We start from the raw sequence: 136960 nt of genomic DNA, 5'->3' as shown, positions 1-136960 counted from the left end.
GTATCGTCCACGTATAGCGGCACTCCAAGTTAGACTCTGCACTCGAACACTTGAGTGCAGTGGGGGTGGCAGTTGCTGAGACTGCTCAATATAACTCCATAGCTATGCCAGATGATCAAATGACCCTTGTCTCGTGAACCGACAATTATTTTTACACAGGGCGCAACGGAATTAATCCCTCTTTTTATTTAAAAATTGATATTTGGTCTAAAAAGAAGGTGTTTGTTTCCTCAATTCATGAAGCTGCAGAGGAGTTCAATTTCTTTACATCTGGATGTAACTGTTTGTTGCCCTTAAATAATTGATACAGCTCATGACGTGGAGTGAAGGCATACTCAAATATGAATGCAAGGGGTAATGAACTTCAATGGTTGAAGAATCATTGCATCAATGAGTAAAACTCTTCGTCTATCGATTTTAACATCTGGTCACATGTATCATCGGAAAAGTCAGCTTCAGGATGGATAATGTCGTTTGGTGTAAACTTTTCCTTACACTAACGGTGTATGGTCTGCCTTTTCTGTGACTTATCTAATAAAGATCATTCCAAGAGGACTAAGCATTATCCAATACTTAGAGGTGAAGTTCATCTTTACGGCAATATCTGAAGGGCCATTTTCTTTTTGAGCTTTGACGATCATTTCATGCTTCAATATGGTCACAAAATATATGGTTGGAAGGCTCATTGTGTCTAGTTTCTAAGGCAACAAGTTTCATGTAATTTGAAATCTTGTAGAGAAAGTTATAATCAAATTACTGAGTGCTACTCAACTTACTCGAGAACGAGTTTTTACAATTTCCATGATTTTATTGAATCCTATACATTGTAAGTTATTAATAAAGCTCGAGTCAAGAGTCAATCTATTTATTCATGTTTTATTTTGGGAATATTGTTTAAATTGAGTCTATATAAACTTTTTTAGGATTTTTGCTGCGCCTTTGTCAGACTAAGGGATAAGTCGTACGTACAGAACACGAATATATGTACCCTCCTCTTAACTTACACACATTTTTTGTTTTAATTAAACAATTAATGTGAGATTTGACAGTAGTGTGCTCATTTGTGCACAAATCTATCTAGTCATTATTATGGAGTGGGCAAGATTATTACCTCTAAAGCTTTGATCTTCCTTTCCATATCACAAATATGCTAATTCTGCTTCAACCTAGCTCTGTCGGCAGATGCAAGATATGATCCTATATACACAATATAATACTCGTGTTAATAAAAAGATCAATGCTCGTCGTAACAAGATATGCACGAACGAAAATGCTCAAAATGGACCGACGTAAATAAAAGGAAAAACAATCGAAGCGTAATTAAGTTCTCATTAATAAGTATTCACCTTTCAAGTTTTTGAGGGTCCATGTTCAGGTTTAGGGGTCAAGAGTGTCGCCTGCAACCAATGGTAAGTTTGTGAGCTTCAACTTCATCGTTCCTGCAATAGGGTTTGGGTTAAACTTGTAGAGAAAGAGTCAGCGAAGAAGCACTTGTTGGATCCATGAGGGCCAAGAGGTCAATTGTTTTGTTCTCCTCATCCATTTATCGTGCGTTCCACTAGAAAAAAACAACAGATAATAACACGCAATAAGAATTGCTCAATCCTAATACTTTTCAAGCGCAAAGAGGGATTGATTTGCACTTGAACTCATGAGAATAGAGTGTATTTTTAAGTGAATTTCAGGGTGGCTAGTTTAAGAATTTAGGGATAAGTGCACTAAAAGTCCTAAAACTTATCATGAAAATGCAATTGAATCCTATAACTTTCAAAAAGTGCAATCAAGTCCTAAAATTTGTTACAAAAGTGCAATCGAGTCATAAAACTTTCAAAAAGTGCAATAGAGTTCTAAAACTTTGAAAAAGTGCAATCGAAATCTTAAAACTAATAGGCCAATAAAAACTCATTAGATGTTCTGTCACCTGTTCTTATTAGTCCACGACAGATCACAAAAACCCAAAAAAAGTATTGTTACGTGAGTTGCATGAGAAATTTCTAGTGTTGTTTGGCTGTCGGCATGGGTGCGCTTGTGCTAATATATCACCAGCCGATACAAAGAGAGAATATCACGGAAGCATAAAATGGTGCTAAATATAGTTTCATCCGATATTCATCGATTAAAATCATTTTAAGATATGCCTCAAGTTTCTTAGAATTTTTTAAGCAACTTAGTGTTAGTAAATGTATGCAAGTTTATGACAATCTAGTTTACAGTTTTACTATCGATCTACAACAAACATTGTAATCACCAAAGTTCGTAAGCAAGATGGATTCAGCTAGGCTCCTTATTTTCTTATTCTTTGGTTAAACATATCTTCATTATGCTTCTTGATTTGCATGCCATAAATCAACCACGAATGAGGATTTTGTCCATAATCCAACATTTTTGGAAGGTGATGAATTAGTTGATATAGGAAAATCAAAGAATTAAGAAAATATGGAAAAAAAAAAATCAATCATTCCTTTCGGTCAATGGCTTCAATCTAACAGAGATATAAAAGGTACAACACTATATACGTTTAGAATAGGCAAAAAGCCTGCATATGCTAATGAAAAACACTCTTAACTTTTAGGACAATATCCATTTGAGGATCGAAGAACCAACAAAACAATCAATATTAACAATTGGGCAATGTACGGTGGCTCAAAAAATAATGAAGATTAGGTGATTAACGATAGTAGCGCCATCATACGACAATGGAGCCTACAATTATAGAACAACAAACTTAAGAGGATTTCATGAAATGATTAGAAGAGAAAAGGGCGTAATTACTAGAAATTAACACAAAATTCTCGTTATGATCGACCCTCGCTTATATGATGGTTCAACCTTTTTAATGCACACGATTGACACTCTAGTATGTGCTTTGCTTCCTTGATGAGCCTAACACGCCAAAGTAATTCCTTAAAAGGTGATTATTAAATTATCGTCAACGGCTAACTATTTCCGTTAGAGCAATGGATCAAATAACCTGCAATTTCAAGATAATCCTGGGCGTTAAAGTTATTTCAGTTCATTTATGCATGAGATCACGTACTGTTCAGAGGTCGAATTAGTGTCATGCAAGACGTACGTGCACACGGCTGGCTATTAGAGTGATTATAAGAAAGAGGTTGTAAATGTTATGACATACATCCATATTCTAATCTCCATTAAGTCTACTTTTACCGAAGAACGCTAGTAAGATATCCATTCGGTGAAAGCATAACATCAAACAAAATTCGAACAATATAATCAGGCTAGGACAAATTGATTTTTACTCCTGTTTTCTTAGTTGATTCAAGCAAATGATGTGACTTTGGAAGAGTCGAGGAGAGTACAGATTTATGAATGTGTAGTATACATACGTTTTACTTCTTCCATTGGCTAGATAGACTCTCCACAGCCAACATGTACAAGGTTATTCCGACAAATGATACAATATGAATGAAGAACATCTATTAAGCGTGTGCATATTAATCATAAATCATCCTTAGATTTGAGATAAACAATTCTATAAGATCGCGAGGCAGGCAAAAGTTTAGCAAATGGTTCATTTGGTATAAACATATAAATGAAGCCATGGAGTTTTAAAGCTCCAAATTGTCTTTATTAATCTCACATAGATAGAACAACCACACTCATACTGAAAACTGGATCAAGCATAAAATGTAAAGACTTAAGGATTTTGGGTCTCTTAACAAGAACTTAATTAACTCAAAGCATCTTAATCTCTTGGCCTACATATAATTGTAGGTCGGAAGTCCCAATTGGTTCATGAGCTCTGCATACTTTTGCTGTTGTTCCACATACACCTCTGTTAGCTCGTCCTTCTCTTTCTTCAATTGCACATATTCAGCTGCATCAAATATCGGTCAATTACATATTTGTAATTTCTCCTTCGATACGCGTGCACGCAAAGAGAGAGAGAAAGAGAGAGGACCTTGTTTGGATTCGATTTTATGAGAAAAGAAACCGATTTTTCGCTTTAATATGTCATTTTCAACTTGGAATAAATAGTACTGCCGTTCCCAATAGTACATCGTCACAAAGTCCTTTCCTATGTTGGCCTGTATACATCAAACAAGAGAAATTCAACATCATTAGATACTTGTCATGTGCATCACTTCAAATGTCAAATCTTGAGAGCACACTAAATGAACAAAAATTGGTGGAGTAATCATATCGATAACTAACTTCAAGAGATTTCACTATCCGTTCCATTTGCATTATTTGAGAAATCTCTTCGGGATGAAAGATTTCACTGTACTGCCTGCTTGCCAATGTCCTGAAAAACACAAAAACAAAAGAAAATTGAAAAAAAGTCACCACTTTATTTTAAAAGGCACCACGTGATATACTAACAATTGGAATATTAAGAGAACCGAAAATTGAAAATCTCTCCACCATTTTTGCCATTTCTGTGTTTTTTTTTTTTTTGCCCGTTTCTTTTCCGACCAGCACTTTCAAATGATATGTCTAGGTCAAGAAAATGGGCATGGTTATCCATGCTAACATTTTGAAACACGTTTAAAGGTTTTACATTTACAAGCACCTCCTACGCTTCTTAGGGTTGATATTAGGGTTTTGTGAGCTTTGTCCTTCCATTCTCTGGCTTGTCGAAGATAATGGAGGCATCCCTAGGGAAATGATTCTCTCCTTCTTGTCGTTGGAGTTGTTGAAGCTCTCCATTAACCACTTCAACAAAAAGATTGCCCTATAACAATGAACAATAAGTTAGCACGAAAGAAATAAGTCTCACAATCATTCTCAAAAAAGAGCAAACTAGCTAGCCAGAGACACTGGGATTTGTTTGTTTACTCACACTAGTTACGAAAAATTAAAGAGAGAAATATGAAAGTAGTGAGCATCCAAGTGGGTTCGGCCTCTTATTTATAGGAGAAAGTAATGAGTCTTAAGCTACCTGGAATCTGTGTGATTGGTCGGTGGGCCCATCTCCTGTGCATTTTCCAGTACTGCATGATATATTGATGGTTTAGTTTCATTTTCAAAAAAGGAAGAACTTTCCATTTCTTTCGAAAATCCCTCATGTACCCCCGCATCACAACAAGAGTTCTTGGTCATTTTTGTCACTATAGCATGGCCAAAATTGGCATGCATGCTGTGAAAACTCAATTTTTGGAGTTACCAAATTTGCCTTGAATATATCTATAAGAGAAATTGTTATCAATGGGAATTAAAAGGCTGAGCCAAGAAGGGAATTTTAGGAAATATCATTTTGGGAAATATCTATGAGGAGGCTTCCTCTTTTTTGGTTTGAACTTGAATTTGGATGCTTATAAATTGGCCATCCTTGTTACTTGCCTCAATTGACGTTGCAGAAAATGAAAAGAATATGCAGTTTAATAGTTAATGTCGGATTCGGGGGATGATACTTTCAGCTCTCTCTTCTCAAAATCATGCTCGTGAATGAATTCGTCAAAATTGGAAAATCGTTTATCCTTTCACCAATAAGATGTTTTTGAAAAAATTACCAAAAAAATCATAAACCTATTACACTTTTGCCAATTAAATCCTAAACCCTTTAATTGTGCCAATTGAATTTTAAATATTTTCACATTTTGCCAATTAAGTCTATCCAGTCAATTTTGCTGGAAACCGCTAATGGATATACTAGCCATCCTAAGTGGTATGGCCAGCGCTGACACAAACAATTTTAATATTTTCTTTTCGATTTTGTTATTATTTTTTTTATTGTCTTCTTATTTCCTTCTTTTCTTTTAATTGTAGCCAGCGAGTGTCATGGCCTTTGCTCGAATCTGGGCAAGGCCATCACGGCCGCAAGAGAGGCCAGCCTCGCCTAACTCTAGGCTAGGGGGCCTCGCTCGATTCTGCGATGGTATGGGCGAAGGCTTGCGACCCTCCCTTGCTGCTGGCAGGGGCTTCACATGGCAGGACCCTCGCCTACCGAAAAACAAAAAAGAAGGAAAAGAGAAAAAAAAAAGAAATAAAAAATTTGAAAGAATATTGAAAAAATACTAAAATTATCTACATCAGCGCCAACTGTACCACGTAGAACGACTGGTGTCCACGTCAGCGATTTCCAGTAAAATTGGCTTGATGAACTTAATAGTCAAAACGTGAAAAGATTTAGGACTCAATTGGCACAATTAAAAGTTTATGAGTGAATTGGCAAAAGTGCAATAAGTTTATGACTTTTTTGGTAATTTTCCCAATGTTTTACTGTGCAAAGTTTGCTATTCTATCTATTTTTATATAGCCACAAGTTGATATTTACGCGTACACTTTCTATTAAGTAAGTAGTTGATCTAGCACCATAGCCATGCACAGGCCCGGCCATGCCTCGCAGGTCTCGAGCGACGATAAAACCATCACGGCCATCGAGCCGAGATAGAGAGAGGGGATAAATTACTCTAAAATATGAGTATATTGATTCAAGGATTAACTTCATCCGCTAAAGTTACTCAATGACTCAATCCCCTTGAGTTTTAGCCTTACATACCCCCTTTGGACGCTGACATTACTTAACCATTATTCTTATCATTTACAAATTTGTCATTTCCTATTTTAAAATGCTCAGAACCAAATACTCAATTCTCAACCCTCCTAAAACTCTCAAACCAACTCAAGCCTTGGCTCATCCACCACCACTACCAGCCACTGTCGCCGTCGCCGTCTACCGCCATGAGGACTTCTGCCCAGCTCGCTGCAGATGACAACCATCCTTCCATCTCCATTCGTGGGTTGCATCCCTCACCCCAAGGTGTCAAAGAGAATTGACTGAACCAAATTCGAAGCCAACCGAACAAAACAATTCGGGTCTTTTTGGTTCGGGTGTCCAAGTAAAAGAAACATTCGGTTCGATCTCGAGTCAACAACCGGAATCGACCCAAACAACGTCACTAAACTTGGTGTTTGAACTTGCGATTTTTTATTCATTATTTAATCATTTATGGATTCGGATTGCATCAAGATGCAAAATCCTAGCAAAATGAGAATTCGAACCAACATTAATAAGTCACTCTCAGCCACTCGTTTCTCACACCTTAACGAAGGGATGAGCCTCCGGAGACGCGAATCGCCACTAACCATGGCTCCTGCTGAACCCGAATTGAACCAGGAGCCCCAACCCTTTCATGAGGAGATTGACGAACCTTGGATCCGATACTTCAACCCCATTTATCTGAACCCACACTTTTCCAGGAAGCAATCAACCAGGGTAAGAAACTTGAGAGCAATCAATTCAAGCAAGAAACTTGAAGCTCAATCTGATGCTAAAAGCCCCGTATTAAACAAGTCAAGAAAGCATAAAACCACAGCTTGAAGTTCCAATTCAATTGCAGCCAAGCTTCTTCACCATATTCAAGCAAGAAACTAGAAAACAAAACACCACCTCGAAAACAGAATAAAACAGAGATGCAAGCATTTCTCCTCCTTAATTAGTACAGGAAATTAGCAAGTGGGGTCAGCTCAACATGTCTCAGCCACGGTCTCAAAAACATGTCTTTAAATTCAAGCTGGTCTCCAAGAAAGAGCAGACGAAGGCTGTAACCGAAACTGATGTAGATGCAGTAAAACAGAGGAAGTTTTATGGCTTGCAGAGCCTCTTTTGGCTATATCATTTCGCAAACTAAGTTGTTCTAGCTGACTATATATTGTTTACTCAAATTGTTTTGGCTTCGAAACAAGTTCACTAACGTGTATACCGACGGTAAACACATTCACCAATACAGAAAAGTAAACCTGAGCAGCTCCGTCACCAACCTCTTCTTCCTTGTCGATCAATGGGTAAGGTTTCACTTTTTGCCTCTCTACGTGTTTCGTTGTCTCACGTAACTCACCGACCGTGTCGATCGTTTAGCACAAAGGACTTTTGACTTGGATCTGTCAGGGTAGGTTCAGTTGCTCTAGCTAATCGTTGTTGTTGCTCCATCGGGGAAGTCTTTAGCTGCCGGCACGCCACGTTCCAATAGGATGTCAATTCATACTTTCCTAGCATAGATATAACTCCAAAGTCTTCCGTGTCGCTTTTGTTCACGAAAAATATTTTGACTAGCTGAGATCCTTGGCATAAAAACCCCATCAAGGTACCATATTAGATTCTGACCAAAAAAAAAAAAAAGGTACCATATTAGACGTCAAATCAATGAGCCTTAAATTGACTATAAACTTCTTTGATAAAACACATTTTTCTGTAGAAGCTTAAATCGTTCTATTAATTCCGTGTATGCCCTTGAGAACCAATAGCCAAAAAAAAAAATCCGAAAACTTAAACTCGTATCTAAGATTTTTTTTTTTATAATTGATTATTGCCAAAATCCAAGGGACACTCTTTGCTTTACAATGAGATTTGAGGACACTCTTTGTTTTTAGTATGGAAAGGTAAACCATACATCGTCAATGTAAAGAAAAGTTTACACCAAACAGCATTATCCATCATTTACTCTAGGATCGTAACTATCCACTATCTCAAATCAATGATATATAAGATTGCTCGAGTAAAACCTTTTTTATGCCAGCTGTATATTCTATAATTATTCTTTTAGAATTGTCACCCTCTACCAACTCTTTTCTGTTTCTCCCTATTGCCATTGCTTCTTGAAAGAAACTAATCTTTGTTCGGGTATGTAATATTATCGAGTTATCATTGATTTTATTTTACTATAATTTGATTTAATTAATGTAACGGGCAACTGTATCCCAAAGACCATTAGGTAATTACTTTCTTTGTTTGGCGTCGTCGCACGGCGAGGACCTAGGCCGGCGGCATCAGGCGATGGAGGTGCGGCTGTGGCTAGTGGTCGTGCAACTTGAGGTTAATGTTGTGGATGGACGGAGGGGCAAAATGAAAAAGGAGAAAAAGGCAATAAGAGATGGAAAACGATAAAAACAAGAAACATATATAATGAATATGAGCGGTCCAATTTGCTTGTTGTTGATGTGTTCAAGGGGTTAACTTTACCGAACTCTACAGGATCCTAACTTTGAGGTCCACTATTCCTATAAAGGCATTGTACATCTGCATCGTGATTTTGACCGCTAACAATTTGTGTGTAATCACCTATCCCACTTTCTCAAATTAGACCTTTTTATGTAATTTTATCTTTTTTTAAATACGGAGAATTGAAACTTTTCGATTTGACTAATCACCACGGATACACACAAATCGTGAAGTTCACGTGCATCGAATAGGACTTCGTTAATGTAACTAACGTGGGCATGGCCCCAAGGGTCACTACGCAGAGGAGATACTATACGGATTCTGTCGTACACCCAACCAAAACATAGACATTATTAGAGTGACGGCATATCGTCTTCACACACTGTTCGCATCTACTCGCTTCACCCATTCAACCGTCTATCTGTGCTAGTGTTATCGAATACCCAACTTAGAAAAACTCTCTTGCATGCCCGAAACTACATGACGACCAAGGCAGAGAGTGATGAACGGCGGTGGTGGCAGTCGTCGCCAACGCCCGCATCGTTACACACTCGAACACCCGAAACAAAAGTGAATTTACTCTCCCTCAATCCTTTAAATGGCGCAACCGCAATTAAAGTTGCACTTTTAGTAAAGCAAAAGGGCAAAGAACACACCGAAATCAAAAGCGAAGAACGTGACGCAAGAGGTTCCACTTTTAGCATGTGGGAAGCTTCGTGGCGACAGAGCTCAGACGATCATTCTAAGAACCCTGCTTATATGACGTTACCGTTATTTAGTAAGAGACTTTGAAGACCACAACTAAAGAAATGTTGAAAAGCAAATTCATTGGGGTATAGTTCGTTTATTACGAAATGACAAGATCGTGGAATATTGAACTCGGAACATTTTTCGTAGTTCTTTCATTTTATGGCATCAAAAGTGTTTTCTCTTATAATATTTCGGGCCAAACCTAAACAAAATGCATGGATTATGCACATAACGGAAATATCCTCACTTTTCAAATGACCCCAAGACGTGAATGAATTTTTACTATAGGATAAAATAATCCACCGTTAAGTTTTCCATCCCCAACAATTGTCATCAATTCGGAACACTAACTTTTGGTTTGGGGAAAAGAGAACTCGGTTCACTAACCCAAGCTCTTTCAATCTATGGATACTGATTTTTTTTTTCTATTTTCTCGTTAAAACAGACAAGTTCCTGATTGACAAAACTTAAAAACATCAAACATCATTTGGTATTCGCAATAAATGACATTGTTTCGTTTTTCTGTTATATGCGTAAATACCGTTAGTCACGTTTTGGCATGAGCTTTATTATGAAAGTCTATGCATTTCTTTGAGTAATGAATACTATTTTCTTTCGATAAAAAAAAAATCTTCCCAAAATGGACCCACAAATAAACAATCATTTTTCCTTTTTTTCCCCTTGGAGATCCAACCCAAAACTTCAAGAGCAATCACTCAAACTCATAACTTACACCCGGACTAGATCTGATCATGAGCTCGGCAGTCAATCACAACCGAAACGGGCCAGGCCTCAAATTTAAAATCTAATTTGTCTTCAACCCAGGCCCGGCTTGCGATCTCCAGCCGGTCCGGCGCTGCGCGACAATCACCTGTAAGCGAAATGTTTAGGGTCAATGAATCAACGGTATGATGTCACGTAACATCAAGAAAGCGAGGACCGGCCATGATTAATTAAGCCGATATCCATAGCCCTTCTTGGCCTCTCCTATCCCAGCTTACAACCAAAACAAAAGCACGATGAACTCCGCCTGATTAATTAAGCTGAATCACTGATTAATTAACACAAGAAGCTCAGGAAGACACACTTCGGAGCTATATCCTTGTCTTCTTCAAACCGAACCAGACCACAATTTACAGAGACTTAGAAGATCAGATCCGAGACAGCATGGCTTGTACACGTACAAAAAGTCCAACAGGCCCGCACTCTCACGACTCCACTCGCATAATTAATCTCTCCCTCACTAATTACGCTTATAATACACAGAAAAACACACGGGTATACTCGAACTCGACTCGTAATCACCTAGACAAGAGAGGGAACCAGCGCTCCTGCAGCGAAGACTGGTACGACACCATGAAGATCAGGAACACCAGCACCGCCGCGATGCCCCACGGGGACCCGCCGGCGCGGTGGAGCGAGTCCCGCTCCGGCATGGCCAGGAAGTAGGGCACCCGGTTCCAGTCCTCCTCGTTGGAGAGGAAGTGGACGAGGAGGAGCAGGACCACGGGGCAGAGCATGAGGAAGAGCTTGACCTGGGACATCACGTCCTCCACCACCGACTCGTAGTTGATGTACCAGGAGAAGCCCAGCACGAGGAAGAGGATGGCGACGAAGAAGCAGAGGTGCAAGGGCGGGAGGGAGAGGTAGTCGGCGTAGTAGGAGTAGTAGCTGTTGCCGTTGTAGTAACGCGCCATCGAGAGAGGAGAGAAACGGGGGAAGAGATGGTGTTGAGAACTTCTTGTCGCGTTGGATTTGAATGAGTGTGTGTGCTTCTTGATGCAGTGAATTAGCGAGAAGATTCAAGAATGTCTCGTCTATTTATGGCGAGAGAGAGAGAGAGAGAGAGAGAGAGAGAGAGAGAGATATTATTAAAGTTGAAAACTTTACTTAGCAAGTATGAACGGGAGTCCAAGTTAGCTTTTACTTTAGCTCATGGGGATTCACTTTCATGGCGATCTACGATCAGGGCGGTGGGATTTTCTTTCCACGCTGCTAAAGATTCGCAGCCGACGGTGGAGGCCATGACCACCGTCGCGGTGCCACGTAGCACCGACCATACCCCCAGTCTCGTGGGAAGAGAAAATAATAATAATATTGTATTGTTCATAGTATATCTATTTCTTTACGAGATAATAAATTCAATGTGAGAGGCAAATGTAAACATTTAAGCTCGGCTCAACACAAATTAACCTAGAATGGATAAGAATCGACATGTTTTCACTCGTTTTTAGTTTTGAGAAAACATATTATAAATTGCATTCGCGTTGAAGCATTTTAATGACACGGACACAATGACAAGATCGAATTATTTCCTATGAATAGAAATTTGAAAAAGAACGAAATACACTATTCATGAAATCAAACCATGAAAATGAAATTTTTCGACCGTCACCGAACTAAAGAAAACTTGTTATCATTGGAGTGGTAGTCTAATATTAGTGAGGCCACATCTTCTTAACGCTATCCACGGAAATCAAACCGTACACACGAAATTTTCCACCGAACCCAAATTAAAGAAAAACTCTTTTTATCATTACGGCGGTAGTATAATGTTAGTGAGCCTGAAGAAGATGGTCACAAGTTCGAGTCACAATGCTTGGCCGGTCCGTGCCTAAATCATTTGCTATCTCATGCGATATCTTAATTTTCGACACGCTGATGGAAAAATAATTATAAATTTATCGATGATCAATTTTTCGATGCCGGTTAAACCGAGCAGTTTAAATGAACATGAGACATCATCATGACTCTTGGGGGGAGGAGGAGGATGAGACTAGACGTCCATGACCGCCCTTTTACCTACTCCTATAAAAATTCCTACTAAATGTGACAAAAAGCTAGGGGTCATGGGAGATGTGGAAGAGGAGAAAGGTATTTTTGCGGGTTTGGTTTTATTTAGCAATGAGAAAGGTTGTATTATTGGGGAAGTGGCTTGACTAATGGCCAATCCACAGGACCACACCACGTGGCCTATATCACTTTGCGGATACGCCTTTTATCTCTTCTATGACGACGACGACAACGACGGCTACATAAACCAGAAAACCTTGCTACATCAGCTTATAAACCAGGGAAAAATCCACATATCACCTCAATTTATAGCGACCATAACACGTGTATCCATAAAAACCCCAAAATATACTTATCGTAACACGTTTACTCTAAATTTTTTTATTGTGATATAAAAAGTCATAAACTTGTACTTATGTAACACATTCACGCTCCGTCAAGATTCCATTACATGATTTTTCAGTCGAAAAAACGTCGTTTTTATTTTCCTTTAGCCGCATAGGCGCTCCATATCAACACCATTTACTTTCTAACGTCCATGCATTCAGGTTTTTAACAGTTCTCTTTAACAAACTTTAACGAAAGATAAATATATCACATAGATAAAAGTTTGAGATTTTTGGTATTATGGAAAAAAAAAATTAAGGTAAATATGTTACAGTGAACACGGTAAAATTTTTGGTAGCTTTTGTCCTATGAGCAATCCACGGGATAGAAATTTTACGAGAGTTTGTGCTTTTTAGAGGAACCGAGCGCGGTTTCTTCAAATTCCTACCATCAGTACTGTCAAATACACTTATTCCATTGCAATATTCATACTATGTGAGCAACATCGAGCGGCGATAAACACGATGTCCTTGTTTATTTTTTCCATCGACCTTTTGTTTGTGATGCTTCCTAATTACCGAATAAGCCGTTTGTCTTTGTTTTTTTTCAAGAGAAAAATAATCACAAAGCTAACTTTGCTGAATCGGCGGAGAATGATGAGACCCTTTTTTTCGATTAGTTTTGGTGCGTCTTCATGAGGGACGCACTGAGGTTTTGAAAAGGTGTACTGATTAATCACTGTTGCTCTGATTGGATGCGTGCTTTAAGGAATGTTAGCCCTAATGGATTCTATTGTGGGACATGTTTGAACAATGCATGTCGTATTATATTTTGCACCATTGGTCCGTGACTCATCATCCTATGCCTCTAAGTCATCGTATCATCAATTTTGAAATAATAACACAAATAGTACCTAATTTTTTGCCCAATATGCAATGTGATCTATGAACTTTTAATTTATTTAATATGGTCCCTGAGCTATAACCCAATGTGCAATTTGACATTTTCACATAATTTAGAGACCAAGTTAAATATGTACCAACAATTCACGGACCACATTGAACAAATTGAAAGTTCAATGACTAGATTGCACATTATACTACAGTTCATGGACCAAATTGAACAAATTAAAAGTTAATGGACCATATTGCACGTTGAGTCAAAGTTCATAGACTATTTATGTCATTTTCCCTATCAATTTTCTTACGTGCTTAGATCGAATAATTCCAATTTTTTAAGAGCACACATGTGTTGGGACAAACATGAATTTTGTAATATAGGAAAATGAGGGAGCCATCCTAAGTAAGTTCGTTCTGAACCCATGAAATACCCCACTAACCTTGCAGATTAGTTAAGATCTAGATGGAATTATTTATACCTGATGGTACGAGGAACCAGACAGAGTTGTGGACACGTAATTCTCATACACATTTAACTACCTAAATCAACGTCATGGGATTAGTTTAATTTTGCTTGGTATGAAACGGGGATTAGCTAAGAACGCATGATCCATCTCAATTACTCTATATAGAGCAAGAAGTACCAGTCACGAATTTTCATTGAAGACTAAAAGTCCGTTTGTTTGAAAAAAAAACTGTTTTCGAAAAATTATTTTCCAACTTTCCGATATTTAAATGACAGAAAACTAATTGATCTACAAAAAACTCTTTCTACGACTGAAAAAACAAGCTTAGATTAGAAAAAATACGATTTCTCCTTTTGGCTAAAGGTGAGCAAAAGAATTGGATCAAACCGGCCGATTTTGGGTGGTTCTCGCAAGAATCAATCCGGTTCCCATTCTCTAAAATTTGGAACCAGTAAATATCGGTCCGATTCTCGGTTCTAGGTGTGGACCCACCCACTCGGATCACCTAAACAGGACCAAAATTTTTTTTTTAATTCTTAACATTCCAAATTTCCAAAACCCTAATTCTCATTCTTTTCTTGCTCAGACTCAGCCATATACGCTTGTCGCTCACGCCTCTCACTCTCACTTCTCCCAGTCTCAATCACGTAGCACTAATGCCTTCCTCACAGCTCGACGCTTTTTTAGACTTGGTTCTTGATAATTATAGCTTTGTTCTTGGAGATGATCATCATGTTTAGCTTATCACAAGATTGTTCTATTAACATCACTCGTGTAGTAGTTTAGACCATACAATAACACTTGCAGTCTTGCAGTGAATAGGAAAAAAAAAAGGAGATGCGCCCGATCCAGTTTATAGGTGGGTCCAGGACCAAGTGGGCAAGTCCCGATTCCACAAACTAAAAACCAGCCTACCCTGGAACTGATTACCCCTACTTCTGGCAAGAAAAAAATCATTTTCCCTAAGCCACCAAATAAATGAAAACTAACAATTTTCTTTGAAAATGACTTACATAGAAAATATTTTCCTTTCTCATAAAGTTTTCAGTGAAATAAACACGCCTTAAATGTCGATAGGAACCATGACCCCCAACCAATTCGTGAAACACAACTAACCTTTGAACGGCAGATGAGCGCTATTGATCCCAATCCTACTTCATTGACATAAATCAATGTGGGTAACAATTGACTGAGCTCACATTCATTTCGGGGCCAAAATTCATGGGCAGGCCTAACGGATTAACTTACTATACTTTATGAATATTATAGATTATGTAGGGCCACAAAATTCAAAGACCTAGAGGTGGGTGGCCCACAAATGGAAGCCAACCCATTCATCCATACTGTAAATGAAGGTGAACGATATGGGTTCTCCTATTTTCTCTTTTCCTTTTTGCTTCTCTTTTTCTCCCTTGTTTCCATTCTTCTCCTTCTTCCTTAGTGTGTTCCACAATCGGCTCAGCACGGCCATCAACACAAACCCCGGAAGGTCATTTCTTAGACTGTAGACGTTTAATCATTCAATCTACTATGTTGCTATCTCTCTCACACACACAAACAATGGTGCTTTGGAGGGTGGCTAAAATTGGAGAAATCATATAAGGGATAGATAACTTTTAGTGTTATTTAGATTAGGGGTGAGCACCGATCAAGGGTTAACCGTGGACCGACCCTAGACCGGCCCAACCCGACCGGTCCTCATCTAGTTCCCAAGGGTATTGGCTAGTCCTTAGTCCTAGGACCCCTGTATCCTACACTGTGCGGGTTCATCCTCGGTCTTGGGACTTTAGGGTGAGTCCAGGTTGGACTGATCCTGTATATATTATATAAAATTATATATCATATAATATATAATATACTTATGTTTACTTTAAACCCTACCCTGGCAACTGTGCCTCTGTTTTTTCTTGTTTCTTATGCAATTCTGCTGTGTAGAATTGTAAATTAGAAAAGAGAAACCCATTTTTTTTAGTCAATAGAAACCCACTTAACCTGTTGACCCAGCCCTAATTTGAACAAAAAAAAAAATAGAAACTCTCCACTTCCTCTCCTGTCGCCTCACTTTGTTCGCTTGCCGCTCACCTAGGAAACCCTATTCCTCGCATCGCGCCGCTCGCCTCTCTCTCAGCTTTGTTTGCTCGCCTCTTCGCTCGCCTTAGCCTCACTTTCACGTGTTCATTTTTTATGATTTGTTGCTTTTAGTAAATAGAGATTTATGTTGTTATCTTATCTTAGATTTATATTTGATATGTACCAGTGTTTATAATTTGGTTGCTCAATGTTTGATAGATATAAAATTTGAAAAAGTGTGTTTGTACTTTCAAGGAATACAAAAAATGAAACAAAAATAAATTGATTGGTCCTGGGTTGACCCTAGAACTAGACCGGACCCATGGAGTCGATCTAATCCTCAATTCCACGCTCAACAGGGTCGGTCCTCGGTCCCAAAAATTAAGGACCAACACAGTGCGGATTGGTCCCAGAGTTAGGTGCAGGACCAGCCCAACCCGAACCATGCTCACCCCTAATTTAGATATGGGCTATATTTTTTGCTCGATCAATTGGTTTGAGAAGACTTCTTTCAACCGACCTCCTCATTTGTGGAAGTCATAAACTTATAATCATGGACATCATACACATTTATAACTGAGATAAGTGCATTAAAAATTCTAAAACTTGTTCTAATAATGGAATCGAGTCATAAAATTTTCAAAAACTACAATGAAGTCATTGGGGATTAGAGGTACAATTGGGCATCAACTGGCCATGGCCGCTCAAGCTCGAATCTCATGGCCTTCATGGGTAGATCTTCCTTCAAAGCTTGTAGCCATGACCGTTGGCTGTTTGAGCTCGAAGCTTGCAGCAGCTGCGGCTATTAACTACCCATTATTCTCTCTTAATCCTTTTCTCCTTTTCTACTAGTTAAATGTACTTCCTCCAATCAGGAATTCTAAAGCGCAAGAGAAAGCTACCAGCGCCTAACTTTTCGACAACGTGGTCATCAATTTTGATGCGATCGCCTATTACACATCTGGAGATAGAAAAGAAGCAATGATCGGCATGAAGATTGAAATCGATGATTTATACACTAAGTTCGGTCTCTATACATTAAGAATTATAGGGGAGACCCTGCTCAAGCTGCTCATGCTGGTAAAAAGTCATTTTCAGACATTCACATAGGATCATTACAAGCTCGCGACCATGGTTGTTGGCCATCTAAGCTCGAGCTCGAAGCTCATGGTTGTCGTGGGCACTCAAGCTCGCTTGACGCTTGTGGCCATGGAAGAGCTTGAGTTCAAAGGAAGAAGAAGATGTTGACCCAAGGAAAAAGAAGATGCCACGTCAACGTCTCTCTTCAAAAAAATAATAAAAAATGGTCACATTAGCGCTACGTGTCTTAAGAAATGTGAGCATTTTGCATTAGCCAAAGTGGACGAAATTAAAAGAGCGACTAGATTGTGTCGATTTGTCAAGTTCTAAGACTTGCAACTTTTTAAACATTTTAGGACTTTTACGATAAATTTTAGAACTTCTTATGCACCTATCCCTTTATTATTAGTTAACTTAGCATGTTCAATGAGGTCAATATGAATAACCCGTCAATCTGACGATCAAAATTGTTGTTAGAGAGAGAATTTCTTCCGATCAGAGATAAGACACGCTAGAAAATCCAGCGGTTGAACTTTAATGGTTCCTTTAGACTGAAAAAAGAAAGACTTTAATAATTCCTAAAATTTGCATTGCCACATGAATCTTCAAGAAAAGGCCTAAAGAAAGTCCGACGTCACATTGGCCAAACAAACTAAAGCAAACCATATCCCAAGGTTGCTACAATAGATGCACAACATCAATCATCATTACCTAACTTTGGATTTCACGTGGGCCCGGTCCAGATTTGAGTTCCTAACATCGAGCCATGTCTATTCTATGGCCGACAGGAAGCGACGGGCCGAACTGCACCTCCACTCCTTTTGATTAAATGCACTACAATTCATCATTGACAAATGGCATCCTATGACCTGTGATCGGTTGACCCAGGGCCTGCAACCAAATCGGACTTATACGGAAATCAGACTGGATCACCCGAAAAATAGATTCAAGAACCGGTTTCATTTTTTGGGAACAAGTTAGAATCAATCCGATTCCAAGTTATAAATGAAGACCCACCCGAAAACCGAACCGATCAGACCGGTTTTGAAATTGATTTTTAACTTATGTTAAAAAAAAACCTAGATCATATTATTACTATATTTTGAATTGTTACTTTTTGTGAATAGTAATTTCTATTGCTAATCTTAGAAATTGTTGCTTTTGGCGAATAGTGATTTTTATTATTCATCTTTTATTTTGAATTGTTTCATTGCTACTCATATTATTTTGCTGGAAAAATGAAACCAGAAAAGGGAACAAAAAAAAAATAGGTTTTCGAGTACACCCTGGAATCGGATTGCAAAAACAAGGTAGGTTCCAAAATGGTTTCAAGGCAAACAAGATAGGTTACTGGTTCCAAAAATTGAGAACCGGTTATAATAGGGAACCTACCTACCTTAGAACTGATCACCACTAATTGACCTTAGGTTAGCCATTTTTATTTTTATTTTTTTGCTTTTTTAAATAACTTTGTTTCATTTTTCAAATTTCTGAACAGAAAGTAATAAATTACAAAAAAAGGGTATATTGTCGGCATAAATCTTTTCTTTCAAACAGGATTAAGGCATTCATAATTGCATTCGATCAATAAACGAGGAAACCCTTCCATGTCTTCTTACGTGAAAAAAAAAATGCTACACCGACGACATTTTTAAAAAAAATATTGTTATATTTGAAAATATAGACTAACAAACCTTGATTCGGTTATGCCGCAATTCTCGAGTAAACCTCACTTATCATTTCGTCTCGTTTGTTTTGACCATAATGGAACCATGAGAATAAAATGATGAAAAGATGGAATGCTAATTAAAAACTATCATTTTTGATAAATTTTTGGAGTAAGAATATGATTTATTCATGGTTTATTACCATTGTTGTATAATATTATAGATCTAAAGTTTTAGGCAGTCTGCTACTTGTGTAAGTAACATGCTTTGATCATGTTGATGTAACCACTGACATATCATTTTTGTATATTCTGAAATTATACATTTTTTAGATATACTAAGAAAATAAAAAATAAAAAACGAAGAAAGAGATTAATCGCGTTTGCAATTGCATGAGGCAAGATTATTGTTGTTGGCCACCCGCCTATGATTCGCTCTTTAGTCGTCGCCACCACAACCACCATACGAGCCACTCGATCTAGCTCCATCATGACCGATCCTCTCCACAATCCTCCCCCCCCCGGCCCGTCCCCCATTTGTCATGATTGCGCCTAGGGGTGAGCATGGTTCCAAAGTAGAATCTGAAACCTGAGAACCTAACCGGTGGGAACTTGTAGGTTCCAAGATATGCAGGGTAGATTCCATGTTCCAAAAATTAGGGAACCTGTTTCGACGAGTAGGTTTTAGGTTCTAGGTAGGCAGAATCTGGAACCTATAACCTGAAACTTAAACAAGTTTTTTTGTGTTTTTTCTTGGTCTATGTCTTTACGTGATTCTACGGTGGTTCATGGCGTTAGATGATCGATATATAATCTAGAACCACTAGTTTGAGCTTTCATTTTATGACTTGTTAATGTTTTATATTTTTCGTGTTCCTAAATATAAATTGTGATTAGTAGATCATAGCAGCAAGTGGTGATCATTGAAAGTGATGATTCACTGCAAATGTTCAATTAATAATATAGGTAAAACCTGGGTAGACCTTGGAAATGACCTTTGAACTTGTGATATAGTAGGTTCCATGTTGTAAAAAATTGAGGAACCTATTCTCATGAGCAGATTCCAAGTGGAACATGTACGAAACATGGAACCGCTCACTCTTAGTAGCGATTCATACAATGACTTCTCAGTTTAATTATATTTATTTGAACCGTAATGCCAGTAAAATTAGTCTTTTGTATTCTCTTTGATAAATGACAAGCTTGTTCGGTATTGTTGCGTTTATTTTCGTTTCGTTTAACTAAAAATGAAATTAATAAAAAGAACATGTTAGACTCTGGAACCTGCGACAGGGTAGGTTCTAGGTTCCAGGTTCTAACGGATAAGTTTCAGGTTCCAAAAAATGGGGAACCTGTACCTGTGGATAGATTCTAGGTTCTAGGTGGAACCTGTAAAGAACCTGGAACCGCTCACCCCTAGTTGCGCCAGTCGCCACCTCCATCGCCATGCTCACTTCTTTGTGGCTCGGCTACAATCATCGTGACTCGGTCTCCATAACCCTCTCCATTACTTGTCCCAATACTCCTTTGAGACCCACGAGAGACAATGTTAGTGCCGCTTCGCAAGCTGAAGTGGACGGTCAGTGCCCAAAAAGGAAATTACTTGTCCAAACTCGCCCCATTTTGCCATTCAGACCAACTTGGTTGGGTTCGGCGGGCACACTGCTTAACGATAGGTCTAATGGCATAAATTGCACGATTGAATTTACATTCATTGCGATGAAATACCAGTATGGATATACGTCAATGCTCGTTTCATATTGCATGAGCAAATGAGCATGAATCTGAACTATATATTTCGCTTCCGGTGGAGTTCACATATGTATGGTGCGGGGTGAGTGCAGGGGGGTCCATGGACGCCATTTCTATGATTTGCGGCCCAACCTCGCTCAAAGAGCCCATGTAAGAGAAACTTCAATACAATTATGATTGGTATAGATTGACTAAATATTGATGATGCATGAGAGAAATTAGCATTTTATGGTGCAATTTCTATGCTCAACTCCACCTACTCCCACTCTCCAACATCACTTACAAGGTCTTTTTGTTTTTAAATATTCCTATGTATTTTTCCTTATTTTTATGCAATTGTCTAAAAAATTAATCTTTTATGAACTTGGCAATACTTGACACGACAAAATATGGTACAAACACCGTACTTTATTGTGCACTATATGAAATACAACTTGATCTCAACATAAAATGAATGATTTTAGGTTCATGTTTATGTGTATTTGTGTAAATATATATTTATTTCGCACTTAATTTGACTTTTTACTCGGCGTGCATGCACTGTAAATTTCTTGACATAAAAATAACAAAGTGTGTTCTATAATAATTGTGTCGGTATCATAATCGCATCGGCTAATCCTATGTGCATTTGATATCGCTCATCTTATTAAAATACTTTCAAACTTATCACGTCAAAAGCAATGATTGGTTTTTCATTGAAAATTAGGTTTTTAGCTAGCTACTCTGATATGTAAGACTATCATTTTAAACAAGTGGTGCTTCAATTTACTTTTTTCAATATGTCATCATCTATTAGAAAACTTTCGTTCAATAGAATGAAGAAAAAGAGTACATGTTCGATGTATACCCACTCATCTTGCTAGCGGAAACGACAAAAGATATGGAGTCATTAAATATCTAATATTTTGTCCTTCTTATGTGTTTATTAAAAGATTATACACTTTTCATGTTAAAAAATCCGACTGAAATAATTATATGCATTGCTGTTCTCACATGACTAGTCTCAAAAGAAAAGGACATCGTGCCCTTTCTTTCTCCATGGCCCCATTGGCCCATTGCACCTTCTACATGCCGGACAGCTAAAGAAACCCTAGAATTATGAACATCCAACTTACAACATTAAATTACCAATTGATGTGACGAATCACACGATCCAAACTCCAATACGTTGTAATAGATCTAATGAGACCACTCCCAATCTGTCGAATGACTTGATAAATCAATTTCGCCGACCAATGTTAGTACACATAAAGATTGCATATAGGAAATATTATCCAAACTTAAGTAGTTGAAATGGAAGAAGGTAAAATTCTGTGTTGGATACTGCATTATTGACAACTCAGTAAAACAAGTGAATACTATTCCACCGGACCAACCCCATTTCGCTTTGGACCACAAGAGCAAAACCCTAGAGTCAGTGGTGGCCTCATGATTGCTATCTCTAGAATTCCCAGAATCATAATGGAGAAAAGCTGGCAACCATCGAAAGAGAAAGCAAAAAGGAATAAGAAAAGGGCCCGAAATGTAAAAAAATCGATCATCACGCATATCACCGGACGTCAATAGTGCAGCACGTAGACGTTGTACTCCACGACGGCGTCGTGGGTCTTCAGGTCCACCGTGTGGGTGCTCGCCTGGGCGTACCCGCGGGCGAACCGGAACAGCCCGGTGCCGGCGATCACCGGCATCTCCCGCACCTTGTGGAACACCGGGTTCCGCCCCAGCACGGTGATGCCGCTGCCGTTGTACTTCCCCGACACGAAGGCGAAGTTCATGATCATCAGCAGCGCCACCTCCTCCTGCGACGCCGAGGAGTACAGGCCCTGGGCGCGGCCGACGAGCTCGGACCCGATGTCGGGGAGGAGGGTCAGGGGGTTGTCGATCATGTTGACGAAGCCGAAGGCGGTGGCGGAGGCGTTGGACGGCGGGGGCACGACGGGGACGGAGGTGGGCTTGGGGCCGCTCACGACGTCGTGCCAGTAGAAGCGTAAGTGGCTGAGCTTCTCCTTCCCGAGGTCGACGCCCATGAGGCTCCGGTCGAGGGCGGTCCCGAAGCCGGAGGCGGGCGCCGGGACGGCGGAGGAGAGGAGGAGGAGGAGGAGGAGGGAGGAGATCGGAGCGAGAGTGGCCATGGAGGTGCTTCGCTGTAGCTAGCTAGTGGGGTAGGCCCAGGCGGAGATCGGACGTATGTAGTAGTCTCGCAGGTCAACGGGCAGAAAGTGGACTGGCCACCCTACTCCCCGTGGATGAAATTATGAGAATGGCGCGTGAAGCGAAGTTTCGCTTGGTGAATGAACGAGGGTCCGACCGCTATGATGTTGTTTGATTCACGTGACTTGGTGACTCGGGATCGAGCTGTTTTATCAAACACATAAGGGATAAGGGATATGCTTAAGTAACCGTCACCGTAATTGTTGCAAGTAACCATGGCGTGGAGGCCACAAGATGCAATTGATAGGAAAGGCAATTGGTGTTGTGCTAGCATTGTGAAAAAAAATTTCCTTCCCTCCGTTACAACTGGTGTTATGCTAGTAGTACAATCGGTGACCTACACAACCCCGTTACTTCCAATAGTAAGGGTGACTGTTAACATAGAATGATCCGGCAACATGATTCATTAATAATTCTGTGGTGAGGATTGGAACCGGACCGAAGTAACCTGTCTGAGCGGTTCCCGATTTCTAAAATTTGGAATCGGTAATTATCGATCCAATTCCCAATTTCAGGTGTGGACCGAACCATCTGGATTGGACCGATAATTTTTTAATTCTTATTATTTCAAAACCCTAATTACTTATTCTTTCTCACTCAGTCTCAAACATAGTCACGCTCACGCCTCTCACTTCTCTCAGTCTCAGTCAGGCAGTGTTGATGCCTCCCTTGCGCCTCAACACCTCTCACTCGCCCCTCCCTCACTCTCATGCCTCCCTCGCAACTTGACGCCTCTCGCTCCTCTCAGTCTCAGTCAAGCTCACACCTCACTTCCGGTTCATGAATGGGAACCGACCTATCCTGAAACCGATCGCCTCTGCGTTTCTCAAAAATTAGATGTTAAAACAATCAAATCATTTCTCGAACATAACAATTACAATGATTGAATTGCGTACGCAACACAAAACCCACTCCAATTTAGATTCAAGGAACTTCTCAATTGAGTTTTATTTTCCACTATTTCCAGCCATAACAACTCACAAGATCTCCGGAAGACTCCAATAATAGTGACTTTTTTTTTTGCTAAAATCCAATAATAGTGACTTAATTTTTTTTCAAAAATTAAAAATATTTTAAAATTGCCACGTCAGCGTTAGCCGGAGGGCCGACACCGGCCAGCGTCCACACTAGCGCCGGCCGGCCAAAATTGGTCAGATGGACTGAATTGGCACAAATACAAAAAGTTTAGGACTGAATTGGGCAAAAAAAAATGTTTAGAATTGAATTGGCACAATTGTAATAGGTTTAAGACTGTTTTGGTAATTTTCCCAATTGATTTATCAAGTCATTCGACAGATTGGGAGTGGTCTCATTCAATCTATTACACCATATTTGAGTCTGGATCGTGTGATTTGTCGCATCAATTGGTAATTTAATTTTGTAAGTTGGATGTTGATAATTCTAGGGTTTCTTTAGCTGTCCGGCATGTAGAAATGGGCCAATGGGGCCATGGAGAAAGAAAGGGCACGATGTCCTTTTCTTTTGAGACTAGTCATGTAAGAACACATATAATTATTTTAGTTGGATTTTTTTAACATGAAAAGTGTATAATCTTTTAATGAACATATAAGAAGGACAAAATATTAGATATTTAATGACTCCATATCTTTTGTCGTTTCCGCTAGCAAGAATAATGGGTATACATCGAACATGTACTCTTTTTCTTCATTCTATTGAACGAAAGTTTTCTAATAGATGATGACATATTGGATTGCGAAGCCCGCGAAGACGAAGAAGGTGAGGGAGATCTCCGCGTGCTCGAAGTTGTGGAGATGGTTCAACGGGATGGTGCCGTCCGGGTCGAAGGGCTGGTGACCTCGAGGGCCGATGAAGAGCTCCATCGCCACGGACATCGAGCAGCCGGCCACGATCGAGAGGAGCTCCAAGTACCTAAATCTCGAGGTGGGAAACCATGGGGGGGACTTGTAGGAGCTTTGGGTGAAGGGCATGGAGCTTGGTGTGGTTGAAGAGGTGCCATAGGCCAATGAGCAAGAAGCCAAGGCCAGGTGCAACATGACCCACCAAAGTACCCATTTGTGTCCCAGTCCCCAAAAATTGGCTATGCTTTTTCCCTTGGTTTGGCTTTCCTCGTGTCTCTAGGAGGAAAAGAGCTGGGGATGCATCACACAGGAGGGATGCCTGAGGTTTTAAAGGAGGGTTCAAATGAATAGAAGGTCAATTTGGAAATGCTAATAAGGGGGCTTATTGGTTTTGAAATTGCTCTGTTATTTCTTGGGGAATAAGATTCAGCGAGGTTGACCGTTGACCACCCAAGGCAAAGGCATTGGATGAGATAGCATTTGGACTTTCTAGAATATCAAATGAGGGTACAGTTACAAGCCCTTTTTCTCTCTCTGCATTAGTCTTTGTATATTGACAGAATTTCCTCATCGTTGTCTCTTAGTTTGTGGATGCATTGCATTTGCATCAACACGGGTCGATCCTAGAGATTAGGCGCTCCGTTCGGACATCAAAGTTCTTCGTAGGAAACACAAGTTGCTAATCATTCCATTTCTACCTAATCCACTATGTTCTTTTATAAGGACTTTCCCATGGATTTCGTAATCTACGACGTGTAAAGCCAAAGCAAATGATGATTTGTGACCAAACAACACACCAAATGGAATTTTCATGGAATGTGCAATGACGAAGGTTCCTTTTTTTTTGCATGAGTAATGACATATGGTGTGTCTCATTCCTAAGGTGCTGTATTCATTTGGAAAAAGGAAGAATTGTCTTTCTCCTTCTTGACCGATTTCCTCCAACTTTTATTTGCTAGATTGTCACTCATCCACGAGGAAGATTCCTTGTGTACCCATAAGCTTCCTCTCCATAACAAAATTTACACAAAACCCCCTAAACTTCGTGGTTAGTACATCCGCTCTAGGATCTTTCCTCGAATGAACTCGAACTCATAAATCTGGCCCAGAAGGATTGATACCTGACTAGTTCTCAATTCTTGCACTAATCAATTAAGAGTGTCTTTGATGCGCTCAGGGAATTATTGCGTCTTTCCATAAAAGAATGATATAGCTGAAAGAAAGATGAGCCGACTGACATGCATGTTCAAATTTCCTTATCACCCTTACCTTCGGTAGCTTACGAGGTTACTTCCATCCTTGGTCGGGTATTTACCCGAATTATTTATTTTCCATATAAAATAATATCCAGTTGATGCAATTTTTAGGACATAATTAGACCCGATCACAAGTCTGATGGCTCATCAACGGTCCCCTCGACCTAACAAATCCCCTAGCACAAATCGGGCGGGTATGCGCAAACATTTCTTTCATGGGCCCATGCCGGTCTATATAGGCCGGTGTGGACCCTCTCAAAATCCAATCATATTTTATTGGTAAATTTTAGTATTTTTAAAATCCCGAACGGGGCTCGGTAAACGATTTTAGGCCGGCACATGGCCCGGCCCACTCAGGCCCACTGCGAAATTCTTGCGGCCCATCACATGAGGTGGTTCCAAGATTCACGGTCAAACGAACAGCGTTAGAAAGGCGATCGGAAGCTGCCATTCTCTTCACATCTTTCTTGGCTTTGCCTACTCCCAAAGAAAACTCGAAATCATTTTGACCTAAAAATGAGAAGAACAGCGAGGGAAGCGACCCATCGGTCCACCTTCTGCATATTGCAAAAGCTTTGCAGCAGAGATCAAAACATCATCTCCAGTTCAGATGCTGATCGAGCTTTCGAGCTAATCCATATGATCGGGGTTAGCCGATTGACGTATCGAGCGGACCTTTCTTTGCGATTTCACGTGAACCGGCACATGTTCAATTCTTCATATTACCGAATATAAACGATATCGTGTTTGAGCCGCTTATGCGAATTCGAGCTCGGTCTTATCTAGCCGGTGAAGTATTTTCCTATTAGCCATTACGTTATCACGGTATTTCATGAGTACGAAACTCATTTACATAAATTTAAAAGTAGTAATAGGCTTACTTGTAGATCGTTATAACGAAAGGTTTTGCAAAAAAAGGCTATAAAAAATAACTAATATCTTTAGTTTTTTACCAGCGTATAATCAATTATATGTCTTTATTTATTTATTTATTTTCCTAAAGAGCAACATTTGCATTAATCAGTCTCATAGATTATTGACCTACCGATGGATCCCACATAAAACTTTATGCGAAAAGAAAGAGGATATGAATAAAGCCAAGTTATAAAGATGGCATTAATAATTCACTCAATCGATTAGTGTGATTGTGGAAATTAGCACGCGCCTGTCGGCGTGCCTTAACATCTGCGTGCTCCAGGTATGGGCTAGTGGCTCCCCATTCGTCCCGTCCGGAAACACAGACCGTCCACCTAATCAATCGCAGAAAATCAAATTTTTTTTCAAAATATATCAAAAAAATGAAGAGTTTCTGCAAAATGAGTGCTTGCAATCAAATCATGTTTCTCGTAGGACTAAGCATGCAACGACGTATAGCATGAGATCATAGTCGCCTTGATGAAGTTGTTGTCAAGCTAATAACCGTCGGATCAAGGAGATTGATCCTTGATCGACGGACCAAGATTACTCCACGTCTATTAAAGACCCACACCCCACTCCCACCAACCCCTATACTATAGATTGCTTAGAAACCCCCAAGCAAAACGAATTGGGGCAAGTTCTTCAATCCAAATTGCTATCCAAGCAATCTCTTCAATCGTGAAAAGAGCGTATTTCTAATCATAATCCGAGTTATATCGAGTAATTATCGACATGAGCAAAGTCTCACCTAAACTTTCACAAATCGAGCAACATAAATCGTCTAATGTGGGGGCCATCATAAGTATGATGCGCCAGATTCAACAGTTCAGATGATTCAATCCGTGGCAACCCTGTAAGTTTAAGCAAGAGTTAAAAAAAGGTCCGTACGGGCTCGATCTCCACTATCTCTATCACCGATCAAAAAATAGTGGAAGTGAATGATAATTAGGTGGGTAGGCGGGGGGGGGGGCTACTGCATGATTACATCTTATGACAAACAGGTTTTTTGCAATTCAATATTGAGGGCTTGTCTCACGAGGAAGGTGGCTAGTTTAATATGAGCTGGTGCTGAACTTTCTAGATGGACCATTTTGACTGTTGTCTGCGCATACTATCAAGCCTGCCCACCTAATGTGTTGGCAAACAACATGAGGAAATTTTCTAGAAATTGTTTAACCACTTTAGAATAGTATTCATTACCCAATGAAGCTGCTTGAAAGAGATGTTGGAAAAAATTAAGCCACTATCATTGGAGTCTTCCAAAGATATTGTGAGATGTTATGGCTGGAAATAGTGGAAAATAAAGCTCAATTGAGAAATTCCATGAATCAAAATTGGAGTGAGTTTCCCCGAAGAATTGATATCGGAATTAGTATTAGGGACGAAGGTGTGTGTGATGATGAAAATTTCGAGCTAATTTGTGTTCCGTACGCAATTTAACCATAGTCATTATTATGTTCGAGAATGATTCGATTGTTTTAACATCTCCTTATTGAGAAACATAGGAGTAATCGGTTCCAAAGTGGACCGGTTCCTACCCTGAAATTGGGAACCGGATCAAAAGGGTGGGTTCTCAATTTGTGGAATTGGAATCGGCCTACTTGGCCCTGGAATCAAACCAACTGATCCAGTTTGGTTTCCGGATAGGTGTAGGAACCGATGGTGATATTAACTTCTCTGTAAACCTTGGATTTTCGCGCATAACTTGGGATTTCAATTCCGTCGTCAAGCGCTTGTTGTAGAGTTAGTCTCTCCACGGTGCTCATTATCTCTCTATTGTGTTTAAGCCGCAATTTTGAGTTACTTACAAGAAAATCCTCTGTGCACAATCTCCGAAATCTAGCCGAACGTCATGCACGGACACCTAAGGCTAATGCAAACTGCACAAACCATCATTAATCAACTGATTATTGATTACAAATATAACATACTCGAAATTGCAAAATGCCTTCTATTGTTTTCGAGTTTCACATAAATCACACTAGACACAGCTTCACATCACCTAAGAGGGAGGCGAGAAGGAGGCGTTGAGCGAGAGGGACAAAGGGAGACGTCGAGCCGCGAGCGAGAAGGAAGTGAGAGGCGTGAGCTTGACTGAGACCGAGAGAAGTGAGAGGCGTCGAGACACGAGAGAGGCATGAGAGTAAGGGAGGAGTGAGCGAGGGGCGTCGAGCCGCGAGGGAGGCATGAGCGTTGTCTAACTAAGATTGAGAGATGTGAGAGGCGTGAGCATAACTAAGTTTAAGACTGAACGAGAAAAAAATGAGTAATTAGGGTTTTGGAATAATAAGAATTATAAAAATATCGGTCCGATCCAGGTGGTTCGACGCACACTTGAAATTAGGAACTGGATCAATAATTACCGATTCCAAATTTTAGAAATCAGGAACCGCTCAGACAGGCTATTTCGGTCTGGTTCCAATCTTCACCTCAGAATTGTTAATGAATCATGTTGCCGGATCATTCTAGGTTAACAGGCACCCTTCTTATTGGAAGTAACGGTGATGTGTGGGCCCACGGTTGTACTGTAACACCGGTTGTAATGGAGGGAAGGAAATTTTTTTTCACAGTGCTAAGCACAACACCAATTGCCTTTCCTATCAATTGCATCTTGTGGCCTCCACGCCATGGTTACTTGCAATAATTACGGTGACGGTTACTTAAGCATGTCCCTTATGTGTTTGATAAAACAACTCGATCCCGAGTCACCAAGTCACGTAAATCAAACAACATCGTAGCGGTCGGACCCTCGTTCATTCACCAAGCGAGACTTCGCTTCACGCGCTATTCTCATAATTCCATCCATGGGTAGTAGGTGGCCGTCAACTTTCCGCCCGTTGACCTGGGAGACTACATATGTCTCGTCTGATCTCCGCCCCTGCCTGCCCCTGCCTACCCCCACTAGCTAGCTGCAGCGAAGCAACTCCATGGCCACTCTCGCTCCGATCCCCTCCCTCCTCCTCCTCCCCCTCCTCCTCCTCTCCTCCGCCGTCCCGGCGCCCGCCTCCGGCTTCGTGACCGCCCTCGACCGGAGCCTCATGGGCGTCGACCTCGGGAAGGAGAAGCTCAGCCACTTCCGCTTCTACTGGCACGACGTCGTGAGCGGCCCCAAGCCCACCTCCGTCCCCGTCGTGCCCCCGCCGTCCAACGCCTCCGCCACCGCCTTCGGCGTCGTCAACATGATCGACAACCCCCTGACCCTCCTCCCCGACATCGGGTCCGAGCTCGTCGGCCGCGCCCAGGGCCTGTACTCCTCGGCGTCGCAGGAGGAGGTGGCGCTGCTGATGATCATGAACTTCGCCTTCGTGTCGGGGAAGTACAACGGCAGCGGCATCACCGTGCTGGGGCGGAACCCGGTGTTCCACAAGGTGCGGGAGATGCCGGTGATCGCCGGCACCGGGCTGTTCCGGTTCGCCCGCGGGTACGCCCAGGTGAGCACCCACACGCTCGACATGAAGACCGGCGACGCCGTCGTGGAGTACAACGTCTACGTGCTGCACTATTGACGTCCGGTGATATGCATGATGATCGATTTGTTTACTTTTCGGGGCCCTTTTCTTATCCCTTTTTGCTTTCTCTTTCGATGGTTGCCAGCTTTTCTCCATTATGATTCTGGGAATTCTAGAGATAGCAATCATGGAGGCCACCAGTGACTCTAGGGTTTTGCTCTTGTGGTCCACAGCGAAATGGGGTTGGTCGGGTGGAATAGTATTCACTTGTTTTACTGGGTTGTCAATAATGCAGTATCCGACACAGAATTTTACCGTCTTCCATTCCAACTACTTAAGCTTGGATAATATATTTCCTATATGCAATCTTTATGTGTACTAACATTGGTCGACGAAATTGATTTAGGGAAAATTATTGAAATAGTCATAAATCTATTGTAATCGTGTCAATTCAATCCTAAACCTTTTTTTTTTTGTCAATTCAGTCCTAAACTTTTTGTATTTGTACCAATTCAATCCATCCGGTCAATTTTGGCCGGCCGGCGCTGACGTGGACGCCGGCCGACCCCGACGCGGATGCCAGCCGGCGCCGGCTCTCTGGCTGACGCTGACGTGGCAAATTTTTTTTTTTTCGAATTTTTATTATTATTTTATTATTTTTCTCTTTTTTTTCCTTTTTCTTCTTCCGTTGGCCGGTCCACCGGCAACCGGCCAGGGGAGGTCGCCGGCCACTGGGGAGGCTCTCCCTCGCCGGATGGCAAGCCTTGACCTCGTCGTCGCAAGCGAGGTCGGCCGAGGAGCGGCCATGGCGAGGCTGCTCGGCCTCCCCCAGATCTGGAGGGCCGGATGAAGTGAAAATTATATCGACTGGATATTACTTTGTACGTAAACTAAATAATTCGAGTATATACATGACCAGGGATGGACGTAAACTCGTAACCTTCCGAGGATAGGGTGATAAGAAAACTTGAACGAGCATATCAGCCTGCTCATCTTTCTTTCAACTACATCATTCTTCTATGAAAAGGCATGATAACTCTGCGAGCGCGTCAAAGACACTCGTAAATGATTAGTGTAAGAATTGCGAACTAGTCAGGTATCAGTCCTTTTGGAGCAGAACGATGTACTACCCACGAAGTTTAGGGGGTTTTGTGTAAATTTTATTAGAGAGAGAGAGAGAGCTTATGGGTGCACAAGGAATTATCCCTCATATTTCACGGTAAGGAAACATGAGAACTCTTCTCGTGGATGAGTGACAATCTAGCAAATAGAGTTGGAGGAAGGAAATCGGTCGAGAAGGAGAGAAATAATTTTCTTCCTCTTTCAAATGAACACAATACCTTAGGAATGAGACACACCATATATCTTCACCAAAGATGTATGTCGTTACTTATGGAAAAACAATAAAAACAAAAAAAGGAACCTTCGTCATTGCACATTCCATGAAAATTCCATTTGGTGTGTTCTTTGGTCACAAATCATCGCTTGCTTTGGTTTTACACGTCATTGATTACGAAATTCATAGGAAAGTCCTTAAAAAAAGAACATAGTGGATTAGGTAGAAATGGAATGATTAGCAACTTGTGTTCCTATGAAGAACTTTGATGTCCAAACAGAACGCCTAATCTCTAGGATCGACCCGTGTTGACGCAAATGCAATGCATCCACAAACTAAGAGACAACGATGAGGTAATTCTGTCAATATACAAAGATTAATGCAGGGAGAGATAAAGGGCTCGTATTGTAACCCTCATTAATATTCTAGAAAGTCCAAATGCTATCTCATCCAATGCCTTCGCCTTGGGTGGTCAACGGTCAACCTCGCTGAATCTTATTCCCCAAGAAATAACAGAGCAATTTCAAAACCAATAAGCCCCCTCATAGAAGCCTCTAGAGCCCCCTCATTAGCATTTCCAAATTGACCTTCTATTCATTTGAAACCTCCTTTAAAAACTTTAGGCATCCCTCGTGTTATGCATCCCCTGCTCTTTACCTCCTAGAGACACAAGGAAAGCCAAACCGAGGGAAAAAGCATAGCCATTTTTTGGGGACTTGGACACAAATGGGTACTTTGGTGGGTCATGTTGCACCTGGCCTTGGCTTCTTGCTCATTGGCCTATGGCACCTCTTCAACCACACCAAGCTCCATGCCCTTCACCCAAGCTCCTACAAGTCCCCCCCATGGTTTCCCACCTCAAGATTTAGGTACTTGGAGCTCCTCTCGATCATGGCCGGCTGCTCGATGTCCGTGGCGATGGAGCTCTTCATCGGCCCTCGAGGTCACCAGCCCTTCGACTCGGACGGCACCATCCCGTCGAACCATCTCCACAACTTCGAGCACGCGGAGATCTCCCTCACCTTCTTCGTCTACGCGGGCTTCGCAATCCTCCTCGATCGGGTCCGCATCGGCCCCGAAGTTAAGCATGGCCTGACACAATTGCTGGCTGCAATGGCTTTTGGCCAGCAGCTCGTCCTTTTCCACCTCCACTCAGCTGACCACATGGGTGTGGAAGGCCAATACCACTTGCTCCTTCAAATTGTGATACTTGTTTCTCTTCTCGCCACTCTAATAGGAATTGGTCTTCCAAATAGCTTCTTGGTGAGCTTTGTGAGGTCAACCAGCATCTTCTTCCAAGGTGTTTGGCTCATTGTCATGGGATTCATGCTTTGGACACCAAAGCTTATGCCTAAAGGTTGTTTCATGAACTTGGAAGAAGGTCATCAGGTGGTCCGGTGCCAAACTGAAGAGGCCCTTCACCGGGCTAAATCCCTTGTGAATATCGAGTTTAGTTCATTCCTGATTTTGATATTGATCTTTGCGGTCTCTCTTTACTTGGTTATGGTTACAATATATGCCAGCGGCAATGTCAATTACCGGTCCCTTATTGAGGCGGATGAACTTGACGAGGACAGCGACGATGTCGAATCGCAAAGAACAAGCGGGCTTGTTGATGAGCAAAAGGGTTTCGTTCGTGTGGTGAAGTCCTATGCACCTTTCGACGTGGGAAGGTAGAGCAACGAATAGAAAGCAATTGGTGGTTTAATTGTTTGTACAAATTAGGTTGATGATAGGATCCCCCCAAAGATGCCTGAATTTGCCGCCTAGTGTTGTGTTGGCTTAATGAGGGCATGACTTTAGAAACAAGTGTGTGCTGGTGGGGGGAAAATGTTTACTTTAATTTATTCATTTGGTCTGAACCAATCACTTTGCATAGAGTAAGAGCGAGCTTGGCCTGATTGCACTCAGTCCGGATCTGAGGTGACTTGTTCCTGAAATTGGATGGCAAAACAAAGAAAGGGTGGTGCTCAATCGAGGTGATGCGGATGTTAAAAGATATTAAGATTGGTCTACTGAACTGATTTAGAGAGTGATGCGGCAAAATTGTGTCAGATGTTTGAATCCAACAAATCAAATCATCATTTCAAGTTTATCATCACTTCGTAAATTAATCTTGTGTACAATATCTATAATAATATGCCTGTAATTAGATCATCAACTTGATCACTGCCCACCAATTTAAATAGTCATTTACAATCTATCACTTCTATAATCTGCTCGCAAAAATTGGATCGGTTCATCAAAATGACCACTATCAGGGAAAAGTATTAAAACCCTCACCAGAGCCGGCAAGAGCGGCCCTTGCAAAAGGCCGTGAGGGCGACTCTCGCCCAGGTCGTAAGGGCGGCCACTGCCAAAGTCGGTGAGGGCAACCCTTGTCGGCCCTAACTTGTGGCCAGTTGCCGGCCATGGCCGAATACCAGCCACAAGCTAAAGGAAGGAGAAGGGAAAAAAAAAAAAAAAAAGGAGAAAAATCCTAAAAAAATTATTAAAAAATGTTCACGTTAGAATCGGTCGTGCCATGTAGGACACTCGCATTCACATCAGCAATTTCTGGCCTAAATTGGCCGAATGAACTAAATTGATACCAATGTAAAAAGGTTTAAAACTAAATTGATCCAATTGAAAGGTTTAGAACCGAATTGAAACTGTCACAGTAGATTTATGACTTCTTCTATACTTTTCCCCGCCGTTCAAACTGTAGGGACTAACGCTCAAACACCGTAGGTATTTTAGCCCTGGGAGTTCGTCTGTATTTTGGTCCTAGGAGTTGTTAGCGATTAACTTTTTTCATTACTTGAGACATAAACCAGGCCCATCTCATCATTCTCCTAGAGGCTCAAAATAATCTTTCCTTACAATCCCTGCATGTCTGATCACAATGATCCTCCTTCCAACTAGGCCGTCGTTCCCCTTCCTCTCTTATTTTTCCCCTTCATTAAGAAAAGAGGCCTTTATATTCAAGAAACATCAATCCTTCTTTTTTTCAGCTCATACAAGGACATCATCCTTGTACGAGCGAATTCTCTACCTGAACCAGCTTGTCCCTCCTGAAAAGGCAACAATCCGACGTACCTTGCCTTGAAATCGAGGGCGGGGAATACCCGAAGCAACATCGAGAGTTGAACTAACTTGAGAATGATTTCGGCCCTAGAACATCATGCGTCAAATCCAAATTTAGCAAGCATAATGAACTAGGACTCCCAACAGGAACGTTAAACTGAGAATCATTTTATGTTGCCATTGAGTTGGACAATGACATGGTGATGATGCATTCTTCTAAATCTGCGGCGGAGCGACAATTTGACATTTAAAATGTCAAGGGTAATTTGAACAATTTACAATTGGGGCCAGGCAAGTGCTATAAATCTTTTCCTGCCACAACCTGTCTTCAGTTTGCACTTTCCGTGCCTATCAACCTAAAATCTCAAAATCTGTTAACATCATGATGAACGGCCCAGCTTCCGATTGAAGTTGAGCTTTAGAAGACTGACAAAGAAATCAAGAGCAGTCATATATACTTTGTCTCGGCAACTCCAAGGAAACGGCCATAACCAAATGGCAATCATCAGATGGCTTGATCACATCTTCACAAAGTGAACATCATTCTGGCCAAATGCAGTACCACATCCAGGACATTTTCGATGGCGAATTTCTAAATTTCTTTGTATGCACTGATTGCAGAACAGGTGAAAGCATTTCACAATTACGACCTGTCAAAGTGAAAAGGCACAACCAGTTTTACTAGTACTACTAGCATATCGACAAAACTTAAGTGGAAACATGCCCAGACATTATTGATCAAAGTTCACAATCTAATTGATAACCAAAGTACAGTGAGCTAATATGCCAACTGACCTCCTTTGGCCGGTCGAGACACACACTGCACTTAAGCATTGCCCTGCAATCCTTTATTTCATCCTGGAGCCTCTTCACTGCAGCCTCTCCACTCTCAGCAGTCAATTCAGCAACCTTTTTATTACACTCCACAATCTCTTCCTCCAGCTTCTTCCGCTCCTCTCTGCTTCAATAACATTTGGCTCAGAGGTGGGGACAATTATGTGTAGTCATTTAATAGACACAGCAACCATCCATAATATCTACTAGATGACCTGCCTCAGACCACGAACAGGAAGTGCTTAAGCACACAAATTTTCCTACACTGTGTTTATTCCAACCAAAGAAGAGATCATGTGAAAGTGCTTTCTAATCTCCTGAGGAAAGTAAGTTCCCTTTAGTATAAAGGCTGAGGTACGATCATTTTAGGAGAAAGCCTCCCACAAATTTTACTGGCTAGGTTATCACCATATGTCACTTCCTGGGCCGGACTCAGTTTTGACAACCAGTGGACACCAGCACCGGCAGGACAGCAAATGGTAACCACAGCTGATAGGAGGAAGGCATCGCCAACACCCTATATACACACTAATTATTCGTAGAACCGTATGTTCATTGATTGACCATGATCGCTGCAAAAATGCATTGTTTCATCACAATGCAATCAGAATCCAATCTATGATGCATAAACCAAGCTTAGACATTGTCATATACATATAAGTGAGCCCTCTTCTGGTTTACAGATATCACCTTTCATTGTCTAGTTTCATCTGAATCTCACTCAGATCCCATTGTAACTGGTCATATTCCTTCTCAGACGAAGCAAACACAGATTTAAGCCACTTTAACTCCTTCTCAGCATCACCTAATTCTGACTTCACACCTTCCAGGCTAATTGCAAAGTGCCTATCTTCTTGACTAGATTTCATTGCCTCCGACAGAAGAACCTTCATCTGCAATATGCTTAGAAACATCAGTAAAAGATACTGGCAGAAGTAATGCGTCTAGAAAAACTCACCTGCTCTTCACCATGAGAAATCTTCAACTTCAAAGATTCAACTGACGAGTTAACCTGTTCAAGTTCCTTAACTAATGCCTGTTTTTCTGAGAGTAAAGAGTTCTGAGCCTGCTTTGTCTTCACACTGTCTGAAACCAGCTGCATTACAGATCAGGAGACAGGTTTAAAGATTGGCAAAATCCAAGCTGAAAAACTCAAAGCACTGTAATGAAACTGGAAAAGTACCCAAGACAAGCTGTTGAGAAGGTCCAAATACAAACCTTAATATTATAGTCATCCCTTTCAGTCACTTGCTGCAACAAATGCTGATTCTGCGTCTGCATATCTTCATATGCTTGACCTATGGTCTGTTGAGCAGATAATCTCGTCTCATAATTTAGAAAATGATTATAGAACTCATGAAAGAAAGGTGGGAGTAAGCAAGCAAGGAGACGGCAAGAAGAGAGGCATTGAGGTTTTAGCCAGAAAAGAAAAGACATCCTCTATAAACAGAGAAAAGATTACACTAAAACCACCTCAATCTCAGATATATATGCCTCTGCCTCTGCATCTTTTATCTTAATCGCTTCAGCAAGCTCAGAAGCATCCCTGCGAGGAATAATATGACAACAAAGTTAAGTCATACCTCCATCATGCATGCACAGGGATATTTTCCAAATCCAAAACTTAAATGAGGGAGAAGAGTCTTTGTCCCCCCTTCCTCTTTTTGGTGTGAGTTGAAAGGATCTGGGAGTAAAGAGGGAGAGGGGAGGGCATTGTCCATTCATCCAGGGAAAACACATCCCAGACAGCCATGATGTAACTACAGGCCTAAGTCGAATGTTTTTGGTCAATCACCAAAAAAAAAATTTACAAGCAAGGTTGAGTAAGAGAGAAGGATAAAAGACTGGAGAGATTGACAAAATTTGCAGGGAAAAAGACACAGAGTCATGTCATCATGCACGCACGCGCAGAGAAGCAAAAGGCTAGAAAACTGGATACTTGAAGACTAGGGGGTTCTGTCATGTCGAAATCATCTTTGTATACTCCAAACAAATCTAGGCCATCAATTTCCTATGCACATGCCTACAGAACATTATCTATGTCCATGGAAGAGCTCCAAGCAGTGGATTAGATGCATATTTACTCCGGTGAGACCTTGTGAGCTGTCAAATTTATACAGGACTACAAAGAGAACTTTCAGTTTTTTCTCATTTCAAAAAACAACACCCCCATCCCTAGACCAGACATCTAGCTAGTTCTGTATAATTGGTGGATGAGAAACTGTATACAAGTTGCATACGTTTGTGCAATACAAAGACGTCTATTCAGTTAAGAAACCTATCCGTTTTGCTGATATAATTCGCTTAAATTTTTTCCAGCATCTAGAAGTGTGGCTCTTGAAAGTTAAACTGCTCTATATATCGGCCTCTAGAATTCAACAAAAAAAGTGGTGGAAGGGCTGTCATATAAAGATCTACTATTCAACTATCAATGTGGTGTTTAATTAGCAGGTCCGGAATTAGATTGGACAGCCTGACAAAAAAGCGAATTAGTGGTTGTGGAAAGGTCTGAACATACTTTCTATACAAACTCAAGAGAGTCTCTACGTCCTCGGTGTCCAAGAACAATTCGAGGATAAACAAGCAACAAAAAACAAAGACAAGTACATTACCCAAAAAAAAAAAAAAACAAAGACAAGTGGTACACACTTAAATAACACTCATAAAAAGATCATTCAAAGAGCATGATCCCACTAGACAAAAGAAATATATGACCATCAACCATCTATCTTTCTCGTCATTTGAGCCTAGTCATTTTGCAATTGTGAAAAATCACTAGAAGACAGTATGTCCAAGCTACACCCATCACTTACCCCACTACCACAAAACAGAGTCCATCTAAAAATGCAGGGAAGTCCAAGGAAAGGAAAAAGGTAAAACAATTACTGAGCACTAGCATTGCAATGGAGAGGGTGACAAGAACTAACCTCTCAGATGCATCCAGTTTGGCCCTCAACTCTGCTATTTCAGCTTCAGCAGCAGAAAGCCTTTGTTGACAAGCAACTTCTGCTTCATTGGCAGCTTTAACTCTCAGCTCTAGACTATGTTCCTCTAAAGCATTTTTAAGGACTTCAGCTTGTGATAGAGCTCTGCGTTCTGATTCTCTGATATCTGCAATATCTCTGAATCCACAAAAACGTTATTATGAGTCTTAATTGTATGACGCAACGATAACAGAAAAATGAGCCACCAGGGCACGATGACTTATTAGTATACTCCCATGTCATGCAAATCAAGCAATCTCCAGTTCCTTTGCGCAGTCATCAAGAAAGGCATGCTAACCAAAAATCTTTCTAAACAAAGTTACTTCTTGAGATACTTTAATAAGAGAACGATCACAAAAGGACTCATTTAATCGCACTCAGCACTCGGAGGAAACATAAGTACGCATAGCAAAAGATAGAAATTTTATAGGCATAGAGCATCCGTGTTGGATTCCTTTCGATGGTGTAAGAGCAGATGTCCATTTCTAGTGAAATAATAAGCATGAACAACCATGAGCTCTTGATTGCTTTATTTTCAAGAAAAGAAGATTCAAGTAGTGTCAGTATCAGGGCCAAACTCCATAACAAAATAACAGATTCTCATCATTTACAAAAAGAAGAGGAATAAGCAACAATCAGCTCATTACAGTTTTGCTATTTTTAGAAAATGAGATTGAATTACACAAAACAAGGTGGTGCCTTCCTATGTTCATTAGACCATTTGACAAACACGAGTCCACCATTTTTAAGAAATCATTCAAATCTTAAGACCCTTTTAATGCTCGAACCAAAAATCAACCATTAAAAAACCATTGGTTTATTTCCACACAATTACATAAAGTAGGTTCACTTTCTAGTGTACCGACTGACAACAACAAAGAGATGAGAAAATGCAAAACCCAAGGTAAGATTCATATGGATCCTTAACAAAAGATAGACTAATCTTGCAAAAGCTTCAGACTGCAACTATCATCTCAGATATGGTTTTGTGCATGATTTAGAAAACCGTGCATTGCAGCAGTAATAAGTGAATTGCAATCTCAAACAAAAAGTGTATATTTTCCACATGATCTCAGAAACGATCACATTATAACCTTAGAGCCAGTTTACTTTGAGTAAACGCAATGAGTTTGTGAAGAATCTCACAATTTCAAACCTGATATCTCCCTTCAAGACAATAGAGGAAAAAAAATTTGAAGAACCAAAATCAAAAGTACCATGAAAACTACCTACCGCAGTTTCACATGAAGATATGGGCAAGTCAGTATTCAAGAAAACGCGCTTGGTAAATTTTCAAGACAGACCATTTCTAGCAACTGTGAACTAGTTTACAACGATAGGAACCTTTATAGAGGAATATTGATAATTAAGAACTATCAAAACTTGAGATTTATTTAATATGCAAAAATCAATTGTAGTTTCCGAGAGCTTAAGGTTGAACCAAAGTGCTTTTGTAACATGGCATCAGAGCACACCCAAATCCTAACACTCCCACTTACTATAACTGAATCTATTTTCTTTTTACAGTGCTTCTGCCTCCGGCTGTTTGTCTAAAGTGCTTACATCCCCATCTCTCCTCGTGTAAGGTCCAACTTACAAGTGAGGGCGTAATAACGAGAATTGATAAAAATTGGCGCTAAAATTGAGTTTTTGAGATAAATAGTCCTCTAACAACAGTCAACCAGAAGATCTCTTAACCTGACAGCACAGAATGTGTACAATATCTCAGCAAAATAACAATGGTAGGTCCAATTTTTTTAAGGCCTTATTAACTTCTCGTCATATCATATATAACCAATTAATGAGGGCTAAAAAGTATGGAGAAAGCCAGAGTAGATACTCCTTGGGGATTTTATCCTGATCAAAGCAATTTTAAAAGTCAAGTACAATAATGGCAGGTTCAAGAAAGAATCTCAAAAGCAAGAAAGTGTGCTAGAGAAAATATGAGCACAGAGCAAAAGCTAAAAGTAGGAGCTAGATGTGCAGACAAAATGGAGACTCATCAGGGAACTACCTAGATAAATTTAGCAACTGTTGAGGCAATCACAGTAGCCAGTGTTCATAAATGCGAGTAAATTTGACAGAGCATTGCGGGCCAAAAGGAAGAAATAAAGCATTTGAATATCATAAAGCAACTTGAAAGTATCAGAATGCAGCAAGCTGCAACTCTATCTAAGAAAAGGGAACATCCATTCTCTATCAATCCATAGTCAGCTTTATCCACTTACCTGTTGTCATAACTCTCATTTCCATACAAATCCAGAAAGATCTGAAGTTCCAGTTTTTCCTTCTGTAGCTTCTCAATCTGCAATGGATCATAATGCTTCAAATAACCACTTCAGGCTCACTAAAATAGCTTCATGTTGTATATTTATCATAATAATGATGTCTTATGAATATTTAAAGGAGGAAATAGATTACCAATTCTTTGATGGACTTGATTTCCTCCTTCTGTTTAGTACATCGGTCTGCTAACCTCTTTCGCTCATCAGACTACACCAAATAATAAAGCAGTCAAAGACCCAATGAAAGCTACTCTAGAGACAAAAGATTTAGACTCTCGAAAATTTGATCACTGAGACCCTCCCTCCCTCGCACGTTTGCATATGTAACATGCAAAGATATTCCCATCCCCAGTTCTGTTTCACAAGAAATGGCTCCTTATATGGAATCTGAATGATTCATAGAAAAAGCTTCGTCACAACCACCAAACATTTGCAGTCATCTCCTCCACTTGGATTAGCTGATAAAGCTGATAAAAATGTCTTCCCACACCTCTCTCTCACATAAGTTACAATCAAGTTAAATTAGACCATAAAAAAATGAGAAATAAACATTATTGGTTTGAGGAATAACTGAGCCAGTAGTACAGAGAGAGGTGAGAAAAGGACTGACAAACCAAAGGCAGTTAAATATTATAACAGTAGGCTATGAAACAAAAATGTGGCATGTCGTATAAGTTTTCTCACACAAAAATAGCAATCCTTGTTAATAATCTGGGGGAAGAGAAAGGAAACGTCTGTCAAGTGGGAGCGTGATAGAACAGCAAATGTTTAATCAAGAACACAAAAAGAGATGGACGCAAGATTTTGCAGTATCCTCTTAGTGCTCAGAATTTGTTCAAAGAAATCTGCTAGTTCAGATCCAGCAGGTGTTAGCGACCAAAAAAAAAGATTCAGCAGGGGTTCCAAACACACAACACACACAAACACTTCCTCTGAAGCACACAAAACAGCAGTAATGAAAGCATAATGCATCTCATTTTGAAAAATTTGTATGCATAATATGTACCTATAAATCATCAGCTAGAGATTTGCGCACATGCGACAATAAACTGCGTCGCACATACATGTGATCCTGATTATCTGTTCTAGGCGTAAGTGAATATATTATAAGGAAAAATGCACCAGTCTAAGTTTTCTGCAAATTTCAGATTTGCAGTCCATGGATTCAAGTCACTCAAGGTTAGAGAAAATTTTGTTTCAATAAGCACCCACGTGATATAAGAATTGAGGAAATTTGTACAATTCTCTCCAACTAGTCTTGTCAATGGGTGGTCGTGTGTGCAGTTCTATTGTATTAGGGGGCATTTTGGTGAGGCAACCCATGCCAATCCCTTCATTGTTTGGAAAAAAGGACAAAGTCTTCTCGGATGATGCTACATCACGAAATAACATGTTGAATAAATATATAGATGAAGAAAAGAATATCCAAAGCTAATCCTCAGGACAATAATAAAAATGAATTAAGATCCATAGTGGGTCAAACGAGGACCAACAGCGCAAAAATCAATGTATAGGTCGATATGGCAAACAACATCACATGAAAGCTTGCAATTCCATGCAAGAGTACCATTGTAGTTGGCAATAAGAGAGAAGTTTGTCAATAGAGTTTGGAGTGCGCAGTTTGGCAGAGCTCACAGGCGAGAGAGAAAGAGAGAGAGAGAGAGAGAGAGAGAGAGAGAGAGCTGTGTCTTGTAAATGTAAATGACATCCATCTTTCTGGTGAGCACCTTCATTTCATGGAGTCCCTCTTGCATAATAATTGGCAACACCTTTGCATTTGTTACCATTTATGGAAATTTTTCTACTTGTCTAAAGAATGAGTCCAACACAAAATTATCCAAGAGCAGCATTACACGAACCAATGACACAAATCATAAACTAAATTGAAGTGATTATTACTCTCAGTGCTAGAATACCTTAATAGTTATAGAAGCTTTTAGTGACTGGGTTTTTTCACGTAGCAATAGTGCTTCATGAGCTGTATCTTTCCATCGGTTCAACTGTACTTCCATCATTCCCATTTCCCTAGACAAAGCAGACACCATTACACGAAACTCCGATTTGATGTCTTTTCTCCCTTCAAAAAATGATAATGACTTCATTAGTTAGATGCCAGGCATAGCACCAAACCAAAAAAACAAAACCAGATGTCAATTATATGAACCTGAATCTTGATTAGCTTCTTCCATTTTAATCTCAAGATCATTTTTCTCACTAATGCACTTCTGCAGTTGAAGCTCCAGATCTCCAAGCCTAGACTCGGTATCAATAGCATTTCTAGCAGCATCTGTTGACTCTAATTTAGCATTCAGTTCCTTCTCTCTTCTTATGACAAAGGACCTGTCAGCCTGAAACTACACTTTTCAGAGGCCTCCAAGAAGAAAATTCATAAAACAAAGTACAACTGAAAAAACTAAAACTAAAGCAGTTTTACCTGCAATGAATCAGTTAATGTTTTGTAGCGCTCCACTTCAGCATTGAAATGCTGGAGCTGATCATTTACCAAAGTGTAAAATCGAGACGAAAGGACATATTTTTCATCTTTCAACTCACTCTGCAAGACCACAAAGCCAAGGAACAATTTGTCATATGAAAATATAAGGAGTTTTGATATGCCACTAGTAGTAAAAAGATATCAAGCACCCAGAAACAATTTTCACAATACGTAATTACACACCTGAACATCTTGCAATTGTTTTGACAAAGTTGCATTGTACTCCTGTGCATCTTGAAGCTCAGAAAGTCGATCAGCTGCCAAAATCTTTGGAACAATAAACGAGTGAGAGAGAATATAAGTAGGTAGATGGAACAAATCAAAATTTTAAAAATTTATTAGACCTTTTTTTCTTCAATGGAATCCTTTAATTCCCGCAAACAGAGCATCTTATCTCCCGGCTTTTCAGGTGATGAATTTCCATGTACAGAACCTGCAGCAGGGATATGAGCTCCAGAGGCAACATCCATTTGCATTCTTAGATTGATAAGCTTCCTTCTACTTTCTTCAAGCACTGCCATGCTCTCTTCCAGCTCACCTTGTCATGAACAAAAACTGTAAACAGTCAAGAGTGACATATTGCCATTGCAACTAGCTGAATAATGGCAATGCAAACTATCTATTTCCGTGCATTCTTATTGATCAGTAGACAGAAAGGGATACTAATAACATTCATGAAAACAATCACTTTCCCCGTAAAAAATCTCAAAAACCTTCAAGGCGTTTAATCTCAGACGCATCTTCTGAATGACTTCTAACGTAGATTTGAATGTCTTCAGCGTATTCTTTATGCTTGAGGTGGAGAACATCTATGGCTTCATGCAGACTTTTAGCCTCCTCTTTCATCATTTTATCGATCTCCAACAACAGTACTGTAGGACAACACCATGTAATACCGATTGTCAAGCAGGATATAGACAAATCTGAAGGTTTGTCCAAAACTCAAAAAGGATATGACACGTGAGACAAAATTTCACATGAGATTTACTCATAATTTCATAACATATAGAGAGTTTCTCCAACCTTCTGCAGAAACCCTTGCCTGCAAATTTTGTGATATGGTCATAGTTTTCGAACTCTCAGCTCCAATAGTATCTTCCAGGAGTTTCATCAACTCAAAAGTCGATGACTTACGCAAAGCAAGAGCTTCTTCAACAAATTCAATAATTCCATCACCAGAAGTGCTTGCGATAGAATCTGTCTGTAGCAGTCTACACAAAAAAATGTCCTCAGGCGGAGATGACGGTATGCAACCTAAGAAAATCCCAAGTCAATCTACATCATGCGATGTTGAGAGGTTTAGTTAAGTCACTGCAGTATATGAACATGATTAATTATTAAATGCTGATTAAACATGACATTTTCAAAGTTCCATGCAAGCAAGGAACCTGCTTAAGCATACCACGGGAATCCTCCACAGCAACCAATATCTTCAAAGCATCTTGAGCTCCTCCTGCTCGTGCTCCCAAAAGGACTAAATCATCAACCAACTACATATCGGTAAAAAAGAAATAAGTAATCATTGATTTAACAGAAGAGAACAGATTCTCAGGATAACAAATGACGACTTTGCACAATCTCCACATAAATGACGTGAACTATTAAAGCTGACCTGATTCCATCGTTGGTTCACTTTAATTAATGTGTCATCATAAGAAGTTTGCTTCTTCCTTAGTCCTTTAATATTAGCTTCAAGATCATGCAACTCGTGCTTTTGTATGTCCAATTGTTGCACGAGTTTTTGGTTCTCATAATGGAGAACGGATGCATCAACCTGTGGATCAAATTTTGCTCATCACATCACATAAGGTGTCAAAATAATAAACAAAGAACTCACATAATTAGTAGCATTAAGAAGCATCAGAGTCATCCACTAAAATGACAATCAAGCGTGTGAACAACCATAACCAATATAGAAGCCCAGATGAGAAGGGGAAGAACAATATGACTAAAAGAATAGAACCTTCTCTGGTTGCTACATTGTATCTCGTCTGTAATCCATGGTTTTGCAATCTTATCAAACAGACTGGGATTCTAATCACAATGGCTGAGGAGGAGCCATTGGGTATGGTAAGGCGTATAGGCTTTGGAGAGAAGAAAGTTGCTTGATATGATCCATGCCATCTAAATTCATAACAGAAAACAACGAAGATTAACTTCTAGTACCCCTACTACAAGGGAGATCTTCATATTCTGGATTTTTTTATCAGAGTGGAATCAGAGAGCTCATGGACAATAAAGAACGCACTTGAATTAGCGTAGGAAAACTCGTTTTAGAACGTTTTCTTCCTTTTGGTATTGTGGAAAGTACAACTTTAATGTACATATTGTACAAGATAGTTTTTATGTTGGCTTGTACAAGAGGTCTCCGCTTCTTCATTAGGAGCTTTCTAATGTATGTCTGCACCACCTTGGTGCCCTTAACCAGACTTTTATCTACGAAAAAGAAAGGTAAAAGGCACTGAGAAATAGAGTTACATAGGTGTAAATCATACAAGAAATTCAGTTTTTATTGACTATTGACTTGATCTGCTTCTTGTTTATCATATTTTTAATTCTTTCCATGACAAGGAGGGGCATTAATACTAAAACAAAGGTCCAGTACCCAAATAAGAGTTCAATTTTATTCTTGGCTCTAAAGCTAATGCCGCTCCGCTAATGATAGCCATGGCAGGTCAAAGCTAGTTGTCATGTCGAACTGATCTACATACGTCGTTCGAGGCTTGGATGCTCAAGTTGCATGGGGAATGCTACAACTGGTCGTGATGATGCAATTCGACATTTTGCGACAATCTACCAAGGGAAGGTTGGCCTAGTGTTCCCCCAGGTGCCACATAAGCTTGTCCTCGGCCGGGAAAATATAGGCCCATGACACTGGCCTCTAGCTAGTAGCTACATATACTTCTATTAGTAGAAATCTCCGAACAAGGCAGCCTAAAGGCATCACCCTTTCCTTTCACTCATTCCTGCATATTTTCATCTGCAAGGGTCAAAATGAGGGTCTAGAAAGGTTTAGAGATTGTAAGGATCTGGTCATGTTGAAAAGAACTGACTAAGGCTTCAAAATAGGTGTGGTCTACATTGATGCTAGTTTGCTTCTCCAACAAAGCATATCCACATGAAAGGCAGAGAATCTAACAAGTAGCTTAACACATGTTTTCCATAAATTTCTAATTCATATGAATTGACACAGCAACATAGTTAAATGCCTATTGACGTAACAGAGCAACTCAACCACATAAGTACTGCTCTTATCAAGCTCAACATTTCGGACTGTCGTGTGTGAGTCGCTGCTACTTTCACGATACTGTTAAGCTCATTCTCTTCAATTTCACGTCCCCTCTGAATGCCAAAATCTCTTATCCTGCTATATATGAATCTCCTTCCTTGTCAAGTAGCTAGCCTAAGAAGACTAGAAAATGGTCACTAGTTGCATTCCATAAGCTCAATATGACGAGGGGTTAGTCATGGATCGCACCAATCTTGCCCATCGAGGACTCAATCTCAGGGGCTAGCTGATTGAGCGTGCAACTTTCCACATTACAAAACTACCATACTTTTCCAATGAAGAACGTACAAAAGCTTCACCGCTCCTAACCATCCATCGAACTCGAACTTCACCTGTTAAACTCCTTTAGTATATAAGCAATCAGCAATGCTGATAATGACAGATGAAAGTCCCCACTAAGCCAAATGAACCGGGAATCTGAATTTGTTCAATAAAAATTCCTATCATAACTAAACACAAAAAAACAATCTTGCCTCATCAAAGTGAGCTCAACTAGGCCAAAACAGCTCTTTCTTTGCACCAACAACGCCATACAGACAAAGAAATCGCCGATCATCGCCATTTCATTCGCTCGTGAAGCTTTGCAGCAATGACGGAGAGAGACACTTACGGTGCGGTTATCGGCAGGAGAAGCGATCGGCTGAGGCCTCCTCCTCTCCGGCTCTTCAGCTTCTGGATTTTCCATTCGGCTGGAGTTTCGCTCGAACGGAACCCGCGGCGGCGAGCGAGCTCTGGTTCAAGCCCTAAATAAGGAGGAGGAGGAGGAGGAGGAGGAGGAGGAGGGGCAGGGCGATCCGGCTCGGACACGGAGGAGCTCGAAGCCCGGAACCGTCGGAGCGGCGAGTCGCGGCGGCTGTCCGCCACCGGTCAGTGGCGCCCGCCGTCGGCCGGTCCGTCGCTGGGGAGGGGCAGCGGTGGAGGAAAGAGGGAGCGGCGGAAGCGCAGAGCACACGGCCTTGCCGATGAAGACTAAACTCATTTCTGGGTTTTATTCAGTTATTTTCTCTTATTTACCCACGAAATTTTTTTTTTGTATTTTTCTTATAGTTCTTTAATTTTTTTTATTTTTTTCTTATAGTTCTTGGATATAAAAAATTGAATAATTTCTGAAAAAATTGTCCAATTAATTTTTTAGTTATTCACTAGCACCCGGTGGAGCTGCGGTGGCGGCCTCGCTCAATGGGCGATTGAAGTTTCATTGGGACATTAAATCGAATATCGCAGTAATTAAGGAGATAGATTACGACCTATCTGACACATTTAATTTTATTCAAAAAATAATCATGAACGTGTCACTTTTTTTTTTGGGTAAAATCTCCTAAACCCGAAAAAGATCCTTGTCTTTTATTATATTGGGAAAATTTCGAAAATCAACCTTGATCATGTGTACAAATTGTTTTGTCCAAAGACACCTTGTTGTTTTCATATATGTGAGTGAAGTAAGGCTTCGAACATCACAAAATGGGAAATGCTTTACTCCCCCTAATAAGTTTTCACTAGGTTGTAATCACTGATTAACGCCTCGAACTGAAGTATTAATGTACATGTAATGTTTGAAAAATGACGTGAATAAAATATGAATCAATACAAGGAAGAATTTACTAATGTTGAATTTATACATAATGGGTCAGCATTAATGAATTTTACCCTTGACCCTTAATAATTACATTAAAGCATGAGATATTTTGTACTTTTCAAAATATTATTATAGAAGTATTTAGATACTAGGGCACATTAAAGATGCATCGGACATTTTCATAAAATACAGGGACTAAATTGAACATGTACAAAAAAAATTTAAGGATTACATTGAACAAATTAAAAGTTAAAGGATCATATTGCACTTTGAATAAAATTCGGGGATCACATTAAGCAAATTAAAAATTCACAAACCATACTGCAAATTAGACCAATATTCAAAAACCATTTACGTCATTATCCCTCCGTCTCAAATAAGTAATTCTCTATTACATCACATGAGAAATGGAAACTTAATAGAGTAACAAAGAATAAGACATCGTCCCACATGATCAATTGTCTAAATTTTGCTTACAATGTACACTATAACGTCACAATATTCTTGGAAAAACTTTTAATTCCAGGCGCACATTAAAATAAGCAAAATATTTACATCGAATTCACTAGTATATAGTTTGAGATTTTCAAAACTTTTGCTCATAGATTAACCCAAAAAACCTAATGTAATAAATTTTTGTGAAAGAGAGATATACTGGAAAAAGAAAAGAAAAGGCAAAAAATTACCCTACCAGACCCTCCACATTAGTTGCCATGTATCAAGGAGCTGTAGGATCAAAACCCTCCTGTATATATAAAAAGAAGCTTATATGAATGGTGTACCTTAAGGGTATAGAGTATCACATGGTCCACCTAATGCCTGCCTCAGAAAAGAGGGGGAAAGGGGGAGACAGAGAAAACTACAAGTAACATGATAGCTCCAATCAAATCTACTGCCAGCCTCTATTTTCTCCATTGAAGGCACATTCCCTACTTATAACCAGTCATTCAAAATATACTCTCATTGATCAGAGTACACTGGGGGGAGATTCGAAACACCAGTGAATACAAAAGTACAATGGAAGAGTCCAGCAGTTAAATTGTCAAGCGAAAATGAGTACAATTCAACACTGTAATGATGCATCTCCCTGCTTTCACAATTGATGTCCTCCCAGTATCTCAGCAATTCACCGAAAGAGAAACTCCTTCATTTCACCCCAACAGAGGCCATCAAGTCCTCGTACTCGGGGTCATTCTCCTGTCTCTTTCCGATCACCAGATTCCCTCCATGCTGCTGAGGTGCATTGGAAGCCGAGGACGGGGAAAACGGATCGTAGATTTGCCTCCCACCAGGGCCTAGGGCCGGTCTGCCAGGAAAGGCAGATGGACTGTGAATAAAGTGGTGTCTCGGCAGTTGATTCATTTGACCATGGAAGGTCCTCTGAACATCAATTAGATTGCCAGGCCTGGAGGGAAAACCGCCAGCAAGGTCGGGTAGTTGGGCCACTGGATTCATGTTCCTTGGCCCCATCTGGGGTACTGGTGTGGGACCCACCACTGGAAACGAGGGAAATCTCGATGGGTCTCCTGGAAAGGGAATCGGGGAAGGGCCACCTTGAGGTCGAGCCATCTGCGCTCCCATTGATGGCCTTAGGAGGACAGGCGTGATAGGTTGAGGATCATGTATAGGCGGGCGGAAAGAAGTCGGTTGAGGTACAATAGTTTGTGCGCCTGGCCCAGAAAAGGTCTGTGAGGCTTGCGGCTGCTGAGGCTGGAAAGTGAAATCCCCAAAATTTGGACGATGCGGACTTGGAGCGGCATTAGCTGGTGATCTAATGGGGGTAAAATTGGGTATATTTCCAGTGAAAGTACTTGGGGCCGACTGAAAAGACAGGGCAGGTGATCCTGACGGCACTGGTGAAGGGGTTGGCAGAGATCCTGGAAAAGGGTTCATTGTCACACGAGGGGCAAGTGCCCCTTGCGTGCTGTTTGCAGATTGGATTGGCATCGGTGGTGGTATAGAAGAGAACATAGGGACACCAGCAGGACGACTCCCAGCCATTGAATGTGGAGTTGATTGACCAGATGGGTAGCTTGGACCTGCAATCAAGCTTGTGCTCCCTGCTGAAGCATTTGCAATTGGTGCCGAAGAAGCAATGTTTGGTTGTAGGCTGATGGATGTGGGCGCTGAGGGTGGACCCACCTGCATCATATTGCCAGGGCCCCCAGCTGGCAGTAAGAGCCGATCTGATTGTGGTCCTGCTGTAGCATTTGCTGTGAGTTGAGGAAATGAGGGTATTGCTGGTGGTCTGGTTTGTTGGGATTGGCTCACAGAAAAAGGGATAGGAGCTGAATGAACTGGTGGAGCCGGTGATGAAGCCTGTGGAAATGAAGGAAAATTTCTTGGTGGAAAGCCAATACCAGAAGGATGCATCATTACTGAATTTTGCATATATTGAGAGGATGGATTTTGTCTTGGTGGGATCAGAGATGGATTCTGAGATAAGGAGTTAAATGCAGCTAGAGGAGCCGGTCGAGGTCCAAAGAGAGAAGGCATTTGATGGCCATGACTATTCAGACTTGGTGCTGAAGCATTTGGTGATGGAATGAAACCAGGAAATTGATTTGCTGGAGCATTGGGGGGAGCGTTGGCAGACCATGGATTTGAATATTGAAACTGAACCTGCTGAGTCTGTGAGGAACCCATAAAATCTTCAAGGTGTCTCTGACTTGTTACTGAAAAAGCGTCCACAGAAGATGAGTTTAAATAACTGAGGACATTCTTGCTCTCAGCCGGACTTGAAGCAGATGTTGTAGAAGCAGCAGCAAGATTACCCTACAGACAAAGGAATGGCAGAGCACATATGATATGGAAAGGTAAAGCTTCACATACTGAACAACAAGGATCGTAAATAAATATAAAAAGAAATGAAACTCACAGATACAGATGTTACTAGCAATTCAATGACGGACACTGCTGCATCAACTTTATCAAATGTATCAGCAGATATATGGACATTTATTTCTTCATAAGAACCCTGGAAATCGCTTCCGTCCGCTGAAATTATTTCACCCTGGAGAAAAATGAAATAAGGCCATCATCAATGTGGCTCTGTCAAAACTAATATTAAATCTACAACTTCTATAATAATATGAGGTCCACCACCGCTACGATAAATATTACGGTACAAATCTTATTGATAAGACTGATAGTAATTCCAAACAACTCACCTTATCCCTGGTCCCAGACTTGACAGCATACACCTGTATCTTAGCTCCAGTTTCCTACATAAAGATTAACATGCACTTAGTTCCATTGATTTTACAAAACCTGAGAGATCCATTAATGTTCACACAGGGTAACATCAAATTCTCTTCTACCTTTTCTAGTCTCTTTCGATTATCACCTCCAGGCCCGAAGATCAAGCCAATGAAATTGTATCCAGGATATTCCTTTACCTGTCAAAGCAAGCTAACGCATGATCTAGGAGTTTGGCTTGAAAAATGGGACATTTTCTTATACTTTCTCTCAAATATTTAGGGACTTGTACTGCTCCAATCAGCTATTTGTAGGGGTGAACACCAGTCCCAGTCCAACCCGGGAACCAGACCAAACCGGCCAATTATGTGATTCTTGCCAAACCGGTTCGGTTCCCGGTTCCAATTTTTTTGAACCGGCACTGTTCAACACCTTAACTTTGGTCTTTTTTTTTTTTTTTTATCAAAGAGCCCTGAGTGGGTTATAAGAATCCATAAACTATAGGAAACTCCCACTAATCGATGTGGGATCTCACACTTGGGCTCCGTTTTGTTTTTTTTACTTTTAGTCATCTTAAAAAGTAAAAGGGCAGCATGTCGACTTCCTTGCAGATTGATGTGGGATCTCTATTTTGTGTTTTGTACTTTTAGTCATCCTGAAAAGGTGTTCCACATCAATCTATAAGGAAAATGACATGCTGCCTTTTTTACTTTTAAACCTTTTAGAGAACAAAAGGTGGACAGCTGTGCTTAGTCCCAGTTCCCGAACACTGGACCGGACCAGTCCTCATCAGTCCAGTTCCCGGTTCCCAAATTTTGGAACCCGGAGCCATAGGGTCGGTTCCCATTCCAGGCCAAGGACCAACCCACCTGGGAACCGATCAACCCTAGCTATTTGAAGCAGCAGTTTCATGTTTTAGCTTGGACAGTCCAAGTAGCATATATTGCACCAGCACTTAATGAAAAATGAGTAATCATTATTGCAAAGGGCCTCGGAACATCCCCTTCTGGCCAATGGCTTTGTGTTCAAGCGCTCGCACACTATATATATAACAGCAGCTTGGTTGAATGTATCGACAATGGCTGGAAAAAGGTGCACACCATACAAACTTACAGGAATGAGCACTCTGTCCTCTTTCAACAAGGGTTTATAATCAGGTGGTGCCTTGAAGCTTGCATTTAACTTGAGGATTTCACCTGTTACAAATCAACAACATGATCAATCTATATAGAAGCAGAAGATAACATACACCAGAAGGGATTCTCTTAAACATACCTATAGCTTCCCGCTTTTCAAGCTCCAACAATTTTGTTGACTTCATAAAAATGAAAAGAAGTGTTAAGTGCAACCAACAAAGGGATCCTAAATCACCGCAGAAGCAAGTTGATACATACCTCTCTGTCAAGGACATGATTAGAAGATCTTTCACCAGGCTGTTCAGCTGCTGACAATGACTCCAGATTCTCATCAATCTCCAAAATTCCCGACCCTAGTTGTTTTGTAATTTGGTCCACCCGAGTCTGCTCAAAATTGTGCCACCATAGAGGCAGCAATATCACTAAGTGGCACCTGGAATAGGAAACTTTCATGTGTACTTCTCACATGGATAATGCCAACATATCACCAGCTAGAAAAGGAAATACTCAATTGCCGCAGGAACATGTCATCTTCTCACTCACTTAGATGCCTTGATTAGATTCCAACCCATTTTAAGTAATAGAATTAGAATCTTTAATAGCATGATGGTTTTTCTTCCCCCCTGACGGGAGTTTTGGGGGCTGAGAAGTGTAGAAGTTAATTGAGGACGGATGGACACTTCTGACAAAATCTATGCAAGTATGTCAAATAATTTGTTGAAGGAGATAAACAACTTCTTTTTACTTTCTGAAATGTGACAAGTAACTCCAACCCTACTTCTGTAATGCAATTGAAATTTTCAAAGATATCTCTTCCGAAGTGGGGTTTAGGGGAATGAGGAGCACTGGAGTTTTTTTTTTTTTTTTGGTCAGAGCGCTGGAGTTAAATGAGGACTTAAATACACACTTCCTACACAAGTTATGCAAGTACTTCCGATAAAATAATTTGAGAAGATTATAACAACCATCAACACATATGTTCTGCAATACCTGACAAGCCAAAGCCCTTACTCTCCTGACTGCAGCATCTTGGGTCAAGTCAGGTCCCCATTTTGTTTTTCTCTGCCCCTGTTTGCCACTTTCCTCACTAGCTGTATCACCACCACCCAGCTTCTTATTTCCTCGAAAGATGGGAACCAATGAACCTGATAACTTGTTCTTTGGTATGACAAAACCAGATTTCTTGGCAAACATGGAGACCTTTGGGCTAGATGTTGATGCTGCTAATGCCCCTGCCATCTTTAATCCAGCAGGTTCAACATCAGATGACTGGTCAACCTTCATGTTCATTCTCTCTCCTATGGTAGAACTGGAGTCCTATTGAAGAGATAAGCCGTAAGATGGTAGCACTCAAAAGACTTCAAGTTAATTCCCCTTGCAAATTTGCATCCAATACCGAGATAGACAAAGCACTTATACAGTCAAAGGAACAGAATTGTAAAGCCAGTATTCCTTCAAGTTCAAGACATTGGAAACGGAATTCCTCTAATTCAGGATCCTTTCAAGGAAGATGGATGGCTCATTCTCTTAAGCTAAAAAGAAATGCAAGTTGAGAAACTCTGGTTTTACATCTCAAAGAAGGTGCTGAAACTACCAAAAATGAGCACTCATCATCTGAGAGTGTACAATTTTATTTTTTTTGTAGATATAATGTACGATTGACACATCTTAATCCAAACAAAGGCACGCGCACGCACAAACGCACGCGCACGCGCGCACAAACGCACGCGCATGTATACATATATAACACACATGTATACATATATAAATAAATCAGATTCAGAAAAACTTGCAACAATATAAGTTTTCCTATCATCGAATACACACACATGTATACATATATAAATAAATCAGATTCAGAAATACTTGCAAGAACATAAGTTTTTCTATCATCGAATCAGATCATTATTAATATACTATTATTCCTAGTTGGACTCTGGACATACATCAATGTTATAATTACTAATGTGTTTATTTAGTAACATGTGCTATTAGCAGAAGAGTCCTGGGTCAATCTGTGATTTCAGAAAATCCATACTGTCGACAAAGGGGTCAACCTCTCTAAAATTCAGACCCAAACATGATATTCTTGCCAATGCTGTATTTCCTCCATCCCCCCCTTCTCTCTCTCCCACATTACAAACTGAAAAAGTAAAAGCACAACCAAATCCATCTAGACAAGCAAGGGGATTGGAAGGAATCTTTAGCTTATCAATGATCAGCAAGTGCATAGAGTAAACTGAAAAGAGTTGTAGACCAGTAGTTTTCTAGAGCTAGCAATTGTTTAAGAAACATCTGAGTCTCGCTCAAGCATTTTTCATGTGGTAGTACACGTAGTAATCAAGCGAAAGAGTGCCACAAAAACATGCCTACTACTTTTGATCCATTGGCCATTGACAAATTGACATATAAAAGTGGTGATTGCAAAAGTAATAATAATCAAGTCATACATGAGGGTCAGCTACTCAAGTGCGCTTATTCTACCCATGATCAATGAGGTCCCGTGAAAAAGGAATAAAAGGTGGAGTTGCAAATTCACAATATATCACAAACACACAAGACTCTAGCAAAGTTATTTTGAAATTCATTCGAGCCGATCGCAAAATATGTCCAAACAAGCAAAGCAAGCAATAATTTCCACAGCTACTTTTTCTTGAATCATTCTCCACATCAAATCGTGTTCCCAAGTCCCAATCCACATCAATACCTCCGACAAGCATTCTCTTCTCTTGCCGGAACAAAAAACCATTTTCGCCGTACATATTGCATCGACAATGTACCGCATCATAAAAAGATACAAACAATTCAACCCGCTAAGACTAGCCCACTGAAATGATAATACAAATCAACAGAAAATGCACTGTTTTAATTGATAGCATTATGTATGTGGACGGACGGAGGAGGATAGAGTCCTCCTGATTGACTGCGTGACTTCATCTTCGTACGGTATTAAATACAAAAGCTACCAATAGTAGCTAAATCATGTTTTGCTTAAGCCGACTTTTGATATAATTCCTTATTCTCGATTTAGATCGTCGATCTAACTTCTGTGACACGCTCTTGTCGTAGTAGCAAACGATGGCTTATAGCTTGTACGATCAGACCAAAGTCCTAAAGTCAAACCAAGCCACAGTGTTTGATAACCCTCCAAATGTTCCTAGCTCCTTTTTGCACCGGAGTTGTTGAAGGTGACACTTTCTTCAACAACAGAAAGTGTCTGACCTAGAGACCGATGCTATGTAAATGGAGGATAGAAAACCGCAAAACGTGCTCATTCTTTGAAAATGTGCGATACCCCTTAAAATTCAAGGGGAATGGTCTTTGCCTTTAATAAAGAACATGTTTCATACATTTATATGCCCGTAGGTTCCAACTTTGAATACTCGCTCATACGTGTTGCTACATTTCGAGGCAACGCGAATGAGTACTTCGCATGTTCAATCTTTTGCTGGGTTGATTAGGCTGGCAAGTGTTAGGGATTTTTCTATATCTTGTAGATAGCATATTTTGTCGTCTCTGTGCATTGAAAATCATTTGGGCGGTTGACTCATTCCCCTTGCATTGAAATGTAGCAACACATACAGGCAAAGAAAGAGTATTCGAAGCTCGAACCTACACACAAAAACGTACGAAACACTTTGCACATTTCCTCGAATTTCAAGGGGAATCGCACATTTTTAAAAGACAAAGCGCATTTCGCGGTTTCTATCCTCCATTTGCGTGGTTATCGGTCTCTACCAAACACTTTATGCTGTTAAAGTGGGACGACCTCGACATCTTTGGTACGAAAGAGGAGCTGGGATTGGAGGGTTCACCAAACGTGGTAACTTCATACCAAAAGTCATGCTTAAAGCAAAACTATAGCTAAGCTTTCGTGTCGTGCAGTCGATCAGTTTCGGGACAACTCTATCCTCCTCCGTCCATCCTAATACTGTCAATCAGAACAAGTCCATCCGCGTGCATAATGCTATCGACCGGCGCAGAATCACAGCACCGCTAAGACATCGTATCCATAAAGTTGTGCCCGCGGACGCGCGTGCGCGTGTGCGAGACGTAGGGTCACTAATTCGATCTCCTTACAACCACTGCCGAGAGTCGAGAATCTTCGGGGACGTGTTCCCCCGTAACCGCGCAAGAGATATCGGAGAAGCCTAACCAATCCCAACCGAAACTACAAGTGAATTACATAGCTGACGAGGGGAAGGGAGGGGTACCGATTCACGCCGAGCCCTGCATGAACGAAGCTTCTTCGGCAGAAGAAAAGAGTCGCTGGCGCTTCGGGGAGCTTGGGGATGGAGATTCTGCTCTGCGAATTGGGGGGGGGGGGGGAGGGGAGGAGAGGGTTTCGCTTCGTTCCCTATCAAGTCCCCCGATCTTCTTTCGTTTTAGGGCGTCGTTTTGGAGCGGGCCCTCGTCGTCGGACTTTCTTGACCTTTTGGGCTTCTTCCATGGCCCAAGATAAGGTGACCTTTTCCTTGTCTTCCGCACCGAGAGCCGAGTATGTCCGGCCCGCCGCCCCCCCCCTCCGCCGCGGCGGTTTCGCCGGGTGCCGTGGAATTTGATCGTGGAGGCTCGAGTGCCTCGGCAGTAGGTTCCCGTGTCGCGACATGGGATTTGGCCCGGCTCCGCTCCCACACTGGCACATTTGGTGTGGTAGTGGGGACGGGCTCGTTCGAAATGAGCGATGGTACTGGTCGTGACTCAAAAATGAACATTCCGTTTGCACGTGCGGAAGAACTCTCCTGTGATGGAGTCCAAAGCGGGGCTGTCGGCGCGGACCATCCCTTCTTATCTGTTTTCCATCCATACGAATCCAAAGCACCTTTCTCGATAAAGTTGGGTGATGTCGAATTGACATGTTACACTTGGCACGCCAGACCTGCAATGGCATTATTTGACGGAACATTAACAAGGCCATATATATTTTATACAGATGTAAACGGATCATTTTCTTTGGCACATATATTTGACGGTACCATTGGACGAAACGTTAATGAGTGCCGGATTTGGGTATGAAGTAAAGGTTTTTGATTTCTTACGAGACGAAAAAAAAAATCGAGCCAAATTTAGGACCCAACTTAAAGTCGGCACTTTTTTAAGGAAATTGATCGAAAATCACATCATATATTTATAATGCTACCAAATCTGCTCAATACGTTGTTAATAATTCCATTTACATAATTATTGTTCTTTCCTCCTCATCAATTTTAATTATTGAAAACAAAAAGGGTGTTCACCATCGTTTTGACACAAATTACTAAAACAGTCGAAGGAAAAAAGGGAAAGCTTAACAGGAAATCGACAAAAAGATAAATCATTTGAAAAATGATGGTGTGAGTTATTTCGAATCTCTAATCCCTTTGAACATAGAATCAGCTAGGATATTAGATCACTATTGGTAAAACATGTATTTAAATATAGATGCGTACGAAATCGACATATTACACACGTATAAAACACACGTCGTAATTATACCCTCGAAAAAGTACTCCGAGTTTTAGCTCGTGTATGGTTTTTTAATTAGTCAATTAATAATGTAACGTGTTAATTGATATCGATCATAAGATGTCATTTTCACATAGATAAATATATTGATTTCTTTGTTGAAAAGACAAATTAGTAATAAAACTCAATCATCGATGTGACGCGTATATAAAACTTTGTAGTTATAGTGGTCCGAAGTTGATGTGCATTCTTTTCTCGTTTATAACACAATTGATTTGATAAACTCGTGATAATATGGAGTTTAAATCATATAATAGTAAAGTCAAATTGTTATCGCGTATTTTTTAATTAAAAAAATGATATATAACAGTCTCCTATGATTAGTAACAGCGGCTAGAAAACAAAACTCACCGACATAAAGTTAGAATGTTGTTTGATTATGTTTGCATAACAATTTTTTTTTGTCTTCGAAAAAAAAAACAGTTTTTATTGAAAAACATCATTTGGGCAGTTACAGATAGAATTAGTTATGTAAAAACAGTAATAAACGTAGTCAATTATCTTGAAAGCCAAAAAGAAAAATATTTTTCATAATCAAAAAAATGATTGAGTTTATATTTAATGTTAGATCAACGAGGAGAAATTTCGGTGCCAAAAGATCCCAAATCTCTTCTATTATAAAATAACCTGCATTTTATTCTTTTGCGCAACGAAGCTGATCGTGATTTCTTAAAGTGTACCCAGATATTGTTCTTCTTTTTCTAATTAAAAAAGAGGCTTACCAAACTAAAAAAAGGTGAAATTGTTTTATTGTGTACCTAGGTGTTGTTTTACAAGTGTGATTTCTAGTAAATTAGAGGGCGTTTTGGTGAAATTGAAATCGAAAACTTTCCCCATCGGGATTAACTAGAGAGGAGACGAAATTCTTTGATTAAAGTGTCGCTATCGGGCATCATTTGAATATGTTCAAGCGATGTCGGGCATATACTCAATTCCGTGCGATTGGTTCAGCATTGTCAAAGTACTTTGGTGTTCTAAAGTTCATTAGGCAGATGCAAATAGTGTCTAGAATTTTTTTTTGAGAGTTTTAGGAAAATGCAATTACGTTTCTATAGGCCTTCAGTTTAAGACAGGTTTGGAGGTATTTTGGAATATTATATTTCCTGAATGAAAAAACACAATTTATTTTTTCTTTCAACTTTCATAATTCCGGAAAATGTCTCTACCTCATGCTACCTCAACGACGAGCAGCAAACAAGGAGCTAGCAAGGCTAGATCTGGTTGTCAGCCGCCCAGCCACGCCTGAAGTCACGCAACCCCAGGCGAGGCTTAAGGTCGTCCGACCTCAAGCAGTGTCACCTGGGTTGGCGTCTCCTGGGGTCATGCGACCCCGAGGACACCGCTTGAGGTCACGCGACCTCAGGCAAGGTTTGCCGGCAGTTGGTCGGAAGCCGATTTAGCCCGCTAGCGACCGAGTTCCACCGACAAATAATTTGAGATTTTTTTTTATAGCAAAAGTCCTCTATAAAGTGTAATTTTTACCAAACGACATTTAAATCTGCTTTCCAATGCGTTTTTAAAATACATCTCACCAAACACTATAATCTCGAGGGCTTTTACCATTTTTCCAAAGACATATCCCCAAATCCGAACCGAGCCAGACGCACTCATAGATGAGGTCGTCTAGATCTTGTTTTTTTAGCACGATTGGACTTACGCGCTTCAAAATCAAAATCTCTTTTTTTTTTTAATTAGAATTGAGGTATACTGTTTCCTCTTCGATCATTGGATCCACCAATCCCCCGCTCCGATCCATTTGGAAAAATCCCCTGCTTTTCGTCCCCTTCATCATCATTATACCCTCAAACACGACACCGTTTCGTCCCCGCATAAATATCCCAGCCGACGCCACCTCACCAGTCGCCAATCCCCCTCTCACCCCAATCTCTCTCTCTCTCTATACCAAAACAGTCCTCCAATGGCGGATTCCTCCCTCCTCCTCTCTCTAACCCTCGCCTCCCTCCTCGCCTCCTTCCCTCCCCCTTCCCTCTCGAACCCTAACCCTAACCCTAACCCTACCTCCAGCTCCTCCGCCCCCACCGTCTACGAGCTCCTCCCCGAGTTCGGGCTCCCCAGCGGCCTCCTCCCCGGCTCCGTCCGGTCGTACAACCTCTCCGACGACGGCCAGTTCGCCGTCGACCTGGACAAGCCCTGCTACGTCCAGTTCGACTACCTCGTCTACTACGACCGCCGGATCACCGGGAAGCTCAGCTACGGCTCCATCACGGACCTCGAGGGGATCCAGGTGCAGCGCTTCCTGTTCTGGCTCGACGTCGACGAGATCAGGGTCGACCTCCCCCCCTCCGACTCCATCTACTTCCAGGTCGGGATCATCAACAAGAAGCTCGACGTGGATCAGTTCAAGACCGTCCGCTCGTGCCGGGACAAGGTCGCCTCCGGTTCCTGCGGCGGGCCGTGGAAGCGGGGAATCCAGGTAAATCTGGTTTGGCCGCCAGAAATTAACGCGCGTGGATAACATAAATACACCTGTTCGTCGTTTGGAATTTCGCTGAGTTTGTTGCGATCGATCTGTTGTCGTGTCGTTTGTGCTGATTTGATGGTTTCTTCGTGGGTTGTGATCGGTGTTTGCTTGGGTTCGGATGGGTATAATCGCATTTGGAAGCTACATTAATCGTGTCACTTTTGAGGACTGGTAGATGCTGTTGCTAGTTGTTTGCTTATGAAAAAGCGTTATGGGATTGCTAGCCATGGGATTCGAGAAGGGGGAACTGCAATTTGCATTTTGAATCTCTTTCTAACAGCTTTTTGAGCTCCACTGATCTTCAGAGGCACCAAGCCAGTGATGAAAGATGCAAAACCTTTTCTTTTTCGTGAAAAACTCGACGGATTTGTTGGACCAATAGTTTACTGCTCTTTAAGTTCCTCAGGAGAGCATCATATGTTGAGATACTTTAGCTTTTATTATTTTTGTCATTATCTGTTGGATATATTCGCTTTTGTTTACTTTTCCTTGTTGAAGATGCCCGAGAAAGGATGAATATCTTTTCAATTCTGGTTTGAGGGAATTTTGGAAAAACTCGTAATGGGAAGATGATAGTTCTGTGCAGTTGCTCGTACTCCCGCGGACCGTAAACATTTCTTATAGAATTGGTTGTTCCTTAGGTACAGAATTGTGGCTTGTCCGTGATCAACCTTTGATGTTTAGCTGCATGTTTGTAAGTTTGTAGCTGTGAGCATGGTATTGAGTAATTGAATTAAAGTTACTCTTCCACCTATTTGCTTAATCTATCAAATGGGTTGTTAATGGTGCAACATGAGTTCAATGTTGAGGGAGATAGGGAAAATCGCATTTCCAGTTTCCATTTATGGCTTTTACATAAGTTGGAAGTGGCATCACAGATTTTAGTATCTGTAAGGACCAATGAAGCATCTCATTCATGCAGCTGGTTTTCTTTATCAGCATTTGTACAACTGTTTTATTGACTTGATTATGTCAATGGACAGGCAATAAGTAAAAACATGAGGAAGAATTTGTCCAATGTCCTCTGTAGTGTTCTGCACTTAATTATATTCTTTTTGTCTGATTAGGTCTAAATGACCCTTTTAAATAAAGCTAAAACTCACTCAACTGGCCAAGCAAGAGGAGCCGACTTAAATAAAGATGGTCCCTTTGTTGCTTATAGATTTGACTCGAGCAAGTATCATTCCATTTCTTTTGGGAAATAAGTTGCCTGAGGGGCAACACTTGCTTTCTCTCGACTCTTTAAGTTAGTGATTGTGTGCGAGTCTTCCAGTTCCACGTGTAATATATTTTTTCAGAAGGATGGTTGAAAATAAATGCTCTGTAAAAGTTAATACTAACCTCTCAGTCTTGATGTTCTTGATATCTGTTAATTTTCCATGATTGTAAGTTGCGGCTTTAATACTGATAATACTATTACATGTGCCTCCTTTGGCAGCTTCCCACCCCGGTTGATGATGTTCAGATGCTAATCACTGAGTAGGCATCCCCAGATATTTTTGGGATGCCTATGGTGGATCACGAATTCGAGCTTACCGGCTGTGAACGGCATCATTTTCAGGCTCTGCAACCAAGAGGCTGATAGAGATAGAAAATCAACGAAGTTGAGCAGATATATGTTACTACTGTATGGATGGACTATGTAGCAAGTAAAGTGTCATGTACACGTAAAGTGTTTCCGTATCTCAATTTCGACTTCTGTACCCGGGGACGAGGTATTATGATAAGAACCTTCGTCCCGTGAGTGTTGAGACGAACAATGCAAAAACATGCTGGTGGTAAAGGTCTAGAAAGGCCTTTGGGAATGACAAGGATGATGTCTTTGTATCTGGTCAATTGTTCAATTAGATAAATGGATGGCACTTAATCGTACTTAGAAACTTAGAGAAATGCCAATTAGCGATGTTTAGTTGGCTATGTAATTGCTAGATGCCGGAAACATAGGCGAAATGTACTTACCAAATTTTGATTTCAGTCGCTTGGTGTACTTAATTTTCGAAGTTTGCAATTGATTCGCAATGATCGGAATTCGACTAGGGTTTCTTTTGGACGAAATGAGGTGCCCATATGGCCCTAGAAAATTGATAACGGGTTCACCGTGTTAACAGTTCATTGAAAAATTGACTGCATTTTGGTCAAAGGTTGCCAAAAATTGAAATTTCAATGTAATGCGAGATTGTAGTCGAAATTCCGAGATCTCTGATTGTAAATTTTATTGTATTTTTAGTTGAGCTTCTGGAAAGAGCGACAGTGAATGTATTAACATTTATGAAATATGCAAACAGATAATCAATAATTGTAGCAAGAGCTATTTTATAGACCAATAATAATGGCGAAAAAATATGGTAATCCCACTTTTTTTTAATCTTATTGTTAAAGGTATTAAGGGTATGTTTGTTTCACGGAAAATGAACGATTTGAAAAAAGAATTCCTAAAAATGATAGTTTGAATTGTTTACAAAAACGAATGAATGGAAAAAAATTTCATGATTCACGAATAAAACGATTTGGAACAAAAATTTCTAAAAATGATCGTTTGGATCACTTATAAAATAAATGGACGATAAATTTTTTTCATAGTTCACGAAAAATGTACTATGCGATTACTGTTTTGAAAATGCTTGTTATGTATTTCATTAGCAGGGAATCTGAACATGTATTGTTTGTCTATTATTTGTTATTTTACTAAGACCCCTTGTCCATAGAAAGTAAATGGTTGGAAATTGTAACTTCGCTAACTTAAATCAAACATTATGTCGTGTGGGCTCTAACGGACACAATCGCATCATCTAAGTTAGTACGTATGCATTATTCGAGATAACGTTCCAATCCTCACGTTTTCGCCAAGGCTTCGATAAATTACTAAATGAAGTAATTAAAAAAGAGGACTTGCTTGGTGTCTTGAAGGTGCTAATTGAGTACACGCAAAGATGACTTGTCTCTCTATACTCGCACATTGGCACTGGCTCGATACTTTTGCTTGCGGATCGGTGTTCTTCCCTCGTTGTAGCGGGAGGTAGTGGCCAATGCAATGCAAAGTTTCATATGCAGCTGATCGAAATTGAGCACCTATTCTGTTTGCCGTTTAATAATACAGCTGAAAACCAGATGTTAAAGAACAAAGGCACTTGACCTGGAGTTCCCTGCAAAGAATGAAGTTGATCTAGTTCCGGAAAATTTTCACAGCAACCGTCTGTTACTCTTCCCCCAGGATTCAAGAATTTGCAATTTCCAAGAATCTGAAGCACTTGCAGGTAGCATCAGCAGAGTTTACAATGAGTTAGGAATCGCGGCTGGAAGTTCACAAATCAATTGTAATTGTCATGCCAATAAGAAAGCATTTCGACACAAGACGATTAAAGTTTTGAACAGCCAATGAACCCACCTACAACTCGCTGCAGAATTACACACATGTTTATCGTCTCAAGCTATAAAGTAAATCTCGAAAATTCGATTGTTCTTCAGTGAAAGGAGAGAGCAAATGAACGGCCGAGTAAAGCAACGGACAAGCTAAATACGAGACTTTACTTCACAGCCAGTGGCGTCGGAGAGGCTGTTGATTCGGATGAGCGGAGTGTTTCCAATGGCGCCGATCAGTCCATTCTTGCTGCGTCCATGCTGCTTCTTCTTCGGCGGTTGCCTCCTTCGAGAGTGGTGACCGCAGATAAAAATCAGCCTTGGAAACCTCCACTCCACATTCAGATGAATTCATAGCCTCGATGGTACCTTCTCCAGTCTTATAGAATTTGCTGTAAACCACGATCCCTGACATGCTGCATAAAAGCCAGCATTACAAGCAGGCCAGTACTCCTCAGCCAATATATTTCCTGCACACTCAATGCTAAAGCATTCACGTTCAACCAAGAAACCACAAAGAGTAGCATGGAAGTTCTTATCAATTACCTCATTCTTCTATACCGTGCAAATCCAAATAAATGGGCTGTGCAATAGTGTTGAGCATATTATCTGTGCATAATATTTACATAAGCTGCAGTGCTGAATGCATTCAGCCGGAATCGCCCTTGTTCAATTCGTTCATCCCAGGATGCTGAAAAGAGTTTGATGCCCCCTGCACGGAGGAAAAACAAATATATTGACATTTTACTAAACAATATGCCTAGATAAGTATTGTCTCAAATAATCCCACATCAACAAAAGGCAAGTTGTACCTGGCTCGAAATGGTTCCATGAGATCTATTATTGTACCCCAACATCTATCCACGAGAAACCATTAACAATAAATATTACAATTGTAACGAAAAGATGAAACAACACTGAGATCTAAAATGATTTTCATAATAAGCACCTGACTAGTGAATGGGGGAAATCCATTCATAATCCCTGGCGACATGATGTATGGTGATTGCATCTACAAAAAATATATATGACCCCATTAGTAGGATGTAATTAAATGCTTCCATGGATCCATTATGTTGCTCCAACATATATTAACAAGAAAGAATAGTAACGGAAATCCATGTCGATAGAACAAGCTCTCCTTATGTCGATAGAAGCAATGTGGACGAAAGATAAGTTAATACACCAAGATATTAAATACCTGAGTAGGAAATGGGTAATATCCATTCATTATCCCTGGCGGCATGATATATGGTGGTCGCATCTATATAAAAAATTGATCAAATTAGTAGAATGTAAATACAAATGGAGGACTAAGAGCGTCATACCTGATTATGAAAATTTAGATTTACTGCAGGACCATGAATGTTGCTAGGATAAAAGGCGCTTCCAATTTGATTTATATTTCTCGGATAATTCTGGAAATGGGTTCCATGATGTGTTGCTTGGGTAACCAACTCTACATTGCAAAGTAATAAATATGTCAATTGGCATCATGTAGCACAAGCGAAAAATTTAACTAATCATATTAACTAAAATAATATATCACTCACCACGACTTTCTATTCGTGTTGGGGGTGTTCCTTTCTTGGAGTTTTTCTTTTTTTCCTCACTCGAGGTTTTAAGCCTTCCACAACTTGTTCCCTTTCCTTTCCTTTGAAGGGGGTGCGATACCGAAATCTCACACAAAGAAGCCTCCTCCTCCTCCTCCTCCTCCTCCACATCATCGTCATCATCGTCGTCGCCGTCGTCATCGTCATCGTCATCGTCATCGTCATCGTCATCGTCACTAGCATCATCAGTCACAACCACCCTTTTTTTGTATGACAAAATATCAGCCTTCGCTTTTTCCAAGTACTTCATCACTATTCTCATAGTATTTTCATCTTCGGCTCCCAAAATCATCACTTCAAAAGATAGTTGCATTAACGTGCAAAATCGATCATATCTAGATGGACCCGGTGACATTTGATGAGATTCAACATTCACAATCCCTTGTTTGGCACCCTTAGTCCATCTTTTCAAAATATAGGAAGATGGAATGCCCGTAACTGATACATGCGCATTCAACACTCGCAAAGCATGGCGACACAACCACCCCTTCGATTCAAATAACTTGCATTCACAAGAAACTGAAAAGTCTGCCGCGTCAAATCTGACAACATGTTCATGCTGATGCCCCTCACACTTGATAGTATATACATAAACCAATCCATCAAATGTAGTACTTGAAATATGTTCGGAGAGAGTTTGTAAAAATTCTACATTAAACCTTTCAAAAATGGCACGGGTATACAATGTAGCAGCATGCGTCAAGATGTCATTGTTCCTAACCAACAATTTGGGCTTCCCACGAGAATTGAAATCATCTCGACTTTCGATTTCTTTCATATGTTTCAGTTTTTCTTCATAGTGGTGGACAAGTTCTACAAGGGTCAATGTCTTGGTCGGCGTATGTCGAAAGACATTATTGATGCTCTCGCTCCATTGACTTGATCCTATACCACATGTAAAACTATCACGACCAAAAGCCGAACTCCATTTATGTCTAAGGTCGTATAATCTCCGAAGCCAATTGTTATTCTCCGTACCCCACTCCTCTTCCATTTTCCTCCAAGTAGATTCAAATTCATCCTCCGATCTGCATCCATACATAAGCACCGAGAAATATTTCTCCTTAAACCCCGGCTTGCGGTAAAGATGTGGAATGTGTTGATTGGCATTTTTACCGATGTGCCAAGTGCATAAACGGTGTCGTGTATTTGGAAACACAGTTTTAATGGCTCTTGCCATGGCTGGATCTTGATCGGTGAACATGGTTTTCGGAGCCTTATTCCCCATAGACCTCAAAAACGCCTCAAATAACCAAATAAATGAATCCACGGTCTCATCCGACAAAAATGCACAGCCGAACAGAGTAGTCTTCCCATGGTGATTAACCCCAGCAAAAGGTGCACATATCGTGTTATATTTGTTGGTACGATACGTGGTATCGAACACCAGCACATCACCGAAACAGTCATAATCAAATTTGGACAAACTATCTCTCCAAAAGAAATTTCTCATTCTACCACCTTGATCTATCCATACAGCGTAGGAAAACATTGGGTTTTCCATTTGCATGCAATTAAAATGATTCAGAAGACTTTGACAATCTCCCCCACTTATACCGTTGGATCTTTCTGTTTGCAAAATATTTTGACAATCATGTAGGATGAAACCCGAGTTTTTGCTTCCTCCTGCTTCATTTGCTAAGAACTTATGTGACGTAGTCCCCCCAGTGCCGGTGTAAGAAAAGACACCCTTGCAAGTATCATACATCATTTTTCCGCATCTTAGTAAATGCTTTTGATCTTCCGGTATAAATGCATGGTTATGACCGGAAACATACTCTATGACTTCATAGACACCATTGTCAACCTTAAATTTGATACGAGCAAGACAGCCACATCTAACTTCAAACCTTTCATATTTCTTTTCTTGATCAGATGAGCTACCAGAATGCCCCTCGCAGTTACATACAAAAGTCCGTCGGATTATTTCCCCTTTAGTATTTCTAACCATTTTAGCCTTCCTCACTCCAAATCCTTTGCCAATTGCATAGGCCACATACTTATGATATGCTTCAAGTTCATTTGAAAAAATCATTCCTACTGTAAACTCAAAATCTTTTTCCGTATCACGCATTACACGTGCAAGATGGGAAGTTTCATGCTGCAACCAAAAGAACGAAAAGTATTTAATGCGGTGCTTTTACAAGCAAAACAACATCTCATCCGTTACTTGAGAAAGCAAATTATGTTTCCCATAGTATGAGTGAAGAATTACCTCTGATTCAGCCATCCGGTAACTTTACACGTGCGAATCAACTGATGTGACGACTTTAAAATAGAGTAGCAGCAATAATCTTGGCAAAACCCAGGTTCAATGGAGCAAAAATCACAATGGATGGATGTTCTAGTGGCTTCCACCGGTTGTTAAAAATTGGGTATTCGAAATTGACACCCAAATTGATTCATCCCCTGCAATACGTTCTGGTTGTTCAGAATTGGCTTTGGAAAGTTTAAATACAAAACAAGTACGATACGACGTGTAACCATTCTCGAAGAACACCATCAAAATTGCTCACAGCCACGCATCTCACACAAATGCCCTCCAGCACGTGCACATCTTTATTCTGAACAATTACAAAGGATATTCACGAGAAAGAAAAAGCAAAGCATTCTAAACTTGCTGAAGATCAAATCTAGCAGAACACGAAAATAGCAAAGCATTCCTAATTATATGTATCCCATGCCATGTTTTACACATCTCTCTATTTTTGCTCTCTCCCCATGCCTCTCAACAGCTGTTCGCTGTTGTTTTAAATTTAAAAAAAAAAAATTGCGAAATCATCAAGCATCTCGAAGCAAAGCAATCAGCTGGCTAAGGGACTACACCACCAGCAAACCAAAAATCTCAATCCAGTAAACACAAACATCCATAAGCCGAACATTACCAAACGAACGTAGTCAGGTTCCTGCAAACCCACACAAAATTTCTATAAAGCATTGCTCAGCACGTGCAAACAGGCTCCGAATCTGACACTACTAAAGCCCGGTCTGTCAAATTTTCGAGCTCGTTGGAATATAATCGCGAAAGAGGAGGGGTTAAAACGCTAACCCGAGCTCGTCGTGCGCAGACGACAAATCGGAACTGTCGATGGGGCTCCGGGAGGCGGCGGCGGCGGCGGCGGCGGCGGCGTGGTCGGGAGCGGAGAGAAAGACACTACGCAGCAACGGGAGCGAAGGGGGTCGGCGAGCTCGCTGGACCCAGACCACACGGATCGAGCCACAAACGATGTCGTGAAGAAGCGACCGAGAGAGAGAGAGCTCGCTTCGCGACGGAGGGGAGGGGGGGAAAACCCTAACCCGAGGCTGGTCGGACGCAGACAGAGAGCTCAAAGCCGCCGACGGGGGGCTCCGGGAGGCGGCGGCGGAGGCGGAGGCGCACGAAGGGTTCGTGAAGACGGACGGAGAGGCGGAGCGGAGGAGGGAGGGAGGGAGGGAGCAGAGCGGAGCAGAGCGCGGCTGCCTCTTGGTCGGACGAAGAGAGAGAGAGAGAGAGAGAGCAGAGCAGAGCGAAAGGGGAAAGGAGGAGGGAGGGAAAGAGAGAGCGGAGCAGAGGGCGGGACAGGTTTTCACAGTAATCGGAGCGAAGAGGAGAGAGAGAGAGAGAGCCAAAAAATTTTCAAAAGATCTGGGACCGTCCGGCCACGTGGCGCGCAGCGAGTGGGCGGCCCCGCCGATGACGTGGAACCCCCGGTCCCACGCGACGTTCCCTCGGTCGGTCAGCGGTATCCTCTCTACCTCCCCCCGTCTTCCTTGAGGTTTCCACAAAGTCCCACAACTTCCACGGCTCCTCGGCCAGACCGTTCTTGCTTTCCCAGCTCACCCGTCAATGGCGTCCGTCTCCAAGCTCCCTCCTCCGTCTCCCCTCTGCATCGTCCTCGCCGTCGTCCTCGCCGCCTCCACCGCCCTCTCCGCCCACCTCGGAGCCCTCCGAGCCGGCGGTGGAAGCGGCGGCGGAAGCGGCGACGTGCACGACCTCCTCCCTCAGTACGGGTTCCCCAGGGGGATCCTGCCCGACAACGTCGCGTCCTACTCCCTCTCCGACGACGGCGCCTTCGAGGTCCGCCTCCGCGGCCCCTGCTACGTGCAGTTCGACCAGCTCGTCTACTACGACCGGAAGATCTCCGGGAGGCTGAGCTACGGGTCGGTGTCCGGCGTGTCCGGGATCCAGGCCAAGAAGCTCTTCGTCTGGCTCCCGGTGACGGGGATCAAGTCGGACTCGGGCTCGGGCATGATCGAGTTCTACGTCGGGGCGCTGTCGGAGAAGCTGCCGGCCGCGCAGTTCGAAGCTGTCCCCGCTTGCAAGAGCAACGCTTGCGATGGAAACCCAGAGGCAGCTTCCGTGTGAGGTAGTGGGAATTAGTGATGATGCTAGTTGTCGATCGTTTGTGATTCTTTGCCATTGCACGTTTGGATTGTGTGACGTGATTGGCAAATTGCAATGGATTCTGTGGGTTTTGGCTTTGCTTTGGTGGAGTTCTTCTGATTAGAAGGACGAATCTTCGTTTTCTTTTGAGATGTGACCAATCTGCACGCTCGTTTGCACTTGTTCTCAGAAGATTCGCTGATTTTTAGTGCACAAGATTACTCATTTCTTTCCTCGCATCCCTCGGAATTGGGTCTGTCGTCTGGTTCATATCTGCACGTGAATGTTGGACTTGCAATGATATGATCTGCGGGTCTGTTCCCATTGCAATTCGCCGCTGCCCTTTGCTCGATTTCGTTTTCCCCTTGCGCATTGTGCAAAGCCAAAGTTTCAGTAGCCTCTGTACTTTCCTTTGGGAATTTCAAAGCTTACCAATTTGAGCCAATGTGTTTCCTTCCCATCCTTCTGGTGTTTCTTCAGCTGATTATACTTCGTCAAGACACTCATGCTCAGTGAAACTGTAAAAACTAGTAAATTTGCTTACCTTGAAAACCTGCTAGACCCTGAACAGATATGCAGCAAAATTTGTCGTGAGAACATAGGCAAAGAGGAAATTTTTTGCACTCGACTACTGACTGAGAGGGAGAACTTGGTAACTGACACAAGTCGCATGTGAACCTTTGGCCTTGGTGCACTAGTTTATGATCTAGTTTGAGTCGAATTATAGAATAGCCTTACTAGTGGTCTAAGTAGATTGTCTTTGTTTTTCTATTTCGGTATGTGTATGCTGTCGGCTCATCCTGTCGAAGTGAAGCAACCGGTCAAAGCTTTTAGTGAACTTCGAATTTTGCCTGCATTTGTGCTTATAGCATTTGATATTATATACCGCTGAGGAAAAATCAAACAGTACCTACTTCTAATATAGATCAAGGCTGGTGCCGGTGGCGCTTTTCCCTATATTTGGCTGACCATTGCTGGTTCTTGCACTTCTTAGATATTGGAAACTGTTGACAGATTGCTGAATTATTTTGGAGAATTTTGGACGAACTTACATGCAAGCCTATGCCTATGCATGATTGCATTGATCGTGTCTTAGAAACCCATGGTGTCATTGTATGGCTTTCACTTCTACCTATTATTTGTTTGTTGGCAATCATTAAAACCTTCATAGATTGATAAGTAGAGTTGCTGGTCCAGTTCGAGGATGAAGTAGGGTCGGAATTTGGTAAACTGACTGTTGTTTACTGAAGTGCATTGCATGGATAATCTGGGTTGAGCACATGGTGGACGACTTGCATTCTCGTTCAGTCGTAGGACATGTCTGTCATTCGACCTTTTCTTTTAAGCCATATTACGGGTTGGACGAACTTTAACGCCTGATTACTTTCTGCATTTTCTTTTAATTACAGGTGAAAGAGAACTGGCGAGACTGGAGTAATCCACCATCAGTTCGATGCTTCGGTGTCTCGCCATATCAATACAGACACTCTTGTATATAGTTTTCAGTTGACACTGGATGAACTTTGTTATTGTTTCACGGTGGAACTACCTCCTAACCACTCGTGTGTGTAGATCTGTTCCATGAATTACCGTATCCTATAATAAATCGTGGACGCTGTAATTTCTTTTATGTCCTGCCTCTTGTCACGGGAAGATTCTTATTGTCACGGGAAGATTCTTATCATCCCGTTCTTCTTTCTTATGGAGGAGATCACCATCGTGAATGGATACAATTGGGAAACTAAATTGTTCGTCTTCATTTAATTGTCAAACTTCTAATGCTGAAGATGTTGCATCAAATGTCCGCAAGATCAATTATACCGTGAATTGAGACTCCGAAAATGAAGAAACGACAGAGGCCAGCCATGAATATGTACCTGCGACCTGTGCATAATATGGTGAAAGCTTCTGCCGCAGTGTACTCATGAGGATGGAGGTACGAGGAACGGAATAACTTCAATGGAAAGCTAGAGATAATCCGCATCGTGCAATTCATCACTGCCAAGACAAATTGAATATGTACATTCTAAATGTAAATATATGTATATTCACAAACATCACGAAAATCATACTACTGAAATAATCCAACAACAAAAGGTGCACGGCCCTGCAGCCGCATGACCTGATCTATAAGTACCTCCTCTCCCAAGATGAATATGAATAAATGACATCAAGTCTGTTGCTAAAAATGACAATGTACCTTGTCATTACAATTATACCAAATGAAAGGCAGAGTACATTTCAGAATACGGTGCCTCCAGTGAATCGATCTGTTGATTTGAGTCTTACGAATCACCAATTTTACATTTTCAACTCTGGCTCATCATTTTGTCCAGCAACCAATTGCTGCAGATTCTCTCCATAAACTGCAACTATGGTGTACTCACAGCCGGCTCAAATTCTTGAGGGAAACACAGGCATAATGATCTGAACAAAATTCTACAGAGTTTAATGAACAAGAACACTGGTTCTTAGGCTTGAAGAACCTGGCAATGCACAATATGACTCTTTAAACCGCTCCGGCCAGCAATACTTGACCATAGATTAGTGACAAGTGTCCGGAAATGACCCTTGGTGGCGATATTTTCCCAGAGCTGGGGGTTCGTCTCCACGTGCTTATCGGGACTTGAAACATCGACCAGACTGATGCTCATGTTGTTGCGTATGATGCACAGCTTCCCATTCAGGGGAACAAGAGCCGCAGCCTCCAGGGCTCGGGAGTGTCCTAGATGGAGCTTGCTATCTATAAATCTGTTCCACGAATCGGTGTCTCTATCGTAAACCCTAAGCTTGCAACCGTCACGACAATCTAAAGCATAGAGCTGTCCATTTAAAGAGATGCTAGGGTTGCGCCAACCCGCAATCATCCCATCACTAACTGCGGTCCATGAATTAGTTTCAGGGACATAGGCTTCACTCATCACTTCCTGATGAGACCCGAGTCCTTTCAAGAACCACTTTCCATCATAGACAACCCCGATAAAAGGCACCATAGCTGTGCTCATATCTGTGATAGGGCTCCACCGGTGTTTGTTGGGGTCATACACTTCAGCAGAACGGAGAGTCCTTTGTATTCCATCACACTCACCACCAGCCACATAAAGGCAGTTGTTTATAACACAAAAGCCGAAGAAGTGGCGTTTCCTGAGCATCTCCGGTTCCTTTTGCCATCTGTTTGTCCAAGCATTGTAAAAGACAACCCGTCTCATAGATCCCCTAAGCGGATCTTTTCCTCCAAATAAGTACAGGCGGTGACCACTCAGTACTGCACAGCCAAAGCCAAGAGCTTCAGAATACTCACTTGGAACAGGAGGAAGTGGCTGCCACAGCTGATAGGTAGGGTCAAAAGCATGCCATGAGATCCTTCCATCACGATCTCGTTTCATTACATATACCCATTCCTCTGCCAATCCAAGACTCTTTCTCATGGAGTAAAAATAACTGCTAGAAACAAGGTGCCGCCATCTCCTGCAAACCAGGCGGAGCTTTCTATGTTCGATGCGAGGGACTCGAATCAGACAAATAATTGCAAGATCATCAGGAAGGCCCGGTAAGAGTGGGGACTGTACTCGGGTCCTCTCCCTGCGCGAGTTCTTGGTTCTGTGTGCATTAGGGTTGATGTCAGGCTGTATGCAAAGCTTGGAGCCTGGGACAAACTTCCTTGCGCCGACAACTGTTTTTAAGCTGGAATCGACTTTGCAATAGCATGATACAGAATCAACCTGCAAAGCAGCCAACATCAGGTTTACAAGCATCAAAATGGAATGTTCATCGGCATAATTGGCAAAATCGAATATTTTAGAAAAGATGAAAATCTAGATCCTTGATTTTAAAAGGTTAAGCTTTTATTGCAACTCCATAGACAGATGCTTTGCCCAAGAAATTTCGAGAACTAAATGGAGCAGCAGGGAGCCGTAACTCGAGGCTTGCTAAAGGTCAACAACAGAATGAGCTGGGAATCTGAGAGGCCAGACATGAGACAATGAGGGCACAACACAAGAAAGGGAAGAAAACAGATGAGTCAAAAAAAAGGCAAGCTCATTAGCAAACACATTCTCCCACACCGCAATTCTCATCTGGGTATCCTCACAAATCCACAGTTATATGCACAGACAAGACGATCACCAGCACAGTTATCAAGATCATGTCGAAATCACCAAATTCCAACCACCCAAGCACAGATAATCTCATCTTTGCTCCCCAATTTCCTCTACACTAGACCGAAAGAAAACAAAAAATCCAGCGAGCACCCAGAAACACAAAAAATGCTCAAAGAAACTCCCGACATAAATCCCATGAAGACACGCTAAAAAATAGCAAGAAACCCAGGAGGAGCGAAGAGCAATTGAGGCTTCTTACCAGTGGAGGCTGGACGCGAGAGCGCCTTACAGCATTCGGGGCTTGGCGTTCAACGACTCCCTCCATTCAGATTACCACACTCATAGAACGAACCGACACCAACCGTTTCCCCGCGGCCGAGCAACACCAAGAACCCAGATCGAGAAGCGCCGGAGCTCCAATGGCCCGAATCTGATCGAAACCCAAAACAAAGAAACGGAGCAAAGAGAAAGAAAAGGAAAAAGGAAAGAAAAGGGTCGAAGCCTCGAAGGGGTAAGGGAAGGGAGGAAAAGGGAGCGATTGTTGTCTTCTGAACCCTGCGAAAATGCGAACAACAAACAAGACAGACGCGCACACCCAAAAGCAGAGCGCTCTCTCTTTTTTACCCAAGTCGTCGACTCAAGAAAAGAGAAACCACCACCCCCCTCTCGCTCTCTCTATCTCTCTCTCCGTCCCTGTGAGCATATTAGGAGTGAAAATGGTCGCTCTGTTTGGATTAAAGAAAGGGAAGAAAGTAAAGGAGGAGGAGGAGGAATACAGTATTGGTGGGTGTAATTTATTGAGATGCATGGCTTTGGTCAGTCAATAATCTATTGTTGTCTCGACAGAGTCTAATGTTAACACGCAGGGACGCGCAGAGAGAGAGAGAGTGAGAGGGTCGGGGTGAAGACAAAGGAGGAGCTTGTCGGGGCCTACTTGTCGTAACGCATCGGCGGCCTCGTAGGTCAATGCCATTCGCAAAGGGGTTCCCATTAATTGACATGGGGGATTTTCCATGGCTAATCATTTTCCCACATTATTTTCAATACAAAAATATCTTCATTCATGTACATATGTATCTAAATATGTTTCTTATGAATTGACTGAAATTCAATTTTCTGTGATCCGGAAAAATAAATGGTCCTTCAAAAAAAAATATTTTTGAAGCACCCTTGAAGGCTTTTCGGTTTTACTCCCTTTCTTGCCATCTTTAAATTGTGAGCGACACGAGAATTACAATTGTTATGATGTATACATTTATTATCAAGATTACCCTTGACTCATCTCATATTACACATTTATTATCAAGATGACCCTTGACTCATCTCATTTTACGTTCGAAAGTTCTTGTTGCCACTAATTTCATCGTGTAAGACGATTTGGACCCTTGTTCGTATTTCGAAAATTGGAAGGAATTATTGCCGGTTTCACATTAGAGCATGGCAATAGAGAGAGAATGCTTGATCATACGCGTGAGGGTCGAACTTTTTTGTGATGGAGGCCCTCAACGAAGCAAGTGAATTAGGGGGTATTTACAAATCAAGTGTCACTTGCCAAATTCAACGACGATGACGCAATCTCGATATTCCCTAACCACAATGGAAATGGAGGGGAGTGGGGCGGCAATAGAGATCCGCAATGGAGGGAGATGGAGGAGAGAAGGCAGTAGAAAGGCATGGAGAAGGCTCGCGAGGCCCGTCTTGTGGAGGGGCCGAGATTGAAGGCGACGATACGTCGAGTGAAGACAAAGGAGGAGCTTGTTGGAGCCTACTTGTCGTAGCACATTTGCGGTCTCGTAGGTCAATGCCATTTGCAAAGGGTTCCCATTAAGGCTCCGTTCGTTAGGCGGAAAATGTTACGTTTCTGGAAAATATTTTCTCGGAAGTCATTTTCCTAAAAAATGACACAATTTTTCGATGTTCGGCTGAAATCTGAAAAAGTCTTGGAAATATTTTCTGGTGTTCGGCGACTGGTGGGCGGCAACGGTGGTGGCCAGCGGCTGGCGGCGGCTGGCGATGACTGGCCGGCGGTGGCGACGGTGATCGGGCAACCGAGGTGGCGGCCGGCAGCGACCGGTTGAGGAAGAAGAAGAAGAAGAAGGAAAAAAAAAAAGAACAAGAAAATAGTGAAAATAGGAAGAAGAAGAAGAAAAAGAAAAAGAAGGCTTCTGGAAAATGAATTCCTCTTTTGAGAAAGAGAAAGTCATTTTCCTCAAAAGTGAAGGAGTTTTGTGGGTAGGAAGGAAAATGTTTTTCGTGGGAAGTTATTTTCCGCCCCCGAACATCGAAAAACCCGAAAAATATTTTCCTGGAAAATATTTTCCGCCAAACGAACACAACCTAAATGACAGGGGATTTTCCATGGCTAATCATTTTCCCACATTATTTTCGATGCAAAAATATCTTTATTCATATACATATGTATCTATATATGTGTCTAAATATGTTTCTTATGAATTGACTGAAATTCAATTTTCTGTGATCCGGAAAAATAAATGGTTCTTCAAAAAAAAAGGCGGCATGAAGACGCATAAGGGCCGCGCAACGTAGCGGAGGTCAATTAGCCTGCTAGTCAAATTGAATGTTTTATTTTAAATTATCGTCAAGTGATAAACGATCGAACATTTTGCACCGGATGAGGCTCACTCTTTCAATTTCTCCCTAGGGTCGCGCTTGTCCACTGAATTCAACCATAGTGTTTATTGCCGCTACCAAAAGCCTTCTTCCTTAGTAAATGCGAGCTTCAAGCTTCGAAAGATCTCGTTCCTTGTGTTCTCATTTGGAGTCAAAGGAGTGAGGGGTCACTCATCATTGATCAAATCATAATTTCCTCGATTGGCAATTGGTTTGACCACCTTTGGACATTCGCTATTTGATTCAATCATAAGTTGCATGACCTTAACTTTTAGGAAGAGTATAAGGTTCACATAGATAGTATATGTTAGCGATTTTCGGAAAAATTACCCAATCGATCCTAAGCATGTTGTTCGGATGCCAATTCGGTCTTAAACTTTTCAATTTTGCGAATTAAATTTTGAACTTTGCGCGAAATTCTAATGTAGTCCTTTCGATCAATTTTCGTCGGAAATTGCTGACCGTCTTAAGTGGTCTAGTCATCGCCGGCCGTCTTAAGTGGCACACTGTCACGTCAGCGATCTTCGTCAAAAATAGGTCGGAATGACTATGTTGAAATGTTGCATGAAGATTTAAAACTAAATTGGAAAATTTAAAACTAAATTGACATCCGTAATATGATAGGTTTGTAATTGCTTGGACAATTTCCACCACGATTTTCTAGAGCGCTTTTTCAATAGTAACGAAAGTAGCTATCAGTCGAAACCAAAGAAAAAGATCGACCCGTCTCTTTCCCCCTTAGACCATTTCAAGGTTCGTAAACTTACTATGACAAAAAAAATTACAAAAAAAATTACAGTGTCGCAATCAACGTCCAATTAATTAAGGGGAAGACAGCAGATCAATCTCGCGTAATTTAAGTCAACCGACCTCAAGAAGAGATTAGAAATCGGGCGTCATCAATGCACGAGCAAAGATGGCGATTTGCGATGTGCAATGGATATTTAATGTACTTGCTTCTTTGGCTCATGTGGGAGTTTCAAAGGGATTAGCTGAGACAATGTGCAAGCTCATTTGCTCCTCTTCTTTTGAGGTCTTTCCTTCTTATCTCTTCCTGCCTCTATTTTCCACACAAACTGTTCTTAACTTCCTCTTCTTCTTTTTTGTTGGTATTAATTTATTTATGGTGAATGGTATGCACATTTTGTCTTCCTTGTTTAGACAGATTGGTACCGGAAAAGTCAAATGCTACATGAAAAAACAAAGCAGATAAGTCAATGCTCATTTAATGGGGTGGTTTAACAAAATATCTAAGAAACGTGAATAAGGAAACTATTCGAATTAGAAATAAATAACAAAAAAGTAAACCCGACACTACCTAGCATTGAGTATGGTTCAAATGTAGAAGTTAGAACCTGAGAACCTGACTGATGGGAATTTGTAGGTTTGAAATTCCAAGGTATGCAGGGTAGGTTCCAAGTTCCAAAAATTGAGAAACCTATTTTGATAGGTAAGTTAGGTTCCAGGTTACCTGGAATTTGGATGCTGAAACCTTAAATTAGTTTTTTGTGTTTTTTTCTTAGTTTATGTCTTCGCGTGATCCTGCAGTATTTCATGGAGTTAAATGATGAGTGTATAATCTGGAACCACTACTCTGAGCTTTTCATTTTATGACTTGTTAATGTTTTATATTCTTTGTGTGTCTAAATATAAGTTGTGATCAGTGAATCATAGCAGTAAGTGGTGGTCATTAAAGGTGATGATTCACTATAACTGTTCAATTAATAATACAAGTGTAACTTGAGTAGACTCTGGAACCAACCTTGGAACTGATAACTCTATAAAATTAGAGCTATTTTATCTACTCTAGGCAATAAACAATGCAATATTTGTTAGAATATATTTGGATTTCCTTTTATGTACTTAATTTTTCCTTGTTTATGCAAAATATTGAGATACGGAGAAAATAAAGAAAATATGGCAAAAAGAAGGAAAGAAATATGCAACCCAGAGAAGAGTTAGAAGGTGGATATCACATTGGGAATTATGTGATTTATTTCCTAATTTTATGCGAAAAAGAAGCAATTGCTTTGTGAGAGGAGTCTTGCATGTTATAATATAAATAGGATAACTTTGGGGAACAACGAGTTTTCTTTTTTAGATTGTTTTTGTTTTCAGTGTTCTGAGAGTTTTTCAAATATTTTGAAGGGAAGACAAAAGTGGTGACAGAATTATTGTTCTTTGATTCAAGATGTTTGGTTTAATTTATATTTTCGTTTCCTCTTCTATTATGTTCTAATTTTTTTTGTTAGAGCTACGATGTAGCATAACCATGATGGTATGAATTTCATGCTTTTTATGCTTTGCAAGTAATTTCATTCATGTGAGTTATATATTACTGTACTTAATGCCTTTAAGTGATTGGCCATCACTTGAATGATCTGATGTGCATGTTTGAGACTGAGAAGTGATAATATGCAATTGCTCATTATAATATATAATCATGAATTAAATGTGGATAGAAATATACCATGTTATTTGTGTAGCCTTCGGTGATAAGGTGGTCGAAAAGATTCATTGTAAATCGGGAATATTCACAGATTTTAATGCACTTATGTTTATTTAAATTCACATAGAAATATACTGAAGTGATAAACTGAGTATGTTTGCTATACCTAGAGATATGATAGTAAATAGACTAGGAAATTCCACTATCACATGTTTGATATTGTTTTTGTATGCATAATGATCCGAAATTCATATCTAGTAGTTATGGTGAAATCGGGTGCTCTAACATATTTTACCTAATTGATTATCTGCCTTTAGTTTATAAAATTTCGTTTTAAACAATTGTCAATTTTTATTTATTCTTAATTCTATTTTGATCTGTTAGATAAATTTTAGAATTAGTCTATTTTTAATATTTAATTGGTTTATTATCATCAATCTCTGTGGGACGATATTTTTCTCATCATTGTATTACTTGTTCAACACGTTCATTGACACGTGCAGAATTTTACGAACAGGAACCTATGACATGGTAGGTTCCGGGTTTCAATGTATGTATGGTAGGTTCCAAATTTAAAAAAATGAGAAACATGTTCCCATGGATAGATTTTAAGTTTCAGGTGAAATTTATAAGGAATCCGGAACCGTTCACTCCTAGCACTATCGATTTACGTGGCTCGATGGCATGCATAATTCACGGGAAGAGATAATAGATTACAATTGCTCGAACACTTATATTCAAGGGTTTCCCAAATCCTATGTATTACCCAAACTCACAAGAATCAATCACAATAAAAGGGTTTTCTCACGCTCTCAACTCTTTTGGACTACGGATCTCGAAGTTCTCCAGGTATTTCCTAAGTTCTATATAATGTAAACTCAAAAATAAGGTTTTAAGAACTTTGGAATTTAGGGCTGCGTCAAGTGCTCGCAAAAATAGGCGCAGACGTTCGGCTACTACGTTGGAAAGCACCATGGGTTCTAAATGTCATCCTATCTGGCCACCGGTGTAACATTTTGAAATTTCTTCATTTCCTACTATTGTCTTATGAGATCAAGATGATAAATGATTTAAATGAAATATTCGATAATTTCAGCAAACTATGACTCTCTCATTATATTTGTTAAGATAGGAAAATATCTTTAAAATATGTTTTCAGAGTCGTGATATTTAAGTAAATCTTTGATGGGTAAAGAAAGGCGACACGGAGTCAATTCGCGAATAATCAATTAGTAAAATAATTTTACTAACTCAATATGCATAAACTAAATAGAAATTAGCAGATGAGATGTTATTAAGAAATTAAAGGTGGAAAACGTGTCGACATAGTATTCTTGGGCCGGATTGATGTGCCCCGAAAAGTATATAGGATAATTATCAAGAAAACCCATTAGTTAAGATTACTCGGGCATTCTAGAGGTGTCGCTAATTATTTTGGTGGTTTCAAAATATTTTTATGATTTATCAACATATAGAACGGACACCGAATTCCTCGATATTTATAAAAATCTCAAATATCTTTTGAAGAATTACCCTCGTTGCCCTTAAACCTCACTTTGACCAACCATTTGTCACTAATCACATTCCTTATTTCCATCACGCATGTTATAACGGATGGATTATATCATCATAAATGAATTTAAATAAAACTTATTTGAAAATTATTTGTTAATACTCGTTGTTTTGAGTATATTGATCTCCTTAATACCGTAGTGGTGGGCAAGTATTGAGGGAAATTTGACATGGTTAGTGGTTGTGCTGGCTTTTTATGAATATGCGCATTTTGTAAATCTACGTTCTGATATGTGCTGACAAAAAATGAATTGGTTAACATGTTAGATTGGGATTAGATTACTATCGCTTGAATCATGTAAAATTGTTGTATTCCTCAAGTGATTAAGATATTCTATTATTGATATGTAAATAATTAATTGTTATCACGCTGTTGTGCTCTTGGGTCGAGTGATGAGTAAAATTCCTACTTGAGACTTAGATCTTTTATTTACTGAGTTTTGGCTTTTCTAAAATACTTTACAAATTGGTCGAGTTCGGAGATCGACAACATTTAGATTAGCTCTTATTTAAGGATTCGATGAGAATGTGCAACAAAAAGAAGAAGTATATCTTTTGTTCTGTGAATTTTCATAGTAAAAAAAAAAAAGAATGTTTACATCATTTGAGGTTAAATTATATTTATTCAAGTTTCAAAAGGTAAGGAAATTTCAGAATGTAACAGCCGGCTTGGCATCCTGCTTTGTTTAGGCACAAAGCGACATTCATTGTCAGCTTCACGCCTTGCAAACACTTTATTGATCATCACAGTCTTCATATCATTGATAATTTGGTAAATCCGGGATACTAATACTTTCAAGCAGCGCTTATTTGAGTGCCCTAATTTTTTTTCGATCACTTAAATTGACATCGGCAAAAAATCGTTCACTTGAGTGTCTATTTCGCAAATCGTCCTATGTGACCTTCTGAATTAAATTTTGATTGCGATATGGCTCTTTTTTAAATACTCTTCCAAGAAGCTTGAGTAGTGAAGAGGAAAGAGAAATGATCAAGTGACCGTCCTTAATCTACCATGAGATTAATAACTTGTTCTAGGCCACAAAAAAAAATTATAAATTATTTAGAGGTCCACTCTTTCAAGAATTTGTAACTCACAATATGCTATTACTTTTATAGTGACCCAAAAATTGTTATGCTAAAAAAACTTCCAAAGAATCTTCAAAATGTTTGTAGTTGGAGTTGAATGGAGACTTAGCCAAGCTCATTCCTCGCCTAAAGCCAAAGCTCTAACCACGAAGGCCAACCCTACTATGACGATTGTTGTGAAGACTAGTGACACTACTAGGTTAACCCTCGACCTCGATAACAGGTGTGCCTGCAAGCACGCGATCTCCCCTAGTAGGTCCACCACCACCCTCATGCCCTTCGAATTGGGGCCGCCGCACTCCCTCGTGAAAGCCGTCGCCGCCTAACCTCTAGTGAGATCGACACCATTGCAATAATCTATGTTAAGAGGGCAGTCCACTCAGCGGCATAGAAGAGGAGTGGTCGCTACAAGAGGATCTAGTCAAGTAGGGTGGGAAAAGAGAGCCATAGTGTAGGACATAAAGTTAGGGGTGTCAACGGTTTGCTTCAGGTCTCCTAGAAATCCGAACCATTAGGGTGAGCGTATGACCCGAACCGAATCGTGACTTGAACTTGGTTTGGATCGATTTTCAGGTTTTTGTTTTTGTTTTTCTAAGGAGAGGGCTAGACATAATGTAAAGTCACCAAAATAACTATGGATTCATCATTGTTGCTGCTGTCGTATATTATATAGGAGTAATTCTCCCATTGACATGATGCTTTTCAACTTAGCAAGAGATAACGTGTCCAAAATCTTGCAGAAAGCATGCAATTGTTGGTCTAACGCAAATCATTTACTTTGAACTTTTAGCAAAATAAAATACAAATAAATTGATAAACATATAGTAGAAGCTGATGCATAGATACTTCTCTCCTTTGGATCCCAAAAGATGCATTTGTCTCCCCTCAGCACCGTGCAACCAAAAAGAAGTCTCACTAGCAATCAATCATATAAGGGTACATGACAAAGTCACTAGAATATGATTAGTTTTATCTACAAGCAACTACTCAGAACTTTAACTTTTCCCTCCACAGTTCATCGGTTTGAAGTGATTCACGAAAACGTCATTCTGCAGGGCTGGGACCTAATATTCCTTTTTGTCTATGAAAGAACAATAGTTTCTCCCTCTCTCCGGTCAGTCCACTCTCTCGGAAACATCAAAGCAAAACGATGCTAACAGAACCATGAAAAGTTCACGGTTTCTTCTGCCAATGCCTAATGCAGCCGCAAGTTCTGTCAAGCGCTCGGCATACATTGGAGCAATATCCGCTGTTGCAAGCAAGTCATCCCTCTTCCCATTCTGCAAAGAATGTTCCCAGTACATGATGCCATTGACAGAATTATAAGTGATATTACCATCGCCTTACTTGACGCATAGAATATAAGAAAGTGCATACCCTTATCGAAAACGCCATGAGCAGGTTTCCCACTTTCCTTCCTCTTTACCCCCAACCAGCTAATGTCAAGGCATGGAAAAGGAAAATCTTCATCAACACAATCATAAGTTTCAAATAGATTATAGGGACATGTTCACTAAAAGTCCTAAAACTTATTACTAAAGTGCAATTGAGTTTCTTACCAAAAAAAAAGTGCAATTGAGTTCTAAAACTTGCAAAAAGTGCAATCAAGTTCTAAAACTTGTCAAATTGATTCAAATGAGTCCTAAAGTTAACACCGTCAAACTTACTAACGGAAAATGCTGACGTGGCTAAAACGACGTCGTTTTGGCCAAAATTTGATTTTTAATACTACTTTTATTTAAATTAAAATTTAAAAAGATAAAATTTTTATAAAAAAAAAAGGAGGAGGAGGAGGACAGGCGGGGAGGGAGGGCTCGCCTTCCCCCTCCCCCCCCTGCGCCACCCCACCATCGCCAAGAGGGGCCGGCGAGGGTGGGGGAACGGCAGGCAGAGGTGGTCGGGCCCCGACCAAGGGTTGGTGACCCTCACCGATGGTAGGGGAGGGCCACAACCCCTTGCCTAAATCGGGGCCGGTGACCCTCGCCGACGGCAGGCGAGGGGTCGCGGCCCTCCCCTAGATTAGGCGAGGGTCGCCGGCCCTCGCCCAGACCTGGTCGAGGGTCGCCAATGGCGGCTGACCCCCGCTAGTGGCAGCCCTCCCCCAGATCTGGCGAGGGTCGGCCGCCACTAGCAACCCTCGGCCAGGTTTGGGTGAGGGCCGGTGACCCTTGCCCGATATGGGGGAGAGCCCATGGGCCCTCGCTTGTCGTCGGCGAGGGTCGCCGGCCCCTAGCCAGGGCCTGGCGACCCCCGCCTGCCGTTCCTCCACCCTCGCTGGCCCCTCCCGGCGACGGTGGGACGGCGGCGGCAGCATCGGGGAGGGCAAGCACTCCCTCCCCGACTGTCCTCCTCCTCCTCCCTTTTTTTTTAAATGTTAGCTTATTTTTAAATTTAATTTAAATAAAATTAATATTAAAATAATGATTAAAAAAACCACATCATTGCCACGTAGGATATAAAAAATAAAAAAAAAATAACGTCAACATTTTTCGTTAGTCAAATTGGACGGTGTTAACTTTAGAACTCGATTGAACCAATTTGAGAAATTTTAGGACTTTTAGTGAACAAATCCCTAGATTATAGTGAGAAGTGTGGCAATGACTACGAAAGCACAATCTTCTTTAGCCAAAGCCTCCTCATGAGGTCACCGGCCATTAGCGAGGGTGAAGGCTGGGACGCCCTCCCCAACCATAGGTGAGGCCCCTAGCAATGGCGACGGGGCCCCTCGCCCAGCCCTTGCCGGCGGTGAGCGACCTCTACCAGCTGGCGACTGGCAAAGGGTAATAAGGGAAAAAAAAAGAGAAAGGAAAGAAAAAAAGAAAAGAAGAAAAAGAGAAGAAAAAAAGCAAAGAAAAAAGAAAGGAAAAAAGTTTATAAAAAATTCGAAAAAAGTATTTAACTACGTCAGCAATTTCCGATTTAAATTAATTGGATCGACTGAATTGGTATTAATGTAAAAAATTTTAGGACTAAATTAGTTTAATTGAAATATTTATGACTGAATTAATATTGATGTGAATAAGTTTAGGATTAAATTAGTCTAGTTGAAAAATTTAGGACTAAATTGATACCAATGCAATAGATTATTTACTTTTTCAATAATTTTCCCGAGATTTACCTCCTTGGAGCGGTGAAATCTACTTCATTTTCTCGTCTTTATAGAAAAGAACAGAAGATGTGAAGTGCTTGTGGATTGACGTGTTATAAGCGATGATAACAAATTGTATAAACAAGCGAAAATATCAATTTATACTATCAAAGAATTTGCCCTTTATTTTTAGGTCCATTACCTTAAGGTGACGGGGGATACTCCCCTTGGGGTCGTCTGGTTAGCTTAACCCCAGGGATCATTGTTACTCCAGGCCGCTGTGAACCAACCCTACCACATGCCAACTCATAATATAAGCACCTTGTTAAAAGTCAAGGCGATCGGACAAACACAGAGGGCCCTTGTCCCTCTTTTTTCTTTTTCTTCGAGAATACCCTCTAGATATTTTAGCGTTCAGGATATCTCGAGATCCGGATGAAACCCTACACGAAGCAGTTTAAGGTCTTATTTAGAAGTCGGGACATGTTTCCACGCTTACTACAGGATGGATGAATGCCGGTGCATTTTTCCCAACCATAAATTTTGAGCCGTACTTTTTTCACTCCTACCATAGCTAAAACACTCCCTATCATAATATTTTGCCAATTTTAACCTTTATGGGTCCCATCTTTTTTAAACTTCCTTTTTTGCTTGGTTGTAGTGTCTCATTTGTTTTCTTCTTTATTTTTTTCTTGTGGGCCACATTTTCCTCATTCTTCGTTATTTCTCTCCATTCTTACTTAATTTTGATCATGGTTCAAGCTTTGGTGGTATCTATCGGAAAAAAAAAAGAAAAAAAGAACACTCTCTTTTGTGGTCAGTCTGTGTCACTTGTCGTCCACGCCACGTCGCACTCATCAATTTTTCAATCGTTAACTGGAGTTTGATACCCACTAACACAATAAACCTAAATTCTCCCGCATTGAACTCAACACCTATCGAAACACAGGGATTTGAACAATTGACGGTGGTTCATCGCATGAGGGTTCGAACTTGAGAGTTGAGTTCACAATCACCTCTTCAATCCTCTTAATCACCGGCGACGACAGCTCGGTAATTGAGATGGGCGCAGAAGTTAGAGAGATTGCGAGGGCAAGGAGGGGCAAATCCTTGTCGATCGCATTTTCGGTTTGCGTAAACAACTTAGTGAGATGGGGGGAAAGATTCGAGCCATATATCTGGAGGCTGGTAGGTGATGGCGAATCGACAATGAATGTGACAATTATGACCAAGAAGACAAAGACGAAGAAGCAGACATTTCTGATGAGCTTGATGAGGTTTTGGGCAGAGCTTCAACCCCTTGATTTGAATCTTTAATGGGGTTTTTTTTCTTGTCTTCATGATCGATCGATCGAAGAGTTTGATGCGAAATGAGATAATGAATGACACAAAGCGAAAAGGGATGGAATGGGAGTGTAGAGATGTGAGATGGATTTTTTTACTTACAGATGAGCTTTGAGTTGAAAAAAATGGAGATGGAAGAGGACTAGTAGGGTGAGGAGGAGGATTTTGCAAATTTGAACTTCAACACAGATTATTGACATGAAATGGATGTTTTAGAAAGAGAGAGTACAAAGAGAAATAAATGAAAAAAAGGAAAGTGGACCTGGGAGATAAGGGAAAGAAGAAAAGCAAATGAAGAATACATAAAAATGGTGAGATCCATGAAGGGTAATATTGTCAAAATATTATAATAGGGAGTGTTTTAGCTATATTGGGAGTGGAAAAAGCGCGACCTTAAATTTTCAGCTTTTGTTTTTGGCCAAAAAATGTATTTTTTTTTCTTGATTGCCTAAAGAAAAAAAAAACTAAAATAAAAATCTCCTATTCAATTTTCCGAAATAATGATGTAATCCCAAAAAATAAATTTTTTTTTTCCGAAATAATGTTTCTTTAAAGAAATAATGGCCCTTCTCCGTCCTCCTCCTCCTTCATTTCGATCGAGTAGAAAGGCATTTCGAACCGCTTCCAGTTTTTCAAATCGAGGAGGAGGAGATAGCGAGAGAAGTTGATCTTGCCGTGGGGGATCTCAGCGCCGAGGCGGGAGGCGTTTGGGGGAGGAAGGCGGATCCGAGGTTGTCGAGGGGTCGGAGCTTCCGGACGGCGGAGGAGATGAGCTTGGATTCACTCTCTTCCACCTCGCATGGCGGCGGCGTCGACGACCACATCTCCCAGCTCATGCAGTGCAAGCCCTTGTCCGAGCAGCAGGTAACGCGTTCCCTCGAGGCGGTGCCGATCGATCCCCCGCGCTCCCGTTTTGTCCCGGCGGTGCGCCGGGGAGCCGCGTTCCCCATATGGGTATATGTAGGGTTCGCGTCGCGAGGAGCGGGGATGGATCGGGGTCCATGGTCGAATCGAAGCGACTCGCGTCGTGGTGATGAGAAGTTGCGTTTTTTCCTTTCTTTCTGGGTTTTAGTGGAGTTGCTCGCTTAGATTTACTGCAATGCGGAATAAGTGGGTTTGTGGGTAGCATGAGCGAGGTCGTTTTCTTGGGTTTGCCCTTTGACACTGTCTTTATGATTCGCCGGGGCAATGTGTTGATGTTGCGGCGGTGTGGTAAGATTATACTTCTGATGGTCTTTTTTAATGTGGGTGTTCCTGTGGAGATGAAATCTGGGTATTGCTGTGTGATGTGAAGACTAGTTCTTGTTAATGTCCGATGGTGTTGATCTGTGTTTGGAGATCCTCTGTTCGTTGAAAGATATCTTGACGGAGCAATGTCCCGTCAGTGATGATATCGCGACAAAGTCGCGTTCTATCATAAGAATGAGGAATTTTGGCTGTCGTAGCCTCTTAAGAGTCTCCCATGCCTGTCTTTGTTGTCACAGAATGTTATCACAGCGAGCAACATCTCGCCAATAGTGATTTTAGCGCTTCTTTGATGGACTAAATGTCTGAAGTAGAGGGGCAGCCATAAAGAGGTGAGGGCTGAGTATTGCAGAGAGTAGAGACTGCAAACGCTATTGCAGTTCTCAAGTGTATAACTAAGTTGTGGCAAATGCCTTTTAACAAATAAAAAGTGCCACCTACGTGTACATCAGTAAGAAGCATTTAGAAAAGTTGACAACATATTGAGGCTTCGAAGCTGCTCAATTAAGGAATACAAGGCTTGGGGTCAACTTTAAATACTACTCTAGGTACAATAATTCAATTCGAGTTTGAAAAACGATTGCGCTGACTGTGAATTCACAAGTATACTGCTAGGGGAGGACTTTATCTTTGACTTCCGAGTAGCTCGACTCACTCAAACCCTATACTGTCTCATTTTGCTGGCTTGCTCTCTTTCTGGTGTGTACATCATGATGACCTCAAAAAATTAGTCAAATGGTTGCCTTTGAATTTCAACTGAGAATGACATTATTGACTGTGAAACAGGTTAGAGTGCTATGTGAGAAGGCTAAGGAGATCTTAATGGAAGAAGATAATGTCCAGGTGTGTGTTGATATCATCGCAAAACTTCACATACAGTGTGTGGAACTTCCCACACAATGTACACTCTGAGTTGACATTTCTCATTATGCTTATGAGGTGCAACATATCTTAATTGTCTTTTCCCTCCAACTCTTGCATATAGCCTGTAAAAAGCCCTGTTACAATATGTGGTGATATTCACGGACAATTCCATGATCTGGCCGAGCTTTTCCGTATTGGAGGGCAGGTACAATTATTTTTATTAGGGTATCTTGTTCTCCTTTCTAATAAAGTGAAGAGTTGACACCTCCTTGGTGCCTCATGGTGAATTTATCTTTACATATAAAAAGAAGCGGAGTTGACAGTTAATAGTACTGCCACTGTGGTTTATTTGTTTTTCATAGAGAAGAATGTAAATGCTTGTTTTAGTGAAGATGCTTTTAGCAACTGATCTAAGAAAGAATAGTCGTAATGTAATTGACCCGTTAAGATTTATCGCACGTAGTTTAATACTGACATTTTATTAAAATGAAAATCACTTATGCTGGAAACTCGTGCTGTGTTATGCATAGTTTAGATCTCTATATCATCCTTCTTATCATGATGAGCTTTCACATTGGTTATGTGGTGCCTTGATCGATCTTCTTTTTTCTTTCCCCAGTCATACCGGATTGCATAATGGTCACTGGACTTTGTTTTGACATTTTCATGCTCTGAATAGATATTTGCATGAGAATTGCCAAACCTTTGTTCTTGAATGCTTTATATTGTTGTTGAATCACTGTGCTTTTCACTTATTAACCAGCATAACTTTTCTTTGTGAAGTGAACCTTCTTTTGTTGCATAAAACCATTTGCTTCTTTGGATGCTTGTTTATACTTTTTTATATCTATTTATGCGAATAAGGTCATAATTGGAGTTTGTTGCTATTGATATAGTGCCCAGATACTAATTACTTGTTCATGGGAGATTATGTTGATCGTGGATATTATTCAGTTGAAACTGTTTCAGTAAGTACTTTCTTTCTTAAACTATCTATGCAATCAGCTTTCCTATTTAGATTGAGAGTCTTATGACTAGTCTCACTATTGAATTCTCTTCGGAGCATTTTCTTTGGAGAATCACGGCATACTCTTAGTGGTGTTAGTGGGTTATGTATATTCGCTTGTTTATAATTGTATTGATTGGAGGAATATTTTCAGCTCTTGGTGGCACTGAAAGTACGTTATCCTCAGCGGATCACAATTCTTAGAGGAAACCATGAAAGCCGCCAGGTAGTCATTTATCAAATTTAAGCAGTTTCGGATTAATGTTGCAACACTGCTTTAGTGCATTTCGAGTCTTCTCTAGCTTCACAATTTAATCTTGTGCTGATTCTTTCTTCCAAAGAGGTATCATCATTTTGGCCTCCTTGTTTACCTTCTTTGTGACATACATTTGTCTTATGTTCTTCAACCAGTCTTTGGTTGAGTCATTGGTTCTGATTTAATCCCATTTCATTTGGATTGCAGATAACTCAAGTTTATGGGTTTTATGATGAATGCCTGCGAAAGTGAGTTTCTTTCCATGTTTTTTAGGAAATTTGTGCAGTACATTTTGTACGTCTTTATGTTGATCATTTCTGTAAGACAGTTTCATTCTTCATATTCCATGCTTCTGTGCTACAAACTCACTTTGTTAAGACAGTCATGGGTTTGTCACTGTTTTAGATTGCCAATATTCAATATTATTTGATAGTAGGCCCTTGGCATTTGATAGATTGGTAATGTCTTTCGTGATATAATTGGTCTTATTTCAGGCCATAAAACAACGAGACCGTGTGAAGTTCTTTTGAAGTTCCTTAATGAATGTTTTCATGTGTTCACCACATACATGAAAAGATGTTGTGAATGAGTACCATTATAAGGGTTTGTACTCATTACTCAGTTATCTAGTGGGAGGTTTGGTGTCCCAGTATGAAAATTTTTGCTTATTTATTCGGTTGATTTCAGGTTTTATTTGGATGGGTGAATTTAATATAGACACTCGGAGACTTTATCTTTTGGGTTCTCAGGAGGGTATATGCTTTATTGCTTTTGTGGTCATATGTCGAGTTTTATTTTGGAACAAGTCAGTTGTCATCTTTCCTTAACATACTTGAAGAATGTACTCCTTTTTCTCTATTTCAGGTATGGTAATGCTAACGTTTGGAAGATATTCACTGATCTTTTTGACTATTTTCCACTGACGGCCCTGGTTAGTCTGAATATGTCTTTAAGCTGATGTCATACTTTCACCTTTTCGTATTTGGAAATGCATGGAAATATTGAGACATGTAAACCTTTAATCCATTTTTCTGGGCTGGGGGAGTTGAATTGAGCAAGACTGTTGAGACTTTTCCTGTGGGACAGTGATGCTGCCCTTTTGTCACGCCACGAGTGTTTTCCTGATTATTAGGATGATGCACTTACTATGGCGGAACTGCATATTATACGCATCACCAATTTAATGGAGTGTCCTTTTGCATCTTTGGCACCGTTATTGAAGTCTTCTTTTTTGTCACTTTGGATTGAAGTATTGCTACTTCGAACCTGCTCTCTCACCAAAAGCAGTGCATGTTTGTGTCCTAGAGTTTAAGAATACCAAAAAGAAAAGGTGATACAGAACCTTCTAATAATTTTTCCAAGCTTTTGTTGTTGTGCAACCCCGTGTCTATAACGAGGAATGATCCTCACGAAAAGTAACTATAAGTATAAACAGAAAAGCGGTGTATTCTGTTCTAGAGCTACCTAGCAAAAGTACTTGGTACTGAAATTTAGGTTTTGATAAAGCTGTTTGCCATCATATTTGATACTTAGGGTGTGTTTGTTTTCATGAAAAAAAAATTCACGGAATGATTTTCCAAACTTTATGTGTTTGGTTCGCTAAAAGTGGATAATAAACAGAAAGCGTTTATGGTCAAGAAAAACAACCATACTTAAAATAGAGGACAATGATTTCTCCATCCTAAAAAGAAGAAATTGTTTTCCTAAGCTCCTTTTCCCGAGCTCCTTTACTGTCAAGGAACCAACTGTAATTATAATGGAGAGAATAATTTTTGGAAGTAAGGTGTAAGTTTGAAAAGTTTTTATGCTTCTCACATCAAGTATACTACTGAACAATTGAAACCAGCCATTTTCCTTATGAATACTTTTCATGTATAACATTTGCCTCCTTCAAGAATTTATTCGTGAAACAAACGCAACCTAAAAACCCGATTCTGGTGGTTAATTGTCTGGGACGTTTTTGTCTAATCTGATATGAGAAATGAACTTTGAATAGTTGATACATTTGTCTTGTCCTAGAATTTTTCTGTAGACTTTAGCAGTTCACATGCCGAGTATTGTGGATTTACTTGCCTTCTGCCTTTTTTGTCCTGACAAGATGGTTGAGTAATCGCTGATTTGGAATTTTCTTGATCAGCCTCGCTGTCCCAAAATTTGGTTCTCATGTAATCAAGTTCATTATTCTTTATTTTTGTTTTTGCTTTGAAGGTTGAATCGGAAATTTTTTGTCTGCATGGTGGGCTGTCCCCATCTATTGAAACCCTTGACAATATACGTAATTTTGACCGTGTTCAAGAAGTTCCTCATGAGGGCCCTATGTGTGATCTCCTATGGTCTGACCCAGATGACCGCTGTGGTTGGGGTATCTCACCCAGAGGTGCCGGTTATACCTTCGGTCAGGTTTGTAGTATTTCATTTTTGCTATGTCTTCTTTTTTCCTACTTGTCATCTTCCACAACCAAAGTATTCAATCGTGAGCCATAAAGTTCGATGTTGTGTTGGATTGCTTTTGCAGGACATATCTGAGCAGTTTCACCATACAAATAATTTGAAGCTAATTGCTAGAGCTCATCAGTTGGTTATGGAAGGATATAACTGGGGTCATGTAATTGCTTCCCTTCAAGCTGCAGTTTTTTTTATTTGAATTTGTAATTACGATGCTTATGAAAAATAAATCATGTGATCTTGACAGGATCAAAAAGTGGTTACTATATTCAGTGCACCTAACTACTGTTATCGCTGTGGTAACATGGCATCCATCCTGGAAGTCGATGATTGCAAAGGCCACACATTCATTCAGGTCTCTCTCTCTCTCTCTCTCTCTTTCCATATGTGCGTGCAGGCACTAAAGTGCATGCATGCAGAAGCAAGGTGCAATGGCTATAAAGAGAATTTGACATGCAATACTTGAACTAATATAATGGACTTCTTAACTTCGCAGTTTGAGCCAGCTCCAAAGAGGGGAGAGCCAGATGTAGCTCGCAGAATGCCGGATTATTTCCTTTGATGTAGTGGGCTTCGGATAAGCATATCTTGTCACTGGTGCATACTTCCTTTCAAATGAGCTTGGGCTGGCCATTGAATTTTCAAGAGCTGGAGCTTCTGAATGACGGTGCCTGCTGGGGTAGAGGCATCTAAAATGTCACTGGCAAGGCTTTGGATTGAAAAGAAGGGCAACCGTGCAACAGCAACTTGTAATTGTTTTCTTTTTCTCCTCTATTTTCTTAGTTTTTGACGTATTTTGTCTTCTGGGAAGACTGGCAGGGAGATCGGGCTTGTAGAGGGAGATGAGTTTACTTTTCTTCAAATGAGTGATTTTCTTTGCCTCCCTTGTCAGTCCCTTTGGCTTTAGTTTTGATGTACGAATGTTCTGAGCTTAATTAAATGTGCAACTAAATTGAGAGAAAACAGACTCTTAGAAAGAAACTTATATTATCTGTCAGCCAATGCGGATTTCATAGGGAATGATATTCGGATTTCGAATTTACAACAATCGATAGATGCAGGTCTTTGCTGTGACCAGGATTGACAATGGTCGGTCGTTCCCCATTATTATAGACTCTCTCGACTGACTTTGCTAAGTGTTGTAATTTATGTCTAGATGCTGAAACAGCTGAAAGTGTGTTGCATGGTTCTTTACGATCAAAGCCTTGTATTATCATCTTGAACCTGTGCACACATTGGCATCATACTCAAGCAACAGATGCAGGTCTGACTCCTGCAAAAGCACGAACTATATCAAAGTAGCATCCCTTAATTTTACCCGAGTCAATAAGTGTAAACATAACGCCAGTAAAAGGAGGAAAAACGCTGCATAAAAGTTATTTTACTTGGCAAAGATGGAAACATGTCATTACAATGGCAAGAATCCTTTGATATAATGCAGTTCAGTGGCAATGTCGTACTTTAAGTCAACCAAAATAATAATCCTTGCCCCAAATCAGCAATATAATACGAGCGAAAGTTTAACCCCTGGTGAACTGTCTCATCTTATCACATCAGTTCAAATTTCCAATCGTAGTAAGGTATACAGTGAAATTTGCAATCCTACCACATAATAAATATGCTGAACTGAGTCGGTTTCAATTCAACCGTGGTGGAAAATCCTTCTGAGAGAGCTTTACATTCGAATGTTCATTTGAGTTTGAGGATTTACATAAAATATAAAACAATATAAAAGATGAGAAATAATTTCTGTTGATCAGTCGTCCCGCCTCAAAATGAATGTTGTGGGCTTAAATGCGGCCAACACTACTGCGACTTTACACGCGATAAATCCAATCATCCCAGCAATGAGCTCTTCCGACGTTAATGCCGCAGGAGCCTGACCTGAGCTGTACTTGAATACTCCGAAAACAACAGCTGCTGCCAATGCCAGAGTTGTTATGGGACCCTTCAACCGACGAACTGCTTGATCAACAGAGTTCCTGGAGATTGTTGCCGGAGTGGGCAATTCGTCTACAGATCTTTGCAATATCAGCAGATAGACAAATCCTCCAAGCCCACCAGTTAAGAATGCGAGAGCAGCTTTCTCACCCGCTGAAACAGACGCAACTGTTGTGCCGACAGAGACCAGTATGGCATCGTAGACTAACAAGGAAAGCTTCAGATCTGCATATTCCTGCATGCTTTCCTCATTAGACATTTCAGGACTAGGAGAAGTCGATTCCCGCGTGCTATTGCTCAACAAGGTGAACGGATCTCCAGACGATTCCGTGACAAGGGAAGGTCTAAGTTCGATCATGGAACTATCACTTCCCTCCCCGATTAAAATGTCCTCAGCTTCAAAATCATACTGGTAACCCCCAAACTGTATTTCTTTTGCAGTGTGCTCCTCCAATGACGGTTGATGTGCATGAATAACAGAGAGAGTGACACCACCTAATCTCCATTGGCCTGATCTCAAAAAAAAAAAAGGAAGAGAGAGTTAAAATTGACAACAAGATCATAAAAAAGATAGGGATAAGTGCACTAGAAGTCTTAAAACTTGTCATGAAAGTGCAATTGAGTCCTAAAACTTTCAAAAAATGCGATTAAGTCCTAAAACTTGTCACGAAAGTGCAATCAAGTCCTAAAACTTTTAAAAAGCGCAATCAAGTCCTAAAACTTATCACGAATGTGCAATCAAGTCCTAAAACTTTCAAAAAGTGCAATCAATGGAAGGACTTGATTGAACCAATTTGACAAGTTTTAGGACTTGTTTGCACTTTTTGAAAGTTTTAGGACTCAATTGCACTTTCGTAACAAGTTTTAGGACTTAATTGCATATTATGAAAGTTTTAGGACTTCGTTGCACTTTCGTGATAAGTTTTAGGACTTTCAATGCACTTATCCCAAAAAGATACAAAGCTGATGCTGTTAGAAAAGTTAAGTAGTATGACATGCTTTCTTGACCAACGGGAAGACATTCCTTGCAAAATCATTAAAAGGACATGCTAGTGAAGTTCAACAATCATAGCAACATAGTGCATCAAATGACTAGCTGTTGATGTTTACTAATGGAAAGTTGACACGCTGAGTAACCGCTCAAACCTAAACTGTCCAGATTTACTCAACATATATAACTGTAGACCTATGATAGTTCTCACTCATTGAAACTGCTGCAAGGATAATAACCAATGGAATGTCTATATATATACACATGTAGGAATATATTGTCCTTTCATCAATGTACAGCAATTCCAGGGTAGGCAAACCTGATTCAAGACTAATCCAGAGAGCTTGAAGTCTTCCCAGCTTGGGTCCTTTAAAAGTGAATTCATCGACAGAACCTCTTTGAAAGTGGAGAATGTCATGATCAACTTTCTCTTGCCATTCCACTGAAAACTCAGTCATTGGAGTTGCAGATAGCCTCTGTAATAACGAATGTCCATGTTCATCGATTAAGCAGAGCAGAATTCCAGCATTGGCATCAGTTAAACCTGAACCATACATCCTACTAGTATGTAGCTTAATCTTGTACAAGGATTGAGACTTGCCAACATCGTCAAACATCATTTTCTCTTCTTCTGAGTGTCCTGAGAAGAACTTAATCTCTGTGGTTGGAAAAAGACGGGAAGGTTTTGCATAGTCCTGAAAATCTAAATCCAGAATAAATTCCAAAAGAAAGGAGTAAACATATGGCCAAGAAAAACAGAATATAAGCAATTAGAATATCTAAATATTTTGAATATCTGTTAATCCAAATTGCAAATAAGTTAGGACCTTGCCAAGAGAAAAGCAGTGGTTATCATTGACAGAGGAAAAGTTAAAAATGTGACACCCTTATGATTTAATAAACAAGAGATCCTTTCAAGGTTTTGGCTTAAAAAATTGCAAAGCATCGAGCAACAATGTCCTACGTTCCATGAAGACCTGCCACTGGCTAAGGGAACAAAAATAGAAACGTGAAAGTAGGATGTTGGCCCTACTTCTCATTACCACTTGCTAACCAGTATATTTATAGAGTTCATATCTGCCAACAAAGGGAAACGTCACGCCTAAAAAGTTTATAAAAGTAATATATCCTTTCTTCCTCAAGACTACACCACAAAGACGATTGATTAAACATCTGAAGGGCCGGTTGATATAGAGGTCCCCTATTGAGTGTTTGACTGCAACTTTAGTCATACAAGGCTTCAGCTACAAAGAAATGTGCACAGTGCTTCAAGGCTTCTAATATTAGCTCTGCATTCTCTTACATGATCTTTTCCAGACAATACAGAGGGGAGATGTTGAAGACAGACACACTTTGCACAGATGAAGGCCCCTTATTTCCTATTATTTGCCGCTTTTTGAAGAGAGTATGCCAGTCATTTAAAACATTTTTTATTGTCAAGGGTGAAGAAAGAGCCAAGAAGGGTGTGGAACTAGGGGCTCCTAGGGGAAAAAACCGGCCGGCCCGCCTCATCCAGCAACACAATAGTACACCTCATGGAAACCCCTATACTATTTTGAAGATAGTTGAAGCACAGTTCATGCCACATATGAAAACATAACTACAAGAAGGCGGCAACTGAAGCAATCCTAGCGTAGCTTTCAAAATTCTAAAGTATCACAAATGCGGACAGACCTAAAGAGAGTTGTTACTGAGTTCCACATCAGAGCCAACTGAAAAAGCTATGACAAACTCTTCACACTGTAAAAGCAGGACATTTTATAGGATTTACCAAAGAGCAATGCCAAACTTACCAGCACTGGTTTATAAAATTGGTCTACTGAGAGTTGCGTGAGATAGTAAGTAGCCCTTTAAACAAATGGGCCATATTCAAGAACAATAACAGTACGAGACATCACAATTTTGTAAACCAGTCTTCAAAAGTGTAGCATTTCCCTTTACCAAACTAACTTACACCGAGTCCTCAGATTTCCCAGAATGAAAAATGGCTCTATTCTACTAAAGATCACAGTCATCTGTAGTTTTCAAGTCAAGCCAAGCTAAATCTCCAGAATTCTCGGTATCTGCAATCTTTTCACTTCGATTCCAGAGAGAAGTTCAACAGAGAGGAAAACATCCACCGCAAATAACATGAATCATGGAAGCTCCAAACACCCAGATTCAGATTAAGAACTGCCACAAAGCACGACACATGGTCGAATCCGAAAAAACCATGAGGTCGAGCGAATTACAAACTGGAGCCAACAACGCCACAAACATCGACCCTCGACGCCACTCGCTGGCGGGTTCTCGAGAATTAGCCGAACGACTCTTCCCATAAGAGGGTTGAAACAGACGGACACGAACGAGGAGGATGACCGGTTGGTGAGGAAAATTTTACCTTGGAACTTGGACAGCTTGCAGCGTACGGCGTCACAGCAGCCGCCGCGGCAGCAACCGCTCCGGCGGCGGCGGCGGAGCGGTACGGCGAGTGGGCTTACTCCGATGCCCCCACGGCCGCCGTAGCCATGTACTGCGCCAAAAGCGTTTCTTGGCGCAACTATCTCCATTGCTGCAATCTTGATGCGAGCGAGAGAGAGAGAGAGATGCTACAGAGGCAAAAGAGAAAGGGGGAAAAGAGACGGGAGATTTTCCAGAGAGGAAATACCGGACTACGTCGTTTCGCACATGCGTGCAAAGTGAAGCCCAAAAGGCCCATTCACCATCGCTACCTTAGGACTTAGGAGTCGAACCAATAGGACTCTTTTACCCCAAAAGTTAGCTTAAACGTTGAGGCTGACTTTTCCTCGTACTTATAAATCGATCATCAAAGGACAACCTCAACAACAATTTACCCCTCACACATCGGGGCCTGAGTAGGAGTCATAACAACTTGTAATTCTCTCGTGTGACTATTATGTCCAGATTTGTTTGTAACCTAGGCTCTGATACTAGTGTTGAATGGTCTTGGATTTCTCTCATCCTAAAAGTTAGCTCAAAGGGTGACGTTTTTCCTCGCACTTATAAAGTGATCACTAGACCATTCCACAGTCGATATGAAACAACCTCAACAATCTTTCCATCATACATCGAGCTTGGATCGAAGCCACAAACATATATTAGGGTTTTGTAATTTGTGTTTATCATTGATTTATTTGCTTACGTTTATTATATATTATAATTGTAATCATTGGCTTATCTTATCTATATAATAAATTTATCTTGGGTATTTTATTGAAAAGGGGGGTTTTTGAGCATCAATGATGTGTACTTAGTTAATAACTCTTTCTTTTAACTCCTAAGAAATAGGAATTTCTCATGTCCAAACCGTACAATTTCAACTAAGGGTTTCAAGTGAAGCCGTTTTCTTAAAAGAAGGCTTGGAGTGGGGGCTCGATGTGCACTTAATTAATAATCCTTTTGATTTGCTCAATATAGAAAAAGAGGGTGACTTAAACAATCTATGAACTTTGGTTCAGTGTGCAATGTGGTTCCTTAACTTTTAATTTGTTCAATATAGTCCCTGAACTTTCTCTCAATGTGCAATGTGGTCTATGAATTTTTATTTTCATATAGCCGATGAACTAAATTGAACATATACCAAAAGTTCAGAGACCTTATTAAACAAATTAAAAATTTGGAGACCACATTACATATTAGGCTCAAAGTTCGGGGACTATTCGTGTAACTGCCACTATACAAGTATAAGTGAGGTAGCATTATTTTAATTAGGATTAATATCACGAAAAAACCCCAAACTGGTACAATTGTAACGAATTTATCCTAAACTAATTTTTTAACCACGAAAAATCTTAAACCGGTACACCTGTGACAAATCTACTTCAAACTAATTTTTTGACAGCCAAAAATCACTTGTACACTCGTGACAAATTTACCCTCCGTTAAATTGGATTGATACAAAAAAAATCACAAACCAGTAGACATGTGACAAACGGCGGGTAAAACCCCAAACTGATATATTCATCAATTGCTATGTCTTTTAATAGTAAAATTCAATGAAAATCAAGGAAGAATAAATTTATGTATTAATTTTAAATTTTTTATAATAAAAAAATTAATTTATAATAAATTTATTATAAATATATTAATTTGAGATTTTTCGATATATCAATTCTTTTAATTATGACACCTGACGTGACCCGCCCTGGTTGGCAGGGAAAGAAACCAAAGTGTGTATTTTTCCCATGCTTTTGTCCTCCTACTCTGGCTGCTCACAATTGACTTCTCTTTATTTGTCTTTAGTCAAATCTTGTCCCGTGTTCTTGTCATCCTAATTATTCCAGCAACCACAGCAGAAATATCCATAGCGTATCAGTGACATGTTCATCTGAAATGTCGATCGATGAGAGTTTATGAATTTTAACGTAAGCGTTCGCACCTCCTATTGTATTTGTAACTCATATGTTATGTTCGTATGTAAATTGGATTGGTTATGTTGATGCATATCCATCTTGTGTATCTATAGAATATAAGATATATAATCGAAAGACATCATGTGCGTGCATCGAACATAGACTGTTATTTGGATACCATAGGCAACAAGTGCCACGGGGGACAAATCGCTGCATCAGGAGAGCCACCTCGAACCTTATTAGGACAAAGCGCTACACGGCAATGGCGAGACCATGGAGGCCGCTTCTAGAGTCAAACTTATGCGACCGCCGACCGCCTGTGTATATTGATGGGATGAAATATACGATACGCATGATCGATATTCATTTGTATGACCCGCGCTACCTATTCCTAGGAGAGATGGTGGACTACTCGGAGATTTGCTTAGATTGGAAGCTGAGTGTCAATTTCAGGATCTTTACAGTTGCGAGATATTTTGCTGGTGGTGTACTTAAAAACAGGGGAGAGCACCCGTTGACCATGTTGTGATTCGCCAATGCCAATGCTTTTTTGTATTAGTCAATGCTAAAATGGAGGCTATAATATACTCGAGAGATATAGTGAGAATCTTGTAATTTACCAATTCAGTTCTAAAATTAATTATATCGATATCAATTCAGTTTTAAAATTTTTAATTTTACAAATTTTTTTATTGGAAATTTTTGCCAAAATTTTTTTTGATCGAAAATTTTGCCAATTGAGTATTATATATTTTCTCGAAATTCCAATGTAATTTGGCTAATGACTGAACCGATACGTTAGCAATGTCTATCAAAACTTAACTAGAATGACTAAATTAGCAAAAACCGAATGTTTAGGATTGAAGTTGCATCGGTGCAATAAGTTAGGACCGATTGGATAATTTTCCCCTATATATATCAAACACTTTTACCATTTGAAGTATTACCTGAAGTATTCACCCAATTTGTTCTCTCTTGTCACGAAATCCAGTGAAAATCCTCACCAGCATCTAGTTATCTGCAATTTTCCTCTCTTTCTCTGCTATCTTATTAACATTGATTCAAAAACCTCATTTATCTCCAACACGATAACACCCCTCTCTTCATGTTTTCAATTAAGTTTATATCTTATCGGCATTGATTTGAAAACCTCGATTTTCTCTAACGCGATAACGCCCATCTCTTCATATTTTCAATCGAGTTCATTTGTTTTGAATATTTTATTATGAGAAGGCCTCTCTCTTCATCTGAAGCATATAAGCCGGACACATTTACATCGTCGGACAATGTGGATCCATGTAAGACGCACAATCCGACGTATCACGTGCATCGTGCCTACTGCACCGGATGCGTACGATGACTTCCTGCGTGATCCGCACATATAAGCACCTTCTTCGTATGAGAGCATGCAATATCACACACTACTGCTGGTACGTTGGTTTTGGCCGACCAATCCTATTGGCTAACGTTACATAAAGGGTCTTAAACAGAAAGCATGAGGACCCATTTAATTCGTGAAAATGCTCTTTGTTTTACTTTTTCAATGAAGATAAAAATGAAAATACTATTATGTACCCACCCATGGATAGCTCAGTTGGTTAGGACGTACTAGAAATTGTGTGGTTAGGCGCATTGGTCCCAGGTTCGATTCCCCAGTTGAGCACTTGTGATTTAAGTGGGGGGCCATGGCGGTGGGTTGCTGTGCTAGTCTCCCCCGAGGAATAGTCGAGGTGCGCGCAAGCTGGCCCGGACACCTCGGTTACCAAAAAAAAAAAAAAAAATACTATTATGTAAAAGGTCAATGTTTATCCAAGTACATGAAATCTGATATAAGAGATTTATTTTAATCAAATCTTAGAAGAGAGAGTCCCCAACAGAAAAGCTCAAATATGTTATTGTATACAAAAATTTCAGTATTAACTTTTCTTCTTTTCTTTTTGGGTTCATATGTTAAAAATCCAAAATCCTAACCCACGACACATTTATGACAAACTAATTTTTGTCTCACGAAAACATTCAAACTGGTACTCAAATTTCTAATACGATACTATTTCGCCCAATATATCGATAAAACTCATACGTATCACTGCACGTGAAAGACGACTATGAGACCGATCTGATGTGGAGAATGACATGTCCGGTATAAAAAAAAGGTAAACTTTTTGGCTCGAGAATGCCGGTTTGAGATTCGACCAAAAAAAAAAAAAGAATGCCGGTTTGAGATCTTTAGTGAAAAAAAAATTATTTTAAAGTATTCGCATGTCATGAAATAACCGGTTTCAGGTTTTTGTGAGACGAAAAATAAATTTATTGTAAATGTGTTAGGGGTATCAATTTAGGAGTGTTAATAACATTAAACCTTTTCTTTTTCTCCATTCATTTAGTTGAAGATGCTTAAGGAACTTCGTTCAAACTAACTTCCCCTAAAGCCAAAGCCCCGTAGATCGTGTGCGGTTGGGAATGGCTTTGGGAAGCTACTTTGGGCTAAAATTTGGGGTTTGAGAAATTTTTTTCACAACTCCATTGAGAGAAAGCCAGCCTGGGCTTTCAGCTTTCTCGGCATGCAACAGTGCCGATTAAGTAGAAAAGATTTCTTCCAAAACTACCCTCATCTATTTTTTGATTTTTCGGTTTTAGCCTTGTCTTTCACTGGTCATCCTCTTCTTCGTTTACCTCGGCCGGCGTGGTTGTGCGGGGATGGCGATGGGTCGGCGTGGTTGCACAACCCAGCGACTGTCTCCTGGGGTCACATGATCATCGCGATGGGCCACGTGACCCAGGCGAGGGCCACCTGAGGTCATGCGACCTAGACGGCCCTCGCTGGGAACTCACACAACCTCGAAGAGGCGATGCGTGATTCCGGCTGAGGTCGTGCCACCCAGATGACTCTCGAGGGTCGCCAGGGACCCAAATTTGGCGTCGTGCAGCCATCGTCTAAGGCTGAACGACCTCAAGTAGCCCACGGTGACCACCGACGAAGGCCTCCTAGGGTCGAGCGACCCCCAACGAGGGTCGCGAAACCTGGGCAAGGGTTGCCGGCGACCTAGATTTGACGCCGCGCGGCTGTCGTATGAGGCCGAACGACGAAGGCAGCCCCGGCGACCACCGACGAGGGCCACCCCGCCTGGGTTTTGCGACCCTCATCGGGGGTCGCTCGACCCCAGGCGGCCCTCGTTGGTGATCGTCGAGGGCTGCCTGAGGTTGTTCAGCCTTAGATGATGGCCACGCGGCCCCAGATCTGGGCCGCCGGCGGCCGCCTGCCTTTCACCGGCTCCGGCGAAGGATTTCAACTTTTCTTTAATAAAAAATAAAAAAAAGTACCTTATAAGTATAATTTTTCAAACGCTATTTTACCAAAATTTATTTTACAATAGACTTTTAAGTTATAACTTACCCAACACAATTTGTATTTTGAAAAATTCTTTTAAGTTAAAGTCCTTTGCATTTTAACTTTTCCCCAAATATTCTCAAGCACAGCCGAAGATGACGTTGAAGCTTTTATTGCATATAAGACAACTCAGGTTGTTTGCAAAGTTACAGAAAGTCAGGCTGAAAAGGAGAAAACGCTTTACCCTGGGTAATCAATGCAAATATTCTTATTTGGCGCCAATTGGATTCGACCAAAAAAAAAAATTTCGAAATTATATTAGAGGAGGTAAATTTTGTGGTGACTTCAGACAATAAATATTATAGATAAACAAGAAAATCAATAACTTTACTTCAACTAAAATTGTAAGTATACAAATTGTGCCGAAATTTAATCGATGATAAAGTTTGGAAATATAGTCATTTTAACGGAACCAAACATACACAAATTATATCGAAATTTAACCAACGACAAAACTTGAGAACAAAGATGCAACACCAGAATTTTTTTGAAGATGTGGATTCGGAAAATACTGCTAAAAAGTACGCTAAAATTTAATCGACGACGCATGTTTGGAAACTAAAAGTACTATGTAGGAAAGTAAAGATAATTAAAAAATTGCATGTTTTTTTGTTGTGTGGAGGGGTCTCCAGTAGACGAACCCTCGTATATATAGTAATTGTGTCATGTCATGTTCCCTTGTCTTCGAAAATCTTGTGCCTATGCTCTCACGATACCATGATTTTGTCTTCGGGCAGTTGCTCCCTTAAAATATCGTTTTGGTTACTTCATGACTTCGTGCATTGCTTCATTCAAACATCGTCATATACCGACGCCATCGACCTAGGGGTGCATCACCTAGGGTTTAGTTATTGGAATATTAAGCCTAAACTTGCTCTCTTAAGTCAAATCTTATCAACTCGCAACTTAGGTTCAAGTTTTTAACATACAAGAACTAGGATGGTTCGGATGGAGCGCTGCCAAGGGCTCAGCCACGGGAGGTACTACCGACACCATCGGCTTGGGCAGCAGTACATTAGGGGGTTCGTGGCACAGCAATAGGACCACGATGACTTGGTGATGCTCGACCAACCAAGTGGCTTCACACTTCAACAAGCAGCAACATCACGGAGGTTTGTCATCACGGGATCGGCTCGAGGAAGCAGTGGTGTCAATCGTGGCTGGAGGGTAGCGGCTCTGTGGCGATGGAAGCAGCGGCTAGCGTCGGTGCTCGAGCAAGACGCGGACGAAGGTGGTTCGGCCGCGAGTCCTCCTCCTCGTTCTTTCTTTTCTCTCTCAAGTGTGTTCTCTTTGTATTTTATGAGCGCTCTATGATGTGTCGAAAGAGATGGGTCCCTTTATATAGAACTAGGATTTAGAGTAAAATTCCCAATTTTAAATTCTAAGAGATACACTTTACTAATATGAAAGCTTTTATAATCTCTTAGATTCCTGATAATATCAAACCAAATTGAACAGTTATCCTTTAAGATTTGAATAATAATCAAGATTAATTGCTCAATACTCATGGGCTTGGCCAAATTTTTCTCACAGCGGGCTTAGTCCAATTAGCATAACTTAAGCTCGGAACCCTCCTACGCTTGTCCATAAGCTTCAATGCAATTATATGCAAATGCTCCAAACATCTTTAACTAATATTTTTTCGTTAGGTGTCGAGGCCTATCGCTAATATATAAGTGGATCGTCAAAATTTAGGTGTCAACAATTGATATACTTAAATACCGATAACAATTCTTATGCTCGTCGACAATGGCTCACGTGTTTAATAATATAACCTGTATCGATACCGACAACCTGGGCCAAAATTTTGGCGCAAACGATTCCTAAGGATTCTTCTTACCAAAAACATTTTTGTATGTGTCGTGCTTTTTTCCCTCCCATTATGGCTAAAACACTCCTTATCATAATATTTTGACAATATTAACCTTTATGGTCCCATCCTTTTTTCAAGTATTTTTTTGTTTGCTTTGTGGTGTCCTGTTTGTTTTCCTCCATCTTTTCTTGTGGTTCCATTTTCCTCATCTTCCTTCACTTCTTTCCGTTCCCTTTGAATTTTGATCATATGGTTTGAGCCTTGGTAACATCTGTCATAAAAATTACAGAGAGCATGGGTGAATTCGATGACCGAGAAAGGCGCGGAAGTAAGAGAGACCGCGGGGGTGAGGAGGCGCAAATCCTTGCCAATCTTAAGGATGGGATTGTCGTTCTTGAAGGTAGCATTTTTGGTTTGCGTAAACAACATAGTGAGAGTAGGGGTAGATTCGAGCCATAAATCTGGAGGCTAGTAGGTGATGGTGAATCGCCGATGACGGTGACGATCAGAACCAAGAAGATGAAGATAGAGAAGCGGACATTGCCAATAACCTTGATGAGGATTTCGGTGAGGACCTCAGCTCCTGGGTTTGAAACTTTAATGGGGTTTTTCTTGTCTTCATGATCGATCGATCGAAAAGTTTGATGTGAAATGGGACAACAAATAACACAGAGAGCGAAAGTGATGGAATGGGGTTGAAGAATGAAGAGATATGAGATGAGTTTTTCACGGTTGAGCTTTGAGTTGAGGAAATGGAGATGGAAGAGGACTAGTTGAGTGACGAGGAGCTTTATGCAAATCCGGGCTTCAATTCCGTGAGTTGCTTGTGTTGTGTTACGGTGATGGAAGTAATTACAAGGAAATAATCTACATTTGATGGTTGAATTTGAACAAAGGGGGTAAACTACGAGACTCACACATACATCTTAACTCTTGTCGTGCACCCAAAAAAGCATATTGCAATAGCAAATAGTAAGTGTTTATTGAGAAAAATAACAAGAAGCAATCCAATTACGTAACGAGTTAAAACACAAGAGGTAAATTACAAGGCTCACACGTACATCTCAACTCATGTCGTGCACCCAAAAAAGCATATTGCAATAGCAAATGGTAAGTGTTTATTGAGAAAAACAACAAGAAGCAATCCAATCACGTAACGAGTTAAAATGCAATTGAGAAATTCTATCAGAAATTCACTGAAACTAAAGATTTCGTCACCCCATATCCAACTTTCAAGTTTAACGAACAAAGAAACCGAGTGTAGAAAACAAAGTTATGAGATGCAAAGAAAATTTTAATGACCGAGCCTCACTTTCTTTCGGTAACGATTAAACTCGAACTATGATCTCAAAATTTCAAGTTCGAATTCAAAGAATGCACAGAGAAAGAAGTAAGGCTGCGTTTGGTCATCTAGATTTCTAGTCAGGATAAAACTGAATAGGATAGGATATGAAATCCAATGGATTTACTATATCCTATCTACTGTTTGGTGAATCGCGAAAATAAAGCCGGATAATTTCACATCTTATCATGTCCATTATTTGCTATGAACATTATATCAGCGTAAATGAATCTAAAAATTGCACAAATGAAGATGATAAAAATCTCTCACGACACTCTTACCTATTTCATTTTTATTTGCTTATTTTTTATTATCATTTTTCCCTCTCTTTTTTAATTATTTTGTTTTTTTATTTATTTTTTCCCCTTCCGTCATTCTCTAATAAAATTTTATTAAATAGTAAACTATACTAATATTCCTAAAATATGTAATGAATATAAATACATTAGTATTGATTTATATATATGAAATTTATATACTATATAAATAAGAATAAGAACAACTAAAAACAAAATTGTTGTTTTTTTTGTTATTTTGAATTTTTTATATTAAAATTCAAATATTATTTATATTCAAATATTATTTTAATTTTATCAATATAACAAGTTAGTTATTCGAGAAAATTAACTTTTGTATTATGGTTATTAGAAATCCTATCCACCTTTATCCCACCTCTCCCATGAGATAATTTTATCTGGGTTATATCCTTTTTATATCCGACTTTATCCTATCTGGAGCATAACCAAATACGAGATAGGATAAAATTTATCTTATCTTGAATTTTATCCCGACTACTAAAAATAGCATAACTGGACTCAATTCCACTTGCATAGCTCGCTACATCAAAAACTCTTCTAATATTGGTACGAGAGGAGTCGTTTTAGAAAGAGAGACAACAAAGAGAAATAAACGAAAAGAAGGAAAGTGGGACGGTGACAAAAGAGAAAGAAGAAAAGTAATTAAAGCATGATAAAGAAAAAGGTGGGGCCCACAAAGATTAAAGAAACATTACCATAGGGAGTATCTTAGCTATAACGGGAGTTAAAAAAGTGCTGATCCCTTTTGTATTTGGAGATGTTCCGGAAGTGGAAAAACGCAAAGAACATGGAAACTTTTCTCTATCCAAAGACGGGATCCCACAAGAGAGATTTCTCGTATGGTGTTGATGTTGACAGCTTGCTTCTCGTGTGACGTGGATCGGAGGAGGAGGAGGAGGAGGAGGATGAGATAGACGGATGAGGGAATAATAGATTCTTGCGGTTTTTGATTATTCAAGATTCTCGATCCCCTTTCGTCTTCTTCTGCTTTCGATTCCGTTCACACCAGCGATTCATGTAATATAAAAGTCAATCTCTTCCTGGTTTCTTGGAAAGAGAAGATCTTCTACCCAAGTTCCAAAACTTCAGCTCCACGTCCCTATGGAACCGGAGATCCAGCGGCGGAACCCGAAACCTTCACCGGAGAAGGCCCCTCATGGGCCGGACGCCGCTGCGGGCCTCCCTGTCGTCGCGGGGCCGGCGGCGGTGGGAGGCACCGCGAAGAAGCTGACCCTCATCCCCCTCATCTTCCTCATCTACTTCGACGTTGCGGGTGGCCCGTACGGCGAGGAGCCGGCGGTCCAGGCGGCCGGGCCGCTGCTGGCCCTTGTCGGGTTCCTGGTTTTCCCGTTCATCTGGAGCGTCCCGGAGGCCCTCGTGACAGCCGAGCTCTGCACGGCACTCCCCGGCAACGGGGGGTTCGTGCTGTGGGCCGAGCGGGCGTTCGGTCCCCTCTGCGGCTCCCTGATGGGGACTTGGAAGTTCCTGAGCGGCGTCATCAACTTGGCATCCTTCCCGGTCTTTTGCATAGACTACGTCGAGAAACTGTTCCCGGTCTTCGAATCCGGGTGGCCACGGAACGTCGCGATCCTGATATTTACATTGATGCTGTCCTTCCTGAATTACACCGGCCTGACGATCGTGGGCTACACCGCCGTTGTATTGGGCATTGTTTCTCTGATGCCCTTCCTGGTCATGTCTTCGATCGCGATCCCAAAGATTCAGCCTCACAGGTGAGTACATGGAATTTACTGTTACATATGGTCGTTGAACTGAAATTGTAACTGAGTTTGGCAGCTTCTCAATGTCAGTGATGTAATGATGCATAAAATACTTTTTCGGCGCAGGTGGCTTAGCTTGGGACAAAAGGGGGTGAAGAAAGATTGGAACTTGTACCTCAACACCCTCTTTTGGAACCTCAACTTTTGGGATAGTATCAGCACTATGGCAGGGGAAGTCGACAGGCCACCAAGGACCTTCCCTGTGGCCCTCCTTGTGGCCGTGATCTTCACTTGCGTGGCCTACCTGATCCCGCTCTTCGCCGTTACCGGCTCTGTCTTGGTGGACCAGAGCCAGTGGGAGAACGGGTTCATGGCCGATGCGGCGGAGATCATCGCCGGGAAGTGGCTCAAGATATGGCTTGAGATTGGGGCCGTCCTGTCGGTGATTGGGATGTACGAGGCCCAGCTCAGCAGCAATGCGTTCCAGCTCCTGGGCATGGCGGATTTGGGGATCTTGCCGAGGGTCTTCGCGGCCAGGTCCAAATGGTTCAACACTCCCTGGCTGGGGATAGTGGTGACCACGGCCCTCACCCTCGGGTTCTCCTACATGAACTTCACCTCCATCATATCGTCGGCGAACTTCCTGTACAGCCTGGGGATGCTGCTGGAGTTTGCGTCCTTCCTATGGCTGCGGAGGAAGATGCCAGCGCTGAAGAGGCCGTACCGGGTCCCGCTAAGCCTGCCGTGGCTGACGGTGTTGAGCCTGGTGCCGTGCGGGTTCCTGGTGGTGATCCTGGTGTATGCCACAAAGGTTGTGTACTTGGTGAGTGGGCTCATGACTGTGGGTGGGATTGGGTGGTTCTTCATGATGAGGTTCTGCAAGTCCAGGAAGATACTCAATTTCAGCGAGGGGGACATTGGCGAGGTCCATGAAGAGGACTGATAATTGAGGCATGCCATTAAGAATCATAGAAGAAATCTGGGTACATGGAAAAGATTTGTCTTATTTAGCTATTTCTCTCCTTCCTAGGCATGTTTCAGATGACCATGCCGTAAATTTGATGGATCTATCAGGAAGCAGATCAGTTCAGGGAGGTGGTTTTTGCAATTTAACTGCAAAATAGAGCCACCATCACCACTTCCTCTCTTTAGTTTTCCGGGATCAGAGATTTGCTTACCATTCAAGCTGTTAGCTTGGCCTTGCCTTCCGGGTTCGGAACCGGGTCCGGTTCGCGACTGTACCTCGCCATTTCAACAGTTGCTCATCGCGATTTTGGTTCACTTTTGGTTTGGTTTTAGTGACACAGTGTTGCTTAATTTTCGCTCTCAGTACATTGACGCGGTGAAAATGTTATTCCAGTTCATAGGATTTAATCTGAGCATCTTTCTGATGCAATGTTAAATAATTGTAAAATTGTTCCGCCATTGGATGCAACGGTGCATTGTCTATAATGTAATTGAGCTCCAAAGGCCTGGATGAACGTCCCAATTCGATTTTATTGAATTGATAGGTGCCACCCGAACCAATCTCAGAGAAAAATTAGAATGAATTCGTAACATAGCCACCGCGAGCCGAACAAACCTGATTCGGATCGAGTTCAAAACATGGGCACCTCCAAAAATGGTTTGGTTCATTTTGGGTCTCGTGAAAACTCGACCAGAATAGAACTATTGATACCCTACCAACTCTCTCTCTGTCTCTCTGTGGTGGTGACACTGGCGATTGGATGTGGATCAACAACGGGTGACAGCAGCAACGGGTGTTCATGGGCTAGGCTTTTGGTACAAATGAATGATAATTGGATGGACTGAAACAGTTCGATCTGATCTAGGTCAGTTGAGGTTAGGGCTTGGAATTGCAAAATAATTAGCACTTGAAGACTCAAACATGTCATTTTCGAACAATTAACATGACATTACGTAAGATTCGAAAGATTCCGATCGAACATATGCAACTTTTACTGTTCATAACTTTGGATCTAACGTCCAACATTTCAACATGTTTATTATTGCTTTTCTGAATGTGGCCCCTGGTCAGCCCCGTCGATTCTCGATTCGGTGCTCTATTTTGCTTGATTAGGGTTTTTAGTATGTAAGCAAACTAAGAGTGCGTTTGTTTCGTGAAAAAATTAATGATAAAGGAAAATGTTTTCTAAAAAATCATTTTCCAAGGAATACGCTTCATTTTTCTTCGTTTGGTGATCCACAATGGAATTGTTTCTGATGTTTGGATTTTATTGGAAAATGATTTCAATTTCATGATTTTATTTCAAGAAAAAAAACTGAATTTTTTTTATATTTTTTATCTTTTAAAAAATCGAATTTTTAATTATTTTATTTCTCTTTTTTGAAAAAAATTGGAATTTTACTTTTACTTTTTCCTCCTTTCTCTTCTCTTTTTCTTTTTTCTTTTCTTTCCTTTCCTTTTTCCTCCTCCCTCCACCGCGACCGGCCAGCGATGGCCACCGGCGAGCTCAAGGCTTGTCCGACGATGGCCACAGGTGAGCTCGGGCTCAGCCAAGGCCGGCGACCTCGAGCTCAACTGGATCGGCCAAGGTCGGGCTCGTCTGGATTTGGCAAGCCGCGAGCTCGCCGACCTCGGTGGAGCTTGGGCTCGCCTAGATTGGCCGAGCCTCAAGCTCGCCGGTTTGCATCTTGGCGGTCTCCGGGCTGCTAGCCTAGGGCGAGCTCGAGGCTCGCCGGCCTTGAGTAAGTTCGAGGTACGCTGGCCTAGGGCGAGCTCGTCGCCAGAGGCCGCAAGCTTGTTGGCCATGTAAGAAGAAAAAGAAAAAGGAAGAAAAGAAAGAAAAAGAAAAGGAAAGAAAAGAAAAGAAAAAGAAAAAGAAAAAGAAAGAAAATAATAAATAAGTCAATTTTTAAAAAAATAAATAAAAATTTGAATTTTTAAAATAAATATTTTTATAATAACAAACGTTTCATTAACTAAGGACCTGAGCCTAAGCGCCGAGGACCTGCGCATGGCCTTTGTGGACTCGAGCCGGAGGATCGGTACTAAAGCTCGAGCATTGGGGACCTAAGCACGGCCTTTATAGACCCGAGTTGGACGTCGGAGCATCGGGTACGAGCACCAGGGGTTCGGGCTCAGCCTCGATGGACCCGGGCGTGGGCACCAGGGGCCCGGGCCCTAGACAACGAGGTCTCGAGCCCGGCCGCCGAGACCTTGTCATGAATGTCGGGACTTGAGAACCAACGTTGGGCTTTTCGTGCCCAAACATAGAGTTTTGGGTTCAAATACCGATAGCCAGTTATACTTTGTAAAACGTTTTTTGATTCTTTCAAAGGTGAAATTATTTTCCTGAATTTAAGCTTTCGTAAGGAAACATTTTTCATTGACTAGGAAAATATTTTCCATTGACTCATTTTCTTAAGCAAACCAAATGCCGGAAAATGAGAAAATTATTTTCCCGGAAAATGTTTTTCGCGAAACAAACGGACCCTAATTCCCATATTTCTTTTTTAGTTTTATCTTTTGCTTTTTGAAGTACATTTTTTTCACTTTTTTTTTAATTAAAGCTGGAGGTGGCAAAATCCTATATTTTGACTCATATATGTTAAGTTTGGTGAAATATAAGTTGCCTAAATTTAAAATATGGATTAAAATGAGTCTAATAAAGCAAAGCCCAATTAATAATGGATCTAATGGATTTGCAAAGGACCCAATTCCAACCTATTTAATCAAAGAGCAATGCCCTCCCTGCTGCTCGACCTCTTCGACTTCTGGTTGCCTGCGGACGGGAGTAGCTCTCCTTCCCCTCCTCCGGCTCTAGGGCTGCCACCATTCCCGAAGTGGCAGATCCTAGCATTAAGCGACAACTCCGTCACAATGATGCTCGAGCTCTTATGTGATTGTGGACCCACATGATCACAGAGGCTAACCCAAGTCCCTCAAAGTTAGGCCCGAAACCCCTATGTCCGTGTCGACTCCATAGAGGTCGGGCCCAACTCCCTTAAGGCCGGCCCGGAGTCCCATGTACCCATACCCATGCGTGTGCCCAGGACTCCCATGCTTGTGCTTGGGTTCATGAAGGTCGAGCCCGAAACCCTGGTGACCGTACTCTGGTCCTCGGTGGCCATGCTTGGGTACCTATCTTCTTAGCTCAAGTATCGGCACCCGGCCCCAGGTCCATGGAGGCTAGGCCTGGGTACCTAGCTTCCACGCCCAAGTCCATTGTGACCGAGCCTAGTTCCTCAGTTGCCGAGCCCAAGTCCACAATGGCCGAGCCTAGGTCCCTCAAGGATGGGCTCAAGACCTGGTGCATGTGTCAGGTCCACAGAGGCTGGTCCCACATCCCTCATGGCTAAGTCGAGATCTCGGTGCTCGTGCCTGGGTCGCCAAACCTTTGGTGCTCGTCCCTCATCCATCGAGGCAGGCCTAGGTCAATTAAGGTTGGACCCAATTACTCGATGGCCGAGTCCACGGAGTTTGAGCTCGAGTCTCTTGAGGCTAGGCCCGAGACCCCGGTGCCCATACCTAGGTCCTTGGCAGCCATGCTTAGGTACCCAGTTCCTTTGCCTAAGTAAGTGGCGCACGATAGGGGTGAGCGCGGTTCCAGGGTAGAACCGGGAATCGGAGAACCGGACCCGGTGGATCCGGTTCGGTTCCAGGTTCCATGGACAGAGGGTCCGGTTCCCGGTTCCACATTTTTAGGAACCGGAACCTGGAACCTGAACCGGAACTGAAACAAAAAACATAAACTTAGTATTTAGAAACTCTAATTCCCAAATGCTCCCTTCTCCTCCTGAATCACACCCGATCCTCCATCATCGTCCCTCCAAAGCTCCCTCCCGCTTCCGCTTCTACCTCGCTCCTCGCTTCCGCTTCCGCTTCCGCCTCGCCCTCGCTCCCGCTTCCGCTTCCGCTTCCACGGTTCTCTCCCACTTCCGCCTCGCTCCGCCTTCTTCGCCGCAGGTCCTGTGATCTACCCACGCGGATTTGCTCCGATTATTCGGGCTCGCCACCGTCTTCCTCCTCTGAAGCTCCGTCGCTCTGGTACGTAACGTCTTCGAACAACCCCTCGCCATTCACGCCATAAGTTATGGCGTGTGTCTGTGTTGTTTGTATGGAATGGAATTGTATGTTTGATTTAGATTTTTCCTTTTCCATTTTGGACCAATTTGGCTGAACCATACTCTCCAGCTTCGACCCCGCTTTCAAGAACCATGCTTTCTCGCCTATAGATTCGAAAGGAAGCACTTTCGCTCTCAGTGGCCTCTCCGTCTTGGTTTCAAGCCATTGGAACAAGCTTCCGCAAGACCGTAGAAGAAAGATCCGAAGCTCCGGGAGCTGGAGACTTGTCTTTTCTCTTGCTCCAAGGGCTGTTCTGTTTCGGATTTTACCCATCTTCTTGCTGATTCTTGAGGTGACCCAAGTGTTTTTAAGTGTTTGGTGTCACTGATTTAAGTCGAGGTACGGAATGTAGATCTTTTCGGTTGCTGAACTGCAGATTTTGGTGCTTGTCTATGGTTTTGTGGGTCTGTTTGTTTTGATTTGAGATTTGCTTCTGGGAGTTTTGGGCTTGCTGTTCTTGGTGATTCTAGCTGGTTTAAGAGGTCAGTTAAAGCTCAAAACTTCCTAGTCCTTAATTGAGAGCTGCAACTCCGAAGTGAAGTGGGTTTGCAAGAATTTTTGCTTGAGATGTGAGTGAGTGGAAACTCAAGAATGCGGAGGCAATTATATGTTGGTTTCAATTGGCAGTTCACGAATTGTATGAGCACAATTGGCTCGGGATGGTGTCCTTTTCGAAACGTGATTTTTCCTTTTCGATGTTGTTCGGTTGTAGTTCGGATTAGGTAAGCAATCAAATCTTGGTGTGGGTACTGGATTGAGCTACTCCTGGTGGTACTGGAGGTGTCAAGACTATTGAGATCAGTGGAAATTAGCCATTGATTTCTTTCAGTGGAACAACTGTATAATTAAGAGCCTATGCGGCATTGGCTTCTTTTGTATGAGTCTTTAGAACTTTTGCCTTGTCTTGTTCCTTATTTGGCTTTTGTTAATGGATGTTGCAATTATCTAGAATTCTCTGGTCGCGGTCTTTCATATAAGAACACAGAACTAGGAACAAGAATTTGCTAAGACTTGTATATCGTGCTTGAAGGGGACAGCTTTTGTTATTTGTTTGATAGCCGAAATGCAATATTTCAGTTTCTTTGTGTTTTGATCTTTAGTTTTTTACTAGCTGCTAGTTATAGTTCTTGCCTATCAGATTCTAAGCAGGCTAAGTGGGAAACATAAGACGAAGTTTCATATTATCTTGTGTAGTCAGGCAGATTGTTCCTCTGCTACTTTTACTTTCTTGTAATATTCAAAGAACATGATTACATGAATATAAACATTCACACACCAAGGAAGGAGGATTGGCTAAAGTTTTCTGAAATTTGCTTGGTTTTTGGCAGCTGAGGCAATATCTAATATCTCACAAGATTGCATAAAACAACCCCGCATACATTGAAAGTACAAATCAGTGTGTGGGTTTTCCCAAGGCTAGCATGTTACTATCAAATTATTTGGTTTCATGGCAAGCATGGGTTAGGTTGAACCTCTGCTATATTCCTGGAGAAAATAATTTGGACGGAAAATTGTCAGAGTTCCTTTGGGCTTTTAGTATTTAGTGTACAGAAAGCCGCTTGAGTAATATGATCCTTACTGACTTTGCAAAGAGGATATCATACAAAGCTGTAGCTGTATCTTCTGCATTCTTAAAGAAAATTGCTTATCCTCTTTGTGTATATATTCCTGCCCTTTAGTTGTTTGCAGTTGTTGATTTGTAACAATTTGCTTTCTTTGTAAAACCCTTCAATGACTTCAAAGTTTTCTGGAATTTATTTGAATGTTCTTGACTTCAAAACCCGTGTAAATGTGCATCCTTTGCATTCAAGATCCATTATGGTTGCAACTTTGGAATATGGCTGCTTGAGATTCAAATTGCATTTTCTTTTCTGCTGTCTTGTTCTATTCTCGTGTCGTTTGATTGATTGTTCAAGTGCTCTCGGCTAATCTGTTCTCGTGTTGTTTGCTTGGCTAGTGTTGTTTGATTGACATATCAACTATCAAGAATTCAAGATAACATGTCAATGGAGGTTGAGGGATGTGAGGAGATGACTCCGATCACAGAATTTGAATTGTCGGGTGATGAAAATGAAGAAGAGCCATCCCCTACCACGTGTGCGACAAACAAGGTACTTGATTCTCGTCGTCCTCCTTTTGATAAGAAATATACATCCGATTGCTGGAATCATTTTGCAAGAATCAAAGATGGGGATGGAAAAACATATAAGGTGAAGTGCATTCATTGTGGGTCTGAGTTAAAGTACAATGTTGCTCATGGTACTTCCGCAATGAGGAAGCACTTGAAAACATGCAAGAAGTTTCCTTGCAATGTTGATAAGAGGCAGAAATTCTTTGCACCGCGTAATGTAGACTTGGCTGGCCAGGCAGGAGGAGGTTCTAGTACTGGTAGTGTCTTATCGACATGGTCATTTAATCAAGAATGTTGTAGGCAAATGTTTGCTCGGTTCATCATTGTTGATGAACTACCCTTTTCCTTGGTTGAGCGTGTTGGATTTCGCGAGTTTGTTACCGAGTTACAACCTCTCTTTAAACATTTGTCACGTTTTACAGTGGCTAAAGATTGTATGAAGCTGTATTTTTGTGAAAGAACTTGTTTGAAGACTTACTTTGGTAAGATAAATTCTAGGATCGCACTCACGACCGATACATGGAGTTCCATTCAAAACCTGAATTATTTGTGTCTCACTGCATATTTTATTGATGAAAATTGGAAGTTGCATAAAAGAATCATCAATTTTGTGGTGATGCCTAGTCACAAGGGTAGGGAGATTGAGAGAATGGTGGAGAAATGCATCAACGAGTGGGGAATAGAAAAGAAGATATCCACAATCACCGTGGATAATGCTAGTTCGAGTGACGTTGCAATTGGTTATTTGAAGGAAAAACTTTCAAGAGAAAAGTTGTTGATCTTAGATGGTAGTGTTTTACATATGAGGTGCACTGCTCATATATTAAACTTGATTGTTAGAGATGGCATGACTACGGTACGGGAATCTATTGCACATATACGAAACGTGGTTAGGTATGTGAGGAGTTCTCCCATGAGAGCCAACACATTTAAATCTTGCATTGAGGGTCAAAAGATTACTTACAAGGGTTCAGTTATTTTTGATGTCGCCACTAGATGGAACTCCACTTACCTCATGTTAGACACCGCCATAAAATTTAGAAAAGCTTTTGAAAGGATGGAAGAAGACGATTCAGCTTTTGCCGGTGAGCTTAACCATGATCTTCCTAAAGATGATGATTGGGAAAATGCCATTATTCTTTCGGAATTTCTAAAAATATTCTATGATGCCACCAATCGGATGTCGGGGAGTTTATATGTTACCTCAAATGATTATTTTGAAGGGATAGCTCTTTTGTATAAATATTTGAAAGATGCGGCGGATGCTTCGGATCCTAAGCTTCAAGCTATGGGTATGAAAATGAAAGAGAAATTTGACAAATACTATGGGAGTTTGGATAAAGTGAATATGTTGGTGTTGATTGCGGTTGTGTTGGATCCTAGAACCAAGTTGAGTTATGTGAATTTCTTGTATGGACAAATTTATGATGATGAATTGAAAGTTAATGAGATGCATAAGGTGAAGGACGCATTGGAGCGTTTATATGAATTTTATGAACAATCTTCTCTTGCTTCAAGTGATCGAAATTTTGGTGCCCAAAGTTTGAGTGCTAGTAGTAGTGGTTCCAATGCCGATGCCGGTGGTAGTGAAGGTATTCAAGGTAACAAGATCAAGAAGTATGACGCCCAAGCTTGGCGAAGAACCTTTATGCACTTGAACCAACAAGTGTGCAATGACAACAAATCTGAGCTTGATCAATATCTTGAAGAAAAAAATGAAAATATTCTTGATGTTGACCTTTTGATGTGGTGGAAGACTAGTGACTCAAACTATAAAATCCTATCTTTGATGGCTCGGGATGTTTTGTCTATTCCCGTAACTACTGTTGCTTCGGAGTCGACTTTTAGTACATCGGGTCGTGTGCTTGACGGCTTTCGATGTTCTTTGACTCCCAAAGTAGTGGAAGCTTTGATTTGCACTCAAGATTGGTTGAGAGCCATTCGTGTGCCGATTGATGTTGAAGAGTGCATCGAAAATGCAGAAAAATTTGAGATGGGTAAGTGATGTTTATATCTTTATATATTGTAATTCCTTTTATATATCTAATAAGTGAATATTTTATTTAATCTTTCTTTTTTTTAGATATGGATTGTCTGAATGAGGAGATTATCGTCGGTAAATAGAGTTTACCAGTTGAAGCGGAATGAATATATGTAGTAGGCTTTCTAATACTTATTTTTTTTTTACCAATAAATTGATATGTATTGTCTTAATACTTTGGTTGTCTTTGAAGGAGCAGCTAACGTCGTGTTATTTGTGATTCTGCCGATTATTTGTGCGTGCCTTTGACCTCGTGGTTGTTTAAAGGAGGAACAAATTCTGCCAATTATTTGTTCAAGTAATTTACGTTGTAGCATTCTTTGCATATGCTTGATAGCAATGGTTCTTCCTTGTTTTATGAATGATTTGAATTGATTGGGCGTTATGCATCCTGCTATCGGATTTGTCAACCTATAGGGCAAAATGTATGTTTTCCCCTCATGAAGGGTGTCACGAGATGTTAAAAATGTCTGGCAGCTGGATTTATTGTAACTCTTTTCTTGAAGTATCTTTTTCTTTGGTCCCTAGTGCAACAATGACTTTTAGTGGCGTTTACTATTCATCCGATGTACTCACCTGCTGAACATGTGAATCTTCTGCTTATAGAACTCCGCATTTCTTTACACTAGTCCCCCTTATGAAAAGAAAGGGGAAAAGAGAAGAAAATAAATAGTTGTGGTGAATTTCTTCCATTTTGCATGTCGTTTGCTCCATAAACGTTGTGCTCTTCATCCTAACCATAATGATTGCAATATTTTGTTTAAGTAGTTAGTACTGTAATTTTGTCATACTTTCTCTAGATGATTACGTGTTTGATCTGCAGACTGTGCGAGTGTGGCAAGGTTCTGAAGATGGGAGCTATAACTGTCGGCATGTATTGAAAGATCATACTGCTGAGGTACTCTTGGTGGCTTGTTTTTCTTAATCAAATACGTTGCTTTCAACTATGAAAAGGAAAAGCACATTCCATGTCACATGCCTATTTGTAGATGAAAAATGCTTCCTCGGTGTAAATTTTATGTCTCTTGCTTGTATGAAATCCTTTTGCCTGTTTTCTTACTTCAATTGGTTTAGTCAACTATCTCGATGATTTTTCCTGTTATCTGAAGCATGGATGTCGTTCTCCTATTAGTATTGTTTAGTCATGTACTGAGTCAAAATAGCTATAGATACAGTGATGAGGCTTAAAAACACACGGATTCTAGAGAAGTACCCGAATCTAGTCTTTCATTGGGAACCAAAGACATTCCTTAATCTAGCTTTCTTTAATTCTCCCTTATATGACATGGTATTCTTGTCTTTAGGTGTTGGAGGCAGCAAAACGTCTTCATTTGAAGGAACATGCTGTATGTGATGGTTTTGGAAACATTTTCAAATTAGCTGCACCAGTGGAATGCAAGGGTATTGTGGGTAGTGATGACAGGTTATCCTCTTGGATAGCTTATCTTACCTCTTTTTTGTTTGCTGGTTGATATGTGATCATTTTAAGTCTAACATCACCTTCTACTCACAATTTGTTCGAACAATGTGCTTTCATTGTTCATGCCATTTTGGATATTTTCATTATCTTGCTGCTTTCCTCCTCAATAATTGTTGCAATTATAGTTTAGTTCTATCCAGGCATTTGTAAACTTGGCATTATATCCCTTGAATATCACATCAGGGCATTGTGTATGTATCATTCAGATGATCTAATATTGCGTTTATTTTCGTTTTGTTTAATTCAAAACGAAATTAAAAAAAAAGAACATGTTGGAACCTGGAACCGACCCTGGAACCTGTGACAGGGTAGGTTCTAGGTTCCACGTTCCGACGGGTAGGTTCCATGTTCCTCATTTTGAGGAACCTGTACCCGAGGGTAGGTTCCAGGTTCTAGGCGGAACCTACCCGGAACCTAGAACTGCTCACCCCTAGCGCACGACCCAAGTCCATCAAGGCTAGGCCTTGGTCCCGCAAGGTTGGGCTGGGACCTCGGTGTCCGTGCCCGGGTCCCTTGAGGCCAGTTTTGAAGTCTCTTTTAAAAGAAATATATAAATTTGCCCACATCAAGAATCGAACCATGATCTTTAACATGAACGAGTAGCAACATGACCACTTGACAGATATAAGTTGTTGTAACGAAATGGTGTAACTTCATATTTTAAAATAAGGATTCGAATAAAATGGGCTTCAGAAACCAAGCCTATGACCTGACGCAAGCACCTAAGTTCCCACATCGATTCACCGAGCCAATTCATGGAATGGCCAAATTCTTCATAAGCAACTATTTAAGGAGAAAAATAGCTAAGAATTGAAGCTCGGGTCAGGTTTGGTCGCTAAAATTGTATTGCATCAAAACAGGTCAATTTGGGCCAAGCTACTTGCAACCTGATCTAACCCACTCGTTTGACAAGCCTAATTAAAGTTTGTCCGAACGTTTTGGGCTTCTTCTAGGCTCTTTCTCATGTACATATACCTTTGTGTATTCGTTCGATTACGAATATAGTCCGTATTTGTCGAGCAAAAAAGAAAAAAAGAAAATCCCGCGCCTGTGACTTGGTCGAGTCCCAAACGTTTTCCTCAAATCATGTGCCGAATTTTGAAGCCGACTGGACCAAATGATACAACTCCTCACGACTAGAATTTACTCAACTTGGCATTAGCCAACTTGTATTTGTGTACCAAATAATATACTGATTTCATCAGCAGCTTACTACCATTTCTACCATTAGAAACTTGGGAAAATCGCGCGTGCGTGAAGTTTCGTCACATGTCCTCCTCGACAAGGATTCTCAGACACATCCCTTATTCTTGAAAACGTTTTCTTGCAAATAGGAAAACGAGTAAAAAATTAAAATTAAAATAACTTGTGAAGGGAGATGGCGTCACCTTTGAAGGTACCTCCAATTGCAGGATGATAAAGGTGCACATCGTCATCTTTGATCATGCGAATGTGTGTGACAAGTTTATTGTACTCGAAGCAAATCGAAAAGACACTTTTGAAGAGCGCCCGTTTTGAGCCGAAGAAGGGGGAATGAGAACGCGAAATCATGAGGGAGAGTTTGAGAATGAAAATCAAGAGAGAATTCTCTCGTGGAACATGTGTCGGAAGTGTGCAAGAGAATCCTAATAGAGTTTGAAAATAAAAATCAAGAGAGTCATTCTCTTGCGGAACATCCGTTGAGAACGCGAAGCAGAATCCTAATATATTCGCCCAGGAATTGCAACCTTAATAATGTTTGTTAAATTATAAGTGAATTAAGTGGACTGAATTTTTATGTTCAAGGAATGCTTCATTGATTCCGAGTCTCACTTAGGAGTTGCCACCGTGAGCCGGCACGAGCACGGTTGGGCCGAGCCCTTTTTTCAATTAACTATAAAAATCTATCTTTATGAATAAAAATCCAAAATATAGTAATGATAAGTTGAGTTTATATATTGCGATGATCAATAAAAAAAAATGGAAATAGAATAATATGTTAGGATAACCAAGAGAGTAAATAATATCCACCGCAAAGAACATGAATCATGGAAGCTCCAAACCTCATATTCAGATTAAGAACTGTCACAAAGCACGACACATGGTCGAATCCGAAAAAACCATGCAGTCGAGCGAATTTAAAACCGGAACCAGCGCGACAAACATCGACCCTCGACGCCGACTTGCCGTCGAGTTCTTGAGATTTAGCCGAACAACTCTTCCCATAGGAGACGTACTCGAACGGTTGGTGAGGAAAATTTACCTTGAAACTTGGACAGCTTGCAGCACAACCGCTCCGGCGGCGGCGGCGGCAGAGCGGTGCGGCGATCGGGCTTATCCGGATGCCACCGCGGCCGCCGTAGCCATGGACTGCGCCAAAAGCGTTTCTTGGCGAAACTATCTCCATTGCTGCAATATTTCTGTGACAGAGAGAGATGCTAGAGAGGCAAAGAGAGGGGGAAAGAGACGGGAGATTTTCCAGAGAGGAAACGCCGGACTACGTCGTTTTGCAGATGCATGCAGGTAAAGCCCAAAAGGCCCAATTACCATCGATATCTTAGGACTTGACATACATATACATATATATATAGACACACACACATACATACATGCATGGTGCCTTAACTGTAATTAGGGTTTATCATGGAATTGTATTCTTATATCTATTATTTATTATATGTAATTATTGGCTTATATTATCTATATAATAAATGGTTAATATCACGAAAAACCCCAAACTAGTACATCCGTGACAGATTTACCCTAAACTAATTTTTTTACCACCAAAAATCCTAAACTGGTACACTTGTAACAAATTTACCTCAATTTATTTCTGTTAAATTTTACTATCATATTGCTTTCTTAAATGACACGCAGAGTACCAACTTCATGTTTTACCCTCCGTTTATCACAGACGTATTCAGCTTGTAATTTTTTGTGGTATTAATCCAATTTAACTGAAACTAACGAAGGGTAAATTTATCACAAATGTACCGGTTTGGGATTTTTGGTGGTCAAAAATTAGTTTATGATATATTTGTCACAGTTATACCAGTTTGGAGTTTTTGGTAGTCAAAAAATTAGTTTTGAGTAAATTTGTCACACATGTACTAATTTGGGGTTTTTTGTGATATTAACCCTATAATAAATTTATCTCAGGTATTTTCTTTAAAAGAGGGTGATGTGCACTAAATAACTCTTGAGAAATAGCATTTTCTAATATCCAAACCGTAAAATTTCAAATAAGGGCATCGAGTGGAGCCATTTTTTTTCAAGAGAGGGCATAGAGTGAGCTTTGTCTTAAATAAGGGCCCGATGCTGTTCAATATGGAAAACTGATTATATTTTAGTTGAATATCTTACACGAAAGATCCACATGTACCCTTATTTTTGTCCGCCATTCAAAATTACCTGATTGGAAGTAAAATTAGCAAATTCCGTTAGTTTGAATTAATGAAAGTACATCATTGAATATTTTTATTTAGTTTAGGGACTAGATCGAACATATATCAGAAGTTCGGAATTTGTATTGAACAAATTGAAAAATTTGGAGATTATATTGTACATCAAATTAAAATTTGTAGATTATATCGAATAAATTAAAAAGTTTAGGAGCGGCGTTACGTATTAGGCCAAAAGTTCGGGTCCACGCATGTAATTGTCACGAGTCAACGAAGTTGGCAGCGTGGCGGGGAAAGAAACGGAAGCGTGTCTTTTTCCCATGCTTTTGTCAACCTACTCTAGCTGGTCACATTTGACTTCTCTTATTTGTCTTTAGTCAAATATTGTCCCATGTTCATGTCATCCTAATTATTCCAGTAACCACCGCGGAAATATCCATATTTAATCCGGCGTATCGGTGGCACGTCACTAGGTTCAAAATTCTTGATATAATCTTAAACGTTGATTGATCGGAATTTATGGATCTTAATGTAAGCACGCCCCTTACGATGTATGTAACTCGTGTGCTATGTTTGCATGTAGATTGAATCGGTTACGTTGATGCGTATATATCCTGTGTGCATACATAATATGAGATAATATGATTGGAAGACATCGTGTGTGCTTGCATCGAACATGGACTGCTGTTATTCGGATACCGCAAGAAGTAAGTGCCGCGGGGGGGACAAATCGCTGCACCAAGGGAGCGACCTCAAACCTTTTCACCGGGATCAGAGATTTGCTTACCATTCAAGCTGTTAGCTTGGCCTTGCCTTCCGGGTTCGGAACCGGGTCCGGTTCGCGACTGTACCTCACCATTTCAACAGTTGCTCATCGCGATTTTGGTTCACTTTTGGTTTGGTTTTAGTGACACAGTGTTGCTTAATTTTCACTCTCAGTACATTGACGCGGTGAAAATGTTATTCCAGTTCATAGGATTTAATATGAGCATCTTTCTGATGCAATGTTAAATAATCGTAAAATTTTTCCGCCATTGGATGCAACGGTGCATTGTCTATAATGTAATTGAGCTCCAAAGGCCTGGATGAACGTCCCAATTCGATTTTATGAATTGATAGGTGCCACCCGAACCAATCTCAGAGAAAAATCAGAATGAATTCGTAACATAGCCACCGCGAGCCGAACAAACCTGATTCGGACCGAGTTCAAAACATGGGCACCTCCAAAAATGGTTTGGTTTATTTTGGGTCTCGTGAAAACTCGACCGGAATAGAACTATTGATACCCTACCAACTCTCTCTCTGTCTCTCTGTGGTGGTGACACTGGCGATTGGATGTGGATCAACAACGGGTGACAGTAGCAACGGGTGTCCATGGGCTAGGCTTTTGGTACAAATGAATGATAATTGGATGGACCGAAACAGTTCGATCTGATATAAGTCAGTGAGGATAGGGCTTGGAATTGCAAAATAATTAGCACTTGAAGACTCAAACATGTCATTTTCGAACAATTAACATGACATTACGTAAGAGTCGAAAGATTAGGATCGAACATATGCAACTTTTACGGTTCATAACTTTGGATCTAACGTCCAACATTTCAACAATGTTTATTATTGCTTTTCTGAATGTGGCCCCTGGTCAGCCCCGTCGATTCTCGATTTGGTGCTCTATTTTGCTTGATTAGGGTTTTTAATATGTAAGCAAGCTAAGAGTGCGTTTGTTTCGTGGAAAAATTAATAATAAAGAAAAATATTTTCCAAAAAATCATTTTCCAAGGAATACGCTTCATTTTTCTTCGTTTGGTGATCCACAATGGAATTGTTTCTGATGTTTGGAATTTATTGGAAAATGATTTCAATTTCATGATTTTATTTCAATAAAAAAAAACTGAATTTTTTTTATGTTTTTTATTTTTTAAAAAATTGAATTTTTAATTATTTTATTTCTCTTTTTGAAAAAAATTGGAATTTTATTTTTATTTTTTCCTCCTTTCTCTTCTCTTTTTCTTTTCTTTCCTTTCCTTTTTCGTCTTCCCTCCACCGCGACCGGCTGGCGATGGCCACCGGCGAGCTCAAGGCTCGTCCGATGATGGCCACAGGTGAGCTCGGGCTCGGCCAAGGCCGGCGAGCTCGAGCTCAACTGGATCGGCCAAGCTCGGGCTCGCCTGGATTTGGCAAGCTGCGAGCTCGCCGACCTCGGTGGATCTTGGGCTCGCCTAGATTGGCCGAGCCTCAAGCTCGCCGGTTTGCATCTTGGCGGTCTCCGGGCTGATAGCCTAGGGCGAGCTTGAGGCTCGCTGGCCTTGAGCAAGTTCGAGGTACGCTGGCCTAGGGCGAGCTCGTCGCTAGAGGCCGCAAGCTCGTCGGCCGTGTAAGAAGAAAAAGAAAAAGGAAATAAAGAAAGAAAAAGAAAGAAAATAATAAATAAGTCAATGTTTTTAAAAAAATAAAAAATGATTTTTTAAAAAATAAATAAAAATTTGAATTTTTAAAAATAAATATTTTTATAATAACAAACGTTTCATTAACTAAGGACCTGAGCCTAAGCGCCGAGGACCTGCGCATGGCCTTTGTGGACTCGAGCCGGAGGATCGGTACTAAAGCTCGAGCATCGGGGACCTGAGCACGGCCTTTATAGACTCGAGTTGGGTGTCGGAGCATCGGGTATGAGCACCAGGGGTTCGGGCTCAGCCTCGATGGACCCGGGTGATGTGGACATCGAACCCTATCGAGGAGGAGGTGCTAGGGACCCGTTGTTCTATCCGCTAGGCCCGATCACTCGAGCGAGAGTGAAGGAATTCAAACAAGCTGTCGGCATCATGGTTCAAGATATTTCGAATGGAGACAATCTGGATTCGAAACTTGAAGATTCTCAAGCTCCTTGGCGCAACATGATTACTCTTGGTCCAATGAATTCCGAAGGAGCTTAGAATTGACAAACTCCGAATTGGGTCAAATTTGGATGGACGCTTGGAAACGGGCCGCTGATCAATACTCACTACTTAAGTAGTGATTGATGACGTTTTTTAGCGATTTAGAGTCGTTTAGATGAACTTTTAGGCCTTTTTCCATTTTTGGACGAATTTTTAGTAATTAAGGTTATTTTTGTAATTTTAATCCTAGTAGGATTAGGATTAGGGTTAGCACCCTATATAAGGTTGCTTATAGATTTCTAAGAGGGGCAGAATTTTATATAGAGAAGTTTTCTTCTTGAGTTTTCTTGAGGACTAGATCTTATCAAGGTTCCCTTGTGGCGATCGAATTCAACTTATCGAGCAAGATCGCGAATTCTCTTGTTCGTGGCGTTATAGCGTGGATTGGTTGACACAGGTTCATCAACAGGTCGCGTTCATACCGACATTACCAATCACAGGTTCGATTGGGGGTCGAGGTCAGCAATTCGTAACTCACAGATCTTCGTAGAACGATCATCTTCCGCACAGATTCATATCATCTGGTATCAGAGCTGGTTCTACAAGGTCTAGTTATCCTACTTTTACTGCTTTTCATTCATCAATCTAGGGTTTATAGGAACTAGGGTTTATAGAATTAGGGTTTCGTTATTAATCGAATTAGGGTTCTGAATTTGTTCTTGCTGTGATTTCAATTTTGATTTAGGGTTTTCGGTCCTAGTTGTTTTTTTTTTATATTGTACTTGGGTTCGTAAAAAAAAAAAGCCAAAAAAAAATTCGGAAAAATAAAAAGCCAAAAAAAAAACAAAAAAAAAAGTTTCGGCAAAAAAAAAAACATTCAAGAGGACGACTCATTTTTTTTTTATCATTGATAGTTGGACCGAATAGAAAAATAAATAAATTCAGTAGCAGAAATTAAATCTGAATCCGAATCTAGCGAAAATTTGCTGAATTGCTGAGTTGAACGGTATATTGCTAAATTTGATCTTGCTTGGTGGTTTATCGATTATTGTGAGGAGCTTGTGAGACTGGATTCAAGTCTGAAAAAAAAGAGCTTGCTAAAAGGAAACGAGAGGTAAAAGGCAAGAGTGTGTGAGTCTAATTGAGGGAAGAAAAAGCCGAAATTGAGTTAAACACGAGAGGAGTGACAAACACTTTGAGCAGAAAACGTGAGGGAGTGACTAGTGAGATTTCTTTTATCTCTAACATTTTCTTGCAGGTTTAAAAAAAAATGTCAGGCTCAGGCCAGGGAAGTGTGAATCAAAGGGAGGATCGCACTCATCCAAGGGATGATGCAATTCTAGCAGGCATCCAACAATTGAGTTTACAAATTGAAGCACTTAGCAATCGAGTTGCAAGATGTGAGACAAGACTTGAAGATGACCGAGAGCCACCACGAGGGAGGCCACAAAATCAGCGAGAGGAGACTAGGGCACAACCTAGATGGCAGCGGCAATTTGATGATGCATATGTGTCCGATACAGACGATGATCGAGATGGCAGGTTTGAGAGGAGAAACAGACGCCGAGAAGATGATGAGCTTGGCAACATCAAGATGAAGATTCCATCTTTTCAAGGAAAGAATGATCCTGATGCGTATCTAGAATGGGAGAAACGGATGGAGATGGTATTTGATTGCCAGCGATATTCGGAGCTCAAAAAAGTAAAAATTGCAGTTGTTGAATTTACTGATTATGCTATAATTTGGTGGGATCAACTTGTGACTAGCAGGAGACGCAATGGTGAAAGACCAATAGAAACGTGGGATGAGATGAAAGCAGTGATGAGGAGGCGCTTTATACCTAGTCATTACCACAGAGACTTGTTCCATAAGCTGCAAAATCTCACACAAGGCAATAGGAGTGTGGAAGAATACCATAAAGAGATGGAGATTGCTATGATCCGTGCTAATGTGGTGGAAGATCGTGAGGCCACAATGTCCCGATTTTTGTGTGGTTTGAACCGAGATATAGCAAGGGTGGTAGAGCTGCAACACTATGTTGAATTGGAGGAATTAGTGGACAAAGCCATCAAAGTTGAGCGACAATTGAAGTTGGATCGAAATTACAAGAGTGGTGGAGGTTCAAGCTCGAATTGGAAGTCTAATTGGAAGAGAGACGAGAAGCCGAATTGGAAGGGAAACAATATCAAGACTGAAACTTTGAAGGAGAAGGAGAAGGATGGCAAAGTTGGTTTGAATCCGGCTTGAGGTAAAACTGAAAACCCTAACACTAAGACTCGTGATATTAAATGTTTCAAGTGTTTGGGCAGGGGTCATATGGCAAATCAGTACCCTAATAGGAGGGTGATGATCATGACTGGACATAATGATGTTGAATCAGAAAGTGAGAGGGAGGAAGAGGATGATGACATGCCACCATTGGAGGATTGTAGTGATGTTGAGATGCCAGCAAAGGGTGAATTGATGGTGGTTAGGCGTTCTCTTAGTGTTCAAGTCAAAGAGGAGGAGCATCACCAGCAACGCGATAACTTGTTCCATACAAGATGCTTGGTGAATGGTAAGATTTGTAGCTTGATTGTTGATGGAGGTAGTTGTACAAATGTAGTAAGTTGTACCATGGTGGAGAAGTTGGGATTGAAAACTACAAAGCATCCAAAACCATATAGATTGCAGTGGTTGAATGATAGTGGTGAAGTAAAAGTATCGAAGCAAGTCCGAGTTCCATTTGAGATAGGGCGATATAAGGATGAGGTGATGTGTGATGTTATACCTATGCAAGCAGGGCATCTTTTGCTTGGTAGGCCATGGCAGTATGATCGAAAGGTACATCATGACGGGTACACTAACCGATATTCATTGGTGATAAATCAGAAGACATATACATTGGTGCCAATGACACCTACTGAGGTGTATGAAGATCAATTGAAACTACAACGTGAGGCTGAGAGAGAGAGAGAAAGAGTGATAAAACTGAGGGCCTGCGTGGAAACTCTGAGACGCAAGTAAAAGGAGAGGAAGATAAGAGTAGAGTGGTAAAAACCGAGAGAAAAGGAGAGAGAGAAAAGAATTTCTATGCAAAATCGAGCGAAGTGAGGAGAGCTTTGATTCTGGACCGACCGATACTTGTACTTTTGTACAAGGAGGCACTGTTTACTAATAACGAACTTGACCCGAATTTGCCAAGTTCTGTCGTGTCTTTGTTGCAGGAATTTGAAGATGTCTTTCCTGATGAGCTTCCTGGAGGTTTACCACCGATTTGAGGCATAGAGCATCAAATCGATTTGATTCCTGGTGCACCATTGCCTAACCGACTCGCATATCGAAGCAATCCTGAAGAGACAAAGGAACTTCAGCAGCAAGTTAGCGAATTACTAAAACAAGGATATGTGAGAGAGTCTCTTAGCCCATGTGATGTTCCTGTTTTGTTGGTGTCAAAGAAGGATGGGTCTTGACGAATGTGTGTTGATTGCCGAGCAATCAATAACATAACGGTAAAGTATCGACATCCTATTCCTAGGCTAGATGACATGTTGGATGAATTGCATGGAGCTTGCATATTTACTAAAATTGATCGGAAAAGTGGTTATCATCAAATTAGGATGAAAGAGGGGGATGAATGGAAAACTGCATTTAAGACCAAGTACGGGTTATATGAGTGGTTAGTCATGCCATTCGGTTTAACTAATGCACCTAGTACTTTCATGCGACTTATGTATCATGTTCTGCGTGCTTTTATTGGTCGATTTGTAGTTGTCTATTTTGATGATATCCTGATATATAGTCGAAGCCTTGATGACCATATTGAGCATGTGCGAGCTGTTTTGCAGGTTTTAAGGGTTGAGCAATTATATGCTAACCTAAAGAAGTGTTGTTTTGTAACTGACAAATTAGTATTTCTAGGCTTTGTTGTTGGTGCTGATGGAATACAGGTTGATGGAGAAAAGGTGAAAGCAATCCGTGAATGGCCGACACCTAAGACAGTAGGAGAGGTGCGCAGCTTTTATGGTTTAGCCAGTTTCTATCGTAGATTTGTAAAAGATTTCAGCACCATCGCCGCACCTTTAACCGAGATTATCAAGAAGCACGTAGGTTTCACATGGGGAGAAGAGCAAGAGAGAGCATTCAATCTGTTAAAGGATAAGCTGACTAATGCTCCTTTGTTATCTTTACCGAATTTCAGTACTACTTTTGAGATAGAATGCGATGCTTCTGATACAGGAATTGGAGCTGTGTTGATGCAAGGAGGACGTCCCATAGCGTATTTCAGCGAGAAGTTAAGCGGAGCGACATTGAATTATCCAACTTACGATAAGGAGATATATGCTTTGGTGCGAGCTTTGGAGACTTGGCAACATTACTTGTGGCCAAAGGAGTTTGTGATCTACACCGACCACGAGACCTTAAAGTACTTGAGGGGGCAGTAAAAGTTGAACAAAAGACATGCCAAATGGATGGAGTTCATTGAGACTTTTCCATATGTAATCAAGTACAAAAAAGGTAAGGAAAATGTGATAGCCGATGCACTTTCTCGAAAGTACGCAATTCTAACTACTCTAGGAGCAAAGTGTCTAGGTTTCGAGCATATCAAAGGTTTATACGCTGACGATGATGATTTTGGAAGAGTATTTGAAGCTTGTGTGCATGCTGCGTTTGAAAAGTTTTATAGGCATGATGGATATTCTTTCGTGAAAATAAGTTGTGTTTGCCTAGATGCTCTTTGCGCGAGTTGTTAGTGCGAGAGGCACATAGTGGTGGTTTAATGGGGCATTTTGGAATCAATAAGACTTATGAAGTGCTGCATGAATATTTTTTTTTGCCACACATAAAACGAGATGTCACACGAGTTTGTGAGAGATGTATCGCATGTAAGCAGGCTAAGTCTACGATTAAACCACATGGTTTGTATACACCTTTGCCTATCCCGACGCATCCTTGGGTTGATATCTCTATGGATTTTGTGTTAGGATTGCCTAGGTCTAAGCATGGCAAGGATTCTATTTTTGTGGTTGTTGATCGATTTTCAAAGATGGCTCATTTTATACCTTGTCATAAATCTGATGATGCATCGAATGTTGCTGAATTGTTCTTTCGTGAGGTTGTGCGTTTGCATGGCATGCCTAGGTCCATTGTTTCTGATCGAGATACTAAATTTCTAAGCTACTTTTGGAAGACATTGTGGAAGAAGTTAGGTACACAACTTTTATTCTCTACTACTTGTCATCCACAAACTGATGGTCAAACTGAAGTAGTTAATAGGACTTTAGGGACATTATTGCGTGCTATCATTAAAAAGAATATTAAGTCTTAGGAAGATTGTTTACCGCATGTTGAGTTTGCTTATAATAGGAGCGTGCATTCTGCTACTAAATTCACACCGTTTGAGGTTGTCTATGGTTTTAATCCCTTAACTCCGTTAGATTTAACCCATTTGCCAGTTGCTGAGCGTGTGGATTTAGATGGTGCTAAAAAAGCTGAATTTGTGAAGACTTTGCATGAGAAGACGCGGCTGAATATTGAGCTTAAGACAGAGCAGTATGCAAAGCAAGCCAACAAGGGGCGCAAGAAAGTAGTGTTTGAGCCCGGCGATTGGGTTTGGGTTCATATGCGCACAGAGCATTTCCCCAAACAGCGACACTCTAAATTGCTACCGCGAGGGGATGGACCATTTATGGTATTGGAAAGAGTCAACGATAATGCTTACAAGCTTGACCTTCCAGGTGAGTATGGTATTAGTGCTACTTTCAATGTTTCTGATTTGACTCTTTTTGATGCAGACGCTGATTTGAGGGCAAATCCTTTGCACGGGGGAGGGAATGATGTGGACATCGAACCCTATCGAGGAGGAGGTGCTAGGGACCCATTGTTCTATCCGCTAGGCCCGATCACTCGAGCGAGAGCGAATGAATTCAAACAAGCTGTCAGCATCATGGTTCAAGATATTTGGAATGGAGATAATCTGGATTCGAAACTTGAAGATTCTGAAGCTCCTTGGCGCAACATGATTACTCTTGGTCCAGCGAATTCCGAAGGAGCTTAGAATTGACAAACTCCGAATTGGGTCAAATTTGGATGGACGCTTGGAAACGGGTCGCTGATCAATACACACTACTTTAGTAGTGATTGATGACGTTTTTTAGCGATTTAGAGTCGTTTAGATGAACTTTTAGGCCTTTTTTCCATTTTTGGGCGAATTTTTAGTAATTAAGGTTATTTTTGTAATTTTAATCCTAATAGGATTAGGATTAGGGTTAGCACCCTATATAAGGTTGCTTATAGATTTCTAAGAGGGGCAGAATTTTATATAGAGAAGTTTTCTTCTTGAGTTCTCTTGAGGACTAGATCTTATCAAGGTTCCCTTGTGGCGATCGAATTCAATTTATCGAGCAAGATCGCGAATTCTCTTGTTCGTGGCGTTATAGCGTGGATTGGTTGACACAGGTTCATCAACAGGTCGCGTTCATACCGAGATTACCAATCACAGGTTCGATTGGGGGTCGAAGTCAGCAATTCGTAACTCACAGATCTTCGTAGAACGATCATCTTCCGCACAGATTCATATCACCGGGCGTGGGCATCGGGGGCCCGGGCCCTGGACATCGAGGTCTCGAGCCCGGCCGCCGAGACCTGGTCCTGAATGTCGGTACTTGAGAACCAACGTTGGGCTTTTCGTGCCCAAACGTAGAGTTTCGGGTCAAACGTTGATAGCTAATTATACTTTGTAAAACGTTTTATGGTTCTTTCAAAGGTGAAATCATTTTTTTGAATTTAAGCTTTGGTAAGGAAATATTTTTCCGTTGATTCATTTTCTTTAGCAAACCAAACGCTGGAAAATGAGGAAAGTGTTTTCCTAAAAAATGTTTTCCGCGAAATAAATGGACCCTAATTCCCATATTTCTTTTTTAGTTTTATCTTTCGCTTTTTGAAGTACATTTTTTTCACTTTTTTTTTCTAATTAAAGCTGGAGGTGGTAAAATCCTATATTTTGACTCATATATGTTGGGTTTGGTGAAATATAAGTTGCCTAAATTTAAAATATGGATTAAAATGAGTCTAATAAAGCAAAGCCCAATTAATGATGGATCTAGTGGGTTTGCAAAGAACCCAATTCAAATCTATTTAATCAAGGAGCAACGCCCTCCCTGCTGCTCGACCTCTTTGACTTCCGGCTACCCGCGGACGGGAGTTGCTCTCCTTCCCCTCCTCCGGCTCTAGGGCTGCCACCATTCCCGAAGCGGCAGATCCTAGCATTAAGCGACAGCTCCGTCACAATGATGCTCGAGCTCTTATGTGATTGTGGACCCACATAATCACAGAGGCTAGCCCAAGTCCCTCAAAGTTAGGCCCGAAACCCCTATGTCCGTGTCGACTCCATAGAGGTCGGGCCCAAGTCCCTTAAGGCCGGCCCCGAGTCCCGTGTACCCATACCCATGCGTGTGCCCAGGACTCCCATGCTTGTGCTTGGATTCATGAAGGTCGAGCCCAAAACCCTGGTGGCCGTACTCTAGTCCTCGGTGGCCATGCTTGGGTACCTATCTTCTTAGCCCATGTATTGGCACCCGGCCCCAGGTCCATTGAGGCTAGGCCTGGGTACCTAGCTTCCACGCCCAAGTCCATTGTGACCGAGCCTAGTTCCTCAGTAGCCGAGCTCAAGTCCACAATGGCCGAGCCTAGGTCCCTCAAGGATGGGCTCGAGACCTGGTGCATGTGTCAGGTCCACAGAGGCTGGTCCCATATCCCTCATGGCTAAGTCGAGGATCACGGTGCTCGTGCCCGGGTCGCCAAACCTTTGGTGCTCGTCCCTCATCCATCGAGGCAGGCCTAGGTCAATCAAGGTTGGACCCAATTACTCGATGGCCTAGTCCACGGAGGTTGAACTCGAGTCTCTTGAGGCCAGGCCCGAGGCCCCGGTGCCCATACCTAGGTCCTTGGCAGCCATGCTTAGGTACCCAGTTCCTCTGCCCAAGTAAGTGGCGCAAGACCCAGGTCCATCAAGGCTAGGCCTTGGTCCCTCGAGGTTGGGCTGGGACCTCGGTGTCCATGCCCGGGTCCTTTGAGGCCGGTTTTGAAGTCTCTTTTAAAAGAAATATATAAATTTGCCCACATCAAGAATCGAACCATGATCTTTAATATGAACGAGTAGCAACATGACCACTTGACAGATATAAGTTGTTGTAACGAAATGGTGTAACTTCATATTTTAAAATAAGGATTCGAATAAAATGGGCTTTGGAAACCAAGCCTATGACCTGACGCAAGCACCTAAGTTCCCACATCGATTCAGCGAGCCAATTCATGGAATGGCCAAATTCTTCATAAGCAACTATTTAAGGAGAAAAATTGCTAAGAATTGAAGCTCGGGTCAGGTTTGGGTTGCTAAAATTGTATTGCATCAAAACGGGTCAATTTGGGCCAAGCTACTTGCAACCTGATCTAATCCACTCGTTTGACAAGCCTAATTAAAGTTTGTCCGAACGTTCTAGGCTTCTTCTAGGCTCTTTCTCATGTACATATACCTTTGTGTATTCGTTCGATTACGAATATAATCAGTATTTGTCGAGCAAAAAAGAAAAAAAGAAAATCCCGCGCCTGTGACTTGGTCGAGTCCCAAACGTTTTCCTCAAATCATGTGCCGAATTTTGAAGCCGACTGGACCAAATGATACAACTCCTCACGACTAGAATTTACTCAACTTGGCTTTAGCCAACTTGTATTTGTGTACCAAATAATATACTGATTTCATCAGCAGCTTACTACCATTTCTACCATTAGAAGCTTGGGAAAATCGCGCGTGCGTGAAGTTTCGTCACATGTCCTCCTCGACAAGGATTCTCAGACACATCCCTTATTCTTGAAAACGTTTTCTTGCGAATAGGAAAACGAGTAAAAAATTAAAATTAAAATAACTTGTAAAGGGAGATGGCGTCACCTGTGAAGGTACCTCCAATTGCAGGATGATAAAGGTGCACATCGTCATCTTTGATCATGCGAATGCGTGTGACAAGTTTATTGTACTCGAAGCAAATCGAAAAGACACTTTTGAAGAGCGCCCGTTTTGAGCCGAAGAAGGGGGAATGAGAATGCGAAATCATGAGGGAGAGTTTGAGAATGAAAATCAAGAGAGAATTCTCTCGTGGAACATGTGTCGGAAGTGTGCAAGAGAATCCTAAGAGAGTTTGAAAATAAAAATCAAGAGAGTCATTCTCTTGTGGAACATCTGTTGAGAACGCGAAGCAGAATCCTAATATATTCGCCCAGGAATTGCAACCTTAATGTTTGTTAAATTATAAGTGAATTAAGTGGACTGAATTTTTATGTTCAAGGAATGCTTCATTGATTCCGAGTCTCACTTAGGAGTTGCCACCGTGAGCCGGCACGAGCACGGTCGGGCCGAGCCCTTTTTTCAATTAACTATAAAAATCTATCTTTATGAATAAAATTCCAAAATATAGTAATGATAAGTTGAGTTTATATATTGCGATGATCAATAAAAAAAATGGAAATAGAATAATATGTTAGGATAACCAAGAGAGTAAATAATATCCACCGCAAAGAACATGAATCATGGAAGCTCCAAACCTCATATTCAGATTAAGAACTGTCACAAAGCACGACACATGGTCGAATCCGAAAAAACCATGCAGTCGAGCGAATTTAAAACCGGAACCAGCGCGACAAACATCGACCCTCGACGCCGACTTGCCGTCGAGTTCTTGAGATTTAGCCGAACAACTCTTCCCATAGGAGATGGACGCGAACGGTTGGTGAGGAAAATTTACCTTGGAACTTGGACAGCTTGCAGCACAACCGCTCCTGCGGCGGCGGCAGCGGTGGCAGAGCGGTGCGGCGAGCGGGCTTATCCGGATGCCACCGCGACCGCTGTAGCCATGGACTGCGCCAAAAGCGTTTCTTGGCGAAACTATCTCCATTGCTGCAATATTTCTGTGACAGAGAGAGATGCTAGAGAGGCAAAGAGAGGGGGAAAGAGACGGGAGATTTTCCAGAGAGGAAACGCCGGACTACGTCGTTTCGCAGATGCATGCAGGTAAAGCCCAAAAGGCCCAATTACCATCGATATCTTAGGACTTGACATATATATATATATATACATACATACATACATACATACATACATACATACATACATGGTGCCTTAACTGTAATTAGGGTTTATCATGGAATTATATTCTTATATCTATTATTTTTTATATATAATTATTGGCTTATATTATCTATATAATAAATGGTTAATATCACGAAAAATCCCAAACTGGTACATATGTGATAGATTTATCCTAAATTAATTTTTTTACCACCAAAAACTCTAAACTGGTACATTTGTAACAAATTTACCTCAATTTGTTTCTGTTAAATTTTACTATCATATTGCTTTCTTAAATGACACGCAGATGTACCAACTTCATGTTTTACCCTCCGTTTATCACAGGCATATTCAGCTTGTAATTTTTTGTGGTATTAATCCAATTTAACTGAAGCTAACGAAGGGTAAATTTGTCACAAATGTACCGGTTTGGGATTTTTGGTGGTCAAAAATTAGTTTATGATATATTTGTCACAGTTATACCAGTTTGGAGTTTTTGGTAGTCAAAAAATTAGTTTTGAGTAAATTTGTCACACGTGTACTGATTTGGGGTTTTTCGTGGTATTAACCCTATAATAAATTTATCTTAGGTATTTTCTTTAAAAGAGGGTGATGTGCACTAAATAACTCTTGAGAAATAGCATTTTCTAATATCCAAACCGTAAAATTTCAAATAAGGACATCAAGTGGAGCCGTTTTTTTTTCAAGAGAGGGCATAGAGTGAGCTTTGTCTTAAATAAGGGCCCGATGCTGTTCCATATGGAAAACTGATTATATTTTAGTTGAATATCTTACACGAAAGATCCACATGTACCCTTATTTTTGTCCGCCATTCAAAATTACTTGATTGGAAGTAAAATTAGCAAATTCCGTTAGTTTGAATTAATGGAAGTACATCATTGGATATTTTTATTTAGTTTAGGGACTAGATCGAACGTATATCAGAAGTTCGGAATTTATATTGAACAAATTAAAAAATTTGGAGATCATATTGTACATCAAATTAAAATTTAAAAATTACATCGAATAAATTATAAAGTTTAGGAGCGGCATTACGTATTAGGTCAAAAGTTCGGGTCCACACATGTAATTATCACGAGTCAACGAAGTTGGCAGCGTGGCGGGGAAAGAAACGGAAGCGTGTCTTTTTCCCATGCTTTTGTCAACCTACTCTAGCTGGTCACATTTGACTTCTCTTATTTGTCTTTAGTCAAATCTGTCAACCTACTCTAGCTGGTCACATTTGACTTCTCTTATTTGTCTTTAGTCAAATCTTGTCCCATGTTCATGTCATCCTAATTATTCCAGTAACCACCGCAGAAATATCCATATTTAATCCGGCATATCGGTGGCACGTCACTAGGTTCAAAATTCTTGATATAATCTTAAACGTTGATTGATCGGAGTTTATGAATCTTAACGTAAGCGTTCACGCCCCTTACGATATATGTAACTCGTGTGCTATGTTTGCATGTAGATTGAATCGATTATGTTGATGCGTATATATCCTGTGTGCATACGTAATGTGAGATAATATGATTGGAAGACATTGTGTGTGCTTGCATTGAACATGGGCTGCTGTTATTCGGATACCGCAAGAAGTAAGTGCCGCGGGGGGGACAAATCACTGCACCAGGGGAGCGACCTCGAACCTTTTCACCATGGGGGCCGCTTCTGGAGTCCAACTCGCGCGACCGCAGACCGCCTGTGTGTGTTGATGGGATGAAATGCACGATACGCATCATGGGTGTTCATTTGTATGACCCGCTGCCCATTCCTAGAAGAAGAGATGGTGAAGTACTCGGTGAATTGCTTAGATTGGAAGCCGAGTCGATTTCAGGATCCTACAGCTGTGAGATCTTGTAATTTTGCCTGTGCAGAATCGAAGTCAAGAAGCTCTTCTCCGTTGACAAGTCTTGCCGACAAGCTTGGATTCTACGCAGTAAATGTGAGACCAGCAGGGCAGCTCAGCTGCAGCGACCATCACTTCCACGTTCGAATTTGATTCCTCAAAGGAGAGAGAATATATGCTAT

General features: G+C 40.9%; 13 protein-coding genes across 22 annotated transcripts; 6 read left to right on the top strand and 7 right to left on the bottom strand.

Moving 5' to 3' along the window:
• Positions 1-10600: 10600 nt before the first annotated feature.
• LOC115670155 (uncharacterized) lies at positions 10601-11477 on the bottom strand. Its single transcript, XM_030591355.2, has one exon. It carries the CDS (start codon positions 11347-11349, stop codon positions 10954-10956), a length of 396 nt encoding a protein of 131 aa, XP_030447215.1. The 5' UTR covers positions 11350-11477; the 3' UTR covers positions 10601-10953.
• Positions 11478-21960: 10483 nt separating this feature from the next.
• LOC115668044 (dirigent protein 19-like) lies at positions 21961-22985 on the bottom strand. Its single transcript, XM_030589557.2, has one exon. The coding sequence runs from the start codon at positions 22836-22838 to the stop codon at positions 22266-22268; it is 573 nt and encodes a 190-aa protein (XP_030445417.2). The 5' UTR covers positions 22839-22985; the 3' UTR covers positions 21961-22265.
• A 6786-nt stretch (positions 22986-29771) lies between these two features.
• LOC115670562 (dirigent protein 19) lies at positions 29772-30726 on the top strand. Its single transcript, XM_030591879.2, has one exon. It carries the CDS (start codon positions 29839-29841, stop codon positions 30415-30417), a length of 579 nt encoding a protein of 192 aa, XP_030447739.1. The 5' UTR covers positions 29772-29838; the 3' UTR covers positions 30418-30726.
• A 1459-nt stretch (positions 30727-32185) lies between these two features.
• On the top strand, positions 32186-33606 carry LOC115670477 (uncharacterized). Its single transcript, XM_030591768.2, has one exon. It carries the CDS (start codon positions 32423-32425, stop codon positions 33371-33373), a length of 951 nt encoding a protein of 316 aa, XP_030447628.2. The 5' UTR covers positions 32186-32422; the 3' UTR covers positions 33374-33606.
• A 1302-nt stretch (positions 33607-34908) lies between these two features.
• On the bottom strand, positions 34909-47628 carry LOC115670296 (E3 ubiquitin-protein ligase BRE1-like 2). 4 transcript variants are annotated; one of them, XM_056319960.1, is made up of 20 exons: positions 47259-47628; positions 45323-45483; positions 44972-45133; positions 44762-44849; positions 44383-44570; positions 44073-44231; positions 43704-43897; positions 43543-43626; positions 43300-43419; positions 43030-43219; positions 42782-42942; positions 41002-41073; positions 40809-40885; positions 38524-38718; positions 37070-37142; positions 36815-36901; positions 36555-36692; positions 36287-36489; positions 35558-35720; positions 34909-35412 (listed from the first exon to the last, which is right to left on the bottom strand). In XM_056319960.1, exons 5-20 carry the CDS (start codon positions 44468-44470, stop codon positions 35281-35283), a joined length of 2136 nt encoding a protein of 711 aa, XP_056175935.1. In that variant the 5' UTR covers positions 44471-44570; positions 44762-44849; positions 44972-45133; positions 45323-45483; positions 47259-47628; the 3' UTR covers positions 34909-35280. The 4 variants fall into 4 exon arrangements, with proteins under 4 accessions (XP_056175935.1, XP_056175933.1, XP_030447392.1 ...); XM_056319958.1 differs by lacking the exon at positions 45323-45483 and having other exon boundaries at positions 44383-44613; XM_030591532.2 differs by lacking the exon at positions 45323-45483 and having other exon boundaries at positions 43030-43213; positions 44383-44613.
• A 1327-nt stretch (positions 47629-48955) lies between these two features.
• Positions 48956-56835, bottom strand: LOC115670302 (uncharacterized). Of its 2 annotated transcripts, none has more exons than XM_030591545.2 (9): positions 56773-56835; positions 53549-53875; positions 52817-52942; positions 52698-52737; positions 52536-52618; positions 51545-51622; positions 51395-51448; positions 51103-51237; positions 48956-50999 (listed from the first exon to the last, which is right to left on the bottom strand). In XM_030591545.2, exons 2-9 carry the CDS (start codon positions 53846-53848, stop codon positions 49371-49373), a joined length of 2445 nt encoding a protein of 814 aa, XP_030447405.2. In that variant the 5' UTR covers positions 53849-53875; positions 56773-56835; the 3' UTR covers positions 48956-49370. The 2 variants fall into 2 exon arrangements, with proteins under 2 accessions (XP_030447405.2, XP_056175915.1); XM_056319940.1 differs by lacking the exon at positions 56773-56835 and adding an exon at positions 55266-55322.
• A 3112-nt stretch (positions 56836-59947) lies between these two features.
• Positions 59948-62374, top strand: LOC115670478 (uncharacterized). The gene is made up of 2 exons (XM_030591769.2): positions 59948-60497; positions 61984-62374. Exons 1-2 carry the CDS (start codon positions 59982-59984, stop codon positions 62026-62028), a joined length of 561 nt encoding a protein of 186 aa, XP_030447629.1. The 5' UTR covers positions 59948-59981; the 3' UTR covers positions 62029-62374.
• A 1124-nt stretch (positions 62375-63498) lies between these two features.
• Positions 63499-68942, bottom strand: LOC115670261 (protein FAR1-RELATED SEQUENCE 9-like). Of its 5 annotated transcripts, none has more exons than XM_056319855.1 (9): positions 68565-68942; positions 67731-67924; positions 65456-67616; positions 65231-65361; positions 65104-65166; positions 64852-64914; positions 64715-64759; positions 64529-64614; positions 63508-64318 (listed from the first exon to the last, which is right to left on the bottom strand). In XM_056319855.1, the coding sequence occupies exons 2-8, from the start codon at positions 67743-67745 to the stop codon at positions 64552-64554; spliced, it is 2541 nt and encodes an 846-aa protein (XP_056175830.1). In that variant the 5' UTR covers positions 67746-67924; positions 68565-68942; the 3' UTR covers positions 63508-64318; positions 64529-64551. The 5 variants fall into 5 exon arrangements, 3 of the variants coding, with proteins under 3 accessions (XP_056175831.1, XP_056175829.1, XP_056175830.1); XR_008818442.1 differs by having other exon boundaries at positions 63509-64318; positions 64449-64614; XR_008818441.1 differs by having other exon boundaries at positions 63511-64318; positions 64464-64614.
• Positions 68943-69266: 324 nt separating this feature from the next.
• On the top strand, positions 69267-71508 carry LOC115670264 (uncharacterized). Of its 2 annotated transcripts, none has more exons than XM_056319941.1 (2): positions 69267-69874; positions 71295-71508. In XM_056319941.1, the coding sequence occupies exon 1, from the start codon at positions 69342-69344 to the stop codon at positions 69858-69860; it is 519 nt and encodes a 172-aa protein (XP_056175916.1). In that variant the 5' UTR covers positions 69267-69341; the 3' UTR covers positions 69861-69874; positions 71295-71508. The 2 variants fall into 2 exon arrangements, with proteins under 2 accessions (XP_056175916.1, XP_030447350.1); XM_030591490.2 differs by having other exon boundaries at positions 69269-69861; positions 71288-71508.
• A 369-nt stretch (positions 71509-71877) lies between these two features.
• LOC115670262 (F-box/kelch-repeat protein At1g55270) lies at positions 71878-74861 on the bottom strand. The gene is made up of 2 exons (XM_030591489.2): positions 74238-74861; positions 71878-73600 (listed from the first exon to the last, which is right to left on the bottom strand). Exons 1-2 carry the CDS (start codon positions 74301-74303, stop codon positions 72350-72352), a joined length of 1317 nt encoding a protein of 438 aa, XP_030447349.1. The 5' UTR covers positions 74304-74861; the 3' UTR covers positions 71878-72349.
• An 11923-nt stretch (positions 74862-86784) lies between these two features.
• On the top strand, positions 86785-92927 carry LOC115670401 (serine/threonine-protein phosphatase PP2A-2 catalytic subunit-like). Its single transcript, XM_030591652.2, has 11 exons — positions 86785-87012; positions 88180-88236; positions 88379-88462; positions 89154-89225; positions 89418-89489; positions 89727-89767; positions 90384-90450; positions 91728-91919; positions 92035-92124; positions 92212-92319; positions 92461-92927. The coding sequence occupies exons 1-11, from the start codon at positions 86917-86919 to the stop codon at positions 92524-92526; spliced, it is 945 nt and encodes a 314-aa protein (XP_030447512.1). The 5' UTR covers positions 86785-86916; the 3' UTR covers positions 92527-92927.
• A 686-nt stretch (positions 92928-93613) lies between these two features.
• On the bottom strand, positions 93614-97535 carry LOC115670533 (uncharacterized). The gene is made up of 3 exons (XM_030591844.2): positions 97277-97535; positions 95216-95599; positions 93614-94415 (listed from the first exon to the last, which is right to left on the bottom strand). Exons 1-3 carry the CDS (start codon positions 97443-97445, stop codon positions 93721-93723), a joined length of 1248 nt encoding a protein of 415 aa, XP_030447704.2. The 5' UTR covers positions 97446-97535; the 3' UTR covers positions 93614-93720.
• Positions 97536-107177: 9642 nt separating this feature from the next.
• LOC115670462 (probable polyamine transporter At3g13620) lies at positions 107178-109065 on the top strand. The gene is made up of 2 exons (XM_030591747.2): positions 107178-107841; positions 107956-109065. Exons 1-2 carry the CDS (start codon positions 107210-107212, stop codon positions 108770-108772), a joined length of 1449 nt encoding a protein of 482 aa, XP_030447607.1. The 5' UTR covers positions 107178-107209; the 3' UTR covers positions 108773-109065.
• The last annotated feature ends 27895 nt before the right edge of the window (positions 109066-136960 follow it).

The sequence above is a fragment of the Syzygium oleosum genome, unplaced genomic scaffold, assembly GCF_021117445.2.
Source record: "Syzygium oleosum isolate NSW1041296 unplaced genomic scaffold, Sole_v2.1 Sole_v2.19, whole genome shotgun sequence".
NCBI lineage: Eukaryota > Viridiplantae > Streptophyta > Magnoliopsida > Myrtales > Myrtaceae > Syzygium > Syzygium oleosum.
Note: the sequence above shows the minus strand (reverse complement) of the source record. Positions and strands in the feature narration are given on the sequence as shown.

What these genes read in the sequence shown, in the direction of transcription:
- LOC115670477 (XM_030591768.2), top strand. Translation starts at nt 32,423, where the DNA reads ATGGGTACTTTGGTGGGTCATGTTGCACCTGGCCTTGGCTTCTTGCTC.
- LOC115668044 (XM_030589557.2), bottom strand. Translation starts at nt 22,838, where the DNA reads ATGGCCACTCTCGCTCCGATCTCCTCCCTCCTCCTCCTCCTCCTCCTC.
- LOC115670462 (XM_030591747.2), top strand. Translation starts at nt 107,210, where the DNA reads ATGGAACCGGAGATCCAGCGGCGGAACCCGAAACCTTCACCGGAGAAG. An exon ending in CCAAAGATTCAGCCTCACAG is followed by an intron (nt 107,842 to 107,955) that starts GTGAGTACATGG and finishes TTTTCGGCGCAG; the next exon opens with GTGGCTTAGCTTGGGACAAA.
- LOC115670264 (XM_056319941.1), top strand. Translation starts at nt 69,342, where the DNA reads ATGGCGTCCGTCTCCAAGCTCCCTCCTCCGTCTCCCCTCTGCATCGTC.
- LOC115670478 (XM_030591769.2), top strand. Translation starts at nt 59,982, where the DNA reads ATGGCGGATTCCTCCCTCCTCCTCTCTCTAACCCTCGCCTCCCTCCTC. An exon ending in CGTGGAAGCGGGGAATCCAG is followed by an intron (nt 60,498 to 61,983) that starts GTAAATCTGGTT and finishes CTCCTTTGGCAG; the next exon opens with CTTCCCACCCCGGTTGATGA.
- LOC115670261 (XM_056319854.1), bottom strand. An exon ending in ATCTAAATTTTCATAATCAG is followed by an intron (nt 65,167 to 65,230) that starts GTATGACGCTCT and finishes TTTTTTATATAG; the next exon opens with ATGCGACCACCATATATCAT. An exon ending in TTCCCCCATTCACTAGTCAG is followed by an intron (nt 64,760 to 64,851) that starts GTGCTTATTATG and finishes TCTCGTGGATAG; the next exon opens with ATGTTGGGGTACAATAATAG.
- LOC115670562 (XM_030591879.2), top strand. Translation starts at nt 29,839, where the DNA reads ATGGCCACTCTCGCTCCGATCCCCTCCCTCCTCCTCCTCCCCCTCCTC.
- LOC115670533 (XM_030591844.2), bottom strand. Translation starts at nt 97,445, where the DNA reads ATGGAGATAGTTGCGCCAAGAAACGCTTTTGGCGCAGTACATGGCTAC. An exon ending in CAAGCTGTCCAAGTTCCAAG is followed by an intron (nt 95,600 to 97,276) that starts GTAAAATTTTCC and finishes TTCTGGATTTAG; the next exon opens with ATTTTCAGGACTATGCAAAA. An exon ending in CTGGATTAGTCTTGAATCAG is followed by an intron (nt 94,416 to 95,215) that starts GTTTGCCTACCC and finishes TTTTGAGATCAG; the next exon opens with GCCAATGGAGATTAGGTGGT.
- LOC115670296 (XM_056319958.1), bottom strand. Translation starts at nt 47,333, where the DNA reads ATGGAAAATCCAGAAGCTGAAGAGCCGGAGAGGAGGAGGCCTCAGCCG. An exon ending in CATTAACTGATTCATTGCAG is followed by an intron (nt 43,220 to 43,299) that starts GTAAAACTGCTT and finishes TGAAAAGTGTAG; the next exon opens with TTTCAGGCTGACAGGTCCTT. An exon ending in TCAAGTCCATCAAAGAATTG is followed by an intron (nt 40,886 to 41,001) that starts GTAATCTATTTC and finishes GATCCATTGCAG; the next exon opens with ATTGAGAAGCTACAGAAGGA.
- LOC115670155 (XM_030591355.2), bottom strand. Translation starts at nt 11,349, where the DNA reads ATGGCGCGTTACTACAACGGCAACAGCTACTACTCCTACTACGCCGAC.
- LOC115670262 (XM_030591489.2), bottom strand. Translation starts at nt 74,303, where the DNA reads ATGGAGGGAGTCGTTGAACGCCAAGCCCCGAATGCTGTAAGGCGCTCT. An exon ending in CTCGCGTCCAGCCTCCACTG is followed by an intron (nt 73,601 to 74,237) that starts GTAAGAAGCCTC and finishes GCTGCTTTGCAG; the next exon opens with GTTGATTCTGTATCATGCTA.
- LOC115670401 (XM_030591652.2), top strand. Translation starts at nt 86,917, where the DNA reads ATGAGCTTGGATTCACTCTCTTCCACCTCGCATGGCGGCGGCGTCGAC. An exon ending in GAAACCATGAAAGCCGCCAG is followed by an intron (nt 89,490 to 89,726) that starts GTAGTCATTTAT and finishes TTTGGATTGCAG; the next exon opens with ATAACTCAAGTTTATGGGTT. An exon ending in AAGGATATAACTGGGGTCAT is followed by an intron (nt 92,125 to 92,211) that starts GTAATTGCTTCC and finishes TGATCTTGACAG; the next exon opens with GATCAAAAAGTGGTTACTAT.
- LOC115670302 (XM_056319940.1), bottom strand. Translation starts at nt 55,307, where the DNA reads ATGGTTTTTTGTTCCGGCAAGAGAAGAGAATGCTTGTCGGAG. An exon ending in AGTCTGGGACCAGGGATAAG is followed by an intron (nt 51,238 to 51,394) that starts GTGAGTTGTTTG and finishes ATTTTTCTCCAG; the next exon opens with GGTGAAATAATTTCAGCGGA. An exon ending in TGCTAGTAACATCTGTATCT is followed by an intron (nt 51,000 to 51,102) that starts GTGAGTTTCATT and finishes CTTTGTCTGTAG; the next exon opens with GGTAATCTTGCTGCTGCTTC.